This window comes from Acomys russatus, chromosome 10, assembly GCF_903995435.1.
Source record: "Acomys russatus chromosome 10, mAcoRus1.1, whole genome shotgun sequence".
In the NCBI taxonomy this organism is placed as follows: domain Eukaryota; kingdom Metazoa; phylum Chordata; class Mammalia; order Rodentia; family Muridae; genus Acomys; species Acomys russatus.
The window spans coordinates 67,859,714-68,003,892 of record NC_067146.1 but is presented as its reverse complement, the minus strand read 5'-3'; the positions used below and the strand labels follow the sequence as shown (position 1 = coordinate 68,003,892).

Below are 144,179 nucleotides of genomic sequence, written 5' to 3'. Positions count from 1 at the left end.
AACAAATTGAAAAAACTCAAAGAAATATTGAAACAACTGGGGACATGGGAAAACCTTACTCTCCCATTCTCCTCCTAAGAATGGCTGGCCATGCAAAGAAAGAAGGGGACCCAGGAGCAATGAAGGGATAGTGTGTCGCCTGTGTCAGCTAGAGATCCACACTCCAAGCAGCCAGAGCTCTCCGGAAGGAGCTTGCACTATTACAGGTTGTGAGAGCTGTGTGACCACAGGCTTGCTGGCCCAAGGGGATATACAGATGCTTTTAGAATTACAGGCCAACAGCCCTGCACATCCATGAACTCTGTACTTGCTGATTAAACCAACCACAGACTGAGAGCACTTAGAAACAGTGCGTCTGTGCTGAGTGTATGTGCACGTGCACACACACACATGCACACACACATCCCTACACACCCATATCTGCCTGTCCATCTGTACCGTTTCCTCCCATTGCTATTATTCCTTGGACAATGCAGTGCAGCAGCTGTTTGCACAGAATTTACATTGTATTAGGCGTTATGGGTATCTAGGGAATATTTAGAACTCCCCAAGGCTGTGTGTAAGTCGCATGTGAATAAACTACACGTGCCACTTAATAAATATAAGGACTCAACTGTCTGAGAATTTGGTATCCACAGAAGTTCCTAGAAACAACCCTTGCAGATACTGAAGGAAAACCATACTTACCCACGTTTCAAGATTGAATTTTTAAAACCTAGATATGTGGTTTTTCTTCTGGAGGGAGGAGAGAAAGGTCTGGCCAATGCTGGCCTTGCGTTCCTGTGTAGTACCAAGCTTCCACACCACACCCAGGTCTCACCCCCTTAGTCCTCTCTCAGCTTACAAGGGGCACTGGAAAAAGGGTCCTGGCTTCTGGCTGCCTCACACTATGGGGAATTTCTTGTATTTGATAGAGAATGCATTTAAAGATAGTGCGTGGCCACAGGACAAACATCCACCTCCCCCAAGGTAAGAGACAATCGGCCGAATAGTTGAGCACCACACAAACTCCTGTGTGTCCCTCTGCCCTCTCTCCTACACAAGCAGACACTTTTGTCTCATTCTGGTTTCATGCCACTCCTGCTAACAAGGACAGATGTCAGAGCCACCTGTGTGCCTTTGGGTAACTTAGTAATTCCTACCAAAGGTTTATTTATTATGCCCCCATTCCAGACTGAGTGGTGTTGCTTTCCCCACGGTTCCAACTTCCATTGGAGCATTTACCCACCTCCTTTTGTGATAGTTACTCTAGTTATTCGTGGCAGTGACGCGAGGCATGCCTGCTGTGTCCTGGGACATGTGTGATAGTCTGTCCTGTGGACTCAGTTTAAAATAAGGATGATGCCCTAGAGCACTCATTTTTCCTGATTAACTGTAGCTGGGTAAGAAGGCAAGCCGACTGGGAACCCAGGTCTGTGTGAGTCTCAAGCCAGCATTGCCTGGTATCTGGGTCTCTATGAAGCATATAGCAATCTGTTCCCTTCCACTCTCTCTCATGTTAAATAGCTAACGTGTGTGTGTGTGTGTGTGTGTGTGTGTGTGTGTGTGTGTGTGTGTAAATGATACTTTTATGATTACATGAGTTGGGAGAAAGTATAAAAGCCTTTGGATATCTTGCTTTTTAAATGTCATGCATTTTGAATAAATTTCAGAACAAAATAAAATGTTTAGTGGGTAGGGGAGCAGGAAGCATCAAAAAGCTCACTGGTGCAGCCTGTGACTTCCTGGAGCTTGGTATTCTTAACTGTCAGACTCTAAAAAAGTACCTCTCTAGAAAATTGCTTAATGATTAGATCTGTCAAGAAAAAGCCTCCACAGCCATGAAGCACTGCACATAAAAATATCCTTTAATCCCAAACTTAGGAAAATTGTGCCCTGTGATTTCAGCAAGGCTGAATCCCAGTGGTACCTAATTGCTCCCCGGTTCCTCAGGACAAAACCAGGTGAATAACAAGGGCACAGAGGGGGAGCCTGGCAAAGAATTATTCTCATCTTGTGGGCCCCTCATTGCTTTCTCTTGGCCTGAAAAACATTTTTAAATCTTTGCAAACCCAAGCAATGTAAGTAGCGCAAACTGGCTAGTTTAATGAGAGATGTGGCACAGCTGAGCTGAGGAGGTGAATCCCAGACCAGAGCTCAAAACGCATCTGTGGTCTTCTGAAAGTTGCTAGAAATCGCATGAGCCAAAATCGAATGGGGGCTATTGCACATTGGTGGGAAGACCTGATATGTGCCGTGTGATTGGTGGGAAGACCTGACATGTGCCGTGTGATTGGTAGGAAGACCTGTCTGAGCAATATCTTACAGTGTCCTACAACTGAGCTGGGTACACTCTGGGGAGCTCAGAGCTTACATAACTCGATGAGAGTTAGACATTGGTAGACAGAACATGTGGAGCCCATAGATGACCAACTGGTACCCTTGTGTCAAGCTGACCCTCCTCATTTGCAGATTTAGCAACTCAGCTCTGCAACTAGTGCTTTTGTGGTCATGCCTAAACAGGAAGGCAGTGACGATAACTGAGGTACCCAACTCAGGTGTCCCCAGCTGAGGCTTGCTCCCTTTCTGTCACTCAAAACATGTCACCTTCTCTCAGTTTATTTAATGCCTCGCTTTTTAGTCTTTGTGCTCCTTGGGGCTTAAAGCGGTGTCTAAACTGGGGGGCCCGCTTAAGTGCTGTGGGGTGGTCTTAAACTCAAGAAAGCCACATGTGTCCTTTGGGAAGAATATGTGTGTGATGCAAGCTTCCTTCAGACTCGAGCTATAGTGCTGCTGGCTGTGAGTTCTGTTGTTCTACCCTGCCCTCAGTGGAAGCCATGATGCCCACCCTCACAGGAAAGGAGGGCTGTACTAAGTTTATGGGTTCAAATGTTACTTCTTGCAGAAGTGCCCTGGTAGACATAAGTAATCTAGGAGTTTCTCAGCATCGTCACACTGTCACTTGAACTTAGCCGTCACATATAGTGTCCAACCACAAATTTATAGAACACAGCTACAGTGCTGATTTGATTATGCCCTATTTAGTGATTGGGGGCGGGGAATAATAAATGAACCCTAAAACCTCACATCCTAACACCAGGAGGCTTGTTTCTTCATGTTTGTAAAGTCTTAAGAAGTCATTGGCAGGCAAACTTAGAGAAGGTGGGTTAGGAGCCCATCTCTTTCATGTACCAACAACACAGGACTTTGGCTTCCAGCCACTGAATGGAAAGAGACATGAAGTCCTGGCTGGAAGGTGTGAGCCAATCCGGAAGTTCTGTAGGTCACTTCTGCTTTATTTCTATTGGCTACATCTCAGTCACATGGTTCTACCTAACTGCAAGGGAGGCTGGGAAATGAAGCTGAACTGTGTGCTGGGGTTTTCATAGCTAGTTCTGCTGCACTGTTTGCTAAAACTATTACCTTTATTATTTTTCTATACATAAATAGTAAGACTCTTAGGTAAACAGTGTTTTTATGCTTTAAGTTATCTTCAAAAAAGTTTTTTTTCCAGTGTTTTGCCACAGAAAGCAAGCTTTTATCCCCTTGTGTATCCAAGATGAAGCCCTTATGTGTAAAGGCTATGATGTATTCTCTTGTTCTGTTAATATTACTGCCAACTCTTACTGCTGTAGTTTATTTTTTTTTTTTTTTACTGAAAATATTATTTGCCACTGAATAAAAAAATTATATAAAGAATACATCTAATCCTATGGCCAGAGTGTCTGACCCTGTGCTACGGCAGGTGCCAGACCCTGAATAGAACACAGCTCTCAGCCTGCCAACTGTGCCCGACCTTGTGCTAGTGCAGGTGCTAGACTGTAACTAGAACACAGCACCCAGCCTGTAGAATGCCAGCTGTATCTGTCGCTGTGCCATTGCAGGTGCTAGACTGTGAATAGTACAGTTAATCCTCAGCCTGCAGAATGCCAGCTGTGTCCAGGTGCTATGTAGCATGTAGGTTGCCGGGGCCTCGGGCTTTGTGAGGGGACACTGCTCAGTGAGTGTGGCATTCTGTTAGGAATGATGATAATGTGTGGGGGATGGGTAGTAGTCATGCTTGCACAGCACTGTGTGTTTGTTTAACGGCAGAGAATTAGCAAATACTTAAAGTTGTTCAAATGGCAAGTTTTGTATCATGTTCTTCCACAATGACTAAAAGTGACATTGGAAAGAGGTGGGGCTGGAGCCCTTGAGCCAGGCCTGGGTCTGCCCGTTACTAAGTGGGGCAAAAAGCTTCATTTCTCAGAATCTTCTTTTGCATCCCAGTGGGAGCAGATGAGGTCTTGAGTAAACATGTGTTGTTGACATGAGCACAGTCATGTCAAGGACCCCAGTGCCTCAGACCCCATGGAATGGCAACTTCTTTCTCTGGATCACATATGAATGATTTAGCTAAAACCAGCGTATCAGGAAAAACCAGGGTATCAGGAAACTCTCAACCACAGCTTGATAGTTTTCTTGGATGCCCGCCATCTGAGACTGCTGCCTTATAGAGCCCCCCCTGCCAAGATTAGCTAAACTGGCCTCCTCCTCACTCAGCTGTAAAAAAACAAACCTACCCCCTCATTCAATGATCTACATATAATAAATGTCCTGAGTTTCCCAGCTGGTGGTGGTATATTTCCATCAGAGCACACAGCCCACCTGACCCCAGCTTTTCTGTACACGTGTCTGCCTTTATTTCATCACCCATCACCCCAGCCAGGCCAAGTCCGAAGCTATGCAGTTTGCAGCGTACACCTATAAAAACAAAGGCAGTCCTGCTGTTTGTGAAGGCCTGCTGTGGGAACTGTGACTAGCTGTGTCATAATCTGCACCATGTATAAGGTAAAGAGAGAAGTCAGAGATTGCAGTGTTGCACTATTGAGTTGCATAGTTCTTTTTTGCCTCTGTCATAGTAGGGATGTAAATATGTGCACACACACACATATATGTGCACATTTCAGGGGGAGGGTTGCAGAGAAATGTTTGTATCTGGAGATCAGACATCGTATAATATTAACCATTTGTGGAACCTTGCCAGAAGCTCTGGGTGTCACAAACACCGGATAGAAAGTCTATACACAGGAGACCGCACCGAGAGAGCTATGCGGAAATGACAGTAAGGGAGCAGGAGCAAGGAAAAGGGTAGCTGACAGGAAGATGTGAACACCCTTGTAAGCCTTGTTGGCATCCTGTGTGAGGCTGAATGTGTGACGTTAAGGAAAGGGCAAATGTCATTCTGTGTATGAAGATGGTGTTTACGCAGAACACATTGAAAATGATGAAACTGCAGGTTCACTGGTAATGATGAAGGAGTCCATCATAAGAAAATCACTATGTGTGTGTGTGTGTGTGTGTATGTGTGTGTGTGTGTGTGTATGTGTGTGTGTGTGAGTGTGTGTGTGTATATGTGTGAGTATGTGTAAATATTTGCTTTCTGTGGGGAGTCGAGAATAAATTCTATCAGTTTTGTCACCAAATTAGTATCTATCTGCTTCTCTCACTGCCAGCACATAGCCCAGGCTCTCCTCCCAGTCAAGGCTCTATGACTGACCAATCAGATGAACTAAGCAAGTAGGGAAAGAATGGAGCCATCTACAAATGAGCACATCAATAAGACCTGAGTCAGCTGTGTGCAGAAGACATCCATGTTAAACAAACAAACAAACAAAAAACAATCTCTTTTCTCTCTTTTGCAGACCAGAAACTACTCTCTTGGGACCTTTTGTAAGCGAGAGACGCCAACACTGTGACATATGCCGGTGCCACCACCACCACCACCTCCTCTGCCTCCACCTCCTCCACCTCTGGGGGCTCCTCCCCCACCACCCCCACCAGGGCCCCCGGTAAGGCCTGTTTGTTTTGTCTCTCTGCTTTCTTGTGGAAGCACAGGCCTTTGTGTATGGGGTTTTAAATGACCTTGAGCAGGAATTTGATGTTTGGGTACAGCTGCCACAGGTACTCAAGTGACAGGTGCGCCTTGGGATGTTCGCTCTGGCGTCATTGGGGTCTGACTCCTAAGCAGTCTGGACTAACTGTTTCTCTCTGCTATTCCTATGCGCACTATTTGCATCTTGCTTCAGTCTCCATGCTTTCCCCTTGAATTCCCACTGCATGGCGCAGGCTTTCCCAGGCCCCCTAAGTGACTTTCTTTCTCACTGGACACTCTGGTGAGAGGCTTGTGCTGAAGTCAGAGCCTTGAGACGCTGAGAGGTCAAATGGCATGTGGCGGTGCCATGCAGAAGGTGATGACTGTTCCCTGGCGTCGCCCCCAGTTCTATGTCCAGCAAGGTACACGTTGGGTGAAAAGCTACAGGGAAATAGGACTCACAGACAGAAGTTTCCAGCGTCTGCAGCACTGACTCTAGCCTGCTTCTATGCAGGCCACCTTCCCTTAGTTTAATCCTGTGATTTGTGTTAGAAGAAGGCCACAGAGGGTGACCGTTCTGTTCTGGAACGGAGATCCAACCAAAGCACTAGTGGCATTGGGACCAACTAGCTGGGGTAGGGAGTTGATCAACAGAACTGTTTTTAGGATATTTAACAATGTCCTCAGTCTCTATCTATACAATGCCAGTAACACTCCTCAAATGTGGCAATAAAAATGTCCTCAGATACGACCTAGTGGAGGAAAATTACATACACAGACTAGGGATAAGTATTGAAGTTTCATTGCTGAACTAGACCCCATGTGCTTAAAGTCAAGGCCATCACTACAAGCTGATGAACAGTTGGTAAATAAAGAAAACAAATGAGAACTATTCATGGATCCTACATGTGCTGCCACTGAAGAAATGCAACGGCCAGAAAAACAGATGCATCAAAAGTAATTAGTGGATCTGGGAAAATGACCTTTTGCAAACACTACTGGTGACACACATGTCTAAGCTTCATAAATAGTGAGCAGCTCTTTCTAGAATGTTCTAGACAGGAAACAATAAACTCATGTGCATCATTGTGTAGTCAGGTAGTTTTTCTCTTTAAGAGCGGTTAAGAATTTAACCCTAAATGTACCAAAAATTATGCAAAGGGATGCACAGAAATATGTTTTTTACTAGTGAAAATATAATAGTTTATGAGGTCTAATTTTTTAGGATGTTCATATGTTTATTCTTTTTTAATTTTTTATTTTTTATTAATTTATTCTTGTTATATCTCAATGTTTTTCCCATCCCTTGTATCCTCCCATTCTTCCCTCTCCCCCCCCCCATTTTCCCATTATTCCCCTCCCCTATGACTGTTCCTGAGGGGGATTACCTCCCCCTGTATATGCTCATAGGGTATCAAGTCTCTTCTTGGCAACCTGCTGGAGGACTAATTTTTTTAATGTTACACTGTAACTTAAAAACTGCATCATGCCATGGTGTTAGTCAAAAGCCACATCTATGGTTATTATTTTTAGAATACTGACAACATGCCTATTGCACATAATGAAATCTGTTGTATAACTTAAACCATAAATAGAAAAGATCATAAGTAAATTTGATAAGATAATATAAAACTTATTATTTCATTAGGAAATCCTTTGGCTAATTTTTTGCATCACGTTTCTCATTTTTAAAATGTCTGCTTGTGGAAGAACAGGTCACTTGGAGCAGAAAATAACTATATAAATTTTAGCATTTTCAAAATATGTTTCTGCAATCTGGAAAAGTATCTAGCATGCACAATTAAAGGCAAAATTAGTTCATGTCATTGGTGTTTACAGAGCTCCTATAGATCAGCATGAAAACAGATACAGTGAAAGAGTTTCAGATTTGAAGCATTTGAGATTTCAAATTTTTGAATTAGGGATGTTCTGTAAAATCGACATAACTATTCCTAAGCTTAAAATTACCTTTCTCATCATTTCTCATAAGAAACGATCCACCTGTGCTGAGAAAACATGATTCACCTGTTGGTTTGGCCATAAGAGATTTCAAATGTGGCTAAAGTTTTGGAACTCTTAGTGGGACCAGAAGTCTGATTTCCTAACGGACAGTTTTGTAATCCCTATCATACCCTCTTAAAAGTGGATATACTCTAGGAGATGGTTTCATTCCAGGCAATCTTTTTTTTTTTTTTTTTTTTTTTTAAAGAAATGAATGATGGGATTCAGTGGAGATAGAAGACACCAATTAAAGAAGGCCCCTAGACACAACAGGACTGACACACATATGAACTCAGAGAGTCTGTGGCAGCACGCACAGGTCTAAGCCAGATGGAGTCCCAGTGCTGAGAGCAGAAGTGGCCACAAGTGCCATGCCTGACCCATAAGTTATTTCCAACTGATAACAGCTCACAAAGGAAGAATTCTTTTCTTCCAATGAAGTCTTGCTGGGTACACAAACCACACTTAAAGGCAGGCCCATGCCGGGCAATAGATGCCACCAGAGCAACTCAGTGTGGTATTTCTTGAGTGAAGGCTTTTGTCACACAATTCCTTGTCTGGGTGTTCTATTTAACCTTACAGATCTTGTGTTTGTGTATTACGGTTTCTTGTTTTGTTTTTATGGGTTTTCTGTGTGTGCAAATGTGTGTCTCACTGTCTGTATATGTTTCATGTGCTTTTTCTTTGGCTCTTTTTGTTGGTTTCCTTTCTTGCTTGTTTTGTCCTAGTCTGGCTTTTTTTAAAATCTTATTGTTATTTTTTAGATGCTTGTTTGCATTCTAATGAGAGAGGAAGGGTGTAGATTTGGGAGGATGGGGAAGTAGGAAGGGTCTGGAAGAAGTTGAAGCAGAGGAAACCATAATCAGAATGTACTGTGTGAAAAAAAATCTATTTTCAATTAAAAAAATTAAATAGTGAAATTGTGAAAATAATAAAGGTGTCTGATGTTCTGAAAAAAAAAGAATATATAACTACATGATATTAATAAGTGGATTACTTATAGTGGTAACCATAGAAGAAAAAAAAAAAACCCTAAATTCTAATTACAGGAGAGTCAAAAATTAAATGCACAAAACAGCATGCTAAATCATCCTTAAAAATCATACTCCAATTTGTATATAATTTTCAATGTACAATTGATTCAGGAAGATTACCCAGGAAAAAGCTGCAGGCACCAAGTAATGAGTTGCTGGGGGACAGCATTTGTTGGACAAGCGTCAATGTGATGCTGAGAACCCACAGAAAGCTGGAAGGAGAGAAATGACTCCTCAAAGTTGTTCTCTGACCTACATACACACACACACACACACACACACACACACACACACTGATAAGTAATTTTTAAGTTGATGGGGAGCAGATCCAAAGAAGAGAGAGATTTCTTCTTTTTCTTTGTTGGGAATGTACCTCTGGCCCCACATATTGTAAACAGTGGGCAACACCCCCACACAACCCTTTCTTATGTACAGACTACTTCTAACTACACAGATCATGGTGCCTCAAAAATGGATCAAAGTTAGTGTCCACTCCTCTAGGGTGACCTTATATCAGGAGCCACCTGCTGTCACACAGAGAGCAATGCACCCATAATCTGTCCAAGCAAGCGCTTACACACATTTGGAATAGGGAAGTGCTACAGAGAGTTCGGCAAGATGGAGGCTGTGGCCCAAACCCAACCAGGGACCAAGGTGCTTTCCAGACAAATGCCTAGAGTAAGGAACTGAAAAAAACAATTCTTGATATATGAAAATTATAGGCTATTCCAATTTTAGCCCATAAATAAAGTTCACTGGAGCACAGGCATGGCCATTCATTTGTTTATCATCATTGGCTGTGTTTCTGCTATAGAGCTGGCATACCAACCAAGAAAAAATATTTTACCAAAAGAAATACCCTTTTTACTTATGGACCTGTGTTTTAATAATTGATTTAACTGTTATTACTACATTTTTATATCAGAACCAGAACAATCAGATATCTAGAGCTCAGGGTTCTTTTTATTTTTATTTTTTTTTGAAACGGTTTCTCTATCTAACTGTCCTGAAACTAGCTCTGTTGGCCAGGCCGGCCTTGAACTCAAAGGTCCGCCTGCCTCTGTCTCTGCCTCCCAACACAGTTCAGGGTTCTTGATAAGCATATTTAACAAGGTTCTTTTTCAAGACTGGATTATTTGATTGGATTGCAAAGGTTTCTCCCTCTCACCTTTCATAACCACTTACCACCTTCCATCCCAACTCCAGACACACGCATCTCTGTGTTGCTGCAGGCGTTTAGGATAAGCAGCTGCTCAGCCAGGCAGCTCTGCCCTCCTGTCTCCCACCTTTTTCTGAACCCTACTCCTACCCCTCAGTGGTTTTGGTTCTATTCCCTTTTCTCCCTCTTTAAAATCCAATTAAGCCATGTAAATCGCCTGTGGGGTGTGTTGGGTCACCTACAGGCAAGTTATTATAGTCGCTTTGTTTATAGGATATGTTTTTAAATATCTGTTTTGTTTTGTTTTTAAGCCCGCAGTGGATTTGGGTTTAAGCAGCAAAATTGTACTGAACTTTTGTTTTCAAATCCTTTTGTCTCTTTGTGTCCAGGTATATTAGATGTAGTGAGAGAGTGACTGCCAGAAGGGCCTATGAATTTCCTCTGCCTGCTATGGTACTCCACAGAGCAAACGATAGCCATCACTGACCAGTTAGGAACACTCAGGGCTGTACACATGTCTTTATTCACCAAAGAGATCCAGGGGTTTTCATGACGTTCCTTTTATTGCCATTGGAGCTAAAACATCTTCAGAGGGAAGCAACTGTCCCAGAGCTGGCCATACCTTGTTATTTAAACATCAAGGAAGAGCTGGCTTGGCTTTACCACATCGCCTACCTCTTCTGAAGATGGTATTTATTAACACCTGCTGAGGGGGAAACTACAGTGGGCCCTTGCTCTTCTGTCCGCCCCCCCCTCGACTTCCTGTTTGTCACGTCATTTCCTTTGGAAGCTCAGTGGCATCATTTTTCTCCTGTGGACTAAGGATTGCACGATCCGTGGGCCGTTCATTGCATGGACGGGATACGCTGTGACTTATGTGGGGAGATATCCTCGCCGTCTTTGGCCTGCGAGGGCTTCTAATAAGGAAACCAGTGTAGAAAATGCAGTGTCCTCTGATGTCCCTTGAGATGCTTTGGACCTTTATGTTTGATGTTGTTGGGGAAGAAGTGGGGGTGGGGAGAACTGGGTGGAAGGAAACTTGGTAGAGCTGCATATCCCATGTGCTCTGGAAAGGATGGCCTGCGTGGTCACTAGTGCACTTGCGATAATGAAAGGCTTACAGATTCTTAAATACTGCCACTCGTGTGTGTTCTCTTGACACGCTGTGCTTTGATTGGTACTGCTGATGGAGACTGGAGCAACGTGCGCGTGCACACATACACACACACACACACACACACACACACACACACACACACACACACACACAGCCCCCAGGGTCCCAGTGATCCCAGAGGACGCATTTGAGGCACACCATTCTATTCGGGTTGTATTAAGCTGACATTTTCTTTTGCTTACCAATCCACAAAATGACACCTTTGTCTTCTAGTGATCCTTTCTTTGTGGATTTGCATAGAGAACAGTAACAACAGGTCTGTAAAAACCAAGCTGGGATTTTTTTCTTTCTTTTTCTTTTTTGCAGCAGATTTCCTGTCTGCACCAGAGAGGTGTGTCAGGACCTGCCACTCATGCTTGCAAAGGGCCATTCAGGACGGCATTCAAATGTGTTTGTTCTGTCGCAGCTGTGAGGTGGGTGGGTGGCAGGCACAGAGAGGAGAAGCCTGCATAGGAACACCAGTGCTCCAGCCAGCAAGTCCAACAGGCCTTCATCACATGGACCCATCCTGAGCAGGAGCCACCCAGTGCAGCACCTAAGAGGAAGGGAAGGAAAAGTGCACAATGCCAAGATGACACTTGGATATAGCCTGTTATAATGCTGGAGCATTACTCACACCCCAAAGTGCTAGCTTTCACCTTTGGGAACTTGAAATCCCACCATCAATAGTCATTCCTAGAAAAACCACAAGCCATCCATTTCTCCCTCCCAGGCCTGTCATCTGACTAGAAGGGACACCTCGCTGACACCCTAGAGCCTTTGCAGCCTCGTATCCCTTGTCCCAACTGCCATCATAAAAGAAAAACAAAAGTGTTTCCAAACTTATGTGCCAGCTGTCAGTGAGACTCCCAGCCTGACCAGGTGTGAAAGCCTGAGGCAGGGTCACAGCTGTGCAAACACTCAGCAGAGTACTAGAGACCCCCCTAAAGTCTTTATTGAAACGCCGCACATGAGGTGACAGCTCTGCAGAGTGCACCCTGGTTGTGTAAATGAAAGCATGCTGGCTCATGAACATGCAGAGGAAGACCTTGAGGACAGGCTTTAGTGTCACTGTCACCGATGGATTTTCAGGGCAGGGAACAGGACTTATTTTTGAATGATCCTCCACTTTCTCACATATCCACCTGAGATGATTTTTATTTTCTTGCGGTATTGTGGGGAGCCCAGGACCTTGAGTGTGCTTGGTGAGATTGAACGGCATGCCCAGCCCCACTGTTCTAAGAAATATGCCTTTAAAAAAACAAACGGGTGAGCAATGGCTTGCCAGTGGGCCTAGTAGACTGTATAAAGATGATACTGTGAGACAGTAGTGCCTGGTCCCTCCTGAAGAGCTGCTAGGTCAGGGAGCTATGCCAAGGCCCCAATATGGATGACTTGTAGTTACTGTTAGAATTCAGCAGGGCCAGCTCTGGTGGGGCCAGGTGAGGAAGCTGGCACAGAGAGGTACCTCAGGTCCAGTGTCACAAACCCACTTAGTGTAAGAGGAGAGTTCCTCTACAGCTCCTGGGTGTGTACTGGTACATTCTGCCTTGGACACTCGAGACGCCAAACAGCTCTAGGACCACTGCCAACAGGCTGTGAGTGATGCTAAACCCTGCTCCATGCTCATTGGGCTGTTCTTCAGGACAGCTCCTCCGTAGCCGGTCGCATTGTTTTCTAACCACTTGTATGAGTGTTTTTGCCTGCGTGCATCGCTGTATACAGCAATGTAGGAGGCCAGAAGAGGGGGTTGGATGCCCTGGGATTCAGGTTGATGTTGTTAGCCACCAAGTGGGTGCTGGGAATTGAGCCCAGAACCTTTTCAAAAGCAACAAGGGCTCTTAACTAGTAGATCGTCTCTTCAGCCTCAGATGATATTATTCTTAGTTTTAAGAAGCGCAGAGAGGGTAAGAACTTATCCAGGGGTGCACAGCTAGGAATCTGGTAGGGGTGCACCCTGGTAGAGTGGCACCAGCCCTCATCCCCAGTGTGAAGCCAGCTGCCGTTTGCAGGAGATCAGGAAGCACCGAGGCTACAGAATTCTGTTGCCCTTTGGAATCTGCAGGCTAGAAAACTGATAGATCACATTGCCCAGACCCTGGACATGGCATCCAAGACTCCCTTCTGTATCCCAAACTGCTTCTGGAGTTACTCTTTTCTTTGTGGCTCCATTGTTTTTCCACTGGTGTGTTAGCTTCTTCCTCTAAATAGAAAAAAAAAGTAGCAGTTGAGTCTCCAAATAAAAGCACTTATAGCAGCCAAGAATCCCATTGGCGGGGCCGAGGCAGGAGGCAGGATCAAGGCAGGAGGCGGGGCCATGGCGGGGTGGGGGTGGAGCCAAAGCAGAGTCTCAGGGCTTTAAGGTCTTTAGCCAACAGCCTCCTAGGGAGGAGCTCACACAGAGTCTCTGCTATCAGCGATGATGGGCACACAGTAGGAGCAGTAAAGGCCAGATAAGCTCAGTACCTACAGGTGACTAGGCCATCCTGTGAGCTACTGAGCTCAGGTTGACAGAGTTGTTGGGTCTCTGCCTCAGATCGGTGTAGATCCCTGAATCCAGAACATAGCACATGCTCACTCAGACAGCAAAGTAGGGAGTACAGAACTGGTTTCCTGTTCCCAGATCAGGCAGGCATTGGTAGTACAGTGGTGAGCCTAGCTCCCTTCCTCTCCCCAGACCAGAAGTTTGAGCAGTGTTGCTTCTTCCTTATTTCCGACCTCTGGGCTTCTTGAAGTGTCCTTTTTATTTTATTTTTTATTATTTTTAATTTTTTAAATTTTATTTTTGTACATATATATTTATATTATTACACATATATACAATATATTACTTATGTCAAGAAGAACTGTGACACAATCAGAAATTATATAAATGTTACATTCTTAGTGTTTTGTCTATTTGTATTTGACAGCCTTGAAGAAGACATCTTTCCTATCTTGATGCATCTAAATTTCTGAATGTAAATCAATCTCCATCACATATTATCACTATCAACTTAAACACCTATCTAGACCTAAAAACATCTTAACCCCTAAACAATTAAGCTTCATTGTAAAACTAAGCTAACTGGTTTTCAACTCCTTTAGAGCCTGAGAAGGAGTAAACTTGATTGTCGGAGTATGCCAGGAGTGCAGGTTAGTAGCTTTCCAAATGAAAAGATGACAGAGATGGTTTTCTATGAGAATAGTCACCCAAAACTCTCTATGACGTTGGAGCATCTTCTTCAGCCTTCTGGCCCAGTATATCTGACAGACATATTTGTGAGGCAGGAACTATTGAGGACTTGCTTACCCTGTCATGGCAGAAATATATATATATATTTCTACTCTACTATGAGGTATTGTACCCATATAACTCAATTATAATACAAGGTTCACTTCCAATGCTTTGAAAGTGCTATCAAGCTGTTTTGGAGAAATAAGTTATACAAATTAAATGTTAGTAGATTAAATCACGGTCATGTCAATTGCTAGTCTACTTTTATCACAAGAATATGCATCTTAGGTATAGCAGATAGATATGACTCTATAGAAAGACAATGTCTTTTAAAAAAAAAAAACCCAGAGACATGCAGAATATGGCATTTAAAAATGTTTTTATTTACTTTAAAGATTCACTGGCAACGAGACAGGTTAACTCCTGGCAACACCCAGCCTACCTCAAAGAGGATGATGAGCATCAAAGAACCTCCTTATGAAGTGTCCTTTTTAAATAGTGTTCTTGCCTCCTAGGAGTTTACTTTCTTCCCAAGCTGGCTCATCCTATCACTGGAGCATCCTCCTTAACAGGGAGGAATAAGAGAGGGTCTTGGGGCCACTGATCCTGCTGCAGCTAGTGAGGGTCTCAGAGACAGATGGCTATGCCAAGGCCAATGCCAGACACCCAGTAGAAGCCTGGCTCCTAGCTTTATTTACTGAGTTGGCACTGAGGTGACAGGCGAGGCTGCTGTGAGCTGGCTAGCCACTGCCTTCCACCTTCCACCTGCCTTTGCCCTGAGAGCAAGTTCTCTGCCATGTTGTATAAGAACAGCACCGATACCTCCAGACTCATCAATTAGAATATTATGTAAAGCAAATGCAATTCTATCAGAAACAACAAACTTAGGAACAGCAACAATTAACACTTGGGAAATTATTTCAAAGCCAGCACTAACCCTCCAGAACAACCTTCCCTGTTCTAATTTGTTGTTTTCTCAGAGAGGAGACCCTGCACCTTTGCTCCCCACGGAGATATTCTAACACTCACAGAGAGCCTGCGGTGCACCTGTTTTGTAGAGGGCACCAATGGATTACCATTTTAATACAATCCGTTCCCAGAGGAGAAGGAGGAGTTGACTGTGTTTCAAGATGCTTACAGCAGGACTCCCCCTGCCCCGCATGGAGTATTGGAACGCAAAGGTGTGAAAATGTGTTTTCGTGTCCTTTAGCTCTCTGTTTGGAAGGCATTGTGGGAAGCTGTGGGCTTCAGCAGGGAACCTGTAATGACACAGCCGGCTGTGTACAAAAGCAAAACACCATGAGTTTGAGAGTTAGGCAGATTGAAAACTGAATCACTGGTGCTGGTTCCAAGCCATGTGGCAGGTGAATTACATAACTATTCTGAGCCTCAGTTTACCCCATCTGTTCATGGGAATAATAATGGTCACTTCTGGGGGTTCATTGCCTCTAGCACAGAAACTTCAAAAAAGGAGGAACTGGTCTGCTTTGTTTTGTTTTGTTTTCCACCATGTGTTCTTAGCACTTTGGAGACTGCCAGACATGCAGTGAAACTTGTAGATGAATGAGTGACTCCTGGGCTCGCAGTGAGCATCCAATCAGAGGATGACAGAAGTTGTTTGCCAAGTGTCTTCTTGTAAAAAAGCAGTAAGTACTGTTTTAGAAACAAATCCAGTCAAAGGCCAACATTGATACAAAGTGGTCAGGACAGACAGCAAAAGTTAACATCAAGGTTGGAACCCCCGATTAAGAGTTGCCAATTTGGGAACTCTAAAAGGAATCCAAAAATAAGGAACAATTCTGTAACTTGAAGTTGTCTGTGGTCCCTACCTCCCTCAGCCAGGCTGCCCTGCTTGCGGGGTCTATGGAATCCATGAGTGGCCTTCCCTTTCGGTCACACTGAGCTGAGTGGACCTGAGCCCACACTGCAGCAGGGAGCACCTGAGACAGCAGATTAGAGCCACACTCCCATTGCCAGGCTTATCTCTGCTGCAGGACCTCATCTCTCTCATCGGGGAATGTGTCACCCACTCCAGGGAAACGGCAGTACAACTTAAATACTTTGAACACTTGGAGAAGGCTTTGGTTTGTTGTTGGACAGCAGCAGCAGCAGATGGACAGTCCAGCTGAAGGGAAGGCCACCTGTCTTTCTATATGATTATAGCCATACCAGTGTGGAAACTCTAGATGGCCTGGCTCTAAGCCCTCTCTACAACAACAACAATGACGACGATGACAATATGTGTTTACATTATACTGACAGGGAAATTGGAACACAAATAGAATATTTTCTTTGTATTGGTTGTTATAAAAGAAAATGGGAATTAATTTTATAATTGGTTCTGGTTCATTTTACTTATTAACATTGTTATATTTTAACAGACACACACACACATATAATTTGTAGGTAAATAACTAATTGAAATGGAGATAAGATTAATGGTGAATTGACAACTGTTATCAAAGCTGAATAGTAGGTCCTGGGGGTCATTGTACCTTCTGACCTTTTGTATAGAATAATAATTTTTTATAGCTAAAATGAAACCTCTGTATACCTTAAATAACTCTTGTGACTCGGCAGAACCAGGAGGCTGTACATTCTGCTTTCACTAATCCAAAATGATGCTTAGGAGCCATATATGGATGCTTTTTAATTTACAAAATGAGACTCACATCAACAGTGATCTGCTCAGAAGGTGTGTGCTGTCATGCTTGCTTTCAAGCTTTCCCCATACGGCTGGGCTCTGGCCTTTCTTAGGGTTTGATATTAGAGGGGGGTCTCCTTTAACCATTGGGTCAGTCAGTGCTGTGGCTTGAGATTTTCCTCCTAAGAAAGAACAAGTGACTTTGAGGAGAATGTCCAAAGCGCAGCAATGTGTTTCCCTGGCTGCGAGCTCACCACCAGCATCTCCCTGGCTGCTTTCCATTTTTTGAGCCTGGAATAAGTGACACCAGATAAGCAGCGTGCGCTGAAAAACTTGTACTTGCTATTCTCTGCCCTGGTCCAAGGGCATCTGGTTGGTGTTTTCTCCTCAGACAAAGCACAGAGGGTAACTATTACAACAAAATCTCCCAGTCTGCCACTCTTCGGAAGGCCAAGGTCACTAAATATGGAACAAATTTTCACCTTCAGCATTCTCTGTGTCTGACCATATCCTACTAAGTACTGCTGAGGGAGAATAGTTACATGGACATAGCTGACAAGGTATATGTTAGGGATGAAAATACATATAAATGCATAGTACATGTAATATGTAAGATCATGTAACATATGGATAATTGTATTTGTTTCACATACAATTTTTGAAGAAGAGAGGGAGACGATCATTGAAGGTGAAAAAGGTCCCTGAGGGGGCTGATAAAAGAGCTTTGTGTAGGTCATTGTATATTCTAGGTCAACATACATACAGTAGCAGTGTTTAAGAAATTAAATCTAAGCCCATGCTTAAAGATCATTTAAGAGCTAAGAACATCAGAAGAATACTTTGTCCTTTCCTCGGAGATCCCCCTCCCAGCCCCATGTGCTAGCACTGACGTCGTGGCCACATGCAGATGTTTTCAGCTGGATCACCCATTCCTGCCCTTCATCTGGGTAAAACCATTGCTGTGTCTCACTAGGACTGTTTCCCTCCTCTTTCTCCCCACTCCCATGTCTGGAAGAAGAGCAGAGGTTTATGTCCAAAGGACAACAGTTCCTTGGGTGATAGTGCCAGGCGTGGAGGTTGGCTTGCAAAAGAACAGTCGCCACACTGTGGAGGTGAAAGCTGTGTGAAGTCTGTGAGGCTCCGGGCTGTTTTTTCCAGCCTGGAGGTCACATGTGGTGCTGGCCCGGACAGGATGCAAGAGCTGAGCTTTGCCACATAGCCTCGTCGTCACCTCCTGTGCTCCTCTGCCCTTCTGTAGAACATTCCAGTCCTCATGCTCTCACTCTCTGCTTCTGTCTCCCTCTCCCTCACTCTCTCCTCTCTTCTTTCCTCTCTCCCTTCTCCCTCCCTCTCTCCCTTCTCCCTCCCTGTCTCCCCACTCCCTCCTTCTGTTTTCTAAGTAAAGTCTGAAGAAAAAAAAAACACTCTAAAACATTAACTGTTTTGTTTTTTGAGGCAAGGTCTCCTGTAGCCTGGGTTGGCTTTGAACTAACATAGCAAAGGATGACCTCGAATTTCTAAGTCCATGCAGTTCTGGGAATTGAATCTAGGACTTTGTACATTCTAAGAAAGCACTCTATCAACTGAGCTACATCCCCAGACCGTAAATGTGTCTGCCAAAGAATCAATTTTAATATAGAATGGGAGGGATCTGGCTGATGGGGACATGACCACACCATATCCTTTCCACGCTCATAATTTTCTGATTCCAGGAAGAGTCTGTGTATGAACTCTAAAACTCACTCAAAGTCACACATGTTCCTGTTCTTTGTTGAAAATAGCTTTTTAAAAAGGTACCTCTATTAGGATACACTATTCTAGAACCTGTTGCTTGTGTGCTGCTTTCTTCCTCTTTGCTGAAGACTCGGGCATTTCTCTAAGGGCCTCATTCTCTCTGCTGTCAAACACAGCTGCCCTGCTCAGGGCTCTCATGTAGACACACTAGCATAATGAATTGCTGGGTTGGAGTGCAAGTCTGGTAACGAGAAGGGACTATGTTCAAAGTCTCTTTTTGGCAAAGCAGGCTTTTCCGGGACAATTACAACAGCATCTTCATCGTATTGTCACTCAAAATAAGGAGCCTCTAATATCCTTATTGGACACTTGGGCAAAGTTCTGCTAGCTCTCTTGGCACCCAAGGTAGAGAAAAGGTGAGATAAGTAGGCCATTGCAAATCATTTGGATTCTGTAAAAGGTAGCTTCTCCACCCTGCTGGGACCTTAGTTGTACAGAGCCTGCCTTGAGTTGTACAGAGCCTGCCTTGTATTGTGCCACCAAGTCTTGCTCTTCCCTGGCAATTTTACCTGTCCGTCTTCCTACCTAGGGAATTAGTTTCACTGCACTCTAAAGACGACAATCAGCTAACCCAGTAAGACAGTTTGTGAAACCAACTTTGAGATTATGCTAAGCAGCCATAATGAGATTATGCTAAGCAGCCATACTCAGGTACCCACAGCTATGCTTATTACTGCAGTAATTACTGCCCAACAAGGGTGAGTTGTGGTTGAGTCACATGATTGACACCATATTTGGACTTTCCCCCTGCATCCTGTCCCTGACACTTCATTGTCTTCTAAGGCTGCAGTTGTGCCTGAGGTGCCTGGCACATCTCTTAAAACTGGACAGACAATGCTGGAGCATCGGGCACAGGGCTTGCCACAGCGGCCTTCTATAGAAGTGCTTGTCACATGGGGCCTTCCTGTAACCAGTGCCCCCTTTATTTAAACATTTCATCATAGCACTGTGGCTAATAAGTATTGGCATTCTCAACCAAGCCACTGTGTTGCCATCCTGGAGGCTGAGTGGCCTTGGATGTCTGAAGCCATTCTGCTTTCTGCACTTCAGCTTTGTCCTCTGCTAGGATGCTTTCTGCTTCCTTCTGGCTGACATGAGAACGAAATTAATAAACACATATCAAAGTACTTTACAGAGAGTAGGAGTCACACACGTCACTGGCAGCACTGGTTTCCATGCATAGATTCTTTTCCCCCTTAGTACTATCGTCCTGGTTTTGCTGTTAACGTGGCACGTTGTAAAAACACAAGCTCATGTTGCATGGCTAACAGGCATCTTGCCCATTCACACATTACACTGAGACTGGCACACTCTGTGAAGAAGGAGACCATGCATCCCCTGCCCTGTGCAGTATCTGCATCACTGAGTCAGTGGGAAGGCCCAGCCTTCAGCCCTGCTGATAGAGACATTGTCCTAACTTTAAAGTCTGCATCAAAGAGGCTCTTAGAATTCTCTGTGTCATCATAGAATCCTATTCCAAGGCCCCTGTGGGAAGGATTTTCAACTATAGCCCAGTTCTTTAATCCTAAACAAGATGAAATAGGTGTGTGCCCCTCCAATGTGTTGCACAGTTTTAACATCTATTTGACTCATTGAAAGGGTAAGCGGCGAGTCGAAGGATCTGGGGTCACAGGTGAGGAGTGAGGGCCTCTGTGGTATGCAGAAGGGTGCAGTACTGACCTAGGCCAGGTTGCTTATTCACATCTGTCAAATTCCTTCTGGCAAATGTTGGTGGCACCCAATAGTAACAGCCTAGGTGCCACGTCACAAACGTGGTATTTTATGTGCTGAAACTGTGCCCCTACCCCACTGCCAAAATCACATGTTGAAGTACTCGTACTGACTACATTTGGAGACAGGATGATTTGGGTGGGGTCTATTCTGCTAAGACCCCTGTTCAAAGAGGAAGTCAGTTGAAAACTTACATAGAAGGGAAGAGCCTAGTGAAGCCTGAGAGGACCCAACTGAGGCCTAGAAGGACCCTAGAGAGGCCCGGGGAACCCTAGTGAGGACTGGGAAACCTTAGTGAGGCCTGGGAGAGGATCCTAGTGAGGGCTGAGACTATCCTAGTGAGGCCTGGGGACCCCAATGAGAGCCATCCACAAGCTTAGGACAGAGGCCCCAAATTTGCTACCGGGTGACTCTTTTATCTTGGACTTCTAACCTCAAGGATGATGAGAAATAAATTTCTACGTAGGCCATGTCATCTACTGTGCCATGTTTGGAAACCCTGGCACACTAACTCGCCCCTGAAGATCAGCAACTGCTATGCAGGGCTGGCTCAGTCACCACTCCGTCAGCTCTGTGCCTCCAGCTGTCCCTACCACACTTGGTAGGAAAAGGCTACTGGGACATCTGTGTTTCTAGAAACAGACTGAGATGTCCTCAGACAGAACCTGTTCCTTGGCTCTTGCTCCTGTACTTTGCTGCCTGAGTTTGTCAGCTACTTAGAAAAACTCACAGCCACTGGATTCTAGGAGAGGTTGACTCTAAGGGCTCAGGCTTCTGACTCTATTGGCACAAATGCTGAAGGTACTTTAGCAGTAATGTATTTCAGAATCGATAGGCAGATACCAGCTACTTCTGAAAGCTTATGCAGAGAGTCCAATCAATTCCTGGCAACCTTGGATGTCTTAGCATCCATTATAGATGACCTCTGAGCAAGTGCAGAGCACTTTGCCATGCTCACCTGCTGTGTGCAGTGGCTGCTGACTTCTTCTTCTGTATCTTAGTTCCTGAAGATGTTTGTTGGAATGCTGAGTCTTGGCTGTGCCTGGAGCCTGTAGACTGAGCAACCTGCATCACAGGCTGGGTCCTACTGTAAAACTGGGTTGGGAAAGTACACATGGATCACAGAAGTCATGGAAACCAGAGGGGGGACCTGCTTTTTTACAAATGATCTTACTCCTCCTTTTAGTTTGGTTTTTGCAGCCCTCCATTTCTCAATACACCTAGGCTTCTTGTATTGCTTCATTTATGCTGCCAGAGTCAGAAAATGAAAATAGAAAACACACAGTTAAGTTCAAATGAAAAGCAAAACAACAATAATAATAGCTAGATGTGATGACATATACCTTTAAGCCCAGTACTCAGGAAGAAGAGGCAGGTGGATCTCTTGAGAGTTCTCTGTAAGCCAGGGTTACGTAGTGGGACAATATCTGAAAAAAATAAAAATAATAAAAAATAAAATTCAACTAATAAGTAATTGCTTTAGAATAAGAATGGAGCAAGTGTGGCTATACTTGTACAGAAAATAATCGTTGAGCTTAATTCAAACTTGAGTGTCTTATTTTTAGTCTTGGCCATTTTTATATTTCTTGGATATGTATGTTTGTGGATGCAAAGATAGATAGATAGATAGATAGATAGATAGATAGATAGATAGATAGATAGATAGACAGACAGACAGACAGGTAATAGGTATGTGGGAGGGAGGGAGGTAGTAGGTAGGTAACTATCACCTTCAAAGACTTGATTGCCTTTCTCCCCCTCAAACCCAGGGCTCATCTTCTCTGAGGAGATTATAAACATTTCTACTGTATTTTAAGTTTATGTATCTCTTTTACTATTGTGGGTTATCTTACTTTATACTTACACAGAGAGTCCAATCAATTCCTGGCAACCTTGGATGTCTTAGCATCCATTATAGATGATCTTTGAGCTAGTGCAAATACTTGAACATGTGAAGGGGGGATCCCAACACCCACAGAGTGGGTCACAAACATCCGTGACTCCAGTTCCAGGGGATCCCATGCCCTCTTCTGACCTTCTCATACAAATAGGCAGGCAAAGCACTCATACACATAAAATAAAACAGAATAAAGAAATCTAAGAAAGAAAGAAAGAAAGAAGACAAACAAAAACCTACTTCTACAAATCTTTCCCAAACCCTTTTTATACTTGTATTTTGTAGGTTTTGTTGATTTGGTTTTGGAGGAGGGGAGGTTGTTGTTGTTATGGTTGTGGTTTTTCCTTCCTTCCTTCCTTCCTTCCTTCCTTCCTTCCTTTCTTCCTTCCTTCCTTTCTTTTTCTTTTTTGAGACAAGGTCTCACTCACTATATAGCCCTGTCTTGTCTGGAACTATCTATGTAGCTGGTTTCAAACTTTCAAAGATTCCTTGCCTCTGCCTCCCAGTTGCTAGAATCAACCACACTATGCATGTGATTTTATTTCCAGTAGCCCCCCTCCATTTTACAGCAGTTTTAGTTCTTAGCGAAATCGAACAAAAGTAATATTCCCACATACTCCCTGTCTCCCCTGCCCAGCACATCCCCCACAATAAAACCCAAATTTTAAGTTAATAATTCTTTTTCAAACCACCCCTTTGGTGGTATTATTACTCAGAAGAGAGAGAAAAATTATTAAAGATCATGATTCTTAAAGATGCTTACATGATGGTTTTCTTCAGTGAGTGCCTGACATTTATACTATGGCATTTTCTTGCCAGTATAGTGTGGTTATTAAAATCAAATTAACTCTACTATAGGTCAGAGGAGTAACTTGCAGGCCAAGAGCAGGTGATACCTAACTAAATTAATGTTCCAGGATTTAAAGCATCTAGGACAGCTGGAGGCTTCCTTACATGGAAGCAGGACCATACCTGCTTTCCTCGGGGTGAGCCCCACTGAGCTTACAAAGAAGTAGAGGCCTAGCTGCCTAAAAAAGGACAGCACAGTGGTAGATCTGAGGTTACGGAGGTGGTGTTTGCATCAGCCCACGCCACGCCAGTTGCATAGAGCCTCAGTCAGCAGACCTAATTTTAGGAGGTGCAAGACAGAAATACAGTTGAGAGGAATGAACTAAAAATAAGTCCCCTCTATTCCTTGCAGTTCGCATCCTCAGAGAGTCTGAAAGTGTTTAAGCAAATGAGGTCCTTGTTGTGGTTGGCATGATGACCTCATAGGGAACAATGGGACCCACAGCCTGTTGTGAGGCACTGCAGCTGTGATTTTTCCATTTCTGTCCTATAGAAGTGCTGGTATCCAGTTAACCCCATGTAACTGTATTTTCAGGAGGGTTTGAAAGTGGCTCTGTTTTGTTAAAAAAAAAAAAAAAATTCAAGGAGCAGCATGAATAAGAGCATGTTGTTTGTGTGAGGCGTACCTCCGGAGTACCAATGTTGTGTGAGGCGTGCCTCCGGAGTACCAATGTTGTGTGAGGCGTACCTCCGGAGTACCAATGTTGTGTGAGGCGTGCCTCCGGAGTACCAATGTTGTGTGAGGCGTACCTCTGGAGTACCAATGTTGTGTGAGGCGTACCTCCAGAGTACCAATGTTGTGTGAGGCGTACCTCCGGAGTACCAATGTTGTGTGAGGCGTACCTCCGGAGTACCAATGTTGTGTGAGGCGTACCTCCGGAGTACCAATGTTGTGTGAGGCGTACCTCTGGAGTACCAATGTTGTGTGAGGCGTACCTCCGGAGTACCAATGTTGTGTGAGGCGTACCTCTGGAGTACCAATGTTGTGCCTGGTTCATGAGCACCACCCCTCCCCCCCCGAAAGACCACCAGGAGCTGAGACTGATGCAAGCACAAGAGGATCGTTATTCTCAGCTCAAGCCGGGACCCCACCGTCATCAATGCAGTGGTTCCAGGAGAAGCTCACTGTGCTCTGGCTTGAGGTTAATTTATAGGTCCCTTTCCCTCCCAGCATGCCCAAATCAGGGGAGTTCCAGCCTGGCAAGTGTCCTTTGGTTAAGATACAAAAAGGGATATTGTGTTTTAAAATGATTGGTTATGAGAAGGCACCAAAACCACAAACGGTTCTGATTTTCTTTGTTCTCCCTGGTCTTGGGTTTTGGTTGGAATATCCTGTCCTGTGCTGATTAGCTGTTGCTAGGGCAGAAGGGCAATTAGCACATTCTGTGGTATTTAGTTCTTCTGGTCTCTCACCCACAGGCCTCTTCTGCCATTATCATGACAGACAAGTATTTATTTTTATATTTAATTCACACTGTAGCACTTTGAAGACCAAGTTTGACTTCAGTGAATTTTTAGAGTTTGACATGTATGAGGCATTGTGCTAAGCACTGAAAGGGTGGATTTGGACATCACTTCTATCTTAAGGGACATACTGGAGGGACAGATGCATGTCAAGATGGGTAAGGTATCCAAGCACTGGCTTCAGGTTGTGAGTAGGATGTTGGCCCAGCGATCCTTATCTGATGTTGGAATGGTCAAGGACTACTTGGGGTCAAGGAAGCCCAATGACCTGTGTTGGTGACAGGTAGGATAAAAAGTTTTGCCATTTTTCTATCAGTTCTCAGCAAAGCTGCTGTGCTAATGAATAGTGGGTGATGAGTGTGTGTGTGTGTGTGTGTGTGTGTGTGTGTGTGTGTGTGTGAGAGAGTATGTATATGAGTGTGTGTGAGTATGTGTGAGTGTATGCGTCAGTATGTATAGGAGAGTACGTAAGTGTATGTGAGTGTGTGAGAGTATGTGAGTGTATATATGAGTGTATATATGAGTGTATGTATGAGTGTAGCTATGTGTATGAGAATGTGTGTACCTGAGTGTGCGTGTGTCTGTGCTGTTGCCTTAGTTTTGGCAGCAGAAGTATCACATAAGCAGTGAAGACGTGAGACCCACTGAAGTTGCAAAATTCTTCAGCGGGCTTCTGTGGGCCACAGTGGGTCATCTGACCAAATCTCTTCTCGCCTCAGGCTCAGGAAACCCAGCTACTCCTGCCTCGCTGGACCAGACTCCTTAAGAGTGTGGCTACTGTGATAAACACTCCTGAGGAGAGAACTGTTCATTCCCACCCTCGAGTGTGTTCCTCAGCAAAGCCTGCCAGCTGGGCCTGGGAAAGGATTGAGTTTCAGTAGGAAGAGTCAGAACAGGAGGCTGCACGGGCAGAGGGAGCACATGAGAACGGTTCCAGGAACAAGGCACTTGGGAAGTGCAGCTGATGTATTGAAAGTTAGCGGTGGTATGCTCTGTGGTCACATTCTGGAAGCCCCTAACCACTGCGCTAGTGAAGATTTCCCCTAATCCTATGTGTAGGCCATGTTAAGCTTGAGAAGAATATAGGGGAAATTTTGTGAATACTTAACCAGAGAGGAAGAGACCCTTTGGGGGTCCATGACTTCAGACACCCCATTTCCACCCACACTCCTGAAAGGAGATCTGCTCTCATTGCTAAGAGTGCAGCCTGGGTCTAAGTGGCCAAAGCAAGAAGTAAAAAGACTGTGAACATGAGACAGTGGTGGCAGAACTGCAAAGAAGGAAGGAAGGTAGGAAGGAACTGGTGGTCTTTGTGGGAAGGAGAGGTGATGGAAGTAAACTATGAGGTTTTGTTTTGAGTCTGGTTGACTTGAAGGATATCCCGGGGTGCATATACAAGAGAAGTAACAGTGCACAGAAGTTATAGGTGTATTCATATGCGCTCATGCATACACATGTGTGAAGTGGTGGGAAGGGCCTGGCATGGCTGATGAAGGGGAGTGATGTCATTCCAGCGCTCCATGGCATACACAGGTGCCTAGGGCTAATGATTTTCCAGTGGCTTACTCTTCTCAGAACATGTAGTCTTGGCTTCTGACAGCACATGTGGACAAACTGCAGTTAGACAACTAGATCTGTGCTAACGGCGAGGCTGACAGGAGGGCCACCCCTTTCTCTTTTGGGAAATGCCAGGTGTGGTTGCTTTGAATGTTGACTCTTCCTTGTATTATAGGTGCTTTAAGGCCGTGAAGTGATAACGAGTCAGAGAGACCCAGGAACATCCAACCAAGGTGTCAGTGGGGCCAGGAAGAGCCTGGCTGTTCGATGACATAGGGTCTCAAATATGTGCCAATGACTGAGAATGAAATCATACAGAAAGTGGGCAGGTAAAACAGAGCAGCAGTGTACGTGAGTGTGATTTGAGTGTGCTCATGTGGTAGCTCTTTGGGAGCACTATTGGGAATAAAGGAGGTGATGTCTATTAGTATGTGTGGAGTTAAAAATCTAAATAATATGTCAACACTGTTACTTTTTGAATTCTCTTTTACACCTGTGTGTGTGTGTGTGTGGGTGTGTGTGTGTGTTGACTCTATTATGCAGAGTGCAGTCAGTGGATCCTTTACCATTGTTCCATCTCTCTTGTATCTTTGTATCACACCCTCCTTCTATCATGGTCTTTGGTGGCCTCTGACCTTTCTTCTTATTTCCCCATTCTTTCCCAGTTGCTGGGCACCGTCCCATATTACCATCACCCGCTGAAGGGTGTTCCAGTAGTTCCCACTCGTTTCTACCACTCTAGTTCCTTTGTGTCTCTATAAATTTAAGACTCACATGTCAATGTCTATTTTTAAGTCTTACTGGGCTTTTGACAGGAATTGCCCTGAATCTTTACATTGACCTGTTCTCTTTACTACATTGTATCCTCCGGCGGACACAGTGTGCATCTTTATTGATTTAGATCTTCTTCCTCCCATCAGAATTCTATGGTTTGTAGACCCATACCCGGAGCACAGTTGTTGGATTATATGTATTTCTTTTATACTTGGAAATGTTTTAAAAGTGGTTTCTAGTTGTTCATGCCCAGGTGACGGAGTTGGTCAATGTGCTGACCTGTAAACTATGGCTTTGCTGACTCACTTCTAGCCCCAGGTATGTTCTGCATAGACAGTTGTGCAGCCAGAGAACAGGTAGGTAGCTTAGCTGCTCCTTGCTCTCTCTTACTTTATTGTTCTTGCTAGGATAGCCACTGTGGTGTTAAATAGATGAGAGGGAGGAGCCTAGCTTTGTTCCCCACAGCAGGAAGCTACTTCCCCACTGAGTCTGTTGTTGGCCAGTGGGGATGAAGCTCCCTTCCATTCTGTTTGAAGCAGAGCTCTTATGATGAAAGGGCTTTGGATTTTGTTGAATTTTGATGCCTTTTCTTAAGCAATTGGCTGATTTTTCTTCATCTTTACACTGTGTTAATATGATGGTTTTGTTTGATTGACTGGCAATGTACACACACACAATGTGTGTGTGTGTGTGTGTGTGTGTGTGTGCGCGTGTGTGTATGTGCCTGTATGTGTATGTGTGTGTGCATATGTGTGTGTATGTGTGCGTGTGTGTGTGTGTGTATGTGTGTGTGTGTGTGTGTGTGTGTGTGTATTGACTATTATGCAGAGTGCAGTCAGTGGAGCCTTTTCCATTATTCTTGTATCACTCTTGTATCTTTCACTTGACCATGATTTTTCTCTGCTACACTTTTATTTTGTTTATATATTTCAAATTTTATACAGTAAGATTGACTTTCACAGGGGAAGGTAACAGCTCTGTGATAACAGTACACATACAGATATGAGACAGAGGGAGAGGGAGGGAGGAAGGGAGGGAGGGAGAGAAGAGAAAAGAAATTAAAAAAAAAAAAAGAAAGGACATAACTGCTTCTAGGTGCAGTGGAAGAGAACAGTTATTGTAGATAAAAGGGAGAACATAGCCAGAGGTAGACACATCTGGGGGAGTTCAGACTGGACATGACCCTCAGCCATGTGAGGAGAAAGGGAGAAAGGCAGAACCAGATAAAAAGGCTAAGGGGTAGATGAAAGGGACAGGGGACAAAAAACGGTTGGATTGTATAGGAAGGGCACCTGGAGGGAGGGAAGCCTAGCCCAATACCTGTTTTGGAGACTGGTAGTATAAGGGGACGGGTATGTAGGCCAGGAGGACCTAATAACAGGTAGGGTTACCTCATGAGGGATGATGGGAGAACCTAGGGGCCAGAGCTGCTTTGATATATTAAGTAGGAACCTCATGCATTTGGCCCAGGTTTGATATATATATATATATATCCTCTATCAACTTCAGACTTAAGGAAAAAAATCTGCCTTCTGTTGTGTGGTCATATTTGAGATCAGGATTGTATGGGTGCATTTGTCTTGTTTTAGACCAGCGTCTGCATCATATATAACTCATACCAGATCCATTCTATTAAGTTGCTCCAAGTCAGTGCCTGTCTCAGACTGTTTCTCCCTTCTCCTGGAGTTTGAGGCTTTCTTTGTTTTTTTTTCCAGAGGCAAAGAAGAGAGCAAACATATTCTTTCTTTGTCACTGGGAACCATTAGGCTTTTCTCAAGCTCCCTTGCTCAGGACAGGCCCATTCTTTTCTAGTTTGAACTGGCTGTTCCAGAGGCTGACACAGCTGTCATCTGAGACCTTTTTTGATCTCTGGCTTTATTCTGGGAATCACCAGCTTTAAAACAGGAAAAGGTAGGAGTCTGTTGGAAACTATTAGAGGGTGCAGATATTAATAGCCAATATCTATTGAGTAATTACTAAGTGCCAGGCACTGTTTTGAAAATCATTGCACAGATTATTTCATCAAATCCTTGCCACAGAGTATGCGGTGGTTGGTATTATTTTTATATTTAATAAAAGAAAATGATAAGAAGATACCAGATAATAAGATATTAGATTATATAAGGTTTATTAAATGAGCATGGAGAGAAAAGGAAAGGGAGAGGGGTACCCCAGAGAGAGAGAGACATAGACAGAAACAGAGACACAGAGACACAGAGAGAGACACAGAGACAGAGAGAGACAGAAGAAGGGGCGGTAAGATAAGGTGGGGGGGTAAGAGAGGGTAGAGAGAAAGTGCCACAAGGAGGGTCTGTCCTTTTATATAGCCCTGGGCAGGGCCACAGGCCCATGGCAGGGAGGCAATGACATCACAGGTAGATAGACTGAAGTCGAATTCTAACAATTATTCTCTCCCCAAGTTTGCAGGTAAGAAAACGGAGATTTGAAGAAGTTAGATAAGTTGTCAAAGTTATATTGCTAATGCACGGTAGATTTGGATCCCTTTCAGGATAATGAGATTTTTAACACAGTGGGTTACAAAAAAAGAAACATGAATGTAGTAAAAGGTCATAAGGAGAAGGGAAGGCTGACATTTAATTAAAGCCAAGAGAGGATGCTTTAGGTGCCAGATCAGGAAGGGAGGGCCTCCATGCTACCTTGGCAGAACCCCAGGACTGAAGTGAGAGGTGTGGAGGGCCAGCAAAGTTATGGACCAGAGCCCTCGTGATCTCTAGCGTGGCCTAGGGAAAGTTCTGGAGTGGAGAAGAAGCATGCTGGTTTTGGGGCAAATCTGGGAGGACCCAATCCATGCCCTGACCTAGACACTTCTTTAGGGTCCATGCAGAGAAAAAGTGATTGAGTTGGCTTGGGACCCAAATCTGTGTACATTAGCAGGATACTCTGGAATGATCTTTAACTTCCTAGAAATTTTGCCACTCCCTGCTCCCTTGGTCATTTTTTTTTTTTTTCCTACTTCTGACTCTTTACTGGAGAGCGATATCCATAGACCCTATTGTTGCCCAGGCTAGAGGCCATGTGGCCACTGCAACCTACCTGCAACCAGCAAGGAGAGGCATGAGAAGAGAACTAGAAAGAGGCAGCCCAGCAAGGCTGGCACGTGAGAGCTGAGGGTTACCTGACAAGGGCGTGTCAGTTGCCACAGGTAACTTACAGCACAGCAGCGTATTGGCCATCTGCAGGCCCAGCATAGGGTTACTTTGCACTCCCACAACCCTCCCAGTGGAGGCATTTGATGCACTCACCAGGCTGTTCTGGAGCCAGCATTAAGGCCTGCTGTCCTTCCTGGTAATGCTGGAGTAGAGCCCCAGCGCTTAGCTCCCACTTAACTCCGCTGCCTCCGACCTCCTGACCCTCTGCCCTCCCTCCCTGGGCCTTTCCTTTTCCTTATAATGCCTCTTATCTTTCCCCTTCTTCCTGTTCTGGTTCTCACATTACGTGTGAAGCAACATCCACCCTCTGATCCCAGGCCAGAGGGCAAATGTCCCAGCTGTAGCCTCATTGCATATCTTGGGTGACATGATTACAGAGGGGAAGGGCTGAGCAGTTTAGGATTAAGAGAGTCAGGCTGGCCTCTCTGGGTTTATCTCTCCAAAAGTTCGATGCTTCTAGGAAGTAGAGCCTGTTTCATGTCTGGGCCTTATCCAAAAACTGAACCTTGTACCCACAATCACACACTGTACTGCCATTACAAGTTCTTCAAAGGCCCCTGAAATGAGTTGAGACACACTGAGGCCTCAAGATAATGAGCAGAATCCATGTGCAGAGAGAGGGAGCCAGGTCTCTGTAGAAACTGTTAGTTGACATGGAAGAGAAAGGAGCCACAAGTAGCCTCGAACTTTGGATTAGGATGAGGGAGAAATGTTGGAACAGGGAGCCAGGGTTGAGGACCACAGAGTTATTACAAATTAATCAGGGGCCATGTTTCTCTTTGGCAGTATTTGTGAGATGAAGTCCTGGGGGGAGGGGCGACATACCAGTGGGGTCTATCAGGCTAATGGGGGAGGAGGGGTTGAGCTGTCTGTGACTATGCAGTGCTGGAAACCAAATTGTCTCAGGCCACCTTTCGTGTCCACTGTAGCCCGCCAATGCCCCTCCCCTATGTCTTTGAAGGATGCCCTGGCTTACGGTTTTCTTGTCATGAAACTGTTGCCACTTTGGAATGTGGCATCTGGGGTGACCTCACCTGTGTTCTAGAGCCATGGTCACTCATGTTTGGCTCCAGAAAGAAAAAAAAAAACTCTTATTCTCTTTGAGAGGTGATCTGGTTTTACACTGACATACTTTGTGTCTAAAAAAAAGAGGAGATAAGAAAGACTGCCTGTTTTAGATATGCTGCTCAAAGCACAGAATGTTCATTTGCTTCTCCCACACTGTGCTCGACTCTTAGCCCGGGGAAGTATGGTTCGCTTTCTTAATACTCATTAAATTATTCTTCCAGAGCCAACATACGTTTTTAAATCAGATTTTCTCATAATTTAAATTCTACTCTTAAATCCCAGGAATATTGACGTCATTGAAAAGGAGAGTGATTTCCAACTGAATTTGTGTTTCTAAGGGCAAAACAACAGCAAACAAAACAAACAAACAACAACAACAACAACAATAAATAAATCAGCCTAGGGCTATGTATTAGTCACTGTTCTGTTGCTGTGAAGAGACTGTGACCAAGACAACTTTTATGAAAGAAAGTATTTAATTGGGGCTGGCTTACAGTTTCAGAGGTTTAGTCCATTGCCATCGTGGTGGAGAGCACGGTGACATACCTACAGGCAGACACTGAAAAGGTAGCTGAGAGCTACATCCTCATCTATAGACAGAGAGGCAGAGAGAGCCATGACCTGGCACGGGCTTTTAGAACCTCAAAGTCCCCCCCTCTCCAGCGACACATTTCCTCCAACAAAGTCACACCTCCTAATCTTTCTAATCCTTTCAAATGGTGCCACTCCCTGGGGACTAAGCCTTCAAATACATGAGCCCATGGGAGCCATTCATGTTCAAAGCACCACAGATATAAGTGGAAGCACACTGTGAGGAATCGAGCCAGCTGTTTTCTCCCATGCTTGCACTCTTTCTGAGAACAGACAGGCTGGGGTCTGCAGAGTCAGTACCACGGCTTTGGGTTGTACAAAGATTATTACAAAAAAAGACTACAGCTAAACAAACAAACAAACAAAAAACTGTATTCTCTGGTAACAGAAGAAAAAAAAAAAGAAACATAATTTCTGTACTCAATAATGAGAGGATCTTGAGAATTTTAATTCCAAAATTAATCCTAAGTCCATTCAGTAGGAAACCATTTGAGAAGTAGGAAGAGGCACGTTGGGGCTGCAAAGAGTAGCGATAAGAAACTGGAGAAAGATTGGACGTGCACAGACAGACAGCAGCAGTCCAGCTGCTCCTGAGCCACAAGTTCAAAAGGCCATTAGACATGCACAGAGACTGCATTTCCTACAAAAACATAGGCCACTTTCACTGATGACTGAATTTATTAATAGTTCACCGAACTTGAGGGTAAAGAGAAAACACCTCAGTTGCTAATGAAATGTGTAAAATAGTGTTTGTTGTGACTTCGATTATGAATACTGCTACTGCTGCTGCCGCCACTGTTGCCACCACTTATGATAAACGTGGGAGCCCAGGCAGGGACATGAGTGTTTCATTTTGCATGAGATGGAAAGCCATTGCACATATGAGTGGAGTGACAGGATCTGGGTGACAGGTGATCTGCTGAAGGTAGGACAGTGCTCTACCAGCATAGAGCCTTCTGGGGTCCCCAGACTCCTTGGAAAAGTGCCAATAGACAAGTATAAAAAGACCAAAGAGACAGCTCAAGTCAGGGCGTGGAGCTAAGCTCTTTGATGAAATGGGAAATCTAGGCTGGTCTCTAAGGGCCTTGTGCTACAAGGGATTTTAAGCTGGATCCCAAAGAGCGATTGGGAGACAGAAAAGAATTTTATGGAGGAGAGTGGTAAGTGGCATGCCCCTTGCAAAGGTCACGCCGGCTGCTGTAGGGAGGAGGATAGGGCAGCAAGCATGAGAGCTTGCCTTATGACACAGCCCCAGGAGGACAAACAGGAGTTCGTGAAGAAATGGGGCAGGGAAAGAGTGCCCCATCTAGTGAGCAGAGTTGCATCAGTGCATGAGGTAACCTTTTACGGGGTAAGAAGTAGGCAGGGCCTCACCGGTATCCTGCAGCACCAGCAAAACAGGCTGCTCATCTGGCATCTCCGAGTGAGAAGCGCTCGTGTAGGCTTGTGCGCATGTGTCCCTGCCGCCTTGGTATGGATATCCGGCTTTTGCGGACGTTAGACAGGCCATTGATCCTGCTCATGAATTTGAATTGCGATTTGGATTTCTAAAAATGAAACATAAAACCGTGTGATGGCAAAACGCCTTGTTCTTAAACAGCATGACTTATGTACCGTTTGGATCGCAGGGAACATTGTGTCAGGCCTGATGGGAGAAGAGTGGGTCGCTCCCCCAGCCCCCACCCCCACCCCGCGAGGATATTTCAGTCTCTCTCCTGGATGGAAGGTTCCCCGTGTTCTTCTACACAAAGAGGGCAGCCGCAGGTGGGAGACGGTGCTGCTATTCTAGCTGTCCTTGTGACCCAGCCTTGGCAAGGAACTACTGAAGCTGCGGAGACCTGTCTGCCTACAAGGCTGAGAATACTGGGGTAGCCTAGGGCCCCTGTACGGGCCCATGTGCGGGGTGGTGGTGGGGGAGACCTGTGCGCTCCTTTTCAGTTTAACAGTCATAAAGAAAAAGAATGAAATCTGACATATGCAAGGAAGTGAATGGAGCTGGACGCATTGTGTTAAGAGGGATAGGGGCAAAGTCAGAAACACAGGCACTGCATGATTTCGTTCAGACGCGGAACCTAGATTTAAATGTGTATATGAGGGTGGATCATGAAACTACTAATGACTTCATCAGAAGGAAGTAGAAACTTAGCGGGGGGCGGGGATAGGGAAAAAAGAAAGTTAATGAAATACCTGTGACCTGCAAGCAGAAAGGAGGCTATGTGGGAACCGGTGAGAGAAGTTAGGAAGACAGGGAAGAGAAACAAGGAGATGAGATGAATAAGAACAAAATAAGGGTGGACATGTCATAATTAAACCTGTTACTTTATATGCTGGCTTCAGAAACCAATAAATAAAATTATTGGGTTTAGATAATCTTTGAAAAATTACCTGGGTTGGTTTGGGTCAACCAGTGACATTTTTTCTCCTTCATACATGAATAGATTTTTTTTTTTTTTTATCAAATTCATCCCTTACTCCCCCCCCCCCGACCTTCAGCTTTTCTCTGGTTTGTCCCACCCCATCTTCCTTCCAGGTTTATGTCCTTCCACCTTCAATAGATGACAGACAGACAGACAGACAGATGATAGATAGATAGATAGCCAGATAGATAGATAGATAAACAGACAGACCTATTGAGTCCACTTAGTTTAACCCAAATGCAGATGAGTATAGGGGTGCCCTTTATAGCTTGTGATCTACCCCCACTGCTAAGAAGTCCGACTTCTTCCCTCTGGTAGCCATTGAATACCTGTAGCTTCTCAAGGAGGAGTGGAGCCTTGTGAGCACCGCACCAAGGGATGCCAGGATATTGACCAGCTTGATCTAGAAAAAGTTTCGTGTAGCATCCACAGCTGTTGCGAGCTCATGAGTGCAGCTGCCCATCATATCTGGAAGAGAGTGCAACTGCGGTCCTCTGGGAGCTCTGCCTCTTATGATCTCTCCACTCCCTGTGAGACATCCCCTGAGCCTTGAAAGGAAAGAGCGTGACATCGGCGCCTCCTTTAGGAATGAGCACTTTACTGACACTGACTTGGACCCTTAGCAAACTTCCCTCCACTACAAAAAGAAGCTTCTTGGGGCTGAAGAGATGGTTCAATGGTTAAGAGCACTGACTACACCTCCAGGGATCTGCAATCAATTCTTAGCACCTACGTAACCACTCACAGCTGTCTGTAACTACAGCTCCAGAGGATCTGACACTCTCTTCTGCCCCCTCAGGCGCTAGGCACATATTTGATGCACAGACCTGCAGGCATAGACATAAAATACCCATGCACATAAGATAAAAGACACATAAATTCATACTCTTTGTTTATAATAATAATAATAATAATAATAATAATAGTAATTATTATTGTTATTATTATTATTATTATTATTATTAGTTTGTTCACTTTACATGCTAGTTGTAGCCCCATCCCTCCTCTCCTCCCAGACCCACCCTCCCTCTCTCTCCCCCTTCCTCCCTCCCCTATTCCTCAGAAAAGGGGAGCCCTCTCCTTCCCATCCACCCCAGCTCATCAAGTCGCATCAGGACTGAGCATGTTCTCCTCCCCTGTGGCCTGACAAGGCAGTCCTGCCAGGGAGAAGTGATCAAAAATCTGGGAACAAAGTCCACATCAGAGAAAGCCCCTGCTCCCATTTCTAGAGGACCCTCATGAATCCTGAGCTGCCCATCAGCTACATCTGTGCAGAGGGCCAGTCCATGCATGGTACTTGGTTGGTGCTTCAGTCTCAGCAAGCCTCTCTGGGCCCTGGTTAGTTGCTCTGTTGGTCTTCTTGTGGAGCTCCTGTCTCCTCCAGGCATTTTTCTTCTTTGCCCCACTTTCCCACAAGACTCCCTCTGCATTGCCCAGTGTTTGGCTATGAGTCTCAGCATCTGTTTCAAAGTGCTGCTGGATGGAGCCTCTCAGAGGACGACTCTGCTAGCATAGCTCCCTGTCTGCAAGCATAGCACAGTATCATCAGTAGTGTCAGAAGTTGGCTTTCTTCCATGGGGTGGGTCTTCAGTTGGGCCAGGTAATGGCTGGACATTCCCTTAATCTCTGCTCTATCTGCTCTATCTTGATTCCTACACATCTTGTAGGCAGGGTACATTTTGGGTCAAAGCTTCTACCTCAAGACCCAGCTATATCACTCCTGAGTATATACCCAAGTGATGCTCCACCATACAACAAGAACGCTTGCTCCACTATGTTCATGGCAGCTTTATTCATAATAGCCAGAATCTACAAACAACCTAGATGTCCTTCAACCAAAATGGATAACGGAACTGTGGTACATTTACTCAATGGAATACTGCTCAGCTTATTAAAAACAAAGAAATCATGAAAATTGCAGACAAATGGATGGAACTAGGAAAGATCATCCTGAGTGAGTTAACCCAAATCCAGAAAGACACACATGGTCTGTACTCACTTATAAGTGGGTTTTAACCATATAGCACAGGATTAACATACTACAGTGCACAGACCCAAAGAAGATAAGTAACAAGGAGGACCCAAGGGAAGATGCTTAAATCTCACTCAGAAGGGGAAATAGAATAGACAGAAGTAGTGGTTGAAGAGAGGGAACAAAGTAGAAGAGGAAGCACAGAGAGATATGAAGATGGAGATCAGACCTGGGGAGACTGGGGCAGGAGGACAGAAGGCCTGTAGAGAAAAGAGAAACTGAGAGTTGGGGGCATCTCTGTGACAAGCTGGAGACCTAAGTCAGGGTAGGCTCCGGAAGGATATGAGGGTGACTCTAGCAGAGATTCCTAGCAGCAGGGGCCATAGAGACTGAAGAAAACCTTCTAACTAGACAAGACTCCTAGTAGGGGGAAGAGAACACCAAGCCACGCATAGAAACTTTGACCTAAAATAAATTCATATTCTTTTTTTTATGATAAATTAATATTCTTAAAAGAGCAGAGACCCATCAATGTTAGTGTCAACCTTTCTCACAGAAGCCTGTGTCAAACGGAGGCCAGATGGCAAAGGGAAGCAAGGGGATGCAATAGGGGGCACATTTCAAAGTTTTGATCTAGACTGTCACCCCTCCCCCAGCTAACAACTGTGGCTCTGGTGGTTCCTTTATTGGAGGAACAAAAGGACATGGGCAGCTTTTATAATGTAACCAAATCAGAAAAGCCACCTCTACAACTTTACTCCTTCCCTTAGCTCTGTGTTGCTGTCATTTGATTTTGGTATTTCTAATCTTCTTATTGGCTTACCTCTGGCTTTCAGCCTCTTTATCCAAAGGGACAGGCTCATGTGCCTGTTTTTTTCTATGGTTTCACGTCTTTAGGTTCCTGGATTACTTCTTTTGAAGCTTACAGTAGCAAACCGAGTGAAGGAGGCCTTTGTGTGGAAGCTGATAGAGTTTTGCTTTCAGTCACGTTGCTAACAGAAAGGAACAAGAGAGGCCTTTTGCAGTGATGTCACTGTGGGTATTTCAGACAGTTTGCTTGTTTTCCTCAGGGAAAGTGTTCAGGGTTGCTTCCTCTCCAATGCCTATGGTTTTAGTAAAATTGCCAATGGTAGGATTGGCACAGAGAGGAACACCCAGTAGATATTTAGAAATCTTTCCTCCTGCTTCATCGTCATGTCACCATGGTAACAAGGATTGTTAGGGCTATGGGTTTTTTAAACCACTATAGTTGGAAGACTGACAAATATTGTAGCTTGAGTAGAAATGACTGTCTTCCTGTAACACAATCTTCCACATATGAATGAGTGTGTCCTTTTATTTGAAACACACTAAGTCTAAAGATATATGTTTTTTTTTTTTTTTTAAACAGAAGTTGGCAATTCTTCCCTGTCCTGGCTCACCCAGAGGAGGGTGGCAGGTGCCTTATGAATGGCAGGTACAGGAGAGCCCTCTAGTGGGAAAATTGTCCATGCAAATTGAGGAGCAGGGGAGCCAAGAGAGAAGGAATGGTTATCAATGTACTGAAGAGTGTGTTCATTTGCCAATCTGGCATGTGAACATCACCAAGCACATGCTAAGGCACTTGCTAAAAAAGTAGTGAAGTTAAAATAATGATTTCAATGCATCATTCGTCATGGCCCTCACCTGAAACATCTGTAATGGGGGAAAAAAATCAGAGAGTAGGGATGTCTTTGGGCAATAAAAGAAGTTGAGGGACTGGAGAGAGATGACTTAGTGGTTAAGAACATCAGCTCATCTTCCAGAAGGCCCTGGTTTGATTCCCAGGATCCACATGGTGGTTCACAACCCTTTGTAACTTCTGTTCTAGGGAATATAGTACCCTCTTCTGACCCCTGAGGGCACCAGGCAAGCATGTGGTACATAAACATACATGCAGGCAAAACACTCATACACATAAAAATAAAATAAAAACATATCCCTAGTCACAATCCTTTCCTGAGATTGTAACATCACACTTATAAGAAGCGCTTTATCCCCCTTGCCTTGGGTCCTGATGCTCTTATTCATTCAGTTTTAAATGATTTTTATTTTAGTGGCTTCTACAAAATATATATGACTTGTACAGAAAAACCATGTAGATTCGAGACAGGGTTTCTCTGTGTAGTCTCGGCTGTCCTTGGGTTTGCTCTGTAAATCAGGCCAGCCTCAAACTCGGAGATCTGCCTGCCTCTGCCTCCCAAGTACTAGGATTAAAGTCATCTGCCACCATGCCAGGCCATATAGAATATTTTAAAACCATGTTGTGTAAGAAATAGGCCTGTTGTATGTGCATCTTAGATACATTTGAATGGTTTAGAACTGGGGGCCACGGTCCACAGCTGTGTCACTGACTGTTATCCACAAGCCTCTCCTAAAGGTTCACAAAGTGTGTTTCCAGGCAACAAGAGTCAGACTTTGGAGTTTATACCTTTCAAAGCTTGCTGAGGGTCTCATCCAAGCCAGAGTCACAGGCGGAAATGTGGATTCCTTACGTTTTAGCCCAGAACACAGTATCTCCGATGTTACATAGCCCAGGAGTTTCTATCAGGCCATCCAATCTCTCCTTTTCTGCATTGGATTAAACACATTAGTTATAATCCCAGAACCATGGTATGTGTCGGTGTCTAATAAAGAAAAGAAATCTTGGAGCAATTTAACCAAGAGCAAGAGCAGAATATGAATTCTCCACATCTCTTCCTGTGTCTTCTGTCTCTTTCCTGTCTATTATCTATCCGTTGTATGAGCCTGAATCTGTGCCTGCCTTAATGATGGTGGGCGTGTGCCCTTAACAAAGGGCCTTTGTTCTGTATTTATTGAAAAGCACAAAAGTATCACATGAGCAAGGAATGGGAGATACCTTACAGACACCTTTAGCAGGTTTTATAAGGACAAATCTTTATTTACTCCAACTGACCCGGCTAACAAACCAATGCTATTGAGCAATGGCCTTATGTTGCTTCCACTGTGTATGTTTATTGTATAAAGTTGCTTTCAACCTATTTGCAGTTTTCAGCATCTGCTGTGTTAACACACATGACTACAGGGGTATGGAAGAATACATAATTTAAGATTAGCTTAGGCAGTGAAAGTTCTTTACATGGGAAACCCAAGGCTGATGAGGTTGCTTGTCACATTGTTCTTTTAAAGGCAAGTTAAACAAATAGGCCAAGATCACAGTAGGATAGCGGTGACCTCAGGGTGTAATATTAAAATGGCTCAGGGTCAGCACAAGCTCCAGCCTCTCAGAATGTATGAGAGGTTTGTGTACTACTGGGTCACCCTGCTCTTCTGCCTAGAGCTGGGTCTGGGTCCCACATCTGGAACTACACGAGGCTTCACATCTTCCCAGATGCCTGGTTCGCCTGGTCCCCGTGGTCCTTTCTGGAGACTCTGTGGTCCCCCTGTGTGTGACAGTCGGTGGATACTTAGTCATACACTGCTATAGAGAGGACCTTGCTCCTGGCAGTGTATGCCTGTGTCGTTGGCACAAGTGTATGCTCAGGAGAGTTCACACGGTGTCTTACATCTATTGGATCCAATTCAGTCATTCTTTCTGTCACTTAATCATTCACTTACCCAGTAAATAGAATGTATCGCCACTAAGGCGCACTGTGACCCCTGACTCTTAGCCCCATTGCTCTTGAGCTTCCTAGTGCTCTACTGTGCTCCAAGATCATATAAAGGTCACCGTGCTTCCTATAGAACCAGCTCCCAGAGCCCGAAGCTGCTTCTTCAGCTAAGAAACACAATGGCCCACAGTAGGCCCATTCATAATGAGCAGATCAGGGATGCAAAAATGGAAGCCCAGGTGTGTGAAAAGGATCTGATTCAGGGCTCCTTAAGACCACCAGGACCTTATGCTCAAGATGGGCACTACAGACAATCTTTCTTTTTTTAAAAAAGAGTCCGTTTCATGTCTCAGGGAGAGAGGTGTGGGCATGACGTGAGATCATAGACAATGGTGTGGTGTGCTTGGCCTTGGGAATGGGGCAGGAAACGCGGAACTCCTTTAGGAGAGACATGCAGCTGATGGGGCATTTTGTTTCTCTGCAAACGCTATGTTTGATTACAGCCAAATCCCAATTGCCTTGCAGATTGGCGCGGATGCCCCCAGCTTAAGGAAGACAGAGCTGAAAGGTCGGAGTGCACTGCTGGCTGACATCCAGCAAGGAACACGCCTGCGAAAAGTCACCCAGATCAACGACCGCAGTGCCCCACAAATTGAGAGTAAGTGAGCAGCTCAGGAGAGCCTGCCTGCCGGGAGCCCAGAGTGGGGGTGCCTAGAGCACAGGCAGACACAACACTGGCTGCTCTGCGTTTGTGACCCATGCACTCTCAAACCACCTCACACCTTCTTCAGGAACAGGCTGCCGGGCTACGGAGTCAGACCCTCCTTTCCAAAAGTCTGCAGGTGGTAGGGCCTGCAAAACAAAACAGCAACAAACCCCCTTTGTGATAAGTAACAGTTTTAAATCATGTTAAAATACACATAATAGATTTCACCATCCTTAAATGTCCCATTGGGTGACATCAGATATATTCACCATGCTCTTGCAATCATCCTTCTTTCTCATTTGGTCAAGATTGCAAAGTTAACATGTTATAACCAGAACTATTTGGTAATGTAGGACAGTATTAAGACTTCATATATTTCAAAACGGTGGCAATTCTCAAAAATAGTCCTGTAAGTATCATCGTACCTCAATAACCTATAACTACACGTGTTAGCACATACAGACACATTTAAAGAGTTATTTTTATTCTTTTCAATTATATGTAGGTATGTGTGTACATCTGCACATGCACCTGTGTGTATGAGAGTGTGTGTATGTGTGTGTGTGCATGTATGTGTGCACGTGCACATGTACATGTGTGTGAGAGTGTGTATGTGCGCACACACACACACACACACACACACACACACACACACACACACACACACACGTGTGTGTCTGTGGATATATACATGTGAGTACAGGTGCCTGCAGAAACCAGAGGCACCAGGTCCAGAGATTGAGTTGCAGTAGATTGTGAGCCTCTCACTGTAGGTGCTGGGAACTAAACTCAGTCTTCTGGAAGAGCAGTGCGTGTTCTCCCCACCTGAGCCATCCATCTCTCCAGTCCCAAAGGTAGACACATTCTTTTTTTTTTTTTTTTTAGATTTATTTTATGTATATGAGTACACTGTCTTTATGCACACCAGAAGAGGGCACCAGATCATATTACAGGTGGTTATGAGCCACCATGTGGTTGCTGGGAATCGAACGCTGTGCTCTTAACCTCTGAGCCTTCCCTCCAGCCCAATAGACACATTCCTTTAAAGAAACATTTCAACACTGATTATAATCAAGATCCATTCCTGATCAGACTCATTGTCTAATTAGTTAAGCTCCATTATCAGACTGACACATATTATTGTCACAACTCCTGCCTAGCCACACCAGTGAGTACTGGATATAATATCCAGAGTAATCTGACCCCTCGCCCATCAGTGGGCACCATGGCCCGACTGCATGTGTTAACCTTGGCTTGTGTCTTAGTTATTGTGATCAAAACACCATGACCAAGACAAGGGAGAGAAGAAAAAGCTTACTTGGGCTTATGGTTCCAGAGGGATGAGAGTCTGTGATAGCAGAACAGAGCCCTGGCAGGTGGAGCTGGAAGCTGGCAGCCTAGATCTTGAGCCACTGTGAGGAAGCAGAGAGCAAACTAGAAATAGCCAGAGTTTTTAAACTCCCAAAGCCTACCCCCTCCTCATACGTCCTCCAAAAAAGGCCATTCCTCCTAAACCTCTCCAAACGGTACCATCAACTGGGGACCAAGTGTTCACACACCTGACACTGCAGGAGACATTTCACTCAAACCTGGAATTCTTGTCTAAATTGAGTGTCTTCTGGGTTTCTGGGCTTGGGAGCCACCATATCTGGGAAGCAGGGGGCACTGACGCCACATGCCTGGATGCTCTAGTCCATAAATAAAAAACAGGAAGTTAAAAGGTCTGAGTGAGTCAAGCCTGGACCTTTTGCGAGCTGAGTGAGGTGTCTAGACCTTTAGATGTCAAATTGAGTTTTCTGATTTGAGGAACAAAGGAGCAGTACTCTGGTATGACTTGACTGGGTGGCAGACAGGCTTAGGCGTGAGGAACACACTGAGTGAAAAGGGTGACACTGGCCTAGAGTGAGGCTGTCCTGCCAGCTCTTCCTACTCACCTTCTTGCCTCTTCTCTTCAGGTTCAAAAGGAACCAACAAAGATGGAGGAAATACTGGCAGTGTTGCCCGTGGAGGAAACACACCCCCTGCCCTGGGAGATCTCTTTGCTGGTGGCTTTCCTGTGTTGAGACCAGCAAGCCAGAGGGATGTGGCAGGTAAGGAAGGGTCCAACCTGGTGGCCTAGTGGCCTTGGGGTTTTCCTTTGTGGCCTTAACAGGTGTACATGGTTCATAAATACTTATAATAGTAAAAGTTGTATATCTGAGAGCTTTAATCCTGGAAGTTCACAAAGCACAGAATTGTTCTCTGGGAATCTTTTTAAAAATTGCATCTATTTAAATGGCATCATCATCACTGAAGAATGACTTTTTTTTTTTGGCAAAACTGTCACATTAGACAAGAGTGCCATTCATGGTAGACATGGTGACACTGTGGATCCACCAGCTTGTGCTGGGTTGTGAAGACTCCATCACTGTGTCAGTTAGACACTGCCCTGCAGCCATGTGGAAACACATAGGAGCTTTACACCACTGCTTGTTTAACCTGTAATTCTGTCTGTTAGTAATGTAGGGTGGTCTCAGCTAGGCTCCCTTAGCATCTGCAAACAGCTGCAAGTTGGAAGGTGCTTACCTCCCCCTACCTCCGAGGCCTTGGCTGGAACCACTGGGCCGACTGTCCTCAGAGCCACAAGATCTGAAAATCGGCAGCAAGCCACCTAGGGCTTGTCACCATGCTGGGTCTCCAGTGAGAACAAGAGGTACACATAGCCTTGAGAGACTGTCCTGGAAGCTCATCAGGAGCCAACATAGACGTCTACCAAGTGTTAGTTCCTGCTCCATCCTCTAGGTCACCAAGACAAGGTGCCCAGGCAGGACAGAGAGTGGACTTCACTCCTTGACAGAACACCTGCACAATCATGTTCAAGGGGACCCAGGAGGGACTGATCTGGTCACTGGAGCCATTAGTGGGCCATAGCATTAATTTCAGTAGACATTCAGTGTTGTTTAAATTGTTGAATTAAAAATTAGGCAAATATACTGTTGCTGTGAGGGATCGGAAGTGTGTTTGACTCATCATTGCCTTGGGGGGGGGGGGGGACACAGATCCAGGTAAGATGGGCCTTACACTTGCTGCATGTGCAGCCTCACAGTATGCCTGCATTGTCCACTACGCAGCTACAGGAACAGCAGGCATGTGAGTCCTGTGTGCTACCCACTCACCTGGACTCTTTCCTTCCCTGACTGCCGCTCTAACCTAGAATGTGTTTCACTTCTAGGTGGCAAGACCGGGCAGGGCCCTGGCTCTCGAGCGCCTTCTCCCAGGCTCCCCACCAAAGCCATCAGTGGCCCCCTTCCTGCTCCTACATCTCCCAGGCTGGGCAATGCCTCAGAGACACACAGCTCTGCCAGGCCTGTCCCTCCTCGTCCCAATGTGCCTGCCCCACCGCCTCCCACTCCACCCCCACCCCCGCCTCCACCTCCACCCCTACCCTCATCCTCCCCCATCAAAGCTCCGTTGGTGTCCCCAACTGTCCCCCCAACCAAGGGGAATTCCCCTGTGGTGCCAGCCCCTGTACCCTGCGCACCTCCCCCTCCGCCCCCTCCCCCGACACCGCCCCCGCTGCCCCCAGCCGCAGCGCTCAGTGACAAGGTAGTGAGGCCCCAACTAGCCCCACTGCCTCTGCCACCCATCCCACCCCCGCTTCCTCTTCTCCCACCCTGTGGGTACCCAGGGCTCCACTCAGAGCCCAGCAGCCCTGCACAGGAGGTGCAAGAGCCTCCAGGCCCTCCACCGCCGCCCCCCCCCCCCCCCCCGCTCCCCATCTATGCCTCTTGCTCCCCCAGGGCCGCTGTGCCCGCACCCCCTTTGCCAGGATCAAACAACAGTGGCAGTGAGACTCCTCCCCCACTGCCCCCCAAATCCCCCAGCTTCCCGGCTTTGCCCACACCTCCTAGTGCTCCAGGCTCTCAGACCATCCTGCAGAAGAAGCGGCGAGGCCCAGGTAAAGCAGCCTTTGCGGCTACTCTGAACTATGTGGGCACCTTGGCAGGACTCAAACCTCGGTTTCCATAAGAACATTAAAACCTGGCCCTTCTGTGGAGCCTTAATGTTTGTTTCGAGATGGAAGCCACTGGTAAGGGAGCTTGGGAGCCCTGTCTCAGATCCCACAGAAGGTACCTGACCTTGATCCTCTTGGCTATTACTAGCTGTGGGTCACTGGGCAAGCACTTAGCCTCTCTGTGCTTTCTTGTCTGTCAAATAGGGTGGGAGGCTGACGGCTCTCTCTCACGGTATGTAGGATGCTTGACACTGGTCTGGATCCAGCAACAGTGAGGGGTAGACAAGTGGTGCTTATTCTTTGGTCAGCCTGGCTCTGGGCCTTTTTCCTAGGTTTGGAACAGCCAGTTTCCAGAACTAGAGGTGTCTGGTTCAGTTACCTGAGTCATGTCTGTCTGGCTTCCAGCCGCAGTGACAGCCCATCCCCCCTGGAACACAGTCTGCATTCTGGCAGGTTCTCCAGCTGACTCAAGAAAGCAGGCTTGTGTATCGGGCCAAAGTAAAACAGAGAGCGGAGAGAGTTGTGAATAAAGCACACACGGTAGAGGAGCGAGCATGCACAGCAAGGGCTATGTGCAGCAGGGACACCCGTACATGCATGCATACATGCAGAAACACTCAGCACATGTCCAGGCTCATGAACACACATCTGTTCACACAAGTACACTGATATACATGTCACTGGAACACACAAGTCAATCACAGACACATATGCTTATTAACACACACCCATATGCACATGCACACACACACACACACACACACACACAGACTCATCATACACACACACAGTACACACTACATACATATACATGCACACACTCCACATATCAAATATACACATACACATGCCCCACACGTACATATGCATACGACACACATGTCTGCAATACTGTAGACACATATACAAATACCACATGCACATGCACGCCACACATCTTTGCACATTACATACAAATATATAGGCACATGTGCAGAAAGTTTCTTAAAGGTGTTTTGGGATCTGTAGGTATCTGAATTCAGATCCTATGTTCTTCATCTAGGATAAAGTGCCTCCCTCTGATATGGGGAGGGGAAGCAGAGAGGGAGAGGAAGGAGGAAAGGACTGAGAAAGTAGGCAGAGATTAAGGAAGAAGGAAGAGACTGAGGAAGGAGGCAAGACCTGAGGAAACAGGGGTCAAGGAAAGAGGCAAGGTTGGAAGCCCTGAGGGTAGGGCAGAGGCTGGATGCTGTGGGCGTACATACAGTTCACCTAGCACTCCGCTACTTGCTCCAGACTCCCAGCCCCTGAATAACAGCAAGCACTTGGCTGGCCTTTTCTCCTCGTGTCTTTGGATGCCTATAAAATGTGGGTACCCTTCCTTCAGCCCACCACAGTGATGAAAGAAGAGGCTGTTTATGATCCACCAACACAGGGAATGCTGGGGCAGTGTTATCCTTGCAAGTAGCAAGATAGTGGTAGGAATGAGCCACTGTAGGATGCCTGTACCGAGGCACCAGGATGTGGGTTAGACACCGCAGGAGGCAGCTGGCAAAACACTGTAGAGGAAAAAGAGAGCCTCTCAACCCCATGACCAAGCACGGCAGCTGGTGTGAGGAAGGAGGCTGGAGTGAGTTGGACCCTGGCAAGCAAGGTTGTTTTACCCAGGCTGGACAGAGGGCCAAGGTTTGTAGCATGGGAGAACTGGTGGGGAGAGAGCACAGGATGGGATCACCTCTCTGAATGTCCTCCTTCTGACGTCACTGGACCCTTGCCTGTAGGACTTGCCTTCCAGTTCCTATTGCTTTGCAATGGGCTCATTTCTGGAGCTGTGCCATCTGACTATGAGGCTTAGCACATCATTGGTCGTATAGTGGCAGCTAAGGTTGGCACACTTACTGCATCATGCATTTTAACTTATCTAATCCTTTCAGCCACTCCAGAGTATTACTCCCATTGTACAGATGAGGAAACCGAGGTACGAAGAGGCTATGTGGCTTGTACCAATTAAGGAAACTGTGATTCCATCCCAAACAGGCCCTCTTATTTATCACATATCGTCCCAGGGCTGACCACCTAATCTCTCATATAAAATCTACCATCCCACTTCTGAGTCTGAATGGCCGCTCTCTTCTCTGTTAAGGAGCCAGTGGGGGAAAGCTAAACCCTCCTCCAGCTCCACCAGCAAGATCGCCCACCACAGAGCTTTCCAGCAAAAGCCAGCAGCCTGGAGGCCAGCTGCGGAACGGAAGCCAGCACGTGATTGGTAAGGACCCCGCTTGCGGTGCAGGCTTCCTACCCCTTAAGACAGGACAAGGGTTCCCCTGCTCACCAAAAAGGGGCAGACCGGTGACCAGCTTCCGGTGCTGTCCCAGCAGTATCTGTTTCTCGGTAAGCAATGAATAGAAGGACACAGGACAGCCTTCCGGGATGTGTGGAATAGGGATTTCCCCTCCACGTCTGTCTTCCTGGTAGGTCTAGGCTACCTAGTCACACTCTCTAGCCGGGTGACTCAGAAAGAGGACAGGAAAAACATCCAGCTCCAAACCCGTGCATGCGTATTTGTGCACATCTCCATGGAAACTAAGTCTGTAAGCCTCAAAGACCAGGGTGGCTTGGATAGGGAGAAGGAATGAGTGGACTTCTAGGCAGGCGGGAGGAAAACTAAAATGAGAGGTTGAAAGAATGCCACTTAGCTGGGCGTGGTGGTGCATGCCTTTAATCCCAACACTTGGGAGGCAGAGGCAGGAGCTTTGAGTTCGAGGCCAGCCTGGTCTACAAAGTGAGTCCAGGACAGCTAAGATAATATAGAGAAACCCTGTCTCGAAAAACAAAAAACAAAAGAAAGAAAGAAAAAAAACACCACTTAGGGTCTTCAAAACCTCTGCATTCCTTCTGTGTGCTCAGCTACAGTCAGATCAGAAAGGGGATTGGCAGACAAGAAGGGGCCAGGGCTCCATCTGCTTTGGGAAGCCCAGGCCTCACACTGGACACAGCCAAGCTGACATGTCTCCTCCCCCTCAAAGCCTGCCTTTGGGAGTCAGGCAGGTACTCTTGTCGGAATCTTGTACTAGATCTCTGGCTAGGTTCTTCCCCCTGACTGGAGCTGATTTCTGTTCCTCCAGTGGCTCCCTTAGGTGGGCGGAGGACCTTGGGCACGGCGGTGGGGAAGGACTGCACTTGGCCTCTGCTGCATCCCCTTGTCCAGCCAGGACCACTTGGAAAGCAGGTGGACTCTTAGAGGAACAAGCCCGCCATCCAAACCCTTGCACAGCACGGATGTGCAGTAAGCCGGGTATTCAGTCAGTGTGACCTGTGTGCCTCTGGAAAGTCACGCTTGGGTCGCAGTTGTGCTCTAAGTAAACTCCAACTCCCGTATTTCTCACATGCGCAGATGACTTCGAGTCTAAATTCACGTTCCACTCCATGGAAGACTTTCCCCCTCCAGATGAATACAAACCATGTCAGAAGATTTACCCCAGCAAGGTCCCCAGAAGTAAGTACCTCTTTAACAAGACCCTCCTCCATACAAGGCACCTGCAGATCGCACTGTGCCTTTACTGACCCTTAGCCAGGATGCTGCGCTGTGCAGACTTGGACAAACATAAGGAGTCGTATTTGCCCCATACCCACCGGCTCACTTAGAGGTTTCTGAAGAACACTAGAGTTCACCGGCATCCCCTTGGAGTTCCTGAAATGAACCCAGCATCCTTCCCTCCCCAGGGCTTTTGGCTGAGAGTCTTGACACCCAAACAACAGAGAAATGGGGCATGGGATCTTTGCATTAATAGTTGGAAAAGAACCCCATCAGATGCTGGCAAAGCACGAAATGGAAAATGTCCAGAGGCCAATGGTTCTCAACCTTGCCTACAGATGATGATGATCTAGCAGGGTTTTTTGTTTTGTTTTGTTTTGTTTTGTTTTAAAGCTCTTGGAGGCCAGGCTGCATGTAGTCAAGAGTGAGGCCCAGATGTCAGAGTTCCTGAAAGCTGCCTATCATCTCTGGTGCACAGCTGAGATAGAACCTCATAGCCCAAGCGCTTCTCCTCCTAATTTCATTGTATAGGTAGGCTCCAGGACACATTCACTTACTTTGTCCAGTCTAGAGAGGAGGAAGTCAAAACAGCAGGAAGGCCAGAGAAAACGGAGGGTTGGAGAGATGACCACACAGAGATTCTGCCGCTACTTAACAGACCTATGCAGTCCTGTGCAGTATTAGTTATTCGGTATGGCAGAAGGTAGGAGGCGGCAGAAGCAGCAACATGAGGTTGGATGTGTTCTTATCCCATCACCAAAGTGAAGCCTTAACTCCTACTTGTCTGCACATGAAAAGGAAAAGAACATGTTTAAGGCTGGCCCCAAATCAGAGTTCAGGAACAAAAGACTCGGTGAACCTGTCCCTGCAGAGAGCCTGGCAAAAGCCCTTCTATGGGGCTCAGCTCCCTAGGAGCAGAGTGGGGACTGTCTGCTGTGCTCAACACAAAGAAGCTGTCAGCATCTCAGCATTGGCATGGGCTGTGGGACCTGGGCTTAGATACAGGAGCAGAGCCTGGTGCACCTTCTGAATGAGAATAAGAAAAAAGAGCCATAAAGGCCCTGGAAGCCAAGCCTTCTCAGAGTTCTGATGGACAGTGAAACCCGGCTGTGGGTGAAAGTGGCCGTGGTCTGCCTAGCATGCCTTCTCAGGGCAGCAGATGCACATGGACTGGCAGGTGGCAGCAGGTCCAGCGTGAGCATCAGAGGCCACAGAGAAAAGCCAGGTGCCCAGGCTCACCTCACACATGCTGAAGAGGGCGTGTGTCTTAGTTAGGGTTTCTTTCGCTGTGATGCAACCCCAGGACCAAAATCAACTTGGGGAAGAAAGGGTGTGTTTCACTTACACTTCCAGGAAGCTGTCCATCGCTGCAGGAAGTCCAGGCAGGAAGTCAAGCAGGTCAGGAACCTGGAGGCAGGTGCTGATTTGGGTTATGGAGGGGTGCTGCTTACTAGCTTGCTCCTCCTCAAGGCTTGTTCAGCCTGCTTTTTTTGGTTTTGTTTTGGTTTGGTTTGGTTTTTCAAGACAGGGTTTCTCTGTGTAGCTTTGGCTGTCCTAGACTCGCTTTGTAGACTAGGCTGACCTCAAACTCACAATGATCCACCTGCCTCTGCCTCCCAAGTGCTGGGACTAAAGGTGTGTACCACCACACCCGGCTCAGCCTGCTTTCTTATAGAACCCAGGCCCACCAGTCCAGGAGTGGCACCAACTACAATGGCCTGGGCCCTCCACCATCAATCACTAATTAAGAAAATGCCCTATACACTTGCGTACAGCTCAATCTTGTTGTGTTTTTTTGTTTTGTTTTGTTTTTTGTTGTTGTTTTTGGAGACAGGGTTTCTCTGTGTAGCCTCGGCTGGCTGTCCTAGACTGGACTGTCCTAGTCTAGGCTGACCACAAACCCACAGAGATCCTCCTGCCTCTGCCTCCCAAGTGCTGGGATTTAAAGGCGTGTTCCACCATGCCCGGCTTATAGCTCAATCTTATGAAAGCATTTTCGTAATCCAGGTTCCCTCCTCTCAGGCGACTCTAGCTTGTGTCAGTTGACATAAAACTAGGCAGGGAAAAAAAAAGGAAAAAAAAAAAGCAAAAAAAAGCAAAAAAAAAAAAAAAAAAAAAAAAAACTAGGCAGGAGAGATGAGTGAGATTTTTCTTTATGCATAAATGTTGTCAATTATTTACAGCACACCTCAGTTACCCAGCATGAGGTTTGGAATTTGGCTATTGAGGGAGCCACGTAAGGCATGGGCATGGTGGCAGAAGTCAGAGACCCGAAACTCTACGGAGAAAGGCACATTTCCACATGGGCAGGAAAGCATCCAGACCAAGGACAGCAGAGACCGGGAGAGAGCCTGAAAGTTCCGGTGTATCTCACAATCATTCAGTGAGCCATGGCGTGTCAGGGCCCAATGTGCCTGGCTCCATAGAGGCCATGCAGGTAGCACAGGGCTCAAGGGGTGAATGTAGGCTTGTGCTTGTAGGGCAAAGTGTGTACATGGATCAGGTGGGTGAAGACTCAAGCCTCTTATTCTTAAAGAAAGACAGGACAGGGCTCAATTGTCAGTCTGTTCCAAGGCAAGTCCTCTGGTGACTTAAAACCTCCTACGCCCCACTTCTTAAAGGGTGCATCACCTCCCAGTAGCACCACGAAGCCTTTAACGTATGGGCATCTGGAGTCATCCCAGATCAGAACTATAGCACGGCCCATCAGTTCCTCTCGCTGGTTAGGGTCCAAAGAATTTTAAGGTAATGTTCAAAGTAAAACATGGATCTAAACACCCAAGGCCTAATAGCTGATAATAACCAAGAGGAGTAAACAGCTACTGAACTGATCAACGATGTTGGGTATAGCCACACAGCAAGATACAGTTCAACCGTAAAAAGGAGTCAGTGCTGACACAATGATGTGGATGGACTTGAAAACACCCAAGACCACAGGGAGTGAGCACGATCACAGAGATGGTTGGAATGAAGGTTGCAAGGGACCAGGGCATGAGACATGAGGGGTGATGGCTGATTGGTCTGGGGTTTCCTTGTTAGGGCGATGAAAATATTCTCCAGCTAGCTAGTGATGATGGTAACACATTACATTTATGAATGCACATGTTGTGGCATTCGAATCCACTGGGAGAAACCAGAGACTTAGACCCAATTCAAATTTAGACTAAAATACATTTATTCTTACTGCTAGCAGAAGGGCAGCAGCCTTAGAGCCAAATACAGCGTGCTATGTGGAGGGTGGGTTAAGTGAGGATTTAAGGCAACATCCTTAAATGTGTGTTAAAACTGTCCATGGAATCCACAACTGGGCAGGAACATTCTTTTACGACCCTTAGTTGGTTTCTTCCTTTCCTACTGGAGAGGAATAAAAAAGACCATCTCATTTCCCTCCCTGCAGCAATAGGCAGGCTTTACAGAAGCAAAGGTAACTGCTAACACCTCACAGCCCATCTTCCTAATCTTATCTCACCTGCAGGCCACTAGGGTCTCCCAGGAATCCCAGAGCAAAGTCAACAGCCCTTAAGGGATGCCTGGCTCCACATTAAGTTTCTTTAGTCATCTCAGGGGCCTGTGTAAATTATTACTTAGGCCTGAGCTCTCTAATGACATGGACGGAACAGTTCATTTCTGGTCAGGCAAAAGCACGGTACCACCAGGTCAGGGTGGCTGTCATGTACCCCGCTCCCCATTCCCCTAACAGGGAGTTTTATTTTACTAACATGTATTCAAGTCACATACACCCTTATCAGAGTGTTTTAGGAAAAATACTTAGGTCACAAATGCTTATTGCCATTATAGCAGGAAGAAAGGCCATTATGATGTCACCAAATACTTACTGAGGCTCACCCACTAGAACGATTTAAACTGGCGAGTCTCTCCCATATCCATGGGAGCCACCCTATGGTGGAGCGGAGGGAAAACATCACACATAGCCTCTTATTCCCACGGTCCCAGGAAACTGTGTCCATCAGTCAGTCTGTTGGGAAAGTGGCTGACTTCAAATGGAATTACACTATTACCAGTTTTTAAAAGATTTCTCAGCTGTGAGAAAAACCAAACATGCAACACAGGAAAGTTCCCATCAAAGTTGAAGTGTTAGCTTGTTAGATGTGATTCCTCTGCCACACAGCCGAACTTCAAAATAGTTCTCAACTTAGAGAATCGAAACTCCACACGCATTAAGAATTCCAGGCTTCTTCCGAGGCCCCTGGCAACCACTGTTCATTTTTTTTTTTTTTTTTCCCTGTGATTTTGAACATTGTGAACAGCTGGGGTAGGTAGAAACATATGCTTTTTGCTTTCTGTTGCTGGCTTATTTCACTTAGCAGAATGTCCCAAGGTACACCTGTGTTAGTCAGAATGCCCTTCCTTTAATAGTCTTGCCGATAGACATGTGTGGATATGCATATTTCATTTATACAGCACATTTCATGTATCCATTCATCCACTGTTAGACATCTGGGTTGCTTCCACAGTTTAGCAGTTGAGAGTAATGCTACTATGCCCATGGGTGTCCAGAGGTCTCTTCAAGACTATGTTTTCAATTAACTTCTATATACACGCCAAAGTACAGTGTCAGGTCACATGGAGGCTCCGTTTGTAATTGTTTGAGGAACCACCATACCGTGTTCCACAGCACTTCAATCAAGTTTTCGCCTTCACCATCTATACACAGTGGTTTCAGTTTTTCCACGACCTCACCAAAACAGACTTCAGTTTTTACTTTTCTTTTTCTGTTTCTTCATAGTCACTCCACTGGATGCAGTGTGATGGCTCTCTGTTGTCCAGCTCCCATTTTAGCAGCTACTCAGAAGAAAACGATCCTCTTATTTCCACGAGCTACAGCGCTTCCTTCCCCGCCACACTGTTAGAACTTTAATAGCACCAATGGTTTCATTTTACCAAAATCAAAGGACTGGATGTGCCAAGAGTGTGACACTAAGTAGAAGAAGCACATGGCCACTGGTCATTTCTAGTTCCACGTGTGTGGTGACAATGGGGTAGGACCCTTACCACTCTTATTAGAGAGGATGACCACACCCTTATTGGACTGATGTCCACTGTTTATCCCATAGTGCTGTCTTTTCTGAGTATGACCACAGAGATCCTGTTCAGCCCTGGTGGTTGTCTCACCCTCACCAGCCCCAGAGTTTCCCCCTACTCCACCTGTAGTTTCTCTCCTGTTCTCCCCTCCTGGCCTTCCAGCCTCATCAGCCATGGAAGAAAGTCCATTGCGGCCACCACAGGACCTCTGTGCCACCACATTTTGTCTTCAGTGCTGTCAAGAGTGGTCCAGCACCAGCCTCCTTCCCCTACACCCAGGCTGCTCCTCCAGGTTCTGTTGTCCCACCGAAGGCATCAATCATCTTCGACTTCTCTCTCTCTCTCTCTCTTCTTCTTCTCTCACACACACCTTGTTGGGGAGCTCTGTGTCATCTAGCTTTGAGACGTCCCCAGGTATGAACTATCTCCCGTCCTCTCCCGCCCTGGCTAAGCCACTTAGCTGTCTAGCAGGCTTCACTGATTGATTCACACTGCATCTGAATCCTCCACTAAAAATCTACAGTGTGTTCCCACCTTGCCCCCAAAGCAGTTAGAAATTTTCATCATAACCACAAGACATGAGCACACTGTTCTTCCCCCTTCCATCCTTTTCTCCTACTGTAATTGGTTCAGCGACAAGCACACTCCTGCCTCTGTTCTTTGCCATGGTTGTTCCTTCTGTATGAGACACTTTTCCAGGATGCCCACATCACTCCCTCAATTATTTCAGCTGCGTCCCTGAGATTAACAGACATATCTTCTTACAATTATGGAAAGTGAGAAACTCAAGGTCAAGGTGCCAGTCAGCTGACTCAGTTTCTAGGTGGAGCTCTTCCTTCTTTTCAGAGAGGCCCCTACCCACATCACCCCACAGAACCCTGCTCCCCTGCCACAGGATCCATCTCCAAATCCCACCATGTTGAATGTTAAGCCCTCAGCACATGAAATATGGAGTGATACAACTTAGTCTGTAAGTACCTTATCAAAGAGGGCCCCTTCTCCAAAACAGCAGTTCTTTCTGCCCTGGTACCGAATAGCTTCTTCAAGTCATATTTTGTCTCCAGGTACCTTCCTGCTGTCCCTTGCTTCCTGCCTCATATGGTATGAGGCCTAAATGGCAGGGACTGCATTAGCCTTATCCACTAGCCTATCTCTGGCTCCAAGAATGAGGCCAACCACACACTCAGTAAATAATGGCTGAATTAAAAAATAAAAATAAAAAATATCCAGTCACATATACATTGCTAAACTACCTACAGAGTGAAAAATTTGGAAATTGCACCAAGTTCTATCAGTTGAGTTAAATTAATTAAACCGAGTCACACTAGAACTCTTGTGACCATTAAAACAGTATTCAGTGCCACAGGAATGGATGGTCACAGTATTACGCCAGTAAAAACAGCCCACACAAGACTATACAAAAAGAACAAAGATATCTTATAAAAATTTATTGATTTATTACTATGTAATAAAGGAGAATTTGAGTCTAGAAGTCCACAAAAATGTTAAATGTGGGGAAATACTGTGTGACTTTCATTCTGTGTTTTTACTATTCTGTCCAGATTTTTATAATAAATACATATTGCCATCGTATCTTTAAAATGATTTTTAAGTTGAAAGTTATAGGGAGAGAGTATAAGATTAGCCCAGTTCTGGCTCACGTCCTTGTGTGAGAGGAAATGGAGACCTGGTGTATATAGACTGACCCAGCCCAGGGGCCGAGTGGCCTGGTTTCTATTGAGGAGATCTCGTCCCTTTTAGTCTAGCCAAGACTATAACAGTGATAACTGGGGAAGGTGGCAGAAACCAAGTGTGCAATGTTGAAGGTTTAGAGCCTTCCATCTGGTTATCTGTACATAGCTAAGAAGTTAGGGCACTAGTAACTAAAATGGCCTGTCCATTTCCTCACCTGGTGGCAAAGACAAGCTAGTGCCCAGGTTCTGTGTTCCATGCCCAGTGCTCTTTGCCCTTCATGGTGCTGCCTCTTCAGATAACTTTCCTGCCAAGGTTTAGACAGTGTTGGCCCATGGCTGACAGGTCCGATCTTCATAGGAGATGCTTTTCCCCAAACATAGTTCAATAGTTCACAGGAGCAGTTCTCCAGGCTGTTAGAGCATCTAAGAGACCCTGCCTTAGTGGCCATCCGCATTTGTAAACCTTTTCTGCATCATGCTCAGGTCCTACCTAGTCATCCCCCAGTGGCCTGTAAATGGATTTTATTTCTAGTATGAAAATATGGCTGTGCTTAGAAAAAAAGATAACAAACTGGGTGAGGTGACACATGCCTATAATCCCAGCATTCAGGGAAGTAGAGGCAGGCATGTCTTTGTGAGGCCAGCCTGGTCTACAAAGCAAGTCCAGACAGAAAAACCCTGTCTTGAAAAACCAGAGAAAGAGGGGGTGGGGTGGGGGATAACAAGACACATTTGGTTTTCACATGACAAAAAGTAAGGCTAGAAGCAATTGGTCAAAAGCACAGATAATCTTTAAGCCCATGGTCCCACCATCTTTTATCCACAGCTGTGTCAGTGAGTGAGACAGAAGATTGGTTGTATATTGGTTCTCAGTACAGTGAGGATGTGAGACGGGGCAAAATGCATTTCATATTATGAGCTATAGAAACAAAAGTGAGAATGCTGCCATTCCACGAGATCTAAAATGCCTATCTGTGCAGAAACAGCAGGTGGAAAGTGCTGCGTTTACAGAGTGGCCCAGGAAGTCTAGCAGCACCTCCTAAGGGACAACCCCCTAAGGTGCTCTGTCAATTCACAGCATCCTGCTGCCCCCAAGGATGTCCCAGCCATTCACTTCCAACAGCAGTGAAGCTTTTCTTACAACCAGACATGGAGCTTGCCTCTCCCCGCCCCCCCTTTGCCCCTGCTGCCCAAGGAGAAGCTAATTTTCCTCCATCCCCTCAGCTCTGAGCTCCTTGTGGAAGCTGGTGAGAACGCTTGCCCACGAAGCCTATGCTGTTCCCCTATGGTTTTCAGATGGGGGCAAATGTTGGTCCCTGAGGCAGTTGTTCTCAGAGTCCTCTGCGGTGGTTTACCAGTAGGCCAGGGCTTGGGCCATGCCTCTATACAGGCACTGAGTAGAGCTGAACAGCTGGTACTTGTCCCACAGTACAAGACCCACGCAGGATACCAATCTAACCAAAGCGTTAGTAAAAACCCAACCATAAAATCTATGCCTAGTGAGAGGGTTTTTTTTCTTTCCCCTGTAGCAGACAGATCATTCATAAAGCTAAGGACCACAGCCTACAAGGTTGCCCTCACGCGTGGAAGTACATCAGTGTCTTGGTACTTTTTACTCAAACTAGCTGAAAAGTTAACATTCTTTCCGTTATTTTATCCAAAACATCTTTATTCTTGAGCAAGTGCAGTCCTTGGTTTAGACCTTTATAATTGGATTTAGCAGGAAAAAATAATAATAATAATAGGATTTAGCTACCTTGTGGGCCTTTTCTTTTTTCCACCCTTCTTCACGCTGCCTTTTTTTGTTTGTTTGTTTGTTTGTTTCTTTTTCAACTCCCTAACACTAAATATGAGAGAAAAAAGAATAGAGGAAAAAGGAAAGAGATCTCTGAATAAAGTCAGGGGTCTGAAAGAGGACGTTTATTAGACTACTTCCTGCTGATTAGGGGTGTCGAGCTCCTTGGGGTGAGTTTGATCTTCAGTGTCAGAATATTTAATTTCTTCTTGTTGCTGTTTCTTCCTTGCACATGACCACTCAACAAATCACAAATAGCAAGAACCAACCAACAATAACCCACCATGCCTCTTGGGGCCCTAGCATTTATATACCCTCTGAAAAGTCCCCAGAATTTAAAATGTCACACAATCACAGAAACTATCTGCCACTGGCAAAACCATGCCTCTGCTGGAGCATGAGGCAAATCGCAGCCAGCTGCTGCAAAGCAGCCCCATATCCCCACACCTATATTCCTATAACATTTCTGCATCTTTTCAAAGAAACCAAAACTCCAGAATTCTCACTACGGACCTTGGTTAGTGTTTTGTGAGTTTCAGAGCACTTTGTGACAGTTCCTTAAAGTTGTGCCTCACCTGTAAGTAAGACTGTCATGGTGCCAAATAGAAAACTTCAAAAGTGTTAGAGATTTTTTAATTTTAATTTTTTAAATATATTTTATTAATTTATTCGTATTACATCTCAATTGTTATCCCATCCCTTGTATCCTCCCATTCCTCCCTCCCTCCCATTTTTCACTTACTCCCCTCCCCTATGACTGTGGCTGAGGGGGGTCCTCCTCCCCCTGTATATGCTCATAAGGTATCAAGAAAAATATGGAATGCTTCACAAATTTGCATGTCATCCTTGCGCAGGTGCCATGCTAATCTTCTTTGTATCATTCCAATTTTAGTATATGTGCTGCCGAAGCGAGCACGAGATTTTTGAAATAGTAATTCTACCTCCTAAGAGGGAAAGTTGTTTATTGTGGTTTTTCTATACATTCTAAAGGCCGAGATTTTTCTTTCCATACGATTTGACCTCCTGAAATCATCTTCACGAGCATTCACATATGTGCTTGCTGCTCCACATTTGGGGGGGGGTTGTTTGTTTGTTTTGTTTTTGAGACAAGGTTTCTATGTGTAGCCTTGGCTGTCCTGGACTCATTTTGTAGACCAGGTTGGCCTCAAACTCACAGAGCTCTGCCTGTCTCTGCCTCCCTGAGTGCTGGGATTACAGGCATATGCCACTGTGCCGGCCCATGTTGCTTAAGTGGCTCAGAAACCCAGATTATAGGACATGCTTTGAGACATGGCTGTATAACCCCTAGTCTCTGACATCAGCAGGACAGAGGACAGGTGGCAAAGGCTGCCAGCAAAATATCTCAGAGGAAAAGACACCAGGGGATGAGGGTCGAAACCTCTGACTGAAGGAAACACCTCAAGGTGTGGCTTTAAACTTGAGTGAATCATCTTGGAAACAAAATCAGACTCTTTATTGCGGTGACACCGGGGCAGGAAACTGGACTGAGTGTGGGACATGCAGGGTAAGAGGACACACACACACACACACACACACACACACACACACACACACACACACCACACTTTTCTACATTCTTCAATTCTTAACTATGGCCTTCTATCCTGTGCAGCTGGTGTAACATTGAAGCCCAATACATCTTGGATGTACACTGTTGGCGCTCATTAAATGGAAGCCTGAATTGTGTCAGCTAATTCAGGCTCCTTTTTAACAGCCCCTGCACAGTACTTGGCTTGTCACAATGGCAGAGAGAGAAGTGTGCCCGGAGGCCCAGTACATGTCAGTCAGGAAGGCCTCCTCACACAACAGTACCTGTGGCTCCCAGAGCCCACGGCCCATGACCCAGAAGATGGGTGGAAACACACAGTCCAGGGCCAGCAGGCAGAAGGTTTCAGGCTGGGCTCATGTTGCCTGAGGTTTCTCTGTACTGGGTTGGTAGATGTGTCTCCACAGGGTACAGAGGCCCTGGGCCAATAGATGGTGAGATCACTGTTGTTTCTCTTAGGCCGCACACCTGGTTCCTGGCTCCAAGCTGAGGCAGCTGGGCAGAGTGCCGATGACATCAAAAGCAGAAATTCTCAGGTAACACCTCCCTGGGCTCTGAATGTAAAGTCTGGAATTCTCTACAGGGGTGGCTCTCAATCTGTGGGTCACGACCCCTTTTGGGGTCAGATATCCTACATATTGGTTATTTACGTTATGACTCATAACAGCAGCAAAATTAGAGTTATAAACCAGCAGAAGGATAATTGTATTGTTGGGGTGTGGGACTCACCACAACATGAGGAACTGTATTAAAGGGTCGCAGCGTTACAAAGATCAAGAACCACTGCTCTACAAGGATTTCTTCTCAACAGCTTTGCCTTTCCTCCTTAAAAAGGCCATTTGTTGTGCCTCTGTTAAAGGCTGGAATGAAACACCTACAGTTTCAAATTCTGCCGTGTAGAAGGGGCTTTTCTTAGGGTCACCACCCCAAAAGAGAAGCAGCCTTATTCACTCAGAGCCCTGTAGTCTCATTGGTCCTGACTCTGACCATATCAGGAGCCCAAATAAAACCCATGACATCTGAAACATATAAGTTTGTCTTCTCGCTTGCTCACTTACAAAATAGACAATTCTATGGGGCATTTTCTTCCGTCAATATTATAATCGATGACCAAGTAATTTTGACCAAAACTTAATCACAATTTTAATGCCCTTGGCTACATGTAATTAATTGTGAGAGCTGGGAGGAAAAACCACATAATTACCCCTGTTCTTGCCCAAAATAACTCACCTCCTGGATAGAGGTGACATCTCACACTGTATATGATACAGTCTCCTGTTGGGAAACACTTTGTTTCTCCAAACCTGTGAATTTAGTCCTATCCTGGCTTACTTCTGTTTCCAAGTTCTGTGTAACAGAGGGCAGGCTTGCTGATGATGGTCCAGTATTGCTGCTGTGTTATGTCACTCAAATGTATCGTTTCCAACAACAACAATACACAAGTCACACAAAGCCACAGGAAAGCACAGCCCTTTCCAAGAGGGGAGAGTAGGAGACAAAAGTTATCCCTGAGAAAAGAACTTGGGGTAGATTTGCCAAAGACTTTATAAGAAGCTCAGAAGTTATGAGCACTGGCTGCTCTTCCAAAGGTCCTGAGTTCAATTCCCAGCAACCACATGGTGGCTCACAGCCATCTGGAATGAGATCTGGTGCCTCTTCTGGTGTGCAGGCAGAATGCTATATACAAAATAAATAAATCTTAAAAAAAAAAAAAAAAAAGAAATTTCCTGGAGGTGTTCAGCTAAAGAAAGACATGGATAAACTCAAGAAGATGATGTGTGAACAAATATAGAAATATTAAAAAAAAAGGAGATGGAAAGAGACAAAAAGAAGTTATGGAGCTGACAACTGACACGGCAGAACAGGCAGAAAAGAATCAGTGAACTTGAAGACAAAGCAATGACTTTAGTCTGAAGAACAGAAAAGAAGCACTTAAAAATGAACAGAGCCAAAGGGACTTGTTGGAGACCTCTGGGTGGGCCAAGATAGGTGTTGCCGGATTGTAAGGGGAGAGACAGAAATTCATGGAAAGACTACTTGAAGAAATCATAAGTGAAAGTTCACATTGGACGAGCATCTTGAATATAAGCATCTAAGAACTTGTAAACTTCTTCCGCAGGACTAGCAGCAGCCTTCCAGTAGGGAGGTAACTTAGGAGGGTATACAGTATTCAGAAGAAAGAAAAACTGTTCACCAGGAGTACCATACCTGGCAAGACTGTCCTTCAAAGGAGAGAGAGAGAAGACAGATTCTTACAGGCGAGCGCTTTAGACCTGCCCAGCCAACTCAGGTCTCAGGAGTGCAGCCCCATGTCTTGAGTCGCTTTCCTTTGGCATGCAAAACCAAATAATGGCCCCAGTTAGGCTTTGACTCCAGGAAATTATCACTGACTTTTTTTTTTTTTTTTTTACTTTGTTCAGAGTGTATCCATGGAATTTCTCTATTTTTTAAATGAATTTTAAAATGTATTTTTATTGTATGTGGATGGGTGTTTCGTCTGCATCTGTGTCTGTGTACCACATGTGTGCAGGGCCCACAGAAGCCAGAAAGGGTGCCAGATCCCCTGGAACTAGAGTTATATAGTTACAGTCATAGTTGTGAGCTGCCGTGTGGTTGCTGCGAATTGAACCTGGGTCCTCTGAAAGAACAGCAGTCAGGGCTCTTCACCTCTGAGCCATCTCTCCAGTCCTACATTTTTCTAAAAGAGATAAGTTTTCTTTTATGATCAGCGATGCAAAATTATCATCACAGTCCCAGTGCCTACATGTAACAAAGCTGCTTTTGGTTTTTTTGTTTGTTTTGTTTTTTGTTTTTTGTGGGGTTTTGTGGGTTTTTTTGGTTTTGTTGTTGTTGTTTTGTTTTTGGGTTTTTTTGTTTTGTTTGGTTTTTTTGTTTCTTGTTTTTTGTTTGTTTGTTTGGTTGGTTAGCTTGTATGTGTTCTCTCATTTGACCCTGAATGGCTCAAGCTGGAGAGAGAAGCACATCTATTTCCACAAAAGAAAACTTGTCGCGGGAGGTCAAGGAGCAAAGTTTGTGACTTTGCTCTGGTGTCCCCACCGCTTCTCTAATGTACTAGAATCTCAAGCAGCGGTATCCGTCCTCCCATCAGTGCAGCATGGACTGCTGGGCAGGACGTAGTCCCCGGCCCTAAGACCAGCACATATCTAAATCATCCCATGATGGTGGCTTTCATCTCTCTGTCCCTAGATCTCCAGGCTCCTAGCTCAGGGCTCCCAGCCATGGGGTGCCCACGACGTCTGCAAAGAAGACCTCAGTTCAGTGAAGAAAAGGTTGTAGAGGGGTTTTTAGGCATCTCAAAGTCAAGGTCCTTTATGTCTCGTTGGGAGTAATCTTAATGTGTTTTCACTACGTGAGGATACAAGGCAGTGCCCAGGAGAACCACAGGGCTCAGACAATAGACAGAGCCAGGGAGTGGTATCGGTATGGTACTGTGGCCCAGGGCTGGCAATCTGAGGTCTTTGGTCCCTTTTCCTCTTTTCTGTCACCTTCACGTGGTTTCTTTGTCGTGCTGTTTGCTTTTCCTGAGCTTCCTGCCCAGTGGATTGGCGATCCCCACATGCTTGCTTCCTTACGTGTTCAAAAGACAGGATCAGGTCTCACAGGCCATCAGCTTCGGGTCACCCTTCCCCTCTTCCCATTCTCAATCCTGGGTTAGAAAACAAAGGAACAGACAAAGGGACATTTCCTTGGACATGGCGGAGTCACGTCACCTACAAGGAAAATCAGAGATCGCAGCCCTGGAGGGCCTTTTGTGGGCAGTGAGTTTTCTGACCCCTTTACGGTAATGTTGGTTCTGTCCTGTGTCTGCAGTTATCTCTAAAGGCCCTGCGGTGAGAGGATGGATGAAGCCAAGGTCCTGGGGTTCCTGATTGGACAGACACCAGGACAACTCGTCGAGACTCTGCCATACTCAATCTCTATTCATTTGACATACAGGCTCTGAATTGAGCATTTATTTATTGTAAATAATAATTTGCATGAACCTTAAAGCACCATTTTAGACACCTTTTATTTGAGTAATATTTTAATATCTTAAAAACATGCATCTTGGCACTTGTCCGTCTTGTACAGATGGAGCCCAATCCCATCTTGTAGTGTCCACTGTGACTATAATATATACTTGCAGGCTGGTCCTACCCATTTTCTGAAACATTTTTCCAGAGCATCCTTACTTTTCCAGTAGTCCAAAAGTCATCCACACGCACATCAGCTTCTTATTGGCATGACTCTCATCACACCAACTGCAAAATCAAACCAAATAATGCCTTATGAACAATGCAGCTCAGAGGAGGCTGTGCATCCCCAGGTCCCGGTGGTGCTGCACAGCCTACAGTGAGCGAGATGCTGTGTCTCGCTTCTTTTTTTTTTTTTTTTTTTTTTAAGCAGTACAGGGATATCATTTTGCTGCCTAATGTAAATATATCCCATCACAAAGGCTGGACTGGGCTTGGCCCCTCCCACGCCTTCCACAGGACCCTTTTGTAATTGAATTCTTTTACAAGTAGCCAATGCTTTTACTGTTTGCAACATCCCTAGTGCCCAGTCTCCCTTGTGCTTTCTGCCTCCTCCATGTTCACAGATCCATCCTGGAAGCCAGGGTAAAGTCAGCTTTATGAGACTTTGATATCCTCCCACCCCCGCAGACTACAAATGTATATAGCTCATGATTATGGTAAGCTTATTTTTTACCTCAGAGGTCTCCCTCCCAAAACTCCGCCCTGAGTGTAGAATTTACATGGAAAATACAACATACATTAAAAAGAAAGAAAGAAAGAAAGAACAAAAGGAGGCTATGGAAATCAATCTACTGGTAACCAGCCTGCCTCATAAGCCCCAGCATATACATAGAAAGCTGGATGTGGCCACACACGTGTGTTATTCCTGGGGAAGCAGGGGCAGCTAGACCCCCCTGACTATTCAGCCGGGCTAATCAGGGATCCCCAGGTCCCAGAAAGTGACATTGTCTCAAAATACAATGTGGTAACTCCTGAGGCCACAACACCCAAAGTTGACCTCTATCCTCTACAGGCTCACGCATACATATGCACACACACACCCCCCACACAGGAACACATGTACACATGTACACATACAAAAGAACAAAGTGGTTTTTGGAGTCTATCTCAAGTATCTGGCCCCATTGGTAGGAATCCCAGAACATCCATCAGCCCAAAAGAGCGTCCCTCTGAGCTGAAACACAGATGGCTCTCTTGCCTTCTGGTATGTACCCGGGTGGCAGGCAGATGCATGCAGCAAGTTCAGCTGTCCTGAACAGACAGACAGACAGGCTGGGGCTGCCTCTTTGAGCTTCAATGGAATGAAGTAAACTTTAGCTTCTTGTCAAGTCCCAAATGTTCCTATCCATTCGAGTGGGGAGGCTGTAGCAGAAGAGGGGAAAAAAATAGAAGGAAACAGTCTGATCCCTGCACTATGCTCAGAATAGCTGCAGACAATGGGGGTGCAGAGCGCAGTCAGCAATGATGTGCTTTGGAGCATCCCACTCGGGCACTCAAAACATTAGCCCACACCTGGCCATCCAGAGACAGGGAGAGTGTTCTGCAGACACCTGACTGTTGTTGGGAGCAAATGTCCCACATTAGTCTTGTGCTTTCTCATTCCAGACAGGAGAAACTGAGGCAGGGTCAAGTCCCCATCTCTGGGGCATGATGCACGCCATTGTAACGGCCACATCAATGGGCATGTGGCTTCCGTGTTGCTGATTTGTTAGGTGGGTTCTGGAAGTGTGCAGAAAGGCTGGGCCCCACTCTATCCTTCTCCCAGCCATGCAAAGAAATAATCATAAAAAAAAGCTTTAATAGCCGTGATGAGGGCCATCAGTAAGGCAGCCTCGCCTTTGAAGTAGACTGCTTGCCCCTACACTGCTGGGACAGAAGTGAAAACTACTCCAGAGTGGCTGAGGAGATGTCTCTGGCAGTAGACTTCCTGCTGCCCAAGCACAAGGACCTGAGCTCATGTCCCAGGACCTACATAAAAGCCGGGCATGGGGGTGCATGTCTGTAACCCACGTCCTGGGGAGTTAGGTAGACTTAGCCGATCCCAGGAAGGTCAGTGGCCGGCCAGCCTTCCCAAGTCAAAGAGCTGCAGGGTTAATGAGACCAAAAAGGACACTTGTTGTTGGCTTTCGGGCTTCTACGTGCATGTACACACCTGTGCCATCATACACACACACACACACACACACACACACACACACACACACACACACACACACACACACACACATTTTAAAGCTATTTAAAAGCAGAGAGAAGGAACAATCAGAAACCAAAAACAGCAAGGAGCAATCTCAGGAATCTGGCCTAGCAGCTCTCCCCAAGACCTGTTGCTGAGCCTTCCCCTCCAAGTTCAAGTGGGTACATTCAGTTCCCACCCACAGTGTACAAGCTGGGCCCTTGACCGTGAACTCACATGTGGAGGCGCCCCGGCCACCCTGGCCTACCCTCACATTGCAGACTGTGACTTTCCCAGTGTCTCGCCTGTATTTTGTATTTATTGGTGTCTCCTGCTGTAGATTCACTCCTTTGTACCTAATAAACTTTAATAAGTGAGAATATTTGTGGTCTTCTCCATGCAAAAACCCATCTATGATCACCAGTACTGATCTAAACATTTTTTGATTGACATATGATGGCTACACACGTTTCTGGAATACGGTATGAGGCTGGGGTCCAGGAATACAATACTAACAGTCAGACTTGAGTACTCAGACACATTTTTAAGACTATGGGGAGCTTAAACAAAGGACAGAAATTTCTGGAACACCAGGAACAGCACCTTTAAAATATATTTGTTTATTTATGTGTTTGTGTCTGTGTGTAGATGCCAGGTGTATAGATGCCTGTAGAAGAAGGTGTCAGGTCCCTGGAGCTAGAGTGACAGGTGGCTGTGAGCTTCCCAACAGCTATGTTGGGAACTGAACTATGCATCCGCTGGTCCTACTTTGCCCTGTCCCAGAGCACTGTGTCTACTTGCCCTTCCTTGCCAACACAAAGAGGCCTTTCCAGTCCCTTTCCCAGAGCAGCAGCAGTCTGTTTCAACATCAGGCTTTGTAAACGCTGTTAGGTTTACTGAACTAGTAACTAAAACATGCAGCTGTGTGTCTCTTGGCCTGCACTTGTCTACCTTAATTGGCCCATCACTGGGGACCCCGGGCACCAAGCTCAGTCTCTCTGACACAGCTCTCCTTTTCCTTCCAGGTCTATTTTCAAGCCTTTCATCTTTGATGATGTAAAACTTGTCCCCAAAGCATTAAACAGTTACCACTTAACCACTGCAGCAGTCCTCCGGCCCCCTGGGAAATTACTGTTGTTGTTATTTTGGAACACCAAAAGTGCCAGGGATGGGGGGAAGCTTCCCATATGCATTTTAAAAATAGGTAACAACAGATATACCGGTTTTATTACTACAGTACGGTCCAAGTGTGTCGCTTATAAATTCTGCCAATATGTAGAAATAGGGAAAGTTTGTATTTTTAACTATTTATTTTGCAGTACTAGGGATTGAACCCGGGGCCTTCTGCATGTAGGCATGATCTCTATGGAGGAAAGCTTCAACCTAAAGCCCTTAGTTCCCCGCCGCCCCAACTCCTTGCAAGTCAGCAAGCCCTGTCAAGTAGAGTCCTCTCCTCTCACCTCCATGCTGGTGTTTCTAGTGGATGCCAGAGCCTGGAACAGGGGAGAAGAGGTTCATCTTCGAGGGGGTGGGGGTGGAGGAGCAGATTGAGGCTAGATTTGAATGGCAAACAAGGATATGAATCTCAAGTTTGGGGGATTAAATTACTTAGGTGTGTCTCAGTTTCCTCATCAGCCAAATCAGGGTGTAAATGTGTACCAGGATGTATAGTGATAAAAACACACTATCAGGCCTGAACACACACACACACACACACACACACACACACACACACACACACACACACACACGCCTTTATATGACTAATTCAGTTTGTCCAACACAATGTTCAGAATGTTCCTACATATCGTAGCATGTATCAGAATTGCTTTCTCCTATTCTAGGTGAATAGCACTGCACTGCATAGACGCACCACATTATGTAACCATCCATCCATTTATCTACTGGCAATTGAATAAGCTAGGAAGCTGACCGATCAGGCATCTTTTCCAGGCCTTGATTCCAATTCTTTTGGTACATACTAGGCTGTAGAACTGTTGGGTCATATGGTAATTTATTAGGAAAACTCCATATTCTACTATGGACAACCATCTTCATTTCTACCAGCAACGCGCGACGTCTCCAGCTCCCCAGGAGCCAGGTGATTCTTGTTGCTGCTGTTCTCACAGCTGCCGCTCCAATGGAGCTAGTGGCATATGGTTACAGTTTGGGGTTTCTTTTGTTGTTGTTGTTTTGGTTTTTCGAGACAGGGTTTCTCTGTATAGCCCTGGCTGTCCTGGAACTTGCACTGTGGGGCCAGGTTGGCCCAAGCACACAGAGATCCATCCGCCTCTGCCTCCCGAGTGCTGAGATTAAAGGCGTGCGCCACCATGCCATGCCTTTATTTTTAAACATCAAGTTTGTCTTCAAAGTGGTACAAAGTGTAAGGCCCTGCCGAGGTGACTGAGTTTTCTAAAGATTCCAATTACAAAAACATGATCCTTTCACGCTCTCGTGTTGTGACTGTGGTGACAACTATGTTCATGAAACGCAAACAAGAGGAGACTCCAAGCACTAATTTCAATGCTTTTATTGTACACTTGCTGCATTTAAAGACACTCCCGAGGGCAAGCACTGGTTAGGGACATCATTTGATTTGTAGCTATTTGTACAAAAGGCTGTTAAGATCATGTAGTCAGTCTCTCCCGCTCCCCCATCTCCAGGAAGCAAAAGTTTTCTGTTACACTGCTCCAGCTATGACATTTCAGTTCTCACAACATGATTAAAGACATGTACTTATTGATTCTAGCAAGAATTCTGCATGTGATATTCCAGGATGGTTGGCCTCAGTCTGGTTAAAGACATTTTGACATGCATCATAGAACAGGAGGCAGGACTCCGGTGCCTTGTGGGATGAAATGCCATGGCTACGGGAGGCACAGGAGAGAGCTCGGATGCCTGCCCGGCACCTGCCCCTCCTCCACCCTTGGTCCCTCCCCTGTACTCCCTGTGTTTTTCCCAAAGCTGAACACTCAACTGAAGATCTTTGCAATAAAAGAATCCAGCGAGAATGATTTTAAGATGCACACACCTGACTGCCCTGAGGGCCTCCCAGAGTGATCTAACCTGTATCAACGTGAGATGACATTAGTTTGTGTGGCTGACAATCATTTTTTATAGCTACTGATTTGCCTGATAGTAACGGAGCATCACCACTGAGCTCTAAGAGGCACACACCTACATTGTTAGCGTGTGAGGCTGACTCCTATGAACACTGCATCTCGTGCAGGACTAAGTCTCCACAGCTTTTATCAGATCCCTATTCTACCACAGCTTCCAGACACCCCTAAGATTGATAAAAGATTACTTTACTAGCATGTCCACTCAAGTGTCTGTTCCCAGCTATGATACTGCTTTCACTCACTGGACAAGACTAGCTGGCTTATGTTACCTTCTATGGGGCAGGTGGGGGCGGGGGAGGGCAGTCTGTCCCTAATGGTCATGACTTGTTACTGCACAAAGTTTGCTCAGGATTCCCTATCCCCGAGGCTTAACAGATATAGACCGGTCTTCTGGGAAGTTCTTTACAGAGTGATCATAAACACTCCATTTGAATTTCATCTTGAGTATCCACTTTCTCCATGTTGTTCAGAAAAGTAACCCCTGGTTAAGAAATTACCCACAGAAGAAGCAAAGAGAAATCCGTTAGGAGCATTTTAAGACAAATATTCTCCTACAGTTGCCTACTCAAAATCCAGTATTGTTTCTGCTGTTAATTTACATCAAGTCACTAAAGTCCACGCAGGAATCCTACAGATTCCCTACTCGCCTCTTGTCTGTTCCCAGCCCTCCCAGTGAGGAAAGCCTGGGTTCTCAGCTTTTTTTTTTTCTTCTGATTTTTTTATTGATAATATTCATATAACGTCTCAGTTGTTATCCCATCCCTTGTATCCTCCCATTCCTCCCTCCCTCTCGCTTTCACCCTATTCCTCTCCCCTATGACTGCGACTGAAGGGGACCTCCTCCCCCTGTATATGATCCTAGGGTATCAAGTGTGTTCTTGGTAGCCTGGTATCCTTCCTCTGAGTGCCACCGGGCCTCCCCATCAAGGGGACGTGGTCAAAGATGGGGCACCAAAGTTTGTGTGAAAGTCAGTCCCCACTTTCCACTTAACTGTGGAGAATGTCCTGTCCATTGGCTGGATCTGGGTAGGGGTTTGATGCTTACTTGCATGTATTGTCCTTGGTTGGTGCCACAGTTTGAGTGGGTTCTCAGCTCTTATCCATTGTTGGGAAACCCTTACTGCCTGCCAGGTTGCCCACAGAGGGCTACTGCGCCCTCTAGTGGTAAGAGGACAACATGGTTGAGATGTGCAATGCTCTAAGGATGAGGATTGGCCTTTCTCTGTGCTGCTGGCCTAATAACAGAAACAGCCACTGTGTTTTCCAGTGCACACTTGAGTCATGACATCAAGTTGGCACAGCCATCTGCAACCTTGGAAAAATTAGTAAAAAGAAGGTCGTTGTGTCATTTACTTTCACTAGACTTCTAATCAAACCCTGAATCAACTTGGCTGTCTCAGGCAGGTCAGATCTGATAGCTGGACTCAAAGGTGGAGGTGAGACCAAACAGAGAAATCACAGGATGGCTTTCTGCATCAGCTTACTTAAATAATTCAGCAGGTGAGGTTGGACAGGCAACTACTTTCCCTTCTAACCTCACCTTCTTCCTTTTGCATCTGCCCTGCGTTACCTGTTACCTTTTGTTCATCAGCAATACATGCCAGAGTCGGCCTCCCCAAAGCTCCTAGTGACCACCATTTGGTTGTCATGAATTTGTCTCATCTCTTGTGTTTTGCCATTTGTTTATATGTGGAACTTACAAAACAGTCAGGAAAATGGCTCACAGCATACATATTTCTTCTCTCTTAAATGAGGGTTGGAAGAGAAACAAGATTTGTCCTAATAAAACCTCTGTCCTGCATATTGTGGAATGAGAGCCCAGGTCCCTGCCAGCCCTCACAGCCCATGATCCTGAGGCTAAGAAGAATCTGGGGACCCTAAGCCATGCCTGAAATCACTCGCTGATGAACTTTCTCTGTTTGTTCAGCCCTGTCAAGAATAAGAACGTAGAATTAAGGCCCCGCAGTACATCCCCACTAAGCTGTTCCTCTAATCTATTCTTCTGGCAGCCATCTTGATCCCCTTGGCCCCTTTAGCAGCGGAGAATGGCAGTGGATAAGCACCCAGATCTCTTTCCCATTCTAGACCTCAGTCCACAGGCAGCTGCTGGGCAATGGGACATAAGAACTAAGTGGGGGAGATTCTGGAGGTCACGTGTTCAACACAATGATTTGTGGGGTCTAGCTAACCACGCAGTGGGTGGGGCAAGCCTGACTGCTTTGTAGATAAATGTTTCACAGCTTTTCTGCCCTCTACCATCCCTGTCTTCCTCACATTCTGGTGGAGTCCCATCCTTTTTGCAAACACAATGATGCTGGAAACAAATGAGTTTCCTTTCAGTCTCTGCTGAGACAGAGGCTCCTCAGAAGAATCAGCTACACTCCAAGCAGTCAAGAGTGCCCCTTTCTTTCCTTCATTGGCTGAGATCTGCAGTTGTGTGACTTCTGCCTGGGCCATTTAATGAATCATATACAAGTTGCTGTCAATCAAATCCCAAGACATTTCTACACAGGGTCAGGTCATCGGGTGGGTGCAATGCTGGGTGGGGAGGTCCAGCTAACATGTATGCACAGTTCTCCTGCATGTGGAAACAGGTCTGCTCAACTGTGCTTGAGCGCAGCTCACTGAACACAGTTCCTTCAGACACCACTAACACTGGGGCAGAGGTGGGACTGTACCCAGGGGTCCTCTGTTCTTTCCCGTTGCCTTTGTTTCCCAAAACAGACCTGCAAGGACTATGGAGCTACACACAGGCTTGTGCTCTGTGAAGGGAAGCTGGGGCCTTCTCCCCCATCTACACACACAAGGGCCTTTGGTATGAAAAAAAAAAGCCTTTTGTTAACCATGAAGAAATCAGTATCTAGAGAGGGCTCAGGGCCTTCATGGCTCTTGTCTTTCCCACCAGCGTGGCCCTGCAGCCTCGTCCAAGGCTGAGGGAACTCTAGTTCCTCCTAAGAAGCTAAGGTGTCCATTGTCACTGAAACACAAGAACATCTTCAGGCCCACAGCTTATCACACAATGGAGCAAGAGGCAAGTGGGATCGCGTTACATAGCAAAGGCGGGGTTGCTTTAGGCGAACAGAGGGAACATTTAGACACAAGGAGGCCACGTGGTAACTCTCATTTTACTCAGACAGAAGAGCATTTCTCTGCTGGTAATTTAGTCGGGTGGGAAGTTTTAAGTCAGGGCGAGGGTGCTTACATCACTTAAAGAACTTCATCTCGGTGTCCACACAGTCATAGAAAAGGTCCCCCACCTCGGCAGGGTCCGGGGGCTCAGGGCTGCTTAGGATTTCTTCCATGGCTTCCAAACCTTGCTTCTCCAACTCCAGCATGGTCTTCCTCAGCGTGCGGCCCTGCTCCTGAGGAAGGACACAGTCATGAGGAACAGTGTGCACCATGACAGTGGACATGGAGAATTCAGGGTCCAGCTGGCTTCCTACCCTCTGTACCACCTACCTCCTCCACTGACCCAAACCACCATGACAGGCATTGCTCTAGAATGTGGCTGCCTCGCCAGCCTGCTGGGGACACTTTCACAGCCACCAGGTGTCTGAGTTCAGGATAAATCCTGGCTACTGAGTAGTCAGGATGCACTGGCCTTTTGCCCTGTGTTTCCACCTCCCTTCAGCCATATGCATCACTACATACTCTCTCAAGGAGGATAGCCTCTCCCCATTGCTCAAGTGACTCTGCCCTGCCTCGACGCTATCCCCTCCCTCAACACTGTGTCAACCCGAGCCCATCTTCAGACCTCTGTGGGAGGCATATTCCTCCACAGTGCAATACCCTCTTGTCCCTGCCATAAGCTACCATCTGTGTTGTGATGACTGGCCTACAGGGCTGTGTCTCCCACCACATCATTACCTCCTGGAGAGGAAGAGCTGGGCTTGTGTCTGCCTTCCAATGACTGGGGCAGAGTACGCATTCTCAAAGAGATTGTCTATGGAAGGGATAAAGGGCTCAAATAATAAACGTGCCATGTATATCCCCCAGTCACTCTACCTCCATGATGGTAGTTTTACAGAGGGCCAAGGCTTCATCTCAAGCTGGCAGATAAACTTGATAATATCTAAAAGTCTCCCATGTGAAACTGGCTTAGGCAGCAGGGAAGCTACAGGGTCGCGAGGGTCATGGAGAGTGGCTGAGGCACTGTGAGAGGCCACCGGTGAAGATGCAGCCTCCGGTTCAGTGAAGAGCAAAGCATTATAGGGGACACTGGCACCAGTGTCTGACCACTAAGGACAGCAGCAAGTATGGAATGGAGTTGGCCTAAGCCTGTGACAAGTTGGACGTGAGAAATGGAGTTGCCCAAACCCTTTGGAGCCCCAAAAATTGTGAGTCCCAGATGTCACACCAAGTCTGATTTCCAATGCTGGATGTCAATTTTGCTTTGATTTGACTGCAACTGTGTCCTGGGTCGTCTTCTTCTTTTTTTTTAAATAAGAACTGTGTAACTTATTCTTCTTTTTACGGGGCCCCAAGTGTAGTCATAGTCCTGGCTGTCTTGGAACTTGTTATGTAGACCAATCTGACCTTAAACTCACAAAGATCCACCTGCCTCCATCTCCTGAGTGTTGGGATAAAAGGTGTTCACCACCACATATGGCTAAAGTATTGGTATTTTTGCTGGAGAGATGGCTCAGAGATTAAGAGCACTGGCTGCTCTTCCAAAAAGTCCTAAGTTCAAATCCCAGCAACCACATGGTGGCTCACAGCCATCTATAATGAGATCCAGTGCCCTCTTCTGACCTGCTGGTGTACATATAAGCAGAACACTATGTACATAATAAATAAATAAATAAATAAATAAATAAATATTGGCATTTTAAAAGACGTAGGGACTTAGGAAGTTATACCATGCTTTATATTGTGATGCGTACATGAGTTCATGAAGCTGAACGAGAAAGGAGAGGGCATGTATTTATGTGTGAGGTTGGTAAGGGGGTTAGTTGTGCCAGTTAGTATATTTGTCACATTGGCACAAGGTAGGGTCATCCGGGAAGAAAGAACATCATTTGGGAAAATGGCGCAATCAGTCTGGAATGTAGGCAAGTCTGTGGGGGGATTTTCTTGATTCCCAGCTCACTGTGAATGTGGTGAATAAGGGTCCACACCACACTTTGCAAATGGCCATGGCGTATATAACAAAGCAGGCTGAACAAGCATGCAGAGCAAGCCAGTGAGCAGCACTCCCTCATGGTCTCTGCTCCAGTTTCTGCTTCCTGGCTCCTGCTTTGAGCTCTGGCCACAGCTACTCTCAACAGTAGACTGCGATCCAGACATGTAACCCCAATTGCTTTTGCTCGTGGCATCTATCACAGGAACAGAAAGCAAATTAGAGTAGTGTGGTTTGTGTGTGTGTGTGTGTGTGTGTGTGTGTGTGTGTGTGTGTTTGTTGCATGTGCACATGTATAGATGTGCACACCTGTACACACACATGCAAGTGGAGGCAGGAGCATGTCAGGTACCCTACTCCACTTACTACCTTAAAACGCAGCCTCTTGCTGAGTCTGGAGCCAGACTGCTGACTAAGAAGCCCGAGCAGCCCTCTTTTCCCTGTACTCCACAACACTGTGGTTACGGACTTGCACAGCCATGACCAACCTTTTACATAGGTACTGGGGAGTCCCAGCTTAGCTCTTCATGCTGGCATAGCGCAAGCACTTTTGCCTACCTAGCCGTTCCTCTAGCTTCTGTTGTTGCCTTTTAAAATCCTTTTTAGATAATCAAAATAATACTAAATATAAAAATATGGGGGCTGGAGAGATGGCTCAGCAGTTACGAGTGCATACTGATCTCGCAGAAGGCCTGAGTTCAAATCCCAGCACCCATGTTGAGCAGCTTACAACTGCCTGTAACTACAGCTCCAGGGTACCTGACACTCCTGGCTTCCTTGGACACCTGCAATCACGTACACAGAGACTCAGGAATAAAAATAAATCTAAAAAAGAAAATGAAGTATATGCACCAATTTATCTAGAGACAAGTCTTTCCTTGGGGACAGCTTAGACCTGTAAGAGTTGTGAAACAAATGGTGGGAAAAGTGGACAAGGACTGATAAACACACTCCTTCATCCTTCTCCTCTCAAAAATAAAACATAGGCTTGGCTTTCCCATAAAGAGTCTCCACTAGGGCTGGAGAGATAGCTCAGCAGCTAAGAACACTGTCTGCTCTTCCAGAGGTCCTGAGTTCAATTCCCAGCAACCACATGCTGACTCACAACCATCTATAATGTGATCTGATGCCTCCTTCGGGATTGCAGTTGTACATGCAGGCAGAGCACTGTATACAGAATAATAAGTAAATAAATATTTAAAAATAAAAATAAAAAGAGTCTCCACTAATGACTACTGTGGCACTTGCTGGGTGCCAAAGAACACCAGGGAATTTTCTTCACTGAACTGATATCTCCTAACTTTATTAACCAAAGCTTTTCAAGTATAACAGTTGTATATAATTGGTATAACAGGAATTATTTCTAAAAGCCTGGGGACTTGAGAATCTTTTCATTGTTGTTTTATCATGATAGAATATTCATAGCATAGAACCTACTTTTTTTAAATGCATTTGAGCATGGAGATTTTTTGCACATTCACACTGTGATACCTCAAGTTCGTACCACTTTGGAGCACTTACTGTTTAGAAATGGCACCGGACCAATTGCATATAGTACAGTTTTTCTCCCCCAAAAGTACACAAAGATTTCAAATAGCACACCTCTGTTACTCCAAGATTAACAGCAGATGACAAAGTGGCCATCAGCCTGCTGCATTCCCAGTAACTACAAAAGCAGGGCCTTTGCTTTGTTTGGTTTCAGGAGAGTTGGTAGGAGAGAGAATATCTGCATTGTCTTTTCTGAAACACAGCCCTCAGGCTAGAGAAGAGAGATGTGCAAGCTAGCTGCCTCCCTGTCTCCTTTCTCACTGACATCCACCATCCTCCCTGGACCTCCTCCAGAGTCACCTGGTCACTCTCGATGATAGCACGTGCCCACTCATGAGCCTTGTACAGCTCGTGCCGGCGGTCTGGCTTCTCCTGGAACCGAGGTTCCTTTTTGGCTGGGTCATCGTCACCAAAACAGGGCGACTGTGCTTTGGGGACAAGTTTTATGTCATCAACAAAGATGAAAGGCTTGAAAATGGACCTGGAAGGCAAAAGGAGAGCTGTGTCAGAGAGACTGAGCTTGGTGCCCGGGGTCCCCAGTGATGGGCCAACTGAAGTAGACAAGTGCAGGCCAAGAGACACACACCTGCATGTTTCAGTTACTAGTTCAGTAAACCTAACAGCACTTACAGAGCCTGATGTCGAAACAGACTGCTGCTGCTCTGGGAAGGTGATAGGAAAGGTCCCTGTTCACTGGCAAAGAAGGGCAAGCAGACACAGTACTCCGGGACAGAGCAGAATAAGGCATGTATTTGAATTGAAAAGAGGACCATCCCTTTCTCTCCTGGGAAGGCAGTGGTTTTTGGTTTTGATCTTAAGGATCTACCTTCTTGGAAAAAAAAAATCTTTGAAGTATCTCATAGACTAGAGGCGGGCAGATTAAGATAATATCTGCTGAGCTCAGAGGCCCCTGAGGGGACATGAGCAGAGAAACAGAAGGCTGCCTGTGTGAGAGACAGTGTTGAGCAGAGCAGGTGGCTGATGCCTCCTGCTCCATTCGGCTCCTATTCTCCTGGCAGAATGAGTGCATCCCAGAGGAAGTGGCTGAGTCCAAGCCCATGTGCACATATGCTTGTGCATACCTGCGTACACATCACACAATTACACGTACACATCCCAAAGTAGCCGTGCATATAAAGAACTGTACAGGATGAGAGACACCCACAGCTGACAACAGCTGGATGGAAGAAGCCTTACTCTTCCCCTCCGCCCGCCTCCACACCCAAAGGAAACATTGCTGGGACAGAGGTGCAGTTCTGGCAGATAGGATGGGGCCATTTGCAATAATAACAGAAGATGAGCCCCTCATACTATGGACTGTGATGGATCTGTGTGGTCTGAGCTTTTTCTTCTCATCCCAGTGTGCCCACTTTAAGAAGCCACGAAGGAGTTAAAAGTGAGCCAGAAATAGTAACACCCTTAGCAATGCATACGTGGGGCTTAGGCAGCCAGAGCTCCCTTGCCATTGTGCCCCACAACCAGTTAGTGAACCCTATGACCTGAAAAGAACTAGGAACCAATCATCTCTGCTGCCCTGTGTTCCTGGCCGTGCAGCAGCAACATCTTTCAGAGCCCTGGAGGTGGCCCTGTCCTGCTGAGCCAGAATCTGCATTTAGCAATGTCTGAGGAGATTCATAATATCTAAGGACCAGGGGACACTGCCACGGGCAACATTCTGGTAAGTGACCTCTAGATTTGTTTTTTGAGGCTATAGTAGGAAAGAGAGCTCAAAAGGGAGAGAGACACTTATCTCCTTATCATGACGACGTGCAAAAGTAAGACCCAGGTTCATTGTACCTGAAAGCCAAAGGCAGCGGGACCTGTGCAGCCGAGCTGGGTGAGCGAGTGCTGCTGGTTAAGAACAGGTGTCTGGGACTCTCCTGTCCTCTCAGGGATGCTCACATTTATAAAAGATGAGTCTGCCTGAAATTCTCAATGAATTAATTAAAAATGAGGGAACAGGCAAGCTGGAGAGATGGCTCAGGAGTAAGAGGGCCTGAACTCAATTCCCAGCACCCACATGGAAGTTCACAGCTTTCTGGAACTCCAGTGCCAGGGCAACAGATGCCATGTTCTGGCCTCTGCAGATATGTGGGGCACAGATATACATAGAGGTAAAACACTCAAACATACTTTTAAAAACTAATTTTTTTCTTTTTTTAATATTTTATTAATTTATTCATATTACATCTCAATTGTTAGCCCATCCCTTGTATCCTCCCATTCCTCCCTCCCTCCCGCTTTCTCCCTACTCTCCGCCATGTCTGTGACTGAGGGGGACCTCCTCCCCCTGTATATGCTCATAGGGTATTAAGTCTCTTCTTGGTAATCTGCTATCCTTCCTCTGAGTGCCACCAGGTCTTCCCATCAAGGGGACATGGTCAAAAATGGGGCACCAGAGTTCGTGTGAAAGTCAGACCCCACTCTCCACTCAACAGTGGAGAATGTCCTGTCCATCGGCTAGATCTGGGTATGGCACCATCCAAGGACAATATAGGCAGTAAACTTCGAACCCCTACCCAGATCTAGCTGATGGACAAAACTAATTTTTTAAATGAGGGGGAAAAAAACAAACAGAAATTCTCAAAGAACTGCAAAAACAGAAACAAAAACCTGACCTGTTCCTCAGCCCTATCTGCTATACAACCCAGCGCATGCCACATTCGGCTATGCGGAGCCCTTGTTCCCCATCCTGACTGCTGGATGTAAAAGATGGGCTAGCACAACGTTTCAAGCTGGCCAAACCAATTTTGATTATCTCACAAGGGAAAAGGGGGGGAGAGGAAGAAAGGAGTGTGTGCCCACTACCCATAGATATCCAGACTGCTGTGTCAAGGTTCCCCGGTCTCTGACCACACAGTTGTCATCGCAGTAAGCCCCCACCCTACCCACAGGGCAAGCAGCACTTGGTGCATGTGGTGCAGCAGCCCTCTGGCAGGCACAGCTTAGGGCTGTACCAAGCAGAGTCAATGACAGACAGTTCTGGCCTGGGTGCTAAGGCCTTGGGCAGAAAGCTACAATCTCACAGAATCGCTGAGGGGCTGAGCAGAGGCCCCTTGGGAACAGTTCTCCCATTCTTCCATTCTCACTGACCCTGAGAGCACTGGATGTTCATCTGTAACATGCTACCTCCTCAGTTCACCAACTTCCACCCTCTACCACCCAAAATCCAAGGGGGAAGAGAGAGCTCTTCACTGAGACACCTGCCCGCTTACTGTTCTCTGACAGACTGATCGCATGGCAGGCCACTATGAGGACCAGGCTGGGCAGCCCAGCAGCTCTAACTCAGTGAAACAGGAGGGGCAGACAGCTGGACAGAGGTCTGGAATGGGAGTGAATAACCTCTCTGGATCTGGCAAGATGGGAGGCCAGTGAGTTTCCTCTTCTTCTCAAGTGGACTGAAGTGATAGCTGTGGTCTCTTCCAGCACCTAAAACTGTTCCACTGTCTCTGTGCCTTTCCTTGTCTCTTTCTATGAGGCATGCAAACTTGTGACAACTTCAGTAAGGTCATGCCACCCGTAATCTTTATCATCTGTATCTGATATGTAGGGAAAAATGGAGTAAAATTTAGGAACTTAGTATAAGGTCAGTCTCCTCCTCTACCACCACCTGCTAAATGTGAAGTTAGTTTGCCTAGCAATGATGTCAGGCGCCAGGTAACTTCTCTAAGGCAAAAGGGTACCATATAGTTAGCCTTCCCAACTAGTTTTATATTTGAAAACCAAACACTAAATATGTGTAGGTACCCATAATGTCTGGAACAGCCAAATGCTTCTCCGGATCTCCTGATTTCTTTTATGGTCTATAAAAATGTCAGCATCCTCATCAACTAAAAATATGAGGCATGAATTTGTGCTCGAAGGTAAACTTGAGATTGGATAAATTATGTAAATAATAAAACTATATAATGATAATTATAAAATGCTAAGAATTATTGCCAATAATAAATTGCAACTAAATGATTGTTTATGCTGACTGAAGAAATATCTGTCCCTCATGTTTGGTCATCTATCTGTATCCTGGCCTATGTTCTGCAAAGAAAATGTGGAGCACTTAGAAACTTGCAAACATTCTACGGTTTTTCCAATCTTTAATGAAAGGCACACTTATGTTTCTAAATAGATAAGGGCACACTAGCCATCTTTCCATACTTGAGCCTCAGATGGCAACGTCTTCCGAATACTTGAATGAATGTTAATTAATGCCCACAGAGATAAAATGACTTGACCAAGATCACATATCTAGGCAGTGTTGAAGCTGAAAATGTCTGAGTCATGGCTGTACCTCCCAGCTACCAGGCCAGGCTACGCTGCTCCAGTGTTGCTGAGGGGCCACAGTGCTCCAGGTAGGAGGGAATGGCCCATTTCACACATGGGAGGACTGAGGCTCAGAGGCCAGTGCTTTGAGTAAGTGGCTAAGTCCAGATCTTCTAAATACAAAGTCGGCTTTCTCCACCACCTCCCTCTTAATCCTCTGTCCAGACTTTATACACATGAGCTACTACAAAAAAACAAAAACAAAACAAAAAAATCATAGCTCTGGCCTGAGAACAGTCTGACCTCAAACACACCTCTGTTCTTGCAGAAGACAGAGACACTCCCCAAGAGATTACGCTGGGCTGATCTCGTAACTAAAGTCCCCAAGGGACAGGAGACACAGAAAGAATAATGCAAAGGCCCTAGCTCAGATGAATCTTCTCAACCATGGTCCCACCGAGGGACAAAACTAGCCTGGAATAACCAATTTCTCCCAAAATGTAGGCATTTTTCTGTATGGCTCATCTGTAGTCATATGACAGTGCCGCTCTAATTTTATAGTCAGCTGAAGGAAGAACCACTCAGTGAAGGAGCCTGCACTGTATAGGAGCACTGCACAGGAGCACCGAGAAGGAGTGCAGCACAGGAGCACCGAAAAGAACTGTACAGGAGCATTAGGAAAAAGAACTGTACAGAACACTGGGAAGGAGCACTGCACAGGAGCACTAGGAAGAAGAATTGTACAGAACACTGGGAAGGAGCACTACACAGGAGCTTTGGGAAGAAGCACTGCACAAGAGCACTACAAAGAAGATTGTACAAGAACACTGGGAAGCAGCAGTGCACAGGAGCACTGGGAAGGAGCACTGTACAGGAGCACTGAGAAAGACGACTGCACAGGAGCACTGAGGAGGATAGCTGAAATTGTGGGGCACAGGATGGCCCTGCAGACAATAGGCTAGAGCCAGAAGCTTGGAGGCATTTTGGAAGGTCAGAAGCGCAAGAGGGAAAGAGGAGAGGAATGCTGTAGGAGGGCTTCAGAACGAAGTTGAACAGCATGTGGGTGCCATTTGGTCCAGTGCCCTCCACTCTAGGTACATCTATGCCGTTTGTGCCCTGTGGGCCCAAAGGCCTCTTGTACCTCTTCTAAGAACAAAGAGGTGCCACCTGAGGCCGACAGTTACCCTCATGGTACCACTGGGCCAATCCTTGAGGGGTGCTCTGTTCCTCCATGATCTCTCCAGTTAGTGTGACTCATCTTCATCCCCCTGTTGGTTTCCCACCCTGTAACCTGAGTCTGTGTGGGCTTGCCTACATGCGAGGGCCTTTTTGGCACAGCCTACAACTCTACCTCTAAGGAGAAAGAAGCTCAGATTTGTGGTGTTTGCACATTTCTGTGATATAAACCTTCTCTTTTTAGCCCATTGAGAACCACCAAAGACACCACAGTGCATGAGCAGCTAGAGGTAATCACAAGTACTCTGGGTGCCGCATGCCCTACGACTCTACACGTCACAATCTGAACGAAACGAAGTACCTCTCTAAATATTCCTTCCTTCACAAGCCGACACAACAGTGGAGCATCAGCAAGTACTGGTTTCTCAGGAAATAGCTCTGCAGGTCAAAGCCCGTTCCCCAAAGCCAGCCAGCGTCACTCTATGGATAAGCGCGGAGCCTGCTGGTTTAACAGAGTAACACGGAAGAGTTTGACTCCTCAGTAAACTTGATTAAAGGCCCTTTGCCTCTCCCTCAAGCATTTGAATGCTAGTTTTGCACTTTCTTTTGCTCTCAAATTTACATGGTGCCTGGCACACGAGAGGAGGCAGCATGGAAGATGGAGTCGTGTATGAAAGCGAGCTTTCCAAGATCTGTAAATTAATGTGTGGGACATGACAGAGACGTATCCAAGCAGACAGAGCCCCCGGGGAAGAGCCATTGGACCTGATCTCAATCAGGAGGAGCAATCTGTACACCACATTCAAAGTCCAAAGATGATTTCTGCTCAGATCATCTCAAAACATTCTATCTTTTAATAATAGCAAAAGTCTGCTGAGATCACCCCAATTTATTACCTCTCCTACCCCCCAAAAAATCCAGGAGCAGGTAATTACACTGCCTGCTGACAAAAGACAGAATGTACAGCATGCCCAATTATAGAGAAGCACTGAAATGTCGGACAGAAATGACAATTAAGCACAGTCATGAGTCACTGTGGGTGACACAGCCCATTTCACCACAGTAGACAAAGCTGAACTATCTTCTCAAACCGACTGCAATCTTCCTCAAGGTCTTTCCAATTAACTTAACCATGAATAATTTTCTTTTAAAGCTATTTTAAATCTTCTATTTAATACCAGAAGGCAAATTCACAATCCATTCCTATAGTTGGAGTAAGTAGCCTGCTTCAGCCTGGGCAACCGTATTCCTTTCTCTGAGTGTTCTGGCCATGAAAGGTCTCACATCCTAAGCAAAGTTAGAGTGGGACATCCAGATAGGGCAATGGAGCATGGGTCTGTCAGACCTACTACTTGAAGGACTCCTGTTCCCTAGAGAGTAATATCTATACTTGGCAGAACACTCCAGGCTGGAACAGAGAACTCTCACTGCCCCTGTAGACCCTTTGGGAAGCAAGTCTTACCCCATTAGGCTCGGGGCTGGACACCAAGAGGTGTAAAAACCAGGATCTGCTAGGTCAGAACATGGGGGAAGGTGGGGATCAAATCAAGGCTGAGTAGATGGGAGTCAGGAAGACTCATCCAGAGAGGGTGGCAGGAATACTGCAGACTGGATGACAAGGGAAGGGCCAGTGGCAGGAACCATGAGGATGGCTGAGCTTGGTGAGCAGAAGGTCAGGGAAGGACTAACAGAAACCTAATCACCATCCTCACACACAGGAAGGTGACCCAGCCAGTTCCGGTGGTTCAGGCCTGTGGTACTAGATGTGGAAGATTGATGGAGAAGAAAGGGGAAGGAGGGTTGGGAAAGGGAAAAGAGGGAAGGGAAAGGAACGGTCTTGCCTACTTAGAATGCTGCTTTGATTTTTGTGCCTGCTGAATCCCACCTTTCCCACAGAGTCTAGGACCTGAAGTTCCTTCATCTGAGAGGTTCTTCCCCTCATCACCTCAGCTATGGCCCCCTCCCTCCTTGTACACACTCCATGCCTAACTACGCAACAAGTACAAAATCTGATGCGTAGTTAAGTGCCTGACAATTGTCGATGGGATGTGAAAGAATTATGTTTTATTACAAGTATCTATTGGCGTTGATAATGGTTTTTAAAAAATAAATAAATAAATAAAGCTAAGCGGTCGAAGAGGTGCTTGAGTCACCTAGATCAGTTTCTGAGAAAGGAGGAAGACACAGTCATTGTTTCAAATTCCTGACACAGAAGAAGGAAAATAATTTCAGCCACAAACCCAAACAAAGGCTTATGAACTGTTAGTCAAACAGTGCTCCAGGTTTTCACCAGCATGACACCTGAAAACACCAGAGTCACCCAGAAGTTTTCCAGCTGAGGATCATTCAGCTGACAGGTTCTGGGGTCCAGCTCCCACACTCTGGTGAGGTAGGTTCGAACCAAGGCATCTGTATTTTTCACACTGTCCTTGTGTGTGCAGGTTTAGAGACCTCTGGCTGCTTGGTTCTAAGCTACTGGTGACATGACCTGTGACTGAATGCTGCCTAGGTGAAGGGCCACTGTCTTCCTGGCCAAAAAAAAAAAAAAAATGGTCATTATAAATAATGTTAAGGCTACTATGAATTATTACTTTGTCTCACAGTCTTCTCAGCAATAGAAAGCAGAGGCTAGGTTCATCCCACTGTAAGTGCAAAGGCCGTGATGAGTGAGGCAAGCAAGGCACTTACACAACTGCTAGGTAGCCGAGGATTTGAAACCTGGCTGTTCCTCCCAGAGGAGGTGCCCATAGCACTGTGCAGCCTCCCTGCTGAAGTGGGTGGACAGAAAGCAGCTCCCCAAACACAATGTCAAAAAAGTGGCAGGTGCTTCCAAGCATATCATCCCTGGACCATCTTGTCCAGTAACTCACCAGAACCGGCTCTCTGTAAACCCTGAGCATCCCTGCATGCGCCCTTTACTGTGTCTTGTGCTTCTTTCCATCTCCGTCTATAACACAAGGCTTAGCCCATGATTTGTACTCAACAACAATGACTGGGTTCCGTGACCAGAATCAACGTTTATGTGGCTGCTGCCAAGCACCCCATGTAAGCATAGCTCCCATGCTACCAAGAACGGAGAAATGTCACTTGAGTATCCAAAGAAAGGGCACAGCCAGGGGTGTGCTCGTCCTGTATGACGTGTATGACGTGTTTTAGACAAACCTGGAAGGATCTGGGGTCCCGGTGAAGTAGTGGATGCACGGTGAACTTCTGTTCTGAGGCAGGACAGATACTATACTGGCTGTGGTGAGGAAGGACTCAGAGTCTATGCAAACTCCACTGGCTTTGTCTCGTAAGATATTAATCATCGTCTGCACAGTGATGCTTTCTGAGAGACAGAGAGAGAAATGTGACTGTATATAACTGCGAAAACTGTCAACCAAAACAAATGAACTTTTTACTAATAAAGCCCCTGAAATCATACCTAAGGAAATAATTTCTCGACTACTGTATGCAATTCGCAGTTGCTCTGGCGACTAGGTTTGGCCACATGATAAGCCCTGGCCAATAGGAGATGGGCAGGAATGGTGTGTGCACATCTTTGGTAATATTCATGCTCTGTCCTTAGCTTTTCCGTCTGCCTTCCTGCTGGCTGGGTGAGGCCAACAAGTGGTTCACAAACTGCAGTTCAGTGTTGAGCAGAAAAATCTCCAGCTCTGGACTGTCTCTTTCCATATAGGTGCTAGTGTGGGAAAGAAATAGCTTTGCTCCTCCCATCCCCTTTAAGCCACATTAACTCAGATCTCTTTGTTACAGCCTTACCTCTACCTCAACTAGTGCAATAACTGAACCGACACACAGGTAAAGCATATGGGGCTGATATGCAGCCCTCCGCACTCCTCATGCCTGCTGCCCTGGGTTAGTACACTCTCTGAAGAATGACCACTCTGCAGTGTGAAACATGAGCAAAGGCATTTAGAGTACTCAGTGTTCAGGACTACTGGTTGTAAGTCCAGACGAGTGGATTAACTCCTCAGTATACAGCGTCCCATTCCAACAGGTTCCCCCCTGGTTAGGAGTCTGTCAGCTGGGTGTGGCGGTTCATATGCCTACAATCCCAGCATTCAGGAGGCTGAAGCAGGAGGAACACTAATTTGAAGCCCTCCTGGGCTACACAGTTAGTTCCAGGCCAGCCTGAGTTACATGGAAACCTTTCTCAAACAAACAAACACCAAAACCAACCCAACAACAACAACAACAACAACAAAAACACGGTAGTTGTGTGGAGAAGCGGCTGGCCAGCCATGGACTCCGGAATCCAGATTGGAACCTGTAATAAATTCACCCTTCCTCAAAACTGCTCCCCAAAGTACCAAAACCAAGCATGCAGGCCCATAATCCTACCCTACACAAAGATGGAATCAAACAGAGAAGGGATTTTTAGTATGATGCAGATCCACTTTGTAAGCCTCTATCTGCATTTTATACAAAATACTAGCAATTTCTTTGATTTCTTCACCTATCCACTGTCCCAGCGTCCTGCCTCACAAGTTGCTATTATATAAACAGGTTGGCAGTATCTCTGCCATCTATCTGCCTTGCTGTTCTTTCCTTTGTTGGTCCAGGTTTCCCAGCCTGGACTGTGCAGGTGGCGCCCCCTGGAGTTACAACGGGTTCCTCCACCCTCTGCTTCCCGTTAACTACTGCCTATTTAGGCTTGATGTTTGCTTGAGCAGGACAAAGAAGTTCATCACTAGTTTTTAGCTTGAAACTTTTAGAACTTTTTAATGACCCTCCCATTTAAAAATAAATACTTTCATGCCTTTTTATATAACAAGTGTGCCTGTGTGTGTGTGGGCGGGGGTGTTTGTCTGTTTGTGGTTTTGTTGCTTGTTTTTGCTATAGGCAAAAGTCCCAATGTATTATTCAACATCAAGGGCCAGAAAACATTTTCCTGAAAGAACCAGATAGAAGATATTTTAAGCCTCTGGTCCACATGCTCTCCACCACACTGTCCTCACAGCAACTTCTCAGATCCACCATCATAGAACAAAGGGGGCCATAGGCAGTTCATTCACAATGAAGTGAGTCTGTGCTGTGGTTTGGACCTGGAATGTCCTCCAAAGAGGCAAGGGCTGAAGATCTGGTCCTTGGGCTATGATGCTATTGTGATGTGGGAGGCCTAATAGAAGGAAGATGGGCTCCCTGGGGGGTGTGGCCTTGAAGGGGTATTAGGACTCTGCCTCTCTCTCCCTCCACAACCCCACCCACCCCGTGTTTCTCATAGCTTCCCAGACACCATGAAGTAAGCAGTTTCCTCAACATGCCTCAGGTGCCATGACACCTGTTCCCATTTCAGACCCAAAAGCAACAGAGCAACTGATCATGTAACAAAATCTCTGAATCTATAACTCAAAGAAAACTTTTTCTCCTAATAAGTATTTCTATCTCAGGATTTTGTTACAGTGATGAGAAAACTGACTAGCATAGTAGGGCTTTATTTACAGAAGAGGCCGCTGCTAGAGGATATACTTTGAAGCCATTAGTTTTAAATGATCAAGTTAGATTGACAGCTATGCATGTAGAACCATCCAGTAGATAAGGTACCCATTATAGGCAATGGAAGAGGGGGTCTATTCACACATATAAACAAGAAGCTATCTGTTCAACACAGTTACCTAAATGGGACTCTTAATCAGAATTTACTATGCTTGGCATGACTGTATGGCACAAACGAGTTATAAAGAGAATTCAGTTCAACAGTCCAATGCAGAAGTCTGTGGATAAAAGTGGTACCCAGGCACTATGATAGGATCTCAAAATGAACAGAAGGCTTATCCTTCAGGATAGGTGGGCTAGAGGAGAGTTCTCCCACGTTTCTGGAGCTGTAAGGAAGACTGCAGTCAGTATTACAAAGGATCGCGTGGCAACAGCAGTGTTCAGCATCAGTGGATATAAGAAACCCTTACAGGTTCCTACAAACATGGAAGCTGCAAGTAAACAGATGCAAGCTGCCTCTTTTCCTGCACACCAAGAACATAAGGTGCAAGTTTGTCTCAAACATTCAAGGCTTATTCTCTACCCTTCCTCTTTGTCCATCCTCCAAAGTTCAGGCAAGAAGCAAAGCATGTAAGAAGGAGAATTGTACGGAGCAGGTTAACTTACCTTCCTGCTTTGCTAAGCTGTCTTTCCCTGCACAGCAGTCCATATGGTCATCGGCTGGAGAAAAAACCTGGGCAAAATTGAATTCCTCCTCTCCGGTCCACCAGCCTTGACTTTGAGCGTAAGTTCTGAGTTCTGGGTGTTCCTCGTCCATCTTTGTAGTGAGTGAAAGCTGATTGCAAATGCACCTCACTCCCTCTGCAAATAGTTCAATGCTTGGTTAACGAAAGAAACCCCAAGGCTACAAGGGAGGGATCAGTTCCGTTTCTGAGGAGAGAAACACAAAATCCTGATCTTTGCTCTAAAAGTTCAGCCTGTCTCCATCAGATGTTACGAAGCTTAAATGGACATCAGCTTTTATGGCCGTAAATTCACAAACAAAATGAAACACTCCCTTTTATTCTGACTAAGTAAGCCCCAAGCATGCGTGTTTACGGGGAAACCGAACAGTTCTTTGAACAGACTTCTCACGAGAGTTGGAATCTCTATGCGATTCCTCTACAGGGATACTCCACAACATTCATGGGCTCCTCCTCCCCATAAAGATGCTCCTACCTCGAGGAGCACTTCCACCACCCCCACCCCCACACACCCAAACAGATGAGGGGTGAGTTGGTCCCTAAGCTTCAAGGTGCTTGCCTAGACAGCAAGTGGCTAGGTTACCATCATTAGCTCCTTAAGGGCCATTCACAGAGGCCACTCCCAGGGAGCGTGCTGAGCTTCCAAATTCTTGGAGAATTATGTAAGAATGAAGAAGACCTTAGAGCCCCTACTGCCTGAAGGCAGGTCCCTAGAAGCAAGATCAGCTGGACTGTTTCCCCAGCACTCCCAGCTTTGATGACTGACACCTCCAAAATATGCTCTCCTGACTGAGAGGCACTGATCATTGACCATTGCTTTTTTTTTTTATGTAAAATTATAATTAAATTTATAATTAATGTAAAATTATAATTAAGCAACAGAAAACAGTTATGGTCCGCAAAAAAGTGGTACTGACACTACTCACAGTATGCTATTCAAAGAAAGGAACGCTCTTGCGGGCTCCGCAGAGGTTATTTTCCCAGAGGGCTGGTTTGTTAGACATTTGTTTGTAAGAATCTGAACTGAGAGAACGGAGTGCATTAGCTCCTCCTACCACCATCAATCACAATGCTGCTGGGGTCGGAGAACATGAAATCAGTGAGCTTTAAAAAAAAAAAAAATGGCTGTTTGAAAAAATGTTTAGTGAAAAACAACACTTGTTTTGTAGACATGGACTTTTTTTTTTTTTTTTTTTTTTTTTTTTTTAATAAGGGATGCTTTGAAGGAAGCCTAGCTTCTGAGTGCAGTTACACATCAAAAAGTCTTAGACTCTACTTAAAAGCAACTGGACTGCTTTGAAGCGCAGCCCATCCGTCCGCCTTCCCGAGAGAGCCATTTGATAGCACCACTTTATCTTAGGAGGGTTTGTGTAAAGGAGTTTCACATTCCTGCAGCGAAGGAGAGCTGGAGGTCTAGGGGAAGGGCTTTTGCTCTGCATACACTCTAAAACCTGAAGCATGCACAGGCCCTGAGAAATATATGCTGGGCACACAGAGGTAGGAAACCTCCCTGATGGCTCAGCTAGCCCATTCGACACACTGTGAGAATGAGCAGACAGTCTTCACGCACATAGAAAATTGCTCTGCACGGCTTGTTCTCAGCGGGGCAACTTTGTACAAAGTCCATACACTAAATGTGATGGAGCCTTCATCACTGGAACCTGTGCACAAAATCAGGCTTGACTCCCAGTGACTATAACAGATCTGGCTATGGTTGGATTTGGTTCTGATTACCTAAAAAAAAAACACTTGGGTGGCAAACAGACTGCATACATAATATCTTTCATAAATCAAGTGGTAAAGACTTTATAGTAAACTCAGCTGAACAACAACAACAAAAAACAAAAACAAAAACAAAAACAAAAAAATGCAGCCATGTAGAGGTTCAACAAGATGACAGCGTGTGCATCTACTTGCTGGGGCTGCCTGGAACTCGGCAGGGGTGAATGGCAGCATACATGGTATCTACCTCTCATCTTGCCCCAAGGACTGCAAGGGGATAGCCACTGACCGAAGTTTCTCTGCAACCATGAAGGATGTTTGGAAGCCCTTTAACTAACTCTGGGACTCTATCCCATTGGGACTCGAAGGAAGCGGGGGCGGGGGGTGGGGGGTGGTAGGGTAGTGGTGGAGCACTGTCTCAGCACTGGACCAGAAGCAAGATGCTGCATGAGCTACACTGGCACTTCTCAAGTTCATGGCCAAGTCCGTGCCCTTGTAGGGATGGGGTCTCAGACATATGGATAGCCTGGTTGGCCCACAGCGGCACTCCATGGTCTTCACAGAGCCACATTTCAAGTCTAAGCTTAAGCAGTTATGAAAGCTGAGAACAACAGTGGATTGGTTGACCTCTTGTGAACCAAGACTGCCTGTTCCCTTGCCTAACTCAAAATTAGGTATGTGCTTCCTGAGTCTTCTTTTTTTTTTTTTTTTTTTTTTTTTTTTTTTTTTTGGCTTTGATTTGGTTTTGGTTTTTCAAGACAGGGTTTCTCTGTGTAGCCCTGGCTGGCCTGGATTCACTTTGTAGACCAGGCTGGCCTCGAACTCACAGAGATCCACCTGCCTTTGCCTCCCCAAGTGCTGGGAACTTCCTTAGTTGTGATACACCTCCACTGGACTCAGGAGACTCCGGACACATTTCTGGAGACAGGCACCTGGAAGTGAGAGGCATACATGCCAAAGCCTGAAGGCGGATGCAGATAAGACACACCACAGCAGCACAGCCAATATCACCTCAGCCTGTCTTATCCTCAAAACTCTGTGCCCCCTCACCTGTGATTCTCTCGGCAGCCCAATACTTCCCTACGGTCTCCAGAACCCAGGCTTCCTCACGATCCACCAGCAGGTATGCACTTTGGAAGCTATGGCAGGAGTGCGCGTCTTCGTAGTAATTCCCGCCTTGTCCGTGCTCATCCAGCAAGGATACGATGATGTCTAGGGCTTCTTTAGCTGTTGCCCCTCGTTCTAAACCAAGCCTGAAGGAAATTGTAAGTACACCTCGGTCATCTCAGGCCACACGATCATTACCATAGCAAGCTAAGACTGGGGCAAGGTCAAATCAAGAAAGATGCCAATGTGTACAAACGTGTTAAATATTCAGACCTATGTATGAACTGAATGCAGAATGCCTCTCTCACACATCCAGTTATTTTTTTAAAGATTTATTCACTTTATTTGCATTTGTGTTTTGCTTGCGTTTATGTCTGTGAGAGGGTGTCAGACCTTCTGAAACTGGAGTTACAGACAGTTGTGAGCTGCAATGTGGGTGCTGGGAATTGAACTCAGGACCTCTGGAAGAGCAGCCAGTGCTCCTAACCACTGAGCCATCTCTCCAGCCCTCACACATCCAGTTATAAACAGTAGGAATGTGTTCTGTCTTTGGACATCCCACTCCCATAAGACTAGAAATATCAGGGGGCCAGTGGCTGTACTCTCTGCACTGGAAGGTCAGCTCCTTCTTGCTCTTGGCTGACCATATCTTACATAGGACTGTCAATCTCAGCTCTAGCCTGGATTTCCTTCTGACAACAGCCTAAGCAAAAGGAAATATGCCCATCTTGGACCAGCTGCTTTTCTACACTGGGTATCTTGGGCACAGTCTATTGTGTCTCCTCAAAGTTCCTGTTGAAACCCTAACACCAATGAGATGGTATTAGAAAGTGGGTCCTCTGGGAGATGATGAAGTCATGGGAGTGGCACCCTCATGCGTGCCACTAGTGTCCTTTATAAAAGAGGCCTCCTCAGAGAGCTGCCTTGCCTCATTCCACCACTGGAGGACGCAGTAAGTAGTTGTTGTGTATGAATCAGAACATATTCATATTAAACATTAAATAATGTTATCTTGATCATGGACTTCCTTGTTTCACACATTATGAGCAATACATTTCTACTGTTTATAACTACCCCCATTTAAGGTGTTTTGTTATAGCATCCTATAGTGGACTGAGAAAACTGATTCCAAGGGGTTGATTGCCAGCCACTGTCCTCTGTGCATATAATTTGCTCAGAGATCTCATTAGGCACAGGTTATAATATGACTGGTTCTGTGTACTTCCCTCCTACACATTGGACTGCATCCATTGGCGTTGTTTACAGAACCAACTGTCAAAAGAGCACAGACTCCTTCTAACGTGAGCCAGACGCCCTCCTTCTCCAGCCCCATCAGCGAATAAGCCTGTTAAGGAGAATGCAGACACTGCCTCTGCTGTGGCCTTGGGAAGTCTGCATAACAGATTTGAACTTCAGTTCCATGCCATCTATAAAAAGCATCAAGGTCATCGGGGTGTGGTAAGACAGTAAGCACGGAATGATGGCTGGAGCCAAACCGGTCACCAGTCAACTTCAGCAGGTGGAGTGCTGTGGCCCAGAAACTCAGAGAGCACAGGACCCAGCCCCAGCTCCTGTCGTGTCACCCAGTGGTAGTATGGGCCTTAGACATGTGACCCTTTCCGGTGCCATGTCCTCAAACTGGCCATGCGCACACACCACATAAACGGCATGAGGTGCGCTGAACTATTACTCCGCCTGTGGGGCCTTCACATCGTTAGAACAGAGCAGCAGCAGAGCTACACAGGTGGTGACGCAATCCTGTCCTCAAGAAATCCGCCCTTGACTTAAGAAGTATCGACTATTCAAATTCTTTCAACTGAATGCATCTTAAGAAAGGTCCTGCTGTGCTGTCATGGAGAAGAAAGGATAATGCAACTGAAAGCTGTGGACTGAGCCGTGTGACTGGCTTATGCTCATGGTCAGGGCATCGCCTACCTATTCACTTGACGAGGCCTCCTTTTAAGCTTACTTAGGAAGACTTGATAACAGAGCCATAATTTACAGCAATGAACCCTAGGGCCTTGAAAGAATAATAAGAGTAAATCCTGGGCTTCACAGATAGGGTGGCTGGGTTTCAAACTGTTGTCTGAGACCACCCCCCGTCAGTGGCAGCACATTATCCCTCTGGCATGAATAAAAAGAACAAACTCTACATTAAGTAGATTTCCCTGTGCGAAAGTCACCACCTCCTAAAAGGAGGTGCATCTCAAAGATCTGGAGCAAAGTCATTTCCAGGGTCCCTGGTCCCAGTGCCTCATGTCTCGATGCCCCCAGGCCTCTGCAGGCCTACACTGCCCCACACAAGCACATTCCAGGAGCATGTGACAACAGAGCTGGTGCAATAGTCTTTGGAGGCTGGAATTTCTGTTCTGTAGACTCTAGTGTGCATGGCTGCTGACATCCCACAGAGGCTCTGTACTTGTGTTTTTCCCCCATCCCAAAATACAGGGAGCATTCTGATTTCACTGTTCCTCAGATCAGCACCAAGAGTGAAAAGGCATCTGTGCCTTTAGCCCACGTGACCATTCCCACCCGGCCTCCTGGCCACAGGCTGAGGACAGGATCGCCCACTCCACAGTACAAGGGCCCATTAAGGACTCTGGGACCGTGCACATGCCACCTGAGCTCAAGAGGTACAGATGAGTCCCAAGTCACTGGGCAGGAGGACATCACTCAGCATCCTAAGGCCTGTTTCTAAGCCGTCCCCGCCCACTCTCACCTCCTAGATGGGTTGGATGCACAGGAATCCAAATGAGCGCAGCATGTTTCTGACCCAGTGCCTAAGGTGACTTGGTGGCTGTGCCTTAGCCTAACCAGGACAGAGAAGGGTCAGAAGGACCCACGTTGGTCTCATTCAGACATCTACATCCAAAGTGCTTTGACAGAGTTGTTCTGGGTCTGAGAATTAGGCGCTCCAGAATTCAATTCTTGGGTTTGTTGCTGGGTGGGGGGAGGGAATTGAGGCCCATAGCCTGGCTCACAAGTAGGCTATGCTCCCCTGCCCGGTCCTGAAGGAACCCATCTGACAGCACCCACACTTTGCTTTAGAAATCTGCCCACTGAGCTTTGCAATATTTGTGACTCTGTAGTTCAGAATGGGCTCCCCTCTACACCCCAAATAAGCAGGGCTAGGTGAAAACTGGATTGAGCTTCGTAAACCACTGCTATTCTGAGGCAAGTAGTGAAAATAATTGATAGCCCAGCCCTAGAGGACTCTGTTCTCAGAGGACACTGTCCTCAGAGGACTCTGTTGCAAATTATCCCCACCCCCACTTCCTACCAACACATACTCATGGTCCCGTCTAGCTTATGGCCTTTTGGACAAGGCCTTTAGCAAGGGCTGGACATAGGAAAATGCTACAAACAGATGGTTATGGTCATCTTCAAATGCTGAAGCCACTTCTCCCATGTGGGGGGCGATGAGAGCTTTGGGGAGTGGTTAGGCAGTGAGAGTGGAGTCTTCATGATGAGATGAAGGTCCTTAGCAAAGAGACACAAAAGGTTGTCCTCTCTCCACCGTGGCCTTCTGTACCTGGGCACTGTGACCTTGAATTTCCCAGCCTGCAGAGCTGAGATATAAGTATCTGTCCTTTAGCCCTCCAGTCTGCTATGTGTTTGTTACAGCACTCCAAAGGGACTAAGGAAAGTGGTCAGTGGATGTTATATGCTCTGTGCACTGGAACTTAAAAATCATGGAAGGTCACTGTTTTGGATTGAGCCCCTGCAACTGGCTCTCAGCTGGCCATTTCAGACGAAGCTGGAGTTGCCTAGGCTTAAATGCCCTGTAGCTGGAGCTTTTGAGGGCAGAGGTAGCCCACTCTTTCCCTTCTTCGATAAACAAACGATTCTAGTCAGCCTGGGGCAGCACAAGACAGTCCCTGTAGCTGTAACCCTTACAGGAAAGTAACCTGAAGTCACCCAATGTTAAAGAGCTGCTTTTTTCTTCCCCACATTGTTCCGTTTCTCCTTTTTCCACTCTGTGAAAGCCAGTGTTCCACCCTTGCCTGCTGGGGGCTGTCTGCTTCACAGAGTGAAGGCTGCCCTGATTCGTGCATCACGAACAAACGCCAACTCAGTCTAAAACTAAACTTGCTGTCACGTCATCTTCTGACAGGGAAGAAGCTGTTTGAGACCTTTTGACTCCTTTCCACTTCACTTTCCTGTCTCACTGGAAGAAGAAAAACATGATCGAATCTAGAGAGAAGTGGTACCCTGGTATTCCTAGCTCAGCCACTGTCTAGCCCTGGGGTGTTGGGCAGGCCACATAACTTCCCTAATTTCCAGTTTCCTCGTCTACCATAGAACTTAGAAGGCTGAGCTCTTTCCTTTGTTGTGTTGAATGAAATAACACATATGAATCCAGCTTCTCAAGAGACTTGGGGAAATTGTGACTTTAATTCCACAGATGCTTCCCCTACAGGTATTGATAGAGCCTTCTTTTCCATCACCTGTGGACTCCCACATTTTTTAACAACCTACCCCAAAACCACAAGCCTCCAGCCAAATTTCCTTCGACTTTCTTTCAAGACTGTCTGAGATCTCTGACATGAGAAGCCTAGGCTGGTGGGTTGTGTTCAGAATTATATGATGCTCCAGAACACTAAGACTGACCAGGTTTAGTGTCAATGCCAAACTCATTTAGAAGTAGGAAAAGCCAGGTTGCAGGGCCATAGATGGCTCAGAGGACCAGAGTTCAGATACCATGCAATGCTGGGTGCTCACTCACTTGTGGTTTCAGCTCCCTGGAAATTTATAGAGAGGAACACCCAGAGCTGGCTGGCTGGGGAGGCTAACTGTCCTGGACCCTCCCTGGAAGAATGAGGTGGTAATGTGATATAGGAAGACTCTGGACATCATCTTGGGCCTCCACGCGCATGCACACTGCACACACAGACCCCTCAAATGAAGTGGAGGCAGTCTGTAGAAAAAGAAAAGGATGAAACCGGTGTATAAGGATCAGGTGCCACGCATGGACAGAATGCACGGCTCTCTGGAGCCAGCTGGCACTCCACCTACTCGGAGAACAGAGTGTTAAATGTGAGGGGTTTTGAGCTTGCCTGCTAATCGTTCCTCATCTTTATACCACAGGCAGGCTACAATTTAGCTCTGCCACCCCACTTCTAGCTGATCATTAGGTATTTCCTAGAATGCCACTGTCTAATGGGATCCAAACACCTCCTGGCCTTCATCTGGATAAAGGCCAAGTGGCATCATCAGGACAAACAGACCTTAAATAGAACAGATTCCAGGTGCAGGAGACACCTTGACTTCCAGAAAATATAACCCCCTATTTTAATGTTAGCTCCTGCCAGCTGCTTGGTTCGTGGATCCATCGTGGATCCATCGTCACTAACAAGCAAATACCTCCTCTCTCTCTCTCTCTCTCTCTCTCTCTCTCTCTCTCTCTCTCTCTCCTCAGTCTCTCTCTCCTCTCTCTCTTCTCTCTCTCTCTCTCTCTCTCTCTCTCTCTCTGTCTCTCTGTCTCTCTCTCTCTCTCTCTCTCTCTCTCTCTCTGTCTCTCTCTCTCTCTCTCTCTGTGTGTGTGTGTGTGTGTTTATATGCCTTTTGTTGTGTGTGTAGGTGCTGGGGCGAGGACTATTCGGAGATATGTAAATAAGAAAGAAGGGAGGGAGCGAGGGAGGGGGAGGGAGGGAGACAACAGACAAAGCTTGGCTTTTAGCAGCACTAAGAATGAATTATAACAAGTATTGCTTAATGCTTACATTTCCACACACCTTTAAGAAGCACAGACAAATTATACCTTTACCCTAAAGATAGCACCTATTATTAAACTGAGGCTGTCACTTGGGTGTGTCTCATGCAGCTGATGGATGGATGGAAGGCACAAAGGACCAGAGGATGCAGATGGGGAGCAGCTATATTCTTTGAATAATCAGCCACAGTCTCACAGACACTTGAAGTAGAGAGTGTGAAATATAAATAGCCCGCTCTTGCAGGAGCTGCCTGAGAAGCCAGCAGCCAAGCACAGAGGACAGGCAAGGACAGCGCAGGAAACGATGCTGCAGACAGCAACAGCTGGAAGGGCCTGAGCACCATGTAAAAGGTGATCTCCAGCTGTGCAGCGGTACAATCTCTGCCTTATGTCCCTTCTGCCTTGCTGAGGTAGACTGCGGGCAACCCACCTGCAGTCAGGGGCAGAGGACTGTGAAGCTGCCTTTCTAGCAGGCTCCTGGGCAGCGTGTCTGTGGAGGCCATGCTTTGAGAACTGCTGCCCTAGAGCCTCTCCACTTGCAGTGCTGGAAGGAAAGGTACTCTCCATCAGCGCTCAAAAATTAACTTCTGGGATTAGGATTTCTGCCAGCTCCCTAGGTCCCATACTGCAACACTAGCACAAAGTCATAAATGAGGGATGTTTTCACCACTGATTCTTCATTGTCGGGGTTTGTATTAAATGTAGAGGTGTATTTAAAAGACAAAAAAAGGAGCTGCCAAAACAAATTCTACACGAGCAACTTTCCTTTGGTGGGGAGGAGGGGGAGATGTTCAAACCTCAGTTCTTTTTCTTAGGAAATTAGCTTTAAGGAGGAAGTTCTAAATCTGTCCAATATAGGTCTCGCCTTGAAAACTGGAAGGGATTTAGCACAGAGCAAGCAGGACAAGTTGGTGCTCCACTCCACTCTGAAAGCCACGCCATCTGACAGCCACGCCCTCCTGCCCCAAACCCCACCTTCCCTCAGCTACACCTTGATTCCATTTCAGAGGGCCTACTGCTCTCTCCTACACCCTTCTCCTTGCTCATTCAGCACTCAGCTACAGACCACCCTCATGTGCCAGGCCCAGTGCCCAGTACTTGTGCCACAGGGGAGAACAGATCCCAAGATCTCAGCCCACCCAGATTCCGCATCTGGCTCCTTCTGGTCCACAGTGTCTAGGAGAAGAGGGAAAGCAAAGCCAGACCACCAAATGGCAGACAGAAAAGAGGGCGCTCCACCTGTGTTCTTTCTTCTTTTAATAGTATATGCATTGTGTTTATTGTTTCTCTTGTATGCTATTATAATTTCCAACTCCATAAAATGCTATTTAAAATACTGATTATAAAGGCCCAAAACAGGCTTGTAAATGAGGCATTTTAAAGACATTTTTTTTCATTAGTAATTCTTCATTTTCAGGGCTTCTATTCAGACAGTTCATACAGAAGGGTGTATGACCACAACCACAGCCTAAGTGTAAAAGCATCTTCATGATCCCCTAAAAGCCCCCTTACCCACTCCATACCCCACCCTAACCCCAGAGAAGTCCACTTTCTGTCTCTGTGACTCCGCCTCTTCTGTGACTCACTCACATGACTTTTCTACATGATGCCTTCCACCGAGTGTGTATCAAGTCAAGATCCTATTTGTAGCACATAGCAGCGCTTAATTATTTTTTTAATGATGAATAATATCCCATTACCATCTACTCTATTTTCCCCATCTTAGAACTTCTATTAAGCAGAACTTCTTACAATACAGGAAGTATGGGGAAAAAAATAATTCCCACTCCCACTGTCACCATTCTGTACCTGACCAGATCCATCCCCAGTAAAGCTTCCGTCTCAGCAGCTGGTTCTCTGGCGTTGATGGCTTCATTGGCTATGCACACTCCATGTTCATTGGCTCCCATTTCTGCCCCCCAGAGCCAAGCAGGTCTGCTTATCACTATGGCATGGGTCCTGGGAACTTGGTCGATTGAGATGTAAGTACACTGAAAAGAAAGACAAGCAAGAAGGTGCCGTCACCTGTCAGAAACCTGTTAGTTTCCACCATGGTACCTACAGTGGACCATCAATCAGTTATGGAGCCGAGAAGTAAAGGGCCTGAACGCCCAGCCTCCAGAGACCCCAGGGCAGCCCAGGGTTCCTGTGGTGAGCATCCTTCTGCTTTGGTCAAGTCAGTCTGTTGACAGCGTTTCCTCCCACACCATCACGTTCAGTCGGGTGTTGAGCTGGCCACTGCACTGACATCTCTGCTCACTGCCACAGTCCCATATGGCCCTCAGAAAACTCCATCCTCACACGCAAACCTCCATCTTTCTCTGTGATTCCCAGACTCTCTAGAAACCATAGATCTCTGGCTTTGAATGAACTTTCACCCAGAAACCTGACCCAGAAAGCAGGTAAGAAGATGCTGTCTAAAGCAAACACAAAAAAAAATAGGGCTCTGAACACCGTTAAACAATGCCCGGGGTTTGTGGGACATTTGACAGCCTATGATCTCGGCAGTGTAGAAAAGGGGACCAGAACATGATTTTACCGTTGCACTTTCAGATGCTAGGCTAGCGAAGCCACCAACAGAAAAACTTTACGGAGAGGTGTCCTTCTCAGCCCCGACAGAGACAGAGCACACACTACTCCAAGAACCTGAGCCTATCTCTGAAGAAGGACAGCGCTCACAACATCAAACAACTTCTAAGGTCGTTTTAACCTCCCATCCTTCTGCCGGGGTTCAGGGGTGGTGCCTTCCTATCATCCAGGAAGTCCTGAGTTTAATCCCACCAATCATTCACAGTGGCACACTTCTGTAATCACAGCACTTGGACCGTGGAGGCAGAAGGATCGGAGGTTCAAAGCCCGCCCTGGCTACGTAGGAAGTTCAAGGACAGCCTGGGCTATATGAAAGCCTGTTCCAGTAAGTTAATAAGCAGGACAGCAACAACAACAAAAAAAGTAAGGCTCTTTCCTTCAAACAAAGTGTTGAGCAAAAGTTGGAACACAATAGAGCTGGCCCAGCAAATGTGGGAAGGGGCAGGAGACGATGGTGGGGACACCACTGGTTCTGGAAAGCCACTCAGACCATCGCCTACTCTGCTCCCTTCCCTCCGCCCCCATCATGGCTCAGTCCACCCCGGGGGACTGGCCCTCAGCACTCATCACTACCTTCTGCAGAGCAGTCATCCAAGGCTGTATCACACTCTTTGCATGGTGGAAATGCCAAGCTAGCTGCGGGCTCCATCTACATTTCAAACTGGGAGCTCGAGAGAGCTTTCTTTTTATCAATTCAAGACAGCTGCTCATGAACCAGATGCAGCACACACAGTCACTCCGAACTGATTCCCTGTAATGCCAAGCTTTGCCCAGAGTGGAAACACAGGCTGCACACACACTCCATGGCTTCAGCCTCTTTACAACTCACGTCAGGTGTTTCTCAAGACTGCAGTGATACTTTTTCACCCGATATGTTTTTGGAAACTGAAAGTTAATTAATCACAGAGGTTGCCAAGAACCTCTTAAGGTAGGGGTGTGTGTGTGTGTCTGTGTGTGTGTGTGTGTGTGTGTGTGTGTGTGTGTGTGTGTGTGAAATTGACAATAAAACACACCCTTGAAATGTTTTCCCTGATTTAATTGCTGAAAATAATTTATTTTGAAAAATGATTCTTGAAGAACAAAGAGCTGACCCAGCAGAAGTGCTCACAACTAAATCTTTTCTCAATGGAACTGAGGTCTCCATCTTCAAAACGTATTCACTCCAAGTATACAAAGCAAGCAGTTCGGCATCACCATGACTTCATGTGAAATGTCCCCTAACACCCACGTATTAAAGGCTTGATCCCCAGTGTGGTACTACTGGGAGATGGTGGATTTTTCATGAGACATTTAGGGGAGTCGCCCCAGCTCCAGCAGCCCCCTGGCAGCCTAGGCTCAGCTGCCTATGCAACATGACAAAAAGAGCAGCCATGGAGAGAGAGAGAGAGAGAGAGAGAGAGAGAGAGAGAGAGAGAGAGAGAGAGAGAGAGAGAGAGAGAGGAGAGAGAGAGAGAGAGAAGCGAGCTAGTGCATGAAGGGAAGAGTCCAGTGACCCCCAACTTCATTCTCGGGTTACTGGTGATGAGCTCTAGGTCTTAATAGTGAGAGAATCTGGGTACAAGGGCACAGGGTACATGAAATTGGGGTACAGTTTGTTGATCACAATCTCGGCTGACTCTGCAAGGATGTCTAAGAAAGACGTGTTGCTTATGGGAAAAGCTGATTCTCAGGAAATGTTCACTTCTGTTCGCGGCTTTAGCATTGCCTTGAACAGGGAGGTGGTCAGTCCTGTAGGCATGCTGTTCCTGTAACTCAAAGTAACTTCAGGTTTAAGACAATTAATGCCCTCTATGCCTTCATCTACAGCGGGAGATAAGATAAGCCAAGCTACACAAGGCAAAATAGAAAAGACAGAGAAAATTAAATGGACCAGAGAAAGGAAATAAGCCCCTCACCCTGAGATCTTATTTGCTTTTTTGAGAGCTCAGAAACTTCAACACAGCTGGCAAAGCCAAAATTACCTATGTGCTTTCCTAAAGGCATCTCAAACAAGAATATTCAAAACAACCAATGAGGAGGCTAGAGAGGTGACCACTGGTTGAGAGCACTGGCTGCTCTTTCAGAGGACCCAGGTTCAATTCCCAGCAGCCACATGGCAGCTCACAGCTGGCTCACAACTATCTGTACCTCCAGTTCCAGAATACCTGATGTCTTCTTCTGCTCTCCATGGCCGCCAGGCATGCGCATGGTGAACGGACATATATACTGGCCAAACACCTATACACATACGATAAAAATAATTGAATAACAAGTGAACGTGGCACCTACTAAAAGCCCACAATGTCTGTACCCCTGAGTTCCACTGTATTTGCACTCCTCTGTCATCACCCCTAAATCCTAACACCATAGCTTTAAAAATTGCACTTACAGAGAGAAATTATTGATACAAAAAAAAATTACATCATTTCATATTTTCCTTTAAATTTTAAAATTTTAACCATTGCTTAATCTTTAAATCTTGTAAGTTGCATCCTTTGAGGAATGTAATGCAGAAAACTTCAGGATCAAACATACACGCACACAAACCCTGACTCCCTAAAGAAGCCTGCATCTTTGCTCTGCGTTGGTTCACTGCCCATTTCCTGTACGATTCCCGGCCTAAACGCCTATTAAACGTACTAACTTCGCTTCACTCAGCCTCATCCTGAAATTCCTCCCTGTGGCATCTGTATCAAGGATCCAGCTTCATCTGAGCCGAGGTTTCTCTAGCTTTTAGTGACCATGTCTGGATGGTTTCCTTGACACCCATTTGCAGACACACCTTGAGTGATTAGCACGCCTATGTGTGTTGGTAAGCAGGAGTATGGAACAAAGTAAAAAGAGAGAAAAAGGCAAATGTTTTCCCCTGGTTTTCAGATACCTGTAGGTCCAAAGGAGGAACTAATGTTTTGTGGCAAACGCTTCAAAATGCTGGTCAGGAGTCTTTAAGGGGTGCAGGTAAGAGAGAGCCTTGGATCCCCCAGAAGTGTTCTCAAGGGGACAATAGACTCTGGCCTCTTTCTACCTTGATCCCTGGGTCTGCTCCTGCCAGATGTGCCACCTTCCCAGAGACCCAAGGTAATGGGGCCCAACAGTCACACCTGGAAGCCCCAAACTGTGAGACAAAATAAATCTTTTCCCTGTGTCACTCAGCTACCCCGAGTAGCTTTATGCTGATGCAAGACTGACTAACTCAGGCACTGCCCAAGACTCTTCACAGCTCCTTCCCCAAGGGGCACAAGTGAAAAGAATAAGTGAGTACGGAAGGAATTCTTAAGTATACACAGATTCATCTTGACTTTTTTTTTTTTTTTTTTTTTTTTTTTTTTTTTTTTGAGACAGGAAAAAGTTAAGATACAAAATAGTTTTGTTAATTTGTCCTTTGGTTCATTTGTCCACAGTCATTTCATTTTACTGACTATTTCCAGAACACCCACCACTTTCAAGAGAGTGCCCAGCAGCAGTCGGCATGGACCAGGACCCAGTGACCTCTTCTCAGTGCTTTCTACTCAGGGGAAGTGGGATTCTTGATTTTGCAGCAGCTGTAAAGAATTTCAGGGCAAGTCGGGTTGCTGGGGTTTATTAAGAGATTTTAGCTGAGCCGGGAGCATGGAGGCTAGTAGAGGGACACTCAAGAAAAATGTAAGACACACTCAAGAGTGGGGTTTAGATCCTCAAGGGAGGCGCACACTTCACCGTCTCAGAAGCAGCCAGATACAGCACTGTGCCTGCTGTCAAGCCGCATCTCAAAAGGCTGCTGAGAAGCACTTTTTTTTTTTCCTTTCTTTTTCCCCTAAATGGGATTATAATGTCTCTGGGGGTGTCTTGGATAGGACTTCAGCCCTGGTTGGTTAAAACCCGGAGAGCAGCACAAGGACACCAGCACACATCCGTACTGAGACTCTTTGAAAGCTGCAGGTTACGATTGGGAGGCAGGAGGAAGGCTCGGCTCAAGCTGGATATGCTCGGCTTTGCCTTAGTTATTTCTCATTGCTCTGAGAAAATATCCTGACAGAAAAAGCAACCTTGGAGATAAATGGTTTATTTGGGCATGAAATTATAAAGTAGAGTCTGTCATGACAGAACAGTGCAGGCAGCAGAAGCCTGAGGCAACTGCTCACACTGTGTCCACAGTCTGGAATAAGAGACCCATGAACGCTGCTGCCGACTCCCTCTCCCCTTTTCACACAGTCCAGACAGGAACCCAGAGAATGCTGTCTGCTTATTTAATCAAGATACTCCCTCACAGGCATGGCCAGAGGCTAAGCCATCCCAGATACTCCCTCACAGGCATGGCCAGAGGCTAAGCCATCCCAGATACTCCCTCACAGGCTTGGCCAGAGGCTAAGCCATCCCAGATACTCCCTCACAGGCTTGGCCAGAGGCTTTCTCTACTAGGTGATTCAAGCTCCTATCAAGTTTGATCATTGATATTAACTATCACAGTTCTCAAACATGATCCACGGCTATTTTAATATGTGTATCTGAAACGTATCTGTGTAAAGGAGTATTGGCACCATGTAGACCACCTTTGCAGCAAATGCTGTAAATTACACTGAAGTTTCTGACTTTCAGCTGGCAAGAGGCTTCAATCCAACTCCCTTCCCGTATCCCCTTAGTTTTTCCTTTCTCTCCTGCCTCAAGAGCATTTATGCCATGTACTGCTAGCTGACGACATGGAGGCAGCCCCTGCTCTATGACTGGGGAGGAGAAGGAACACGCACAAATGGGGACCATCATCAGAATGACTTCAGGACATGTCACATGGGCCTGTGCATTTCAGGCACATGGTATCCTGTGATCCTCTTCTGTTAACCTTACTGTGCTTCATATTCTTTTCCATATCATTGATGTTTTCGTTATATGTGTTATTTACATAACTGCTGTTGTCCCCTCTGGGTAGCATGTCAGCTCCACTGGTAAACAGGTTTCTACTGCTTAGTTTATAAACATATTCCAAGGTTGAACTTAGTCATCATCAATGAGCTTGCTGAAGGACTTATTTAATGTATGACTGTTTTGTCTGCGTGAATGTATATGCATCATGCGTATCCAGGGCCTGTTGCTGGCAGTAGGTGTCAGATCCCCTGGAACTGGAGTTATAGATAGTTTTAAGCTACTGTGTGGGTGCTGGGAACTGAACCCAGGTCTTCTACCAGAGCAGCAAGTGCTTAACCTCTGAGCCATCTCTCCAGCCCTGTCAATAGACTGGATTGATGGATCAATGAATGGATGGGTGGATGGATGGACGGATGGATGGATGGACGGACAGACAGATGGCTGGTAGATGGATGGATGCTTGAATGGACAGAGTACAAAGGTCTCAGGGAGTATAAAAGAGAATGCATCTACTTAGCCAGAGATTATACCAAGTAGGGGGCATTTGAAATAATATTAAGATGGTCCGGGCAGCAAAGATTCCAGGCCGAACTAAAGGCCTGCAAATATAAAACTATGTTCATTGTGCGTCACAGTTCAAGGAGGTCCCCTCAGTAGCACTAAGGGGTGCTACTTGCCACACTGAAGCACAGAAATATGAGGGCTCAGTAAGGGCTGAACGGTAAATACATCCCACACTGAATCAGAAAGACCAGATGGTGTCTGTGGGAGTTAAAATCCATGCAGCCAGCCTGACACTCTTCAGGCCAAATTTAGATGATGAGGAAGGAAGGGGATCCCCAAGTAGCCAGATGGACCGAGTCAGTCCCTCCAAATCCACCCAGTTAGGGGAGCCTCAGGGAGCCTGTAACACATGTAACATGTCCCCAGAGGCCTCCCTGTCACAGGCCACAGGAGCCATGGCCTAACAAGGGCCCTTGTGTGACAGCTACTCCAGTCTCTCTGCTCCTTTGTCAGTTAAACCCAGCTAATCACAGCCGCCTCCGAGGGTGGGCCTGGTCTGGGGAGGAATAAACACAAACTCACACAGATTGCTATTCACAGTGCCAGTGGGAAAGTACATCTCACAAAACAAGGCCCATTTACATCAGACGTGATTAGCTAGAGCCAGCCATGGGGAACTTAGGCCCTGAAGAAGCCATTTCATAAATAAAATCCATGGACCGTGGCAACTATGCTATAATTGATAAGGGACAGAAGAAGCAGGAAGTGAGGCACACTGGCTTCCCTCAGGAACACATATCTAGAAAGCATCTGAAATATCTCACGGCAAAAGCAGGTGCGTGCCCCGAGTCAAAATTCCTAGTGAAATTTACAGCAAAGCAGACAAACAAAAACAAAAAACCCTGGATGGGAAGGACAGGTCTCAGAAAGCCTCAAAGCGCTTGCCACCCAAGCATGAAGGCCTGAGTTTCTTTTCAGCACCCAAGAGAAGCTCTTTGGAGCAGAGCACACCTGAAATGCCAACACTGGTAAGACAGAGACAGGGGGATGTCTGCTAGTCTTGCCAAACTGGCGGGCTCCATATTCAGTGAGAAACCCTCAAAATCTTGAGCGGAAACGACTGAGGAAAATACCTCACACCAACCCCAGGTCTCCATATGTGCATGCAAACACACATACACTGTGCACATGCACACACTGCGCACACACACACACACACACAAACACGCTACATGCACATACTGCACACACACCGCACACACATGACACACTCTGCACATACACATGCATACATATTGCATACACACACACACACACACACACACTGTACACATAAGAATAGAATGAGCAGCTTCCCCACAGCCCCACGGCCCCTCCCACTCTGCCTTCCATAAAACAATCTGTCAGTGAGTGTGACTTCCAGTGCCAAAGCCACAAGAATAGAAGGATGTTTGAGCAGGAGGGACACTTTCCATTGTCAGCATCTGCCCATCCTGTGCTCTCATTCTTTCAGGTGGCTTCAGGGGTACATCTGGGGGGAGGGGCAAAAAAAGATGGGCCTTCCAAAGCCCTCACATACAGTGACAGACACAATCAGTGTGCAGAGCAAGCCCTCTGCTGCCTCATGGGGCTGGCTGGACACTGTAAGGCAAGCTCAGCTTCTCAGATGCCTATGTCACCCACGTTCCACAGCACACTATTTCTGGATGTGGCCCAGTGAAAGGCAAGCAGAGACTCACACAATAGGCATTTCAGCTTGTGAAAAGCGGCCATTGTATCTTTCCTACTGTACTCCGATGGAGATCACAGCCCTGCTGCCACCAGTGGGATAGCTGATGACTCAGCCAGACTTCAAGGGCAGAAGAAAAAAAGGCTAGAATGGCCTGCTTGGGAAAGAACTTTAAGAGGCTTGCATCATTAACGCAATGTTACCCAGATCCTTGAGGCTTAGGGCAGGGGCTTATATTAGGCTAGGGTCACATCTGCTGTTTGACTTAGCAGTGTGTTCTATAGAAGGTGTTGAGGGCAAAGAGCGTCACCCGCAGTCATTTGTCAGGACTGCCTGGCATTTCCCTGACACTGCGTTAAGATCTCTGGGGATGGTCAGTGTGCAGGCCTGGCCTGAGGAGTGGGTTTGGGAAGGGAGGCATGCCAGAAGGAAGTCCTTGACTAGGCCACCATCTCAAAGCTGTGAGCACTGTACTTTCCCCTCAGAGCAGGCCTTGGTCTTACAGAAAGATGTGAAGGACAGGGTCTAGCCTAAGGGACAGGGTCTAGCCTAGGGGACAGGGTCTAGCCTAGGGGACAGGGTCTAGCCTAAGGGACAGGATCTAGCCTAGGGGACAGGGTCTAGCCTAAGGGACAGGATCTAGCCTAGGGGACAGGGTCTAGCCTAAGGGACAGGGTCTAGCCTAGGGGACAGGGTCTAGCCTAAGGGACAGGGTCTAGCCTAGGGGACAGGGTCTAGCCTAAGGGACAGGATCTAGCCTAGGGGACAGGGTCTAGCCTAGGGGACAGGGTCTAGGCTAAGGGACAGGGTCTAGCCTAAGGGACAGGGTCTAGCCTAAGGGACAGGGTCTACCCTAAGGGACAGGGTCTAGCCTAGGGGACAGGGTCTAGCCTAGGGGACAGGGTCTAGCCTAAGGGACAGGGTCTAGCCTAAGGGACAGGGTCTAGCCTAGGGGACAGGGTCTAGCCTAAGGGACAGGATCTAGCCTAGGGGACAGGGTCTAGCCTAGGGGACAGGGTCTAGCCTAAGGGACAAGATCTAGCCTAGGGGACAGGGTCTAGCCTAGGGGACAGGGTCTAGCCTAAGGGACAGGGTCTAGCCTAAGGGACAGGATCTAGCCTAAGGGACAGGGTCTAGCCTAAGGGACAGGATCTAGCCTAAGGGACAGGGTCTAGGCTAAGGGACAGGGTCTAGCCTAAGGGACAGGGTGTAGCCGGCCCAGTGGCCCTGAAACTCTGTTTAGTTGTCCTGATGCCACAGTGTTTGTTCACCATTGTGTTCATCTTTTGTGAGAAGTTACCTCCAGAATTAAAATTCAGATTTTGCTCTTACACACACATGCACGCATGTACACATGTATGCACACATGAAGAAGAATCCCTGGAAAGAAGCTGTGTCTGCAGAGGCAGATCAACTGATTAGAACTGCAGCACTGTGGAGGGGTTGGAATGTTGCAGGTCCAGAGGCTCGTTACCTTGGGTAGTTCTATGCCTCCAGAGCAGCCATCCCTTGCCCACCTCTGTGTCAGAACTAACATCTTGTAAATAATAGACAGAAACCTCTTAGAATCTATTAGCTTAGCAGACCTCGACTTTCTCCCAACCCCCAAACTTAAGAATGTTATCAGACAGGGTCCTGCAACTATAGAAACTCCTCCCCCACCCTGCTGTAACCATCTCTCTGATATACCCACCAATGTATTCAAAACTCGCCTTGATTTACGATTTTCTTTGTTCTGTAAAACTTTAAAACTTCATGGACCCACTTCCACACTGGAACACAGAATTTTAGGTAACCTAAATACGTGTTCCCAGGCCATGGTCACTCAAAATGGCCCCAGGACAAACCGTCTCTTATTCCCTTTAAGACGAGAGCTGTGGTCTTTACCTCAATACATCCAACAACAAGAATTACAGCTGCCATCTAAGCAACCCTTCTAGTGAGGCTGCTCTTATCATAAATGTGCTCCCTGGGGAGGAAGAGAAACAATTTACCAAAAGCTCGCTCTAAACCATTCAAGTTAAATAGCCTCATTAGGGCTACTGTGCCACACAGCACTCTGGGAAGAAAGAAAGAAAGAAAGAAAGAAAGAAAGAAAGAAAGAAAGAAAGAAAGAAAGAAAGAAAACATACATTAAAATGGATCTTCAAGAAAACAAAGGAAACAACAAACAGCAAAATAATGGAGATGGAGAATTTCTATCAAGCAGCTCTAGATTCTGTCAGGCTGTGTGATGCGCCAAACCTAATTCTCCTATAAATGTTTAGTCTCCCAGGCACCAAGCATAAATATGAGCTTTACTAAAAACTCATTTTTTTTTCTGAAACAGTATTCTATTGTTGGTACAATGCCTTCTAAATAGAAGATCAGGCTATTTAAGAATAAATGTGTGGGGCTGGAGAGATGGCTCAGCCGTTAAAGGCTAGGCTCACAACCAAAAATATAAGAATAAATGTGTGTCCATACACACACACAGAGCACACAGCATAACCCAGGAAGTTGTTCATCTGCTTCCTCCCCCCACCCATCCAGGAAGAGCTGCACATGCTTGCCCTAAGACGGAAGCAAGTCATGAGATGCACAGCAATAGAATATTCCCAGAAAGCACAGAGAGCTTTCAAGGATAAATATAGATGCTCGCTTCAGTGGCACACACTCTAAGATTAGAATCACATGGAGATTAGCACAGTCCTTACACTTGATAACAAAAAGAAAAAAAGTCTTGTCCATCTTGTTCTTCAACCCTAAGAAAAGTTGTTATAAACTCAAAACCCACATGGAAAAACTAAAGGATATCAAACCCAGATGTTTTAATCCTCCCGCTGCATACTGGAACAAAAGCATTAGGTGTAATTTTAGAACTGAGAATCGTGTGCTGGGGCACCTCATTTCCTATTCTTAGTGTCTCAGGCAAAGTGACGGGTCCATGGGAACGGCTGATAGGAAGATGAAGGGTGGGCGGATGGAAGGAAAAGCCGTGTGGAGGGATGAGCAAGCTGTCAGGAGGCCGCGTTAGCATGCTTCAGTGAGTTCTCAAAGCAAACCTCAGGATCCGTGTGCTTGAGATAGCACAAGATGGATGTGACGTTGATTTTTATTAAATAGTGATATTAATAAATTTTACATTGACCTTTATTTTATGTGCATGCATGTTTTGCTTTCATGTACTTGTGTACCGTGTGTGAGCCTGGTATCCATGGAGGTCAAAAGAAGGTACCAGATCCCCTGGAACTGGAGTCATGGATGGTTGTGAACCACCATGTGGTTGCTGGGAACTAAACCTGGGACCTCTACAAGAGCAACAAGTGCTCTTAACCACCAAGCCATCTCTCCAACCCATTATTTTTTTTTTTAATAAGAAGCTCTTAGAGGTCTTTAAGTCTCTATGGTAAAGAGTGCCTCTATAGAAGTCTTATGATAGTGATTGTATTCATAGCAGTAAATATATAAAAGAAGTTATCATTGTGCATTTGTGACAAGAATAAAATGGAGACTGACATAACTATAAGGAGTTAAAGGGGGAAGTGGATGGCTGAAAAGCAGGCTGAGGCACAAATGCCACTGACAATCCAGGCACTAAGACCTTGTGTCAGTGACCATGACAAAATGCCTGCTGAAATGGACTCAGAAGAGGAAAAGATTGCTTTGCCTCAGGGATTCTGCAGCCCATGAGGGGCTACTCTGCTTGCTGTCTCTAAGCCTGTGGTATAGCAGGGCATGGTGACAGGGCACATGGAATAGGGCACAGGTGCTCATATCATGGTGACCAGGAAGCAGAGACCCACTTCCTCCAACCAGGCCCCAAAAGTTTCTACTGTTTCTCAATATCACCACTAGCTATGGACCAAGCCTTCAACACATGGGCCTTTGGAGGCCATATAAGATTTCAGGCTGTGGGCCAGCAAGGTGCCTCAACAGCTTGCAGCTAAGCCTGAAGACCCAAGTTTGATCCCCTAGGACCCACACTGTTAAAGGAGAGGGGAGACTCCCACAAGCTGTCCTCGTCACATACCACACACACCATAGCCTGCTCAGTCCTTGCCCAATCCCCACCAAAAATAAATAAATGAATGAGTAAATAAATAAATAAATGTATTTTGGAGTTACAATGTCTCCGAGCTAGTCATAGATAGCTGTGGGAGGGGTAGAGAAAAGGAGTGGGGAGGGGGGAGGCAGGGAGTAGATCTATCCCTTTCTTAAGCACACCTTGCTTCTAGCTCACAAAGGGCTTTTTTTCATGTGAGCTCATATATCTCATAACATACTGGATTGCAGGCAGAGCAGGTACTATGATTTCCACCCAGCAAATAAGGAAACTGCGTTTCAAAAGGCACTGGAAAGCAGAAAGCAGGACAAGAACGCAGGACCCACCATCAGCTCAGAACTCATTATGCTGGCTTCAGGTCACTGTGTCACTTGACTCACAACGGGAGATCACGCACAACGTGTTCCATGTCCATAGAGGAGTGACAGACTAGAAGGAAGAGAACATATTGGTACAAAGACTTTGAAGGTTGCCTAGGAGTCTACTGGATAGATGGGACGAGAGAGAAACGACATTCTCAGCAATGACAGGAAGATCCAAAGAACAGAGAAACACATGTTGTTTGTCTATGAAATGGCAAGAGCTCAGGGTAGCTGAGGCCTAGGACATAAGCTGAATGGGTAATAAGAACGAAGCAGGAAAGTACAAATGAGGTGATGAAGCCCATGTCAGTATCCATCTGTCAGTTACATCAAATATACCAGACTGATCTAGGAGGGTGGCAACAGGGAGGGTGGGCACAAATGCGGGGTCTGTGGGAAGTCTACTTTCTGCTCAGATTATTGTAAACACTTCACTGCTCTCTCTTTTTCTTAATTCTAATAATTTTTTTTTTAAGAGAGGAAAGAAAAGAAGTGGACAGGATGTCATGTGAGGAGAGTTCTTCCCAGCACCCAGTTCAGCCATGACTGTCACCCAGCCAAACACGTCGACAAGGTAGGATCCAAGACCAAGAGACGTGTGTACCAAGAAGAGGAGAATAACAGAAGGAAGACAAGGGCAGTATGAATGAGACAGGGATGCTGGGTAGGAGATGCAGGGACAGCTGTCCCAGTGCATCCTGGGATGTGGGAAGGTGGAGAGGGCCAGCCTCTGCCCTGGCTTCCAGTGTGAACTGTGTGCATACAGAGGTGTGGGCAGACGACAGAGACAAATGGACTAGAGACCATGAGTGTGGTTTTACCTGAGGTATTATTTTTTCCTGCCAAATACTCGTGTACGGAGGCAGCTCATAATATCAGTGTGGAATGTAGAGAAGAGGTCGGGGCATCCCGGAAAGTAACTGCTACCTATTACCAACCAGGCCTCCACCGGTGCCAGAGCTCATGACTTAAAATGTACGGCATACTGGAGTAATAACTCATACTGTGGAGTAGCCAGTGAACACAACTATCTCTGTTTCCTGCGTGACTCCTGATGTGAGAGCGGAGCGCCAGTAGCTACTTAGCTTAAAAATGAAAACAAATTTTCTGAAATCTTTTTTTTTTTTATTCTTTTTTTTTTTAACTTTTTAAAAAAATTTATGTATGTTTTGTCTGTGTATATGCCTGTGTACCACAAGCATCTCTGATGCCTGATGAGGCCAGAAAAGGACATCAGACCCCCTGGAACTGGAGTCACAGATAGTTATGAACTGCCCAATGGGTGCTAGGATTTGAACCAGGGTTCTCTGATGGAGCAGCCATGAGCCATCTCTCCAGCCCTATAAAATTCTGATTTCAGACATTTTATACCATGCCTTTGTATAATATTGTGAATACTATGGTTATGTAACACATAACTCCTATACTAAATGGTATTAGCAGCCATGTACTGTACTCATAGAGTCAATGGCTCAGGCAGGTGTCTGCACACCTGCATCAGGGGCTTGATCACCAAGAGGTCTTTCATCTATGAGCTGACAGTTAATATTGGTAGCTGACTGTCTATACTCAAGTTTTGTCCCTGTGGGACCTGCCCTGTGTATGTGGACTACTTTAATACCCCCAGCGGGACATATGACTGAGTTTTTAGGATAGAGTCCAGAAAGGTATGGACAGACAGACAGAAGAAAAAAAAAACTACATCTTATTATCCAGCCCTGGAAATCACTCAGTGTTGTCACTTCTCCATGACCGACCTCCAGCAGCATTCGTGTTTACGGTTGGAGTCATTGATGCAGGGGAATGCCCTTCACATTATAAGAAATACGTGTGGGGTGGGAATTGGCACCCACTGCCTTTGGGGATTTACATCATCCTGTAAAAACCGTGGGACTGTTTCAGTTCGTATGTCTCTGCACACAGGATGGGGTGGGGTGTAGAACTATCCAGAAAAGGAGACAGGAGAGGGCAACCATAATTCAAGCCAGCTAGCTTCATCCATGCAGTCTGCCCTGTTTTGGAAAAAGAAAAACAATCCCCACCAAATGACACTGACCTTCACCCACTGAGGAATAGGCACTGAAATGTGACAGGCCCATCAGAGAAAGCCACACCTCTCTTCACCTGCATGAGAGTCCTCCTGAAGGCTCAAGATGCAGACTAGTTAGTGGCTCAACTCAAGAAGCAAGTGGTTCTGTTGAAAGCCCTGTGGGACACAGTCCCCACCAGCCTGTACACCAGTCATACCCAGCTCTGCCTTCCCCAAACAGGCAGTGCCTCATCAGGGCCTGTTGCCTTTTGGCACTAATGTGGACTTAAAAGATTGAAGCAGAGACAGTTGTTCAGAAAAGAAAGCACTGGACAAGTTGGTAACCACGCCTTTAAAAACCAAGCAGAATGTGAGAAAAAAAATTGTTTAGTTTTTCACCATAAAACACTGAAGAGTATAGATGTAGAAAGAGCTTGTTCACTTATTAGCCCTGAATTTAGCATATAGCTCTGAGCTATTTTTAAAACATATAAATAAGAGCTTATACAGAGATTTTTAATTTAATAAATCTATCCACGCCTCAGTCCCTCCACCAGCATCCTGGAATGGATGTCTCTAGGCATCTCTACTCCATCAGGCTCAGTTGTAAAGACACTCATTATCTCCACTGCATTCAATACAGAAACCAACACAATTAGACAGGAAAATAATCGGAGATAGAAAAACCAAAGGACCCACCGCTACTTAGAAGCCATAACAGGACACTTGGAAACCAAAAGGAATCCATGGCAAAAGCTGACACAACCGAAAAAGTATCTGGTAAAATGACAGGATTTAAAATTAACATAAAATAACACACAATCGTGAAAGTCCAATGACACACTCTAGGAACACAGAGACCCATACTGTCAAGCACTTCTGGAGGCCATGCAAAATAGTAAACCACCCATGAGAAGAAGTATGATTATATTTACCAAAAGTACATGTTTATTTAACTTGTGGCCCAGAATCTCATTCCTAGTCATGTATCCCAAATAAATATGAAGGAAAAATGAAATTTTAAAGCATTCAAAATAGAAAATTATGAACAATCTTTAGCATGAAAGAAATAGAAAGACAAAAGACAAGACACTGTGATAGATAAAAAAGGCTACTATTCACCCAGCTCTTCTGGGAGCAGCAACGAACTAGAAAACAACCTCAGTGTCCAGCAGCAATTTGGGCTGCTGGCAGAGCCACTGAATGTGACACTACACAATAAAGATGTCTACTCAGCGTAAACTGCATCTTCTGACCTCTGCGTGTGGGGGTTTCTCTGAGAATGTCCCCGTAGGATCAGATGTTTGAATACTAGGTCCCGAGTCTGTCCCACTGCTTGGATAAGCTTAGAGCATATGGCCTCACTAGAGGGAGTATGTCACTGAGGGTGGACTTTGGGGTTTTAAAAGCCCTGCACAATTCCCAGTGTGCTCTTGGCTTTCTGCTTTCAATTCGAGCTGTGAGCTCTCAGCTTGCTGTTCCAGTTGCCATGCCTGCCTGCTGTCAGGCTTTCCCACTGTGGGGATGATAAACTCTTACCCCTCTGGTGTCATGAACCCCCCCCAAAAAAACTTTCCTTCTCTAAGTTGGCTTGTTCATGGTGTTTTATCACAGCAACAGAAAAGTAACTAATACACCCCAATACAAATTCTGCTTGGAAAACAAACAAACAAAGCAAAGTAGATAAAATCAGACCAGTTCGTGGTGTACATTTATGATCCCCTAATCCTAGCACTTGGGGGCATGAGGCAAGACAACTCTGAGATCAAGGCCACTGTGAGTATATAGCAAGGCTCTGCCTTAGAAAAACTAAAGAAAGGGTGGGAGGGAGAGTATACGCAGCAGACTACTGTTAATCCAATAGGAGAGGAGTGAGGATGAGCACGCATTGTGTGTGATTTATTACACACACGGCAACGTAAAGAGTTTACTTGGGGTTATAGTTTCAGAGGAATCGATGTCCAAAGTGGCAGGGGAGGCACAGTGGCAGATGGCTAGAGCAGGAAACTAAGAGATGGCATCTCAGTCTCACGCAGGAAGCAAAGGCAGTGGGAGCAGAAGTGAGGTGAGGTAGTAAGCACTGAAAAGCCCAACCCCAGTGACGTACTTCCTCCGGCAACACTGCTCCACCTAAAGGTTCCAAACCTCCAAAATGGCACCTACGGGTGGCCATTTCTCATTTAAACAACTGCCGAAAGCTAAGCAAACCAAGCCAAAACCAAACACTTCCAAAATGAGGTTACCCATGCAGAGAAAAGAAACCGAGTAAGGAGGCAAGCTAGACTTTAAAGGACTTATTGTATTTTGCAGATTTGTCTTCGGAATTATGTATTTTCCCTAGCCATAGCACAAGGTCCATAGTGAGCACAGAATTCTCCAAGTGCCCTTGTTGTTAAGGTTCTGCAGAAAAAATGGAATTAGTAGAAATGACAGGACCATTCTTCTCCAGGGAAGAAGTGGGTGGAAAGAGGCAAAGGCCAGAAGATTCTAGAAGGTTTAGAGGAGCGGAGGGACCACACCTCATCACTTACCTCCACTTTGCTCTCAGCTTCATGGTCAACAGCCGGGAAATACACAACCTCCTGCACTTCATCTCTGGGCCGTGCTGAATTTTTCCCAAACACCACCAGACCATCCTTAGCTCGAGGTGGCAAAGCCACAAAACAGTAACTTGGAGGAGCGCCAGACATCCTGCAATGAGAACAGTGGTGAGGGCTATGGCCACAGCCTGGAAAGTGAGCACTGCTGGGGCTTGACTCACACACCAGCAACTAGTGCAGGCTAATGACTGAACTGCTGGCAGTTAACTCAGAACAGGATCCTGGCTGGCATCAGTCTGAGGAGTCTGGAGTAGAACTGCTCAGCTGCAGAGAGAACACAGGCTTAGTCCTTTGTGGGACTGAGTAAACTCAAACTGGCAACAGGCCATCAGGGCAGCCAAAAAAAGCAGTGACATAGGAGAAAGGAAAAGAGGTCAACATTCCTGCCATTACATGCCTACACACACACACACACACATACACACACTGCAATCTGTCACATGAATAAATGGTATACGGTTATTCCTTGGTATTCACAGGAGTTTGATGCCAGGACCCACCCTGCAGAGACACTCAGGTTCCTCATTTAAAAGGGTACAGTATTTGCTTATAACCTATACATACTTCCTGTAGAGTTTAAGTCATCTCTACATTGTTTAGAATGCCTAATACAGTGTAAATACTATATAAATAATTCATATACTATACGGTGTGGGGAATAATAAGATGAAATAACCTGTGCGTGTTTGGTTCAGATGTAATGCCCCCGTGGTGTATCTCTGACCCTCAGTTATCTGAACGCACGCATACAGAACCAGCAATGATGACGTGAGCCAACTGTCCCTCATAGAAGTCCTTTGGATGAGAGATGCACAGTGGCCACCACTGAACAGACTTGGGCATTATGAGGAAAAGGATTTAGGGCCATAGAAGGGATGGCCACTCTTTTAAAAATAATGTTTACTCTGCTTCAGCATACGTATACGCATAATATGCCAGTACTCTCGGTGTTCCTCCACCTCTGTTGGCTCCTGGGCTGGGTTGTCCTCTTCCTTCTAGGTGCAGGTGGAATTCATACATGTCCAGCCATATAACCTTGACAGCTAAGCCCAGCTCAGGTCTCCACTTGAGTTTCCAACCCCTCTACCGTGCTACCTCTCTGATGTCCCAAGGCTGATCTTCCTCAAGTCGGTCCCTCCTTGAGGTTCCAGATCTCAGGGCCAGCTCCACCATCCACCCCGTTAGAGCGCCAAGGACTCAGAAGCCATCCTCCCCGCCTGCTTCATCATCTCCTACACCCCTCCGGAAATCAGCCATTCCATTTCATGTCAACTGCCACCACTCTGCACCATCATCTCTAGCCAGGATCACACAGGAGACCTCCAGGAACTCCTAAAAAAAGAAAACCTATTTCCTGCTTCAAAACATTCTCCACACTGCTGCCAAAGCAACTTAAAAAAGGAATGCGTTCAATAATGTAATCTTTGCTTTAAATACTTTGAAAGCTGATGCCGGCTCTAAGAGCAAAGGCCTGGTGAGTAAAGTCTCATCCACCTGTGTCCCCCTGCCTCAGTTTCACCTCATGCTGCTCACCCCTCCACTCTCACCAGCTGCTCCCCATGTGGCTGACTAACTCTCAGAGCTTCCATTCAAGTTCAGTTGCCATTCTCTCCCCCTCCCCCACCCCTCCCCTGTGAGCCACGTCACACCTCTCACATTTGAAGTAACAACCACAGTCCGAAACACCTCTGCAATCGCCTCATTATAAACAATCCATAGTCTGTCTCTCCTTCTAAAGACCACACCAAATGAAAGTGAGGATCCCTTCTTTCAGCACACCACTGCAAACCCAGATCCACACGGTGCTTCATGCAGGGGTTTCCAATAAACAAGTGCCCCTTTCTTGTTCCCTAACATTCTCCAAACTGAAGTTTCTGGCTCCTTTGCCACGGTGCCTCTGCACCCAGCCTGCCTGCGAGCCCTTGCCCTTAGTCTTTTTGCATGCTGGAATCTGAGTCAAAGCTGCTCTCTTTCAGGGAGAGTTCTAAAAAGAACTCTGACAGTTATTCAGCAGCCATGAGCAGTGACATGCGTAGTTTGGTCTAGAATAACACATTTGTTGTTTATTAACATATATCTTCAGCTTCTTCAAAAAAAAAAAAGAGCCCTTGGGGGCAGGACCCATGCCACCCAAACTACAGCGGCCCCCTTCCCCAAGTCGAACTTTAAGGACACTTGCTGAGTGCACTTTCCATCTCTGCTATCAGTTACCCAAGCCAACTAAATACATTTTATTTTATGAGTCCAGAATTCAACAGAAGCAGCAGCCTCTTTTAAAAAAAAAAAAGGTTCTCAATCTGTGGGTCATGACCCCTTTGGAGATCAATCAATTCTTTCACAAGGGTTGCCTAACACCAATGGAAACACAGATAGTTATATTAAAATTCCTAACATCAGCAAAATTATAGTTATAAGGTAGCAATAAAAACAATTTTAGTAGCTGAGTAGTATTCCATAGTGTAAATGTACCACAGTTTCTTTCTCCATTATTTGACTGAAGGACATTTAGGTTGTTTCAGGGATGTCCCATGAAAGTATTCACTACCAGGAGATTGAGATAGATGTGAGGACATCCTATTGGGACTCTAGGTGAGAGAAATATGAGAGAATGGGGAAATAGAAGAATCCAGAGAATCCTAGAAATCTACAAGAACATCATGACAGGCGGATCTGGACCCAGGGGGCTCTGCTCAAACTGCTACATCAAGGACAATACATGCAGTAAACATTGAACCCCTACTCATATCTAGCCAATGGACAAGACATTCTCCACAGTTGTGGGGAGAGCGGGGACTGACTCTGACATGAACTCTGGTGCCCCATATTTGACCACTTCCCCATGGTGGGGAGGCCTGGTGACACTCGGAGAAAGGATAAGCAGGCTACCAAGATGAGATTTGATAGATAGCCTATGCCCATATAGTGGGAGAGGAGGCCCCCTCAGTCACAGACCTAGGGGAGGGGAATAGGGTAAAAGCAGGAGGAAGGGAGGAACGGGTGGATACAAATGAGGGGAAAACAATTTAAATGTAATCTGAATAAATTAATTAAATAAATAAAAGAAAACAATGTCATGGTTGGGGGTCACCACAACATGAGGTGTTGAAGGGTCACAGTGTTAGGAAGGTTGAGAACTGCTGCTCTAGACTGAGGCCTCAAAGCTCAGCTCTGCCAGCTACCGGCTGTGTGACCATGGACAAGCCCTTCTACCTTTCTGAGCCTGGGTTCCTCTTCTGCAAATGTTTTGTCTCAGCTCACTGGCTTCTTCTTCCAAGTGTCAAATTAAAAGACCCAAAAGACATTAGAGACTGTGTAAGTAGCAGGTACCTTGGAGGTTGACTGTGAAAACAGGGAGGCACTCGAAACATCCCCTGAGCAAGCCAGTCAGAATTGCCTAGCTACTGTCACCGCAGCCAGCAAGTGTTAAGAGTCAGCCATGGTTAGAAACTACATTATAAGTTCCAAGCACATTTATAAGAGGTATTTGCAGAATACACACAAAAGCCAAGGGGTTCTTAGCAAGTACCTATTCAGCCAGGGCTTCTGCTTGCTCAACAAGTCAGCTGGGTAGTTGGGTCAGGTGACCATGAAGCAGGCTCAGACAACAGAAGCCGAGGGAGGTAGGGATTGGGGGTGGGTGGGTGGGGACTGGCTTTTTCATTGGGTTTGTGGGTACTGGAATCAATCAACCAATATCTATCTCTCCTTCTGCCTCCAACCCCAGTGTGTGTGTGTATGTGTGTGTGTGTGTGTGTGTGTGTGTGTGTGTGTGTGTGTGTGTAGAACTAGAACTAACAAACTACCTCACAACCAGTAGCTGAGCTGAGTGTCAACTTAATTTGCCAGAGTCCCATATACTAGCCTCAGAAAGACTCCTGGTCCAGCTGATGATAGAAATGCCATGTCTCCTCATTCCAGCATGGTGACCCTTATGGTGACCAGTAGGACCTTACGACCTTATGGTGACTACCAGCTTTATGCAGCTACGGGAGTACACTCAGTTCAGCTACAGGACTGAACTGTCAGATTTATTTTTTTTAAAAAAGCTTAACAATTTACATTTCAGCTGCCATATGTGAAGCATATCATTCCCCAAAGAAACACAGAAACTAAGATTTCCACGTCAAGGTTTCTACTAATCCCAAAGTACTTTGGGAACACCCCCATTTAGTCCAGGGACTACAGATGCAATCAGCCACCAAAACTGAATTACTCACCAGTTGTAGGGCACGGGAGCAGACGACCCCTTTAATCCTGGCACTCTGAAGAAAGGAGAAGCCCTGGGAGTTGATGGCAGCATAGCCTACATCTCAAATTCGCAAGCCAGTCAGAACCAAATAGGGAAACCAAACAAATACTGCCTCAAACCCAACTAACCAAACCCTAAAGTTATTGAAGAAGAGCTAGAGGCTTACAGAGACCAGAGGAAACCTCAGAGAGCAATCATCGGCCTGGCGCCAGGGGCGCTGACTTCTGAACGGATATTCTTTTGATTATGCTGTGAATACCATGGTCCTAAGACAGAATCCACCCAGAAAACGACCTCATTTTAAGATGAAATGTCTTGTTTACTTCTCTCTTTGGCTTCTAAGAGATTTCTGATGCCTTCATTTTCTTTTTCCTTCCAACTTCTACCCATCTCCCCTGAGCAGGCATGGCATCCTAGCCCAAGTAGGAGTGCTAGGTGCTCAGGAAACACCACCCTCCACCTTCCCAGCCCCCTATACCCATGAGGCCTCAGCCCTACACAAAGAACTGTAGCAGCTGAGTAAAGCTGGGAGGAGAGGAGGTGGTCCTGCAGGGTAGCGCACACCAATTGCTTGTTCAGTGCCAAATGGCCAGCCCTGAACACATACATAAAATTAACATTATATGGACCCAACAGGAGATATATATATATATTTGTATATGTGTATATTTGTATATGTGTATATACAAGTACATATATGCATGCAATAATGATTAGTGAAAACAGAAGCCATGAATTTGAAGGAGGATACTAGGGGGAGGAAAGGGAAGGGAGAAATGTTGTAATTATCATCTCAAAGGAAAAGAAAAGCTGTATGCACACTGAATCAGACCTGACAGGATTCATCCCTTTCAGCATGCTGGACATTGAAATCCTGCATCCTTCATGCTCAAGCACCAAGTGCTTCAGTTGCTGTTCCTCACCAGAACAGGACAGCTTGAAAGAAAGCTTCTGATCCCAATTGGTACAGCATTTCAGACTGTCCCACACAGGACTTTAATTAAGCCTGGAATTTCTTAACATTTAGAAACTGGACCACAAATGCTATTCCTAGCTTGTTTAACCTTTTTCCCCAATTTTATTTAGGACCCTACAAAGGTATTATTCATCCAAAATCAGCCAGAAGAAACCTTAAGAGAATGATGCCCATTTCCCTTAAGAGGGGGTTGGGTAGGCTTTTGGTTGCTTTCTTTGGCTACATATGTTTATTTTCATTGGATGTTGGTTATAAGTTATTATTGGTCTTATTCAGAGAGAAAACAAGGTTGGACTCAATGATGTCTCTCTCTTCCTTTACCTTTCTTTCTTAAGTTTGTAGATAGGGACTGAAAAGAAAGAAGGGGGAATATAGAAATATATAGGGATGATAGGACAAAAAGTAGATTATTGAATCTACTCCTCAACTTAATTGTTACTCACAAGGTTATTTTTAATTCACTGGTATAAAATTTTGTATATTGATGCAAAATAAGTTTAATTTTGATACACTGGTATAGAATTCACATTTAAGATTATTCTTCACACACATTATATAATTCTACTCTAATATGAAGTATTTTACCCATACAACTCAACTAAAATACAAGGTTTACTTTGAAAGTGCTATTGCTGGCTGCATAGGATAATTAATTAATGTAAGTTAATTGTTAGTTGATCAAATCAGGGTCATATCAATTACTAGTCTATTCTTATCACAAGAAAATACATCCTAGATTTAACAGATAGATATGATTCTATAGATAGATAAGGTAAAATAGATAAGCTCTTCAAAAACCTCAGAGACCTACAAAATATGGCAGCAGATATTTTTATTATTTTAAAGATTATTTGACAATGAGACAGGTTAACACCCAGCCTACCTCAAAGAAAATGATGAGCATCAAAGAACCTCCTCATGGAGATGGCTTCAAATGTGGCAAACTAGCCACTGGACAAAATGTCTGCATTTCTGTCACAACAGAATTCTGCCTAAAAATGGGCAAGCTTGGGTGCAGGCAGAGTTGACGGTCAAACTCTACCAAGACAGGATAAGCAAGTCCTCAATAGTTTCTGCCTCGCAAATATGTCTGTCAGATATAGTAGGCCAAAAGGCTGAAGACAATGCTCTAACATTATAGACTGGGTGACCGCTCAGGCAGCAAACTGTCTCTGTTGTGTTCTCATTTGGGAAGCTGCTAACCTGCACTTCCTGTCTACTCAGATAATTAATTTTATTCCTTCTCAAATCACTGATGGGGATGAAGACCAGATAGTTTAGTTTTACAATTAAGCTTAGCTGTTTATGGGTTAAGATGTTTTGGTGTCTAGATAGATGTTTTAAGTAGATAAAGATGCGACATGATAGATAATTTTAGGTGCACCAAGATAGATAAGATGTTTTCTTCAAGGTTGCCAAATACAAAGAGCCAAAACACTATGAATGCAACATTTATATAATTCCTGATTGTTTCGTGGTTCTTCTTGCTCTAGGTAGTTTATTGTATATAAGTGTAATGATATAAATATATATGTAAAAAAGAAAAACAAATTAAAAAAGAAAACTGCACGTGTGTGAGGGGGGAGGGGGAGACTCACTGTGATAGGGGCAGTGCCATTAAGACAGCACTTTTCAACCCTATGCTGTGGTCCTCCTGTGGGCTACAGAACAGAATGTATGCATCTCAGAGACGGGCTCAGTACTGGCATCGGCAGCTCTAGACACATGCGTGTGGGTACTGGACGTTCACTGTGGGGCTCAAGGGGAAAAAAAAAGCCTTAAAAAGCAGCAGGCTGAGGGGTAGGCCTGTTGAACATAGCTGCTCTGTGACAAAAGCTAATTAGGATTCTTGCCAAGTTAGCAATTCAATTCTAATTAATGGAACGCTCGAATTTAACTGCCATCAATGGTCCCAAGTCCACGTTGGGAACATTTGAAAGTGCATTTGTGCTCTCTAGGTTCTCTCAGCAAAATTCTTTAATTAATTATTTAATGGCCATGCACTGGAGGAGAGGGAGCATTGAAAGAGAGGAAGCTTGAATAAGTATCCCATTCAGAAATATGCAAATGCCTCGTGGCAGGTAGAGAAAGGAAGCCCGGTTATTTCTTAGCTGGCACAGTATGAAGAAATATCTGGTTTGTTTTTTCCCTCCCCCAGCCCCACCCCAGAGTCAGTTATCAGCGAGTGCACCAGTGCTTTCAGCGAGTGTCCACTTAGTGCTTTCTGAGCAGCTGGAAGTCTCTCTCTATCTGGGCTGTCAGGAGTGGCTAGCCAGGTGAGGTTAATGAGTGCTTGAAATGTGTTTAGTGAAACCAAGGAACTACTTTTTAAAATTAATTTAAAATTCTGCAGCCAACAGTATTCTAATGAATAAGCTCATCAGAAAAACACACATACATGTGAGTGTCACTATGCCCAGAGTTCCGGGCCTCATATTATGTTCAGAGTGCTGGACATGACACATGATGAAATACTTTGGGGAAAGGCCCAACCTTAAAGCACAAAATGCATGATGTTTCCTGTACACCTTATACACATAGCCTGACTGTAACGTTATATATTTTTTAATATACCATCTTGGCTGAGCCATCATGTAAGGTCAGATGCGAAATTTTCTATTTTCGGTAGTCATGTCGGACTTGAAAAGCTGCATCCCTGCATACATTAGTCGCTTTTCTCATTATGTGACTCAAACATGACAAGAGGAAACTTGAGGGGGAAAGGATTTATTTTGTCTCACAATTTAAGGGGGCACAGTCCATCACGGAGGGAAAGGCATGCTGGCAGGAACGTGAGGCAGCTGATCACACTGGATTCTCAGTTGGGAAACAGAGCAGACAGGAAGTACAGCCTGCTTCCAGGGACTCACTTCCTCCAGCTGTGTCCCAACTTAAGGGCTGTCCTCTAGGTGGGGGACCACGCATTTAAACATACGAGTGGATATGAGATTTTTCACACTCAAACCACAGTATCAGATGTGGTTTGTCCTAACTACCCCTTATGATTTTAGTTCCATGCAGGAACTGGAACAGCCAGACACCTACAGGTCTGAATGGGTACTGCAGGGTTAGAGTGAAGGAGGGTACCAGAGCATCCTGGATATTGGCTACCCAACAGAGTGCATTTACTTAATGCTACCAACCTATGCAATTAGAGATGACTGCAATGATCATTGTATGTATATTTTACCACAATTAAAAAATGGAAAGCTAAAGCTGGGTGATGGTGGCGCACACCTTTAATCCCAGCACTGGGGAGGCAGAGACAGGCAGATTCTGTGAGTTCGAGGCCAGCCTGGTCTACAAAGTGCGTCCAGGAGAGCCAAGGCTACACAGAGAGACAAAAACAAAATGGAAAGCTAAATATCTACATGGGGCTCCCTCCCATCCCCAGTATAGCTTCAGCTCTGTTGCCATTGCTAAGCAAAGAATCCCTAGGTGTAGCCCCTAGCCCCCATGGGACCTCTCTGGGATTCATGGCTTTCTCTTGGGGCTAACACTCTCCTGGTGCTTATACAGTGCTGCTGCCTTTACCCGCACTCCCCGTGGGCCCAGTAGCAGGAGTCTGGCCTGCAGGATCCTTCATTGGAGTCTGTGTTCCCGTAACTAGGAAACCATTGCTGAATGTCTAGACCAGGAGGGGGAAGCTGGGCAGGAGAAAAGGGCTTTGTTCTCAAGTTCAGGGAAGAGTTATTGAAAACATGAATGCCCTGGGCCTGGGCAGGGGGTTCCTTGTATGGCTGCCAAATTGCCCTGGCCCTGTATCTCTAACAAGCTAGAGTGACTCTAAACAGCAGGAAGTAGCTAAGAAAAACTACGCCCCCTTTCCCCACTAACCTTCTTTCTCTCCTACCTGGTGTTGGGGTGTTAAAAGGGGCTGGGGTGGAGAAGGGAGAAAGAGATATAGGAAGCCAAAATAAAAGTACATTTTAAAAGTATGCCAACACACATGTTTAGAATTCTTATAAGGGCCAGGCATGGTGGTGCACGCCTGTAATCCAAGCACTTGGGGAGGCAGTGGCAGGTGGATCTCTGTGAGTTCAAGACCAGCCTCATCTACAAATTAAGTCCAGGACAGTCAAGGCTACATGGAGAAACCCTGTCTTGAAAGAAACAAAACAGAGCTGGGCGTGGTGGCGCACGCATTTAATCCCAGCACTCGGGAGGCAGAGGCAGGCGGATCGCTGTGAGTTTGAGGCCAGCCTGGTCTACAAAGTGAGTCCAGGATGGCCAGGGCTACACAGAGAAACCCTGTCTCGAAAAACAAAACAAAACAAAAAAAGAAAAAAAGAAAAAAAAAGAAAAGAAAAAAACAAAACAAAAATTCTTATAAGGTTGGAGGTTGCCCTGGGTTGGTCTGCTGGGAGGGATGTTTTCCAGATCTACTTACCTCCTTGAAGACGAAATGTTGGGGCAGGAAGAACAGGGCAAGGGCTTGAGTTTGGCTTGGAATGATCATGCACTATAGGAAAAGTAGAGACCTAGGTGCTTCTACCTTTCCTACACTCTGCAAATACCCCACCATGTGTGTGTAGGTGTGTTAGTATGTACATGTATGTGTTACTAGGGATGTGTGTGTCTATGTATGTGTGTTGCTGGGGATGTGTGCGCGCGCATGTGTGTGCATTACTGGGGATGTGTGTGTGTGTGTGTGTGTGTGTGTGTGTGCATGTGTCTGTGTGTCTGTGTATGTGTGTTCCTGGGGATGTGTGTGTGTGTGTGCATGTGTCTATGTATGTGTGTGCATTACTGAGGATGTGTGTGTGCATGTGTCTATGTGTCTATGTATGCGTTTGCATTACTGGAGATGTGTGTCTGTGTGTCTGTGTGTCTGTGTGCATGTGTGTACATTACTAGGGATGTGTATGCGCATGTGTCTGTGTGTCTATGCATGTGTGTGCATTACTGGGGATGTATGTGTGTTCGTGTGTCTGCGTGCATGTGTGTGTGTGTGTGTGTTACTAGGGATGGGAGGCAGAATGCACATTTTACCTCTGAGCTGCATTCCCAGCCTCTTTGCCTCAAGCTTTAAAATATCCATCTCTATTCACTGGATGGTGAGTCCCATGAGGGCAAAGATACAGTTCAAGTTTTCCTTCCCACTGTGCACAGATGACACAATGCAGGACATCAGAACAGCCCAGATGCTCTTTCCCTGGAGGGTTCCTAAACACCTGTCCTGGAGATTGTGACCGAGTAGGTCCACACAGGAAGAGCAATCTTCACAAACTGGATAAAGCTGATCCAGTCAGTGCAGACCAGTGTATAACTGCTGTAGATCGGTTTACTTAACCTCTCTGCTCAAACAATACTATTTTTTCCCCCTTTTCTGTTTGTGTTTGTTTGCTTTCTTTTCTTTATTTTTGCTCTGCTTTGGATATCTTCAGCGCAAGGAAAGAGAACACAACCACCTTCCCACCTTGGAGCAGTAAACAGCCTCAAGGGTCGTCACTGCTGTTCTTCAGAAGTTCTTTCATTTTAATCTGCCTTCAGCAGCATCATCAGGCAATAGTCTCTGTCTGAGAGATGCAGGCTGGTCAAGTCCACCCTTTGTGGCTAACAGAAGAGCTGGGAGTCTCTTCCTTCCCTTGGTAAGATATGGCAGCAGGAAGCTGGGACTTCACATCCCTTTGGGGCTTTAGAACTGGAATCAAACTTGATGGTGAAAAGGAAGAATGAAACCAGACTACATAATAAAATAAAATGTGTGTATGTGTGTGTGTGTGTGTGTGTGTGCATATGCACACACATATATGAAGATGCAAAAAGCATCTGTTTAAAATAAAAAAACTAAAGGCCCCAGGAAATCTGCAACTACCTGACCTAGCTGCAATTCCTGATAATTTAGACCAACACTGCACCTAATTCATTATCCTTCCTTAAATACAGCCACTTGCATTAAGATTCAAGTAACTCTTTAATGATATGAAATTGGCTGTCAATAGATCAGCAAAAATTAGGAAATACATATGGGGAAATGCAACTAAAATGAAAAGTGTTCTCACAAATATGAATATAGCATCATTTAAATCATTGTGATCTAAGAAGATGCTGAAACCCCCTAAGGAAGTGTAAAAGAAGTGAAAGAGTGTTGTGGAGCAGTGCACAGTTCACAGGCTGCAGACAACACTCTCTGCATAGTTTCTATGCAAATTTCCAAGTTTCCCACACAAACATGAGAAATACGTAACAACCAAAGTTTTAAATGGAACACTTGCAACCAAAATAACTTGTTATTCAATTTCCCGCAGCTAGTAACTACGGCTCTATGACAGGGCAGAGACTCTGTGGGCAACTGGCGAGCTATCAGGAGCACTGCTGCTCTCTCCGAGGACTCAGGTTTCCAGGACCCACAGAGGCTCACAAACGTCTGAAACTCCAGCTTCGAGGAATCCTTTGTCCGTCTCTGACGGCACTGCACACACTTGGTGCACAGACATACGTGTAGGCAAATCCACATACACAAAACAAAATAAATAATTGTTTTGAAACGACTTCTGAAGTTAAGGGGAAAAAAGAAATGAACTGAATTTATTGAATTCAGGAAGAAGTGGATAAACAATTAGGTAGGACCCAGGCCAGAGAGATTGGATAAATATGGTCATAGCAAATTCATTGTAAGGAAGATGTTCTCTGGAAAGTAATTTCCCCATCTTTCAAAGTGCACAGGGGATAGGATGAGAAACACAGCATCAGGGTGATTACTTTCACAGCTACATTTAGGCGGTTTCAGAAAGCCAGACAGACCCGCATTCTGGAGGCTGTACTGGCATGTATTATGCTCTTCACGTGTATCATGGGCCATAATGCCAACCTTGTATGGCTATATGCAGATCATTTGGAATAAAAATCCATTATGAAAAAGACTGCCCTAAGAAGAGAGTTCTGGGGCTAAAGGAGGGAAGGTGTGCCTGAGAGCAGAGGCCTGCGGTCAATGTGCTCCACAAGAAACACTGCAGGCAGCCGTGAAGGCTACCTCCAGGGCCCTCCCACCCTTTCCCATCTCATTTCCCACACTGCTGTCACTGTGTCCACTAATTTGGCAGGTTGCTTTGAGCCATGACCTTCCCATCCCACCATCTGTCTTCCTCTCCATCTAAACAACGCACTGTCTGTTCTAATCTCTTGCCATTTGTGTGATCTGAAAACGTACCTGTAACTCTGTAAACTGGGGCTTTAACAGAACCCTTTAATAACCCTGTCCTTATTAAAGTGGAAGCTTACAAGTTACCTCTCATTGTAAAGAAAATGACTTAAATATCCACTTTCTACTGAAGAAACAGAATAATATAATTGCTTTATAAATAAACACAAATCTTGCTGGTGTAAAATGTGATTATTTTACAACCAGCAAAATGAAATTTAAAACTTCTTGTGATTATACATTAGTGCTGCAGCTACTTGCTAGTTCTTACCATTAGCAATTTTTTCCAATTTTATTATAAAAAAACTAACCTATATACTACATGCGTATATATTAGTATTATGTGCATATAAATACTCATGTGTACACTACATGCATATACATATAAGCATGTATTATGACATATGTGTACATAGACAGACAGGAAGGACTAGAATGTCACTCAGAGTTGAGCATAAAGGTGTAACAGAAATAGAAACCTTAAATTTCATTTTATCTGGTTATGCAGCCTTAACCTTTTTCTACAGTGAGGTCATCTTCCTTTATTGGCACTTTGATTTTTTTAAAAAATCTGATTACTTCAGTGAGTAAGAAGAACACTTTAAGATATTCCATTAAGTGTTTCAGGTCACTGGGTCCCGACTGAGCACAATCAAAAGCGAGACGAGGGCCTCAAGCACATGCCCCGCTCTTGATGGCTACGTTTTAATTAGGCATTTGGACCCAGATGAGTTGCCAACATGTATGTGGCATCTAGCCACTTGGCTCAGGGGAAACGAAGCTGAGGTGCTCTCAGGGTCTTTGTCTTCAAACGAAGGGATGTGATGGGTGTGACTAGAGCGGAAGATGACCCCATTTCAGCAATGACCAACTCTCTAGCTCACCACTACAGGGAGATTCGGGGTAAGAGCCCAATCAGTAAGTACGGAGGAATCACCTCAAACGCCTTCTCCACGTTCAGGTGAGGCCCTCATCTTGTCACCCTGACTAGAAGACTAAAAATTCCACCAGCATGATGTTGGGGAGTGATGCAGGGGGATGCCCGGAGACAGGCAGAAGTGACTTAACAGACCACTGTGACTCCTTACCTTCTTGGACCTCAGGGATCTCACCTGCTACAGAAGGAATGGGGGAGGAGGCATGTGCCTTGGTGATGCCACCAGCAGGAACTTCAAAACTGTAGGTGGGAGGGACTGGGCGAGACAGAGAGCTTGAGAGACAGAGACAGACAGACAGTGAGAGAAAGAGAGGGGGGAGGAAGGGAGGGAGGAGAAAGGGAAGGAGGGAGAGAGAGATAGAGAGACAGACAGAGAGCAACAGAGAGGGCGGGAGGGAGCAAAACAGACAGACTGACAGACTGAGACACAGAGAGAGAGAGGGAGAGAGAGAGAGAGAGAGAGAGAAAGAGGGTGGGAGGGAGGAAGGGAGGGAGGGAGAGGAAAAGAGGGAGGGAGAGAGAAACAGAGAGACAGACAGCGACAGAGAGGGAAAGAGAGAGGGAAACAGACAGACAGACTGAGAGACAGAGAGAAGGAAAGAGAGAAGGAGGGAGGGAGGGAGGGAAGGAGGGAGGCAGGCTGAAGTGGTAGGCTGTGGCTGGTTGACCTCAGAGATGAACAATATTCTAAGATTTTATGTGGACAGAGGAGAAGCTCTGAAGGGCAGGATCTGTTCTAGTTCTTTCCTATAAAATCTAATGTTATTCAGAGCTGTTAATCCTCCCTAAATGAATCCTTGGATTCAGTGAAGCAGCAATCAACATATAAATAGGGCTTGAAGTCAGGGTGTGGTGGCACATGCCTTTAATCCCAGCATTTGGGAGGCAGAGGCAGGTAGATTTCTGTGAGTTCGAGGCCAGCCTGGTCTAAGAAGTGAGTCCAGGAGAGCCAAGGCTACACAAAGAAACTCTTTCTCGAAAAACCAATAAATAAATAAATAAATAAATAAAATAGGGCTTGAAGACAATGTGTGTCCAAAATCATCTTGAAGGCATGAGGGCCCAGTGATGGAGTGGATGCCCGGAGCCTTGCTCCAGCCCCCAGCTCACTCCCAAAATCTACACAGGAAAGGGGAGACTGACAGACAAGTCTCACCAGTGGAAACTAATGAAGCACGTCTATTCCTATGTGATATTAAACTATATTTTAAAGTTTCAGTATTAAGATGGCTTGGCATTGACACAACATGGAGCAGAATGGAGGGTCCTGCAATGTGGCCATGCATGATGATAAAGTCTGTCTGGAACTGAGGTAAAGGATATGTTAGCTCTTCTGATATCATTGACTCTGTGGGCTGTGAAAACAAAGAATACATCTGCCCAGAGCCCCGACTTGCTTCTATGTAAAATAAGCCACCAAAATTCAAGTTTTAAAGCTATTTTACAAAATCATAAAATTACAAACATCTGGATGCATTTTTGAGATAACACTCCATTGTTGTGATAAGATTCTGACAAAAGCAACTTTGAGGAGAAAGGGTTTACATTCTACCAACAATTTCCGGTGTTTGTCCATCACATGGGGAAGGGAGACAGGGACTTGGAGCAGGAAGTCACAGGTAGACTGCATGTACACCTAGTTCGCAGATTGATTTTCCACAGTTCAGAACGAAAAGCCAGGGAATGGCGCCACCCACAGTGGGCTGGGCCTTCCCACATCAATTAAGGTACCAAGACAATCTTCCAGATCATTGCCCACAGCAAATGTGAGACTCTCTCGCCAGCTGATTCTAGGTTACGTCAAGTTGACTACTAAATCTAATTATCACAGGAAACAAGCAAAAATACATAAATAAAACCAGTAGGAAATGGGGAAAGTATTACAAACTTATTTATAATATAACTTAAAATTTATATGACAAAGCTTTTAAAATATAATACTGGGAAACGCATTTGTAATATCCATCAAAAAAAAAGTTAACTTTCTAATGTATAAAGAATTCTTATCAATCAATAAGAAAAACCTACTTCTAAAAAGAAAACATGTGTAGCGCACACACCTTTAATCCCAGCACTTGGGAGGAAGGGGTAGGCAGATCTCTGTGAGTTCCAGGCCAGCCTGGTCTACAGACTGAGTTCCAGCACAGCCAAGGCTATGCAGAAAAACCCGATCTGGAAAAACCCTTAAATAAATAAATAGTCTAGAAATACCATATCAACAAATACAAAGCCAAGATATGTACTGTAAAAAAATTCAACTGTACTCATAACTAAAATAAGTTATTGTTTTAATATAAAAGGTAACAAAGTGTTTAAAATTTGGTAATATTCAGTCTTGACAAGAGAGTGGGGAAAGTAACCGAATAATTTTGTCAAAACTAATTGATGTAATTGTAATTTAAAGCTCAAAATCACACCTTGGATAAATCCATCTATTTACACTATAATGTAAATTACTGTATTCATTTGACTATAGTTTCATCAAGTCCCCCTATTACCCAGTTCCCTGGACTAAAGGGAAGAGCAGGCCCCATGCTCGGCGCTGTGCCTACAGCTTCCTGTCTATAAGCTTCTTTACTGCGCCATCCACTTCTTTGTTGTACAACATGTGAAACGAGGACAGAAAAGAGTCAAGAAGACAGCAGGGCGGTGATGGCACACACCTTTAATCCCAGCACTCGGGAGGCAGAGGCAGGCAGATCTCTGTGAGTTCGAGGCCAGCCTGGTCTACAAAGCAAGTCCAGGACAGTCAAGGCTACACAGAGAAGCCCTGTCTCAAAAGAAGAAGAAAAACAGATGCCGGTGCTAGGACCCAGGGACCCCAGCTTGCAGGCCAGGTCTCTTAATGCACTGGGCTGCATTCCCCCATGTGGACATGAGAACACAGGCATATTGGGATGGGCAGGTTAGAATTAGTCCTATACAGAAGCAGAAACAGTCCATCCCTGTTAACTACCATAGCAATCTGCCAGCAGCCACTCCAGGAGCACCAAGTGAAAGGCCACTGCGCGGTCAGCTATTCTATTTCAAAAAGTCTCATAGGGGGTGAGTTGGTGCGAGGGGGTGGGCGGTGGGGCTCCCCTTTTCTGAGGACAAGGGGAGTGGGGCTAGGGGAAGAGGGTGGGAGTGAGGAACCCAGAGGAGAAGAGGGACAGGACTATGATCAGGATGTAAAGTTAATATTATACATTAAAAATGAATTTAATATGCAGATATAAGTGAGTATATACCATTTGATTCTTTCTGCTTCTGGGTTAACTCAGTCATTATGATCATTTCTAGCTCAATCCATTTATCCACAAATTTCGGGAATTCCTTGTTTTTAATAGCTGAGTAGTATTCCATAGTGTATATGTACCACAGTTTCTTTATCCATTCTTCTACTGAGGGATACTTAGGCTGTTTCCATGTTCTGGCTATTATGAATAAGGCTGCTATGAACATGGTTGAGCAAAGTTTCTTGTTGTGTGCTGGAGCATCCCAAGGGGCATGTCCCACGAAAGCCTTCACTTACCAGGAAACTGGGACAGAGGGGAAGGCATTCTATTGGGACTCTAAATGAGAGATGCATGGGAGAATAGCAAAATAAAAGGATACAGAGGGTCCTAGAAACCTACAAGTAGAACAATATGATAGGCAGATTTGGGCCCAGGGGTCCCGTTCAAACTAAGGCACCTGCCAAGGACAATACAGGAGGTAAACTTTAAACCCCTTCCCAGATCTAGCCAATGGTCAGAATATTCTCCACAGTTGAGTGGAGAGTGTGATATGACTTTCTCACGTACTCTGGTGCCTCACATTTGACCATGTCCCCTGGAGGGGGAGACCTGGTGGCACTCAGAGGAAGGACAGCAGGTAGCCAAGAAGAGACTTGATACCCTATGAGAATATATAGGGGGAGGTGATCCCCCTCAGGAACAGTCATAGGGGAGGGGAATAATGGGAAAATGGGGGGGGGGGAGGAATGGGAGGATACAAGGGATGGGATAAACACTGAGATGTAACAAGAATAAATTAATAAAAAAAAAAAGAAAAAAAATGAATTTAAAAAAATATGTTACTAACTCACTATTCTTCCCAGTTGTGCTTCCATGAGTTATTTAATGTTAAAATTTTAGTGTGTATTCTTTAAAGGCTTTTTTTTTTTTTTTATAAGACCATTCTAAGTTGAAAGATTATTCTCTTGATAAATGGCTTCACTGGCAGCGTCTTTTCAACACATGCATCTTTTCAGAGTGAGGTATTCCTGGAACGCATTTCTACTAATAGTGGAAATACACTCTTCATATTTTAATTCTGTCATCATTCATATATTTTCAGATAATATTTAGACTATGTTCAGGACCTTAAAGTTCTAACTAACAGCAAATGCCAGTGTATAAAAAAAAAGTCTCCCAGGGGTGGGGCATAGCTGAGTGATGGCTTGTGCTGGAGAGCTGTCCTTTTCAGCTTGGCATAGCTTAGAATCACCTGGGAAAAGAAGCTGACTGAGGAATTAGGTTGGCCTGTAGGCATATCTGTGGAATGCCTTAACTAAACTAGTGGACGTGAGCAGATAGAGTCCAGCCCACCTGAGTTTTTAATTTGTCACAGTTTGCTTTCCTTTGCTCAGATGTTCAGAACAAACCTGCTCTCCCCTTCAGACTTTGAAAGGCAGCACCTAGAATTCTAAACAGGAAAGCCACAGAAGTCTTCACAGTCAGCTGCAGCCTTAGGCATGACCTCAGTTGTCCATTGACCCGGCAATTTAGCCTCTCTGCTGTCTGTGGCAAGCTTGCTCTGTTCCTTTAAAATCCCCCTGCTGCTGCCCCTAACCCTCAGGGATCATCTGCCTATTCATTATCCTCAGGGCACCTGCTTTCTCACTCACTTCCTCTTTCCCAAAAGACAAGATGGCTGGCAGCCCTGCAGTGAAAAGGGAAAGAAAAGCTGCTTTATAAGAGAGGGGAAGGAAAAAAAATCCTGAAATGAGTCACCTTTCAGGAATTTGCAATCTGAGTGCCTGGGTGCTGCTGTGCTAAGCCAGCCCTTGCAGTGAAACTTGCTGTGGGTTCGTAAGTGTGCTGTTCTCAGACGGTATTTACACTGTACACTGTACTCCATCCTTTATAAGGGCCACTTGTGGGCACAGAGTGTGTAAGCTGTGCGCAGTTGACTTTAAAGGAGCCTAAAGAAAATCAGACCAAATTAGAGTTTCTGCTAGGTTTTGTACCAGCTTTTGACAAGTTAGGAAAACAGCTGCAGCTCCCCCAGGCTCTGTAGCTCTGCTCAAATTTTACAAGTTCCGAGAACACTCAGGCCTAGACCCAGAAGAGCCTTTCCTCCAGCTGACTTTCTCAGCAGCCCAAGTCAGGGGGCAGCTGCTGTTTGTTGGCTGTGGTCTGCTAGGGTTACGCCTGACCTGATTTTTCATGCTGCCATTTTGAATTAGCATAGGTTTTCTCGGCAAGGGATGCATCTTTCAGGCAGGCGTAAAGCATAGCACACACACACACACACACACACACACACACCACCACCACCACCACCACCACCACCACCACCACCACCACCACCACCACCAGGAAGAGGCACTTAACAAGCTACAATTACACAGGAAAAACCATACTATTTAACAGAACCCTACCAGGTCAGCTTGGGAGACAGAAAATAGTAAGTTGCCTTAAATGCAAATACGTTTGATGGCAGTTTTATTACTAGATTGTAACCGAGTCTCTAAAATTCAAGCATCCCTCTATACTCTGCAGACCTTACTGTGGTTACTAAATAATTATACCGGGACAGAAAAAAACAAAAAAAAAAAAAAAAACAAACCGAGGAGATAAAGGTAAAATGAGGTGCACTGTTAGTAAGGGTCCAGACACCTGCCATGACCCCCACCCCGACTCCAATGCAGGGGTCAGGCCTGAGGGGAAGCGACGTCTGGTCCTAGCGCTCTGGCCCTTGGAGGTGACGGCAGACCCCGGGACTCTGCCCCAGCAGCTCATGGCAGTGGCGCCGCAGGTACATTACTTGGGAAAGGAGCCAGCTCTCTCTGCTAGTGGCGTCCACGAGCTGTGGAGCCTCCGGGGAAAGCTCAGGGACACTTCCCAGGGCGTTACAACTCGGCACCCAGGAAAAGCATCCCTGGGGTTGTAAGACTGAAAGGGGGGGGTGGGGTGGAAGGATGTGGGGTGGAGGGCAGGAGCTGGTTCTGACTAGGCTGCAATAGCTTCATCCCCGCCGTCCCTGGTCTTGAGTCACGCCCAACCCAGGCCACCTCTCCTCTGATCTCCCTTCCCCAGCCCGCAACCGGAGAGGAGGCTACCGAGTATTTGAACGGCACGGAGAAACCCGGTGACTGCTTAGGGGACCGGCAGCTGCCTGCTCTCGGCGCTCCCCACGCAGCCTGAGACTCACCTGCTAAGCAGCCGGCTCCAGCAGGGTCCTGCGGTGCTGATGCTGCGACAACCGAGTTGGGGGTCTTGCGGGGCCGAGTTACAGCATCCGCATCGGGGGCTGCAGCGGCAATAGCGCAGGCGACAGCCAACGATCGGGTTCCTCCAGACTCCCAGCTCTCCAGCCCCCCGCTAACAGCTGGCTGGGTCACGTGACAGCAGGCCCACCCTCCGCCTCCCAACGCTCAAGGCCCCAGGACCTGACTGTGTTGGACGTCAGAAGCCTCAGAGCCCGCCCCGCCTGGGAGGGGAGGGTAACAGGAGCCTTAAGAGCAGCAGAGGAGGCGGGTCTCAATCAAAAAGTGGCTCCCTCCGTTCTAGATTTTTTTTTTTCTTGGTTGCACTCTCTCAAATGGAAGAACTAGATCTTTAAAGGAGCCAGGTCCAGCTTTTTCCTGGCAACATTTTACTGACCCTGGTGCTCGGTTGCTAGTCTGGGCCATGGCGCCTCGGCTAGAATTCCCGGCAAAGATCTGCAGTCTGTTTCTGGTTGACCCATGTGTCCAAGTTGTTCCTTGATTTCAACGGATCGTGTTCATAAGCCAGACTATGCAGCATAGTCACACTCTGTGGACCAAGGTCACACAGCAAGTAACAAAGTCAAGATTCCACACTAGGGTTAATAAACTTTTTTGGGAAGAGAGGATGATGCTCACCTCAAGGTTATTGGCAGTGCATCTGGAGTTGAGACCCAATCTACCTTGTATAGATTGGTTTAAAAAAAAGAAAAGAAAAGAAAAGAAAAGAAAATACAGGGAAATACAGGCGGTAGCACCTGCTAGGGGGAGAAGACTCACAAGCATTTTCCAATTATCAGATGAACACAAATCAAAGTTTTATAGCTTCTCCGTGGGGTTGGCAATATCTCTCAAAATAAGAACATGTGTAGACTTTCACCTGATTCCACTTTTGAAGTTTATCCCACAAAGGATAGGAAACGGGTATAAAATGAGCAGGAGGTCTATGGCCATTTTACTTGTGCTGGCAACGTCTAGAACTAAACCTCAGTGTGGTGGCACACACCTGTAATCCCATCATTGCGTAGAAGAATCAGTTGGAGGTTGGCCACGGCTACATAATAATATCCTGTCTCAAAAAACGAAATTAAAAGATTGACTCAAATTCAGCCTATAAATTCTATGGAAGGCTATCTAGCATATTTTAAAGATGAGATCAATGTCTGTGTATTAATACCAGACACCCAACCTATACTAAGTAGAAGGATAAAGCAGTGATAAACTAGATAACTAGATATAGGACAGTGTGTGTGTGTGTGTGTGTGTGTGTGTGTGTGTGTGTGTGAGTGGGTGTGAATGTGTGAGTGAGTGTGTGTGTGTGTATATGTGTGTGTGTGTTATATATGTTTGTCCCTTTGCAAATGTATAAACTACCTTTGGAAAGAGTCATGAGAAATTGTATCAAGAGATTCCACAAGGGAGGAGAGCTGGGTGACTAGCTGCTAGGAAAGGGGCTTGTCACTATGTCTCTTAAATCTGTGTGTACTTGTAGCTTATCCGGTGAGTGAGTGGGACAAGGATGGGAGAGTGAGAGTAGATTCTGTAGAATAGACCCCTGGTCCACAGACTTGGAACACAAAGGCGCCTTATTGTTTATTTACTCCAATCAAGGGACTGTAGCCTGCTGCACGTGGTTAATGAGAATCAGAAACTCCTGAAGAGCTTAACCTGGGGCCTCTCCCGTATCTACTGAAGTCCGTCTCCAGAGCTGAGTCCAGAGAACTTTCGTCCTGTCAAACTTTCTGGTTTTCCTTGTGCATTAAAGTTTGACAGCTGCTGTTTTAAATCGTCACCCTGATCTCCAGGGTGGAAAAAGAAGCTTAATCCACGGCGTTAGGAGCACTTACTAAGCATCAATAAGACTTCTTCTTTTGTCTTGCCTTGTACAGGACAGACTCTGCTGCCGTTCGAGTCACACAAATGGAAATAAGGGAACAGAACAGTCCAACAGGTACAGAAAACATCCAGAACTATCAGTTAGGGCTTTAATCATTGGCCTCTATCAGTCATGTGGAGTCTAGCTGTGTGTAAATTACAAGGGTTCTGTGAGGTAGCCTACAGGGAAAAGTTCTCTTAAGTAACATACAATTGTTACTCAGTCAATTATAGTCTCTCTAGCATGCACAGAGGCTTGAGAGCCAGTAAATAGCAGGGCACTGTGCTTCTGCCTTATTCCACAAAAATAGGCAAGTATATTTTCTTCTCCAGAACCAAAAAGGGGAGCTAGGGGTACCATGATGACTCTGTCCTTCACACGTTGTCATGAATGACACTCATAAAATCTCCTTAGAGAGAACGCCATGGGTGCATTTCTGGTTTTATTGATAACCAGTAAGATGAAAATAAGATTATTTGGAAACTGCAAAGTATGCAATCCTAGCAACTGTTCCTGCATATCACCTCTCTTCCCCACTATAAAAAAACTTGGGGGGATTAAAGATAATGTAAGTAAATGAAGAAATATTTTCATTTATTAGGAAACTCAACTTAAGATGGAAATTTTCTCTGAGTCATCTACATATTAAACTTAATGCCAGTCAAAATTTTAAAAATAGAAACTGACAAGCAGATTCTGAAATTTCCTGGGAAGCACAAGGTGCCTAGAACACCCAGAACAGTGTTGAAAGAAAGCAAAGTTAGGAGACTTAAGCCCATTTACTTTAAGACTTGCTATAAAGCTACACCAACCAAGAGAATGCAGGGTTGACGTAAGATACGTACATGGAGCAGTACAGCCAAAACAGACTCCCATTTCCACGGCCAACAGCAGCAGAGTAACTCAGTGGGAATAATCAAATAGTATTGAGGAACTGAATACTCACATCTAAATTTTTTTAAAGACCTTTTCTTCCCCATTCACAGAAATGAAACACAAGTGGGCCAGAGACCTAAACAGAAATCTAATGCTATGAATCTCCACATCCAAAGACAGATGAACATTTTTGCCCTCTTTATGTAGTATGCCTTAGAAAGAAGAAGAATGCAGCCATAGAGTTGAGTAAAGTCCTGCACCTCCCAGGATAAAATTCAACACAAAGTAAGCGAAGCATCTAATGTATAAAAAAAAGTGGGGGGTGGGTGGTGGAGAAAACATACTAGTCAATAAAAACAAACTAACACTGAAAGAAATCATGTGGTTACTATGTAAAGAACTTTAAAACCCCTATTAGAATATTATGGATATGGGGGCTGGAGAGATGGCTCCGTGGTTAAGAGCACTGCCTGCTCTTCCAAAGGATCTGGGTTCAATTCCCAGCATGCCACATGGCAGCTCACAACTGTCTGTAACTCCAAGACCTGATACTTTCACACCAATGTACATAGATTAAAAAACTAAATAAAATATTTTTTTAAAAAAAGAATATTATGGATATATTTAGGAATTTAAAAGGAAAGACAAAATCTGAGAGGAATGGGTGATGTAAAAAGAGCCGAGCAGAGTACTCTACCCTTGTTTCTTCAAACAAGACACAGAGACTGTCTAGTACGCATGTATTTGTTGTCTGTGCTATTTGGGAAGGTTATAAACAGACAAGTACACTGATCCAGTGTATTGGGAAGTGTTAACAACTTTAAAAGGTGATCAGCAGTGAAGAGGATCCAAACAGACTATTTAAAATGATCCCTCATAATTTGACCTTTTCTTATAAAAACAAACAAACAAAAACCAAACCAAAACAAAACAAAAAACCCAAACAAACAGACCAAAAAAATCCCACTATGCTCTGATTTTAATGGCTTTGAACTACAGACAAGTTAGAAACACACTTACATGTAGGGGTCTTTTCTGCTCAGTGCTTCCTTTATGAATAAATAGCAGAGGGAAGAAAAATAAACCTGTCACTGTGCAAATCTCATGGGATGAGCTGGACAATTTAATGGGAAGGCAGCACTTATGTGCAGGCAAGGAAGCCTCACAATTGCCCTGTAAGTATGCTTAAAGGACTCAAAGGAAGGAGCTGACAGGAAGGCAGGGAAAGATGCAGAGGAACAGCAAGATTCATCAGCCACCCATCTTCATCCTACCACCACATGCTTAGAAGGTTGCCATAGTAACAGACCTTTAAAATGCCCTCGAGGCAATTTACAGAATTACTGTGCATGCTGGATATAGGGAACACAAGGCATTTGTTGTTAAACTCTATTTTTAATTACATTTAGGTCTTAAATAATCCATCAAGCCTCTTAGATGTAAATTGCATTGGGCAAAGAAACGTGTTTTAACTAATAGTTCATAATTAATTTATGAGCAAATACAGTTTATAATATAAACAAAATATAGCTTATAAATACTCTGGAACTAGTTTTTTAAAAACAGCTACTATCTGCTTCACCTTTAGGCGTTGCATCGGTTTCTTTTTGTTACTGTGACAAAACACCATGATGAAAGGCGACTTAAGGAAGAAAGGGTTTACTTGACCTGAGTGTTTCAGAATGAGAGTTTATAATGGGGGAAGGGGGGAGGGGCGTGGCAACAGGTGTCTGGAACAGGAAGCTGAGAGATCACATCACTTACACGCAGGAAACAAAAAGAGCAAACAAGAAGCGGAGTAGCACCATGAACTCCCAGAACCCCACCCCTGTGAGGAGCAGAAGTCCTGAGTGAGTAAAGTCCTCACTAAATGTGTACGGATGACATGGGCACAGCCGGGACATGGACCACCGCATGAGACCTAGGGGAATTTGTCAAAGCCTTTCCCCATATGGGTCAGGCTCCTCCCTCTGGTCCAAGCACCTGTGTTTACAGAAGACTGACCAGCTTGTAGACAAAAACTAGCAATTTCAGTTTCTTCCTTCTAGATGTTTACAGGCTGAGACCCTGAGACTGCTCACCTACGGAGACCTCGTACCAAGACCAGCTAACCCCTCCCCTGTGTGGAACGCCATAGACACACCCAGGCCCGAGGCCCGTGGTTGCAGAAGCAGTAGGCAAGGCTCCACCCAGCGCTCACTGACCCCTTGACTCCATCTTTTCATGTCTGTCTCTCATGTCTTCATTGCTTCACATCTCCTGTCTGGTTTCCAACATCCAAGCCACATTGTACGCAGGCACATCCTCAGTGATGTACTGCCTCCAGCAAGGCTCTACCCTCTTAATGGTCCACAGCCTGCCCAAGTCACGCCACCAACTGGGGGCCACGTGTTAAAATATGTGAACCTGCCGGAGACAAGTCTCATTCAAACCACCAGAGAAGTCATTCATCAATATCCCTAATTATGCAGATATTTTGAAGGAATGCTGCTAAAACTTCATCTTCCAATGATCAAAACCCAGTCAAACTTCAAATCAGATTCGGAGTTTCACCCTCCTTTGCTCGCATAAAATGCATATATGTATATATGTACGTGTATATAGGCACTCTACCACTGGGCTACCTCCCAGCCCTGGGATTTTTTTTTTCATATTTCTATGTGTGGAAATGGTCCACCTTATACCATGTACAGTTTAAAAATAAAATTTGTTTTTAATATTCTAGTAATGCTAGAAACTATGTAAAATTTTATTTATTTTTATTTTATGTATATAAATATCTTAATGTATATATGTATACCACGTGAGTGCCTGGTGCTCTTGGAGGCTGGAAGGGGGTATCTGGTCCCTTGTAACTGAGAGTTGCAGGTGGTTAGAATTGGTCATGTGGCTACTCAGACTCAAACCTGGGTCCTATGGGAGAGCAGTTAACTGCTGAGCTGGTGGTCCAGCCCCTAAAACTACTTTTAATAGTTAAAGTGTACCAAGTGTTTCCCAGTAAGAATGTTCTACGTGCAATTTTAACATTGCTCGCTTATAAGTCATTTTACATGGGGATTACTAGTAGATATTTTCCGATTCATCAGACAACCAAACAATTGGTCTAAATTGCGGTAGGAATTTTGGCTTAACTAAAGAGACACTTATCTCTTTCTATGAGTGATTAAACAATGATTCTCTTATTGAGAGAATCGGGAAATTTGTCTAAGATTAGAAAAAGAATTCTGTTTGAGGCTGGAGAGATGGCTCAGCAGTTAAGAGCACTGGCTGCTTTGCCGGAGGTCCTGAGTTCAAGTCCTAGCAACCACATGGTGGCTCCCAACCATCTGTAATAGGATCTAATGCCCTCTTCTGCTGTGCATGAAGACAGCCTACTCATATACATAAAATAGTCTTGAAAAAAAGAAAGAAAGAAAGTTTTGAAAAAATTTTGTTTGGGCACGCCTCAATTTTCTAAAACCAAAAATCCTAATGGTTTCACTTAATATCATGTCGAATGAATTGCCTGGCTCTCTTAGAACTGGGAATAAGGCAGACTTGTAGAAATATTTTAGTTTATAAATTCCTTGTTACTCTTCACCTTCCTTTTCATTGCCTGCCTTCTACCCTGAATAGAAGCCTAGACCCAGGCTTTCACAAGTCATGCTATACCCATATCCCATAGGTACTAGTGCTTACATACACAGTCTGCCATTTCAAATGTGTAGTGTGGCTTATTCCTTAGGGCTGGGATTCAGAGCTAGTTTACCTTTGAATTTCAACCCCTTATTGTAAAATAAAATTTAAAACAGAAATTCCTGTCGAATGAGTTTATTACATGATATAGCCTTACTTTGAAGAGAAAGAAAGGGTTGGATTTTAAGAATCACTGACATAGTTGAAATCCATAGAAAGAGTGGACTGCTGGCTGCTTAGGCCTGGAGAATCCTGCAAATGTGGGAAGGAGCTGCAGATCATATGAGGCTTTGTTTTCCAGGCAATAAAACGAAACCTTCTAAAACTGGGTTGAAGGCTATACAGTCGTATGACTATCCACAACTTGATTGGACTATTGAAAGCTCACAACCAGGATGGCAGTACTCACTTCTACTCCCATACTTGAGACATACAAACTGGAAGATCATGATTTCAAAGCCTCTGAGCTATGTAGCAAGACACAGAGGGAGCAGGGATGGGAGCAGGGGGGGGGGGGGGGGGGGTGGAGCTGGTTTAATGGCTACTCGCATGGGCACGAGTGTGGCGCTGTCCACAGAACTTGGCTAACCTACCAGGCCTGCATCATTGAAGACAGTGACTCCTGCTCTCTAGCAGCCACCCCTCCCCTCCCACACCACACACTACTAACTCTCCTGGATGGGAGGAAGAAGAGGGGTTGATGAGGGTGAGATGGATAAGAGGGTGGTAGAGGATGAGTGTGACCAGAACGCATTATGAAATTGCTGAGTTAATTAAATAAAACAAGGACTGTTGTGCAATGCACCCAGCATTGAAGGAAAAATTATTGCACTTCATATTAACTTTACTAAAAATAACTCAACTCTCCAAACAAAGAAATATTAGAAACCCAACAAACATCGCCTAACTCTGAGGAAATAAACCACAGAGTTAATAGCTTTATAGATATTATTGCCATAGCAATAAAATGTTAGGGAAAAATGCAAGCAGAGTTGATTTACTGCTCAGTCTTCCTGTAAGAATCAATTGACTTCAGTGAGCTGCTCAATTCTCTTTAAAGACTAAGACACAAGGCAGAAAGCCTTGGCTACTACCACAGCAGGCAAGAAAAAAAAGTAGGGCATCTGTACCTTATGAAACTCAGCCAAAATAATACAGGGAAGAGAAAAAAACTTTAGTGGATATGCTCAAAGGAGCCATTGCCAGGAGAAGAACTAACACTGATCCTTCGGACAATTGGCTATTACAGATGGGAATTTCATTGCACAATCTTTTAACAGTTTCTCTGAATGTAAATTATTATCTCACTTAAAGGGAAATCTTATATTTGTACAGTTTTTTCCTTCCAGTTATTCTACATAGTTTAGTCACCTGTGTGTGTGTGTGTGTGTGTGTGTGTGTGGGTGGGTGTGAGTGTGTGTATTGGGGGCTGTATCTGCCCATGTGTACTGGCATGGAGAACAGAGGTCAATTTTGGGTCTTTCATGATAGCACTCCACTTTACTATTTGTTTGTTTTATTGAAATGCAGTCTCTCTCTTTTGGCTAGGCTGGCTGGGCAGCAAGCCCTTGGCCTCTGCCTGTCTCTGCCTTCTCTTAGTGCTGCGGCAACAGCTGCGCACATGACACTACACCTTTACATGGATGTTGGAGAGCCAGACTCAGGTCATTATGCTTGCACATCAAGCGTCTTACCCACTGAGCCATCTCCCTGTCCCCATACATTTTATTATTGACATAACTAAATTTAGCTAATAATGGCCACCTGGAAATCACCTTAAACAGATCACATTTGGCAGAAAAATAACTGCATAACAATTCCAGAAGACACATGATCACATGAGGAGCCACAAATACAAAGTGGACCGTTATATTCCAGTCTCCTAATCAGGGACAAAAACCAGGCTCAGGGTTGCACCATACAAGAATAGAGGCAACAATCCGGGCGTGGTTGTGCATGCCTGTAATCCCAGCACTCGGGAGGCAGAGGCAGGCAGATCTCTGTGAGTTCGAGGCCAGCCTGGTCTACAAAGTGAGTCCAAGACAGCCAAGGCTACACAGAGAGAATCTGTCTCAAAAAACCAAAAAACCAACCCCCCCCCCAAAAAAAACTCAAAACAAAAGAATAGAGGCAACAAATAAATGAGAATGCTATATAAGAAATGAGAACTCACCACGAAGGCTGTTACCCTACCCCCTCCATGTGACAATGAAACTGGCCTTTGTTTTACATTGTGCTCACACTCATTTTCCCCAACTGTTTATTGAAGAAATGATCTGTTTCCTACTACAGTATGGAATTTTTAATTAATGAAATGACTTGTAAGATCCCAGAAATCCCCTGGGGGGGGGCATAATTTAGCCATCACCAGGGTAGGGGATAATTTAGTTGTTACCAGAGAGTAGCAGGACCCCATTTACTTCAATCTGGATTGCTGGGAAAAGCCTCAGCAAAAGTCTTATGTCATTTCTCTGCAGATCATAAAACAAAATTGGTGTTAGCCTAGCTTTGCAGGCACTTAAGGTCGGTTTTTATATTATTGTCTGACTCAGTGCACCAAAGCCATCCATTTCACAGCAGAAGCTTTACCAGCAGCACAGGAACAGAGAGAACTGGTTATCAAAGATGCCCCAGGTAATTGCCAAGCCTTGCAGAGCAGTCAGTCTTCCAAGTGGTTTTAACCCTTTCTTTAACAATAACTTAAGTAAATAAAAAAGGAGCCACACCCTGCAGTACAGATCAGGCTAAGGGAGGAAAGTTATTGTTGGCATCACAAGGAAATCAAATGCTGCCAGCAGCATAATTTATGTGTCATTAAAACACAGAAATATAGGCTAAGAACGGAAAGATAGATTTTAAGGAACACAAGGAATTTTAACTGCATAATAAGGACACATTTTCAGAGAGAGGGAATTGTGTACTAAAGAGACTATTCAATTATTATATTTGGCATAAAGTGCAATGCGTGTTTCACATTATAGGTTGGGCATCCTTTACTGAAATACATGAGATCTAAAGTATTTCATATTTCACAAGTTGTTGTAAAGGGGCTGGGGAGGTGGCTCAGTGGTTAAGTGCATTGGCTGCGCTTCCAGAGAAGCCAAGTTTAGTTCCCAACACCCACATGGTTGGTGGCTTACAAGCCTCTGTAACTCCAACTCCAATTTCTGGAGATCTGGTGACCTCTTCTGGCCTTTGAGGACACCAGGCACACCCCTGGTACACAGACACACATGCAGGCAAAACACCTATACATGTAAAATAAAAGTAAATCTTTTTTTAAAATTCCAAAGTCTTTACCAGTAGAGCATCCTTAACCTGAAAAGCCAAAGCCAAAATGTTCCACATTCTAAACATTTCAGCACCATAGTACATATTCACACAGACACGTGCACACAGATGTGCACATATACACCCACATTAAGAAAATAATCCATTTTCTATTAATTCTATACATTCTTCTAGAGATGTTGTCTGTACATAATTTCAAAAAGAATGTTAAAGAATATTTTAAGGAAAGCTACAGTTTGCAGTTCTCTCCTTATAGAGAACATGCTGAAAAAAAGCCAATTTTCTGGTCTGTCTTTTTTTTTTTTGTTTGGTTTTTTTTTATGATTATCTATTTTTCACTCTAGAAATTTGGAACATGTTTTTTTTAACTCTGGGAAAATAGTAACTCCGCATAGCTTGTCCTTTTAGCTCTTTGTTGATTCTCAGGACAATGATCTGCACATTGCTTTCTAAATGTAAGAATAAATATTTGTAGCAGAGAAAAATCTAACCTACATTCAAGAGCAGGAACCTGGTGAAGTTCACTGTCTCTAATTGGTGTTTTTGAATTTTCTTCATTGCGATCAGCTAGCAAAGGTGCTAAACACAAATCCAGATAAGGAGAGGAGTCAGCAAGGCCCACTGTCCTGGGACTCACTCTGTTGACAAGGCTGGTCTTGAAATCACAGATATTCATCTGCCTCTGCCTCCTGAGTGCTGGGATTAAAGCATGCACCACCACCACCACCACCTAACTAATGCCCTCCTTTAAAATATGGGTACCATGTATGATTCTGACGTGGCCTAAAGGAAGGAACCATTGTTAGATTCCTGCCACCTGTAGGATCCAAGGTTGCCTCTCATTGAACTGAGCTCTGAAATCAGGCTCAGTAGTCTTTCTGCAGTTCTGAAGCAAGGAACTTGAGGGAGCAGGAGCAAAGAGGAAAGATAGAAAATCGTATCTTGTGACTATTGTGGTTCCAGAGTTTGAACACAAAACCTTGCACGTTCCAGGCTAGCTATCTACTGCTCACCTATCCATCCATCCACCTCCTCCCAAGACAAAGGAAAGAGAATGCCCATCAAAGACTCCATGCTCACATTGTTATGTGTGTTAGAGTTTGTGGACTTCGTGGTACTAAAGGGAATGCAGAAATCATATTCATAAGAACACTAGACAGACAGAGAGGGCATACTGCTAAAATTCCTTCCCTTGGGGAAAGACCTACAGAGCATCCATGCCTCCTCCTATAGTCCCAAGGGCAAACAAAGTGAGGTATGATCTCGTCAAGGTCTACCCGGGTACCAGTTAGTTTATCAGGCTGGTTTACAAAGCAATAGGTGAAGGGTCGCAGGTAAGGGCATGGGTGACCTTAAGCAGCCACACTGGAAGGTGTGCACGCAGAAGGGACAATGACTTCTACAAGCTACATAGATGAAGCCTCCTCCTTTCATCCTTCCCCTCCTAGAGACCCCAAGGCCATGATCAGTTAGGTTAGAATTGCATACAACTGGTTAGGAGAGGAGTGGCTGGATAGTCAGGGGAAGGTCCCGTGGTCCTCCTGCTCCATCCATCCATAAGAGAAAGTAGTCAACAGTCAACAGATCTAGCTGTGATGATCTTTGGTGGTCAGGCTCAGATGGACTCCTGAAGAT

General features: G+C 45.5%; 2 protein-coding genes and 1 non-coding gene across 3 annotated transcripts; 1 reads left to right on the top strand and 2 right to left on the bottom strand.

The window, feature by feature from the left end:
* Positions 1 to 40,370: 40,370 nt before the first annotated feature.
* Positions 40,371 to 62,563, top strand: Wipf3 (WAS/WASL interacting protein family member 3). Its single transcript, XM_051152343.1, has 7 exons — positions 40,371 to 40,576; positions 42,580 to 42,714; positions 43,836 to 44,561; positions 46,741 to 46,863; positions 47,992 to 48,093; positions 58,691 to 58,767; positions 62,063 to 62,563. Exons 1-7 carry the CDS (start codon positions 40,408 to 40,410, stop codon positions 62,084 to 62,086), a joined length of 1,356 nt encoding a protein of 451 aa, XP_051008300.1. The 5' UTR covers positions 40,371 to 40,407; the 3' UTR covers positions 62,087 to 62,563.
* On the bottom strand, positions 57,474 to 57,580 carry LOC127194945 (U6 spliceosomal RNA). The gene has a single exon (XR_007831325.1). It is a non-coding gene; the product is annotated as a U6 spliceosomal RNA (small nuclear RNA).
* A 7,542-nt stretch (positions 62,564 to 70,105) lies between the features above and the next one.
* On the bottom strand, positions 70,106 to 133,023 carry Scrn1 (secernin 1). Its single transcript, XM_051152340.1, has 8 exons — positions 132,772 to 133,023; positions 112,998 to 113,157; positions 96,200 to 96,381; positions 88,621 to 88,823; positions 85,772 to 85,966; positions 82,829 to 82,994; positions 74,534 to 74,714; positions 70,106 to 70,928 (listed from the first exon to the last, which is right to left on the bottom strand). The coding sequence occupies exons 2-8, from the start codon at positions 113,154 to 113,156 to the stop codon at positions 70,770 to 70,772; spliced, it is 1,245 nt and encodes a 414-aa protein (XP_051008297.1). The 5' UTR covers position 113,157; positions 132,772 to 133,023; the 3' UTR covers positions 70,106 to 70,769.
* Positions 133,024 to 144,179: the final 11,156 nt, after the last annotated feature.

Excerpts from the sequence above, each read along its gene's own strand:
- Wipf3 (XM_051152343.1), top strand. The coding sequence starts at position 40,408 with ATGTTTGATTACAGCCAAATCCCAATTGCCTTGCAGATTGGCGCGGAT. Across the intron at positions 40,577-42,579 it reads CAGTGCCCCACAAATTGAGA|GTTCAAAAGGAACCAACAAA; the intron begins GTAAGTGAGCAG and ends TCTTCTCTTCAG. Across the intron at positions 48,094-58,690 it reads CCCCAGCAAGGTCCCCAGAA|GCCGCACACCTGGTTCCTGG; the intron begins GTAAGTACCTCT and ends TGTTTCTCTTAG.
- Scrn1 (XM_051152340.1), bottom strand. The coding sequence starts at position 113,156 with ATGTCTGGCGCTCCTCCAAGTTACTGTTTTGTGGCTTTGCCACCTCGA. Across the intron at positions 96,382-112,997 it reads AAGCTGAGAGCAAAGTGGAG|TGTACTTACATCTCAATCGA; the intron begins GTAAGTGATGAG and ends CTTTCTTTTCAG. Across the intron at positions 88,824-96,199 it reads CTGGGGATGGATCTGGTCAG|GCTTGGTTTAGAACGAGGGG; the intron begins GTACAGAATGGT and ends AATTTCCTTCAG.